Genomic DNA, 143,536 nt, shown 5'->3' on the forward strand with positions numbered 1-143,536 from the left:
GATCATAGAGTGTGTCTCCACAGGGTATCAGAAACTTTCAGAAAACTGCAAAAGTTCAGCAAGGGAAGTACTAGAAAACAAAATCGACAGAAAAGTCACTCATTGATTTCAGCTGGTGTGTGTGTTCTCCAAAAACGCACATTTTATGCAGTGCAGCAGGTGCCAAATCCTCCATCAAAGCGAGATGAGCCTTTTTATGCACATCACAATCAATTTCTTAATGACGGTTATTATATGATTGAGCTGTAGTCCTCGATTGCTTACATCCTTTGCCATGCCCATACTAAAATTAGTGATAATTATCATCAGCCTGTTTAAATCAGTGTGCTCGTGTTTATTAAAGTCTATTACATGCTTTAAGGTAATTATGGATTCTGTTTGCATGGCGGTCAGTGTAAGCTTTCACTCTTATGTGTCTTTATTAGCCCAACTATAGCAGAAGGATTTCTAATTTTTCATTATACTCTTCTTAAACTTGGATTTATGACGACCTCTCAGATGGTAGTGTTTATCCTCCACCACCACAGTGGCTGAATAAGTTCTCCTGCCGCAGTTCGACTTAATGAAGCCAAGGTTTTGCTCAGAAATGGACACCCTGCTGTGACATCCATGACTCATCATGGGACACAGACGTGGCAGAAAGGGCAGAGCTCTGGCGCACCCAAGTGGAGATGAACTGTGACTGCAAAGACAAGTGCACCATAAAACCTGCAGGTTTCCATTTCTGTTGGGTGAGATACGCTCACTTATGCAAACATATGTCACAAATATTCATATATAAGTCATGCAAAAAAGCCTCACATAGCATGTTTGAGGCCTGTGATAATATTACTTCTATAAATCCTAACTCTAAGCACAATATAATACTGTGTAGTTTCTGGGATGTGAGCGCAGCAAAGATGGCCCAAAATGTAAATGCACACACGCATGCAGACACACTCTGCTGGGCTGTGTGCTTGGGTAGTAGAAAGCTCTGATGACGTTCATTAATCAGTGTTGAGGTTTTGATGCCACAGCAGGAATGGCTCATGGATAAACTATACTGCCTTCATCAGCTTCACTCCAGCCCAGAGCTGGAAGAACACTCAGCCACGAGTAAGACGAGTCTTTTGCAGGACTGAAGCATTGTGTTTGTTTTTCTGGAACATACCACCCAGTGTGATAGCGTTATTGGTGTTTTAGCTGCTGTTAAGCAGCAATGGTGATCTTATGAGAAATAACATATGTTACAGGTTTTAGCTGAACAGACAGTAGTGGGACCAGTGTATTTTTATAGAATAGATGTCAGCTTGTCCTTCATTGATAACACAGGGCTTATTGTTTGGATTGGGCTTCAAGACTGAAGGGAGAACGCGGGGTAAAGTGTAATTACATATCTCGAGCAAATAAAAAAAATAAAAAAATTTAAAAATCAAGGAGGAACTGAAGGAAATTATTTAGATTGTTGCACCTGTCTCGCTGTCTCAACAGGTTGGACTCACAGCTTAGTGGTTCTTGTCGTATTCATGTATCCTTATTTGTGCTGTTTAGCCTTTATTTTTACTATTTGCATAATAGGAATCACTCTCATGAGAAATACAACAGAATTTATTCTTTACTTTTTCATAAAGCACAAGGAAATATCTTATGAAAATGATTGTGGTTGCCTGCCAAGTGCGATTTCGAACTCAGGTAGGAGAGTAAATTGTACTTAAAACGCTGCTTGTGGAACCAAGCTATATTTTTGTAAATGATATGTGAAATTAAGTCCATCTGATGATTTGCTGCTTATAAAAATATTGATTACACCTTTTTGGCTTCATCTCTCTTTGACTGTATGACTATCCAAGATGTAAATGAAGATGTAAATTTACACAAATTTTATTTACGAGAGCGTGGATGGAAAAGAGACTCTCAAACTTTAGTACCACATGCAAGCTAGTTTTAATAGGCACATTATGAAAAGCAACTGAGTCAATGAAAAAGAAGGGGGAAAAAAGAAAACAGGTTAAACACATTGCTCTTCTACTCTTCATTTCCACCAATGAAAGCACAGATCATTCGGACACAGCAACTTGCATGTAAACAGTTAATAGAGCAGAGAGGACGGAGGAAGGAGGGAGATGTAATGGAAAAATAACATTTACATTTGAGGAGATTTTTTTAACAAATAAGCAGAAGCACATCCTGTTGCTGACTTCTGAATGAACTTTTCCCGCTGGCATATTTGAGCTCCTTTGATGGCGTTACAATGTAACATCCAGCTACTGACAGAAACATGCCTCATAAAAAGAATAAGCAATTGCGCAACACGTTCTTTCTACATGAAAGGAAAATCAGTTTTGTTTAATTGATTTTGTCACATAGTAACAATTAAGATGTAGCTCACCTTGCTACTAACAACAGTGCAAAGGGTTAGCTACAGTCAGCTTTTGATCTCCAGCAACTGTCTAGACTACCTGCTCTCCTCGCTGGCCTGACAGCTTCCTACGCTGACATGAGGTGAGTTCAGGTTTGAACCCGCTTTAGCTTTCAAGCCTTGCTGGGCTGTCAGGGCACAATGCACGTTGCCTTTCGAAGAGCAAGATAGCCTGTAACAACATCAGTGGGCAGAAGACGGATGTAGGAGAACTCCTCAGAAGATGTGAAGCGCAGCTTTGTCTGTGGGTCTGTGTAGTTTGCCTGAGGAAAGACAAGAGAGATTACTCAGTGTGTTCTTTGTACAAGACTTGGCTAAAGTAATGCTGTCCAACTTAAAACATTTTCTTTTCTTTTTTTTAGCGGAACGGTTACTCACAGGGAGTCCAGAGATGTCTGAGTATTTCTTGGCTGGTTTCAGGGATGGCGGAGCATCAATGTTGTAGTCTACAAACACAAAAGGGTCATAAGATGAACTACAAATTTGAAATGTACTATTATCTGCACTTTTTTCACAGAGAAGTGGCTTTTAAAGTCTCATCAGTCTCATTACTAATGCAGCAATTCTCAAACTACTGCATTAAAGATGAGAGTCGCTGCAGGTGGGATGCAGATGACTAGAGCAAAATACAGAGCAAATTTTTGTTGGACAAAACAGATCGGGGGGGGGGGTCTTTTCTTCTTTTTTTAAGTGGTAATTTGTGCTTTTGCTTTAAAATGGCAAAGCATTCTCTTTTTATTTAAAATGTCAGCTTTGTTAGTCACAAAAAAATTTATTTTGGTATTAATTTACCACTATTTTAAAAATGGAAATGGAGCTGGAATTGTTTATAGCTGACAAATGCACAAATGACCCCAGTTAAAAGAAGAAACTCACAGTTGGGATCATTGAGCTTCCAGGGTAAGGTACGCTCCAATGCCAGAATCTGTTTGAGGTTCTTCCAGGTCCGGTTCTTTTTGCCTGCTGCTGCTCCGCCAATACCCGAATGCTGCCAAGATTAGAAAAGGAGGAAAAAAAGAAGGAGAATAAAAATTTAAGGAGAAACAAAGGAACAGGATGAACTCAGATTCATGCAGACATATGCACCCACCATGAATGTGTCGTCTTTAAATGGTGGAGGCTTTACAGTGGACTCTGTGATGGTGCTGGTTGGACCGCTGTCTGCCGATCCCACGGCCTTCACCTCAGCAACCGTCTCTACTGTTGTCATCTGATGAGGCATCACAGTTAGCTATACAGCAATCATGTTTGACGTAAGTCACACGTTCAACATGTTATGCATAAATGGCAACAGTTGGCTATACCCAGCTTAGACTGAAACCTCAGGCGCTTACAACAAGAAAAATTGTTTACAATCATATTTGAGCAGGAGTAACAATGCAAAAGAGAATTTGTTTTTGTTAAAAAGAAAATACAAACATAATCTATGACAAAAAAAGTGAAGTACAATTCAATGATGCTACAAAGATATATTAAGTATAATATGTATTTTTATTCTAGTATAATATATCATCCTGTTTGGTCCTATTATCCTTTTTTGTACTTTGAATGAATGTTATGCATTGCTTTTCTGCTGTTCTCCACATTTCATCACCTTTTAGGTATGTGGTCATTTGTCAAGTCTAAGTATAACTTCTATGTATTGAACACTGACTGTTCAATACATAGAAGTGAATAATTATCATATAGCTCAATATCTTACAGAGGTTGGACAGATGGAAATTAGTAAGAAATACAGATACTACTGACAAAAGGACTCCGCAGCATCTGTTCCGTTTGTGAAAAATCAACTCATTTGAGGGAATTATATCAGGAATGTCTCAAAATCATTTTTACACAACTAAAAAAAATGAATACATTTTAAAAGAAATCTAAAAAACTTTAATTCACTGAGAGTTGTTAAACATCAAATTTACTAGAAATGCACTAGTTGATTGGGCAGGGCCCAGAATTGGATGATTTCCAGTGTTCATGGCCCTTTGCCATGACTGATCAGCCTCCCACATGACCAATTGTGAGTCACGCGTGCACACACACACACACAAACTCTCTCAGCCACACATTGACATGTCGTTAGCGTGGAAGCTCCTCACTGTGAGTGAGGACATGAAGATCACCAAAGTTAACCTCAGGGGGACTAGTATGAAAATCCTCATAACAATAAACCTAATTACAGCTGTCAAAGCTCAGAGCCAAGTATGAGGAAAGTATAAAAATCGAGGGGAAAAAAAGAGAAAACAGATGATGTCCTATTCCCTGGTAAACATGCTGGAAAATAAGGAAAGTACATAACAATGGTTTTGTTACATAAATCTGTTGCAGCCATTTGTTTGGTAAATTAAAACCAAACAAATGGGGGGGTGTTGTTGTTGTTGTTGTTGTTGTATGGACATATTTTTTATATTTACCTAACTCTTGGTGCGAGTTTTTGATAATGACAAAAAGACTTTCCAACACACCTGAGGTGTTTTACTGTGCCTCGGTTAGCTTTTACCTGTGCCTGGGTTGTCGCTGCAGTAACCACCGGCTGCCCTTTCTTCTTCTTGTTGCTGTTCCCGGTGCTCTGCTGAGCGGCTGAAACCGCCGGACTGCCGGGACGTTTCTTCCCACGGAAAGCGGCGGAGCTGGTGACTGTCGGCGGGGTCTTGACGGTTATGGGGATCTGCGATGCCATAGGTGGTGTTTCTGGAGAAAAGTAGCTGCAATATATAATTATAAATGTTGTTTTCTCCCTCGGCACTTAGCATTAGCCAACCACCATCCTAATTGTAAACAGCGTTTCACCCGGATGTGGAGTCAATTCATTTCCGCCTACGTAAGCCGCTAAATAGTTAAAATTAATATTTATTAAAATGTTTATAAACTATACTGTGTTAACCAATAATTGTAAACACATAACATATATATGTTATTAAAATTATATAAATAATATCCAAATATATATATATATATATATATATATATATATATATATATATATATATATATATATATATATATATATATATATATATATATATGTGTGTGTTACCTCCACCCTCCACATTCTCTTGAGCTCTTCTCTGAGCCCTTGGTAGTTTTTCCATCTTCTAGTGTTCCTTCTTCCTGATGTTCCTGATGGTATAGCTACGTTTATCGCTACGGCCGTCTTCTTCTGCTTGTCCACTACTATGTCCGGTTGGTTAGCCATCACCATTTGTCCGTCTGTATCTGGAACTCCCACAGGATCTTACCTCGGTCTTAGAACGTAGAACTTAGAACTTTTTTATTGTGATTGTGCAGTTTCTTGCACAGCGAAATTGGATAGTTGGACCACAAAGGAGCAAAAGTAAAGAAAGCAATATACAAAGAAGAAAAAGCAATACACACGTGTGTGTGTGTGTGTGTGTGTGTGTGTGTGTGTGTGTGTGTGTGTGTGTGTGTGTGTGTGTGTGTGTGTGTGCGTGCGTGCGTGCGTGCGTGCGTGCGTGCGTGCGTGTAAACTATGTACATGGTGTATGTGTAGAAACTTTGAAACAGAAACATTGTGGGGCTGTATACAAGGGCAATTATATAATATAATATAATAAATAAGGGTGGAGGGGCTATGGTCATTTAGGATGGGGATGGTAGGTAGGTACTTCGGGACTTCCAGGTCTACTCGGCACAGATTTTCTTGTATACTAAGCCAGCCACTTGGTTATGGCGTTCCATGTATGCCTTGCCTGCTATTTCTTGCACCCTGCTGTTATGTGCTGGATTGTCTCAGGGGCATTTTTACACAGCCTGCACCTGGGGTCTTGACTGGTCTTGCCTGATCTTGTACTTAGGGCTTGGTTCTGTGCTGCCATGATTAGCCTCTGTGCTGTCTTTCAGTCCAGCTGTGTTTAGCTACTGATAGGATTTCTGGATGTCAGTCACTTCCTTCATCTGCTCGTTAATCTACCGTGCAGGGACCTGTCCTTCCACGATGGTTCTTCTCCTTGCTCCTTTCTTGGGTTTCTGCTGATTTAGGTATTCACTAAGCACGTGGTCTGTTGTGGCCATCTTCCTGATGTACCCATGGATGTTTGTTGGACAGTGGTTCTGACACGCACTAGTCCTTGGTGCCCTTCCTTTCGCTTATCATACAATCTCAGGGTGCTGGATTTGGGGTGAAACCCTCCATACATGGTCAGGAGCTTCCTTGTCTTGATGTCAATGGCTTCTACCTCCTCCTTTGGCCAGCTTATCATCCCAAAAGGGTACCTGATCATCGGCAGGACATAAGTGTTAATGCCTGGATCTTGTTCTTTCCATTCAACTGACTCCTCAGGACTTGCCTGACCCACAGTACGTATTTGGTGGTTGCAGCTTTTCTAGTAGCTTCTTCATGGTTCCCATTTGCCTGTAGGATTCGCAGACCTCAATGTCTGCGATGTTGCCTTCTGCTAGTGTAATGCCCTCAGTTCTGACTACCTTTCTTCTCTTTGTTACCATCCGACTACACTTCTCGAGCCCCATTGACATTCCGATGTTACTGCTGTAAATCCTAGTGGTATGGATGAGTGAATCAATGTGTCGTTCATTTCTGGCAAACAGCTTGATGTTGTCCATGTAGGTGGCTGACAATTGCTCCATTCCATAGTTGGTATCCTTAACCAGTCTTGTCAATGATCTCACTGAGCTGGTTCAGAACAGAACAGAATATGCAGAACAGCAGTGGGAACAGGGCGTGTCCTTGGTAGATCAATTGGCTTGAAGATGGCCTCTAGTGTTGTTCGCTACATCCCCGTTGAGTTCCTGATGAAGGCCCTTGGGGTTCTGTTGATCTTGTATAGTTCTTTTATAGTTTTTTTTTTTAACTTCAAAGCAGTCTAACTAATGTTTTCCCTTTTAAACATTTTAAGAGCCATTTTGCATTCAGTTGAGCAGCCACAGGTCCTGTATCTTTTTGCAGCATCCTTGTTCTTTAATAATGTAGTTGTGCAAGATTTTGCATTTGTTTGTTCCCCTGAAAGCCTGTGTTCAAAAAATGTTTGCATTCTACAAGTACAATCACTGAATATAAGGTCACTGGTTACTCGGAGGCTCTTGCGGAAATGCATGGCCTTTGAAATAAGAACATGTATTACTTGAAATTATGTGAAGTTCCCATATAATCAACACTGACTTTTAGAGGATGGAAAAATGACAGTGTTCCCCTTGCTGTGGCCGACCTTCCATATATTCCACAGAAGGACTTTAAACGAACAATAAAACAAGCAGATTTTACTGTGACAACATCATAGAGCTACTGGAGCTGACACTGAGAGGAGAGACTGATTCCACCAAGAACATTAAAAACCTACAGATTTTATGGCCACGCTGCTAACCCTGAGGGGAAATATAGTGTGGCCACTCTTCTGTACATGGACATGAAAACAACACAACAAGAGAACTGGAGTCTCATAAACCACACACCAGGTCTTTGCTGTGTGTAGCTACAGTGTTTATTGCTTCACCAGTGAGCTGCCCTTATGGACGACATCAAGCTTCAATCAGTAACCTGTGAGCCTCATCAAACTCTTTTAGCATTTTGCATTGTAATAATTCAGTTCACAAGAATTTCAGTTTAATGTTGTGCTCTCTGTGTTAGCCCTGTCATAGGCTGGCAACCTCTCCTCTTGCACAGTAAAGCTGCAGGCTCTAGCACCCCTGTGATTCTGTACTGGGAGAAGAGATAACATGGATGGATGGATGGATGGATACATGGATACATGGATGGATGCCTGCAAATTAGTAGAGACTCTGTTAAAGTGTCCACTAAGTATAAGTATGAATCAGCCTATTTTATAAGATGGAAAAATGATATTGTGGCCCTTTTTGGGGCTTCTCTAAATTCAACTTAATTCCTTTGAAGGATTTTAAAAATATTGCTCATTATTTTCAACCCAGTATTAAAACAAGCAGTAGTAAATTATTAATATTGAACATTTTAATGTTAAACAGTACAACTGAAGCCTTTAATGTCAGTACTGTTGTCAGTGTTCTTCTTAATTGTAATTTAACATATCCACTCTATCTGAAAGAAGCCAAGAAATAGAATGCATTATTATTTGATTGCTAGGCTTGACTGTCCTAAAACCAATACCACCTTCAATATAGCTGTCGTTAAGCTTAGCAGTGACAGAAAAAATCCTGTCAGTGGAACATTGCTGCCACCATGTGTTGTTCAGGAGGTACCACATAACTGGAGGTAAACCATAAAAAATTCCTGTAAAAAGAGGTTATACTGAGTGAAAATACATACTGAAGGGCGGGCAGGTGCCCAGTATATGTGGGACTGTGCAACATCTTTATCCATTGTGCCCCTTTGCAGGCATTGAAACAATGACCCTCATTTTATTAGCTCTAATTTACAAAAATACATTTATGAGTTGCATCCTTACTGAAACTCAACAGCTATTATCGCACAACAGTTGCTGAAATAACAGCTAATAGTTATTGAATTAGAACCAAGGAATACACAAATGCACAAAGATACATTTACAGACCTTTAATGCAAACTTTAGGCTTCCTGGGGTGCTTCCTGTGGTTTCTTAGTGAAAGAGTTGGGAAAATTGCATTCAGATAAAATGCAGTACATTTGTTAAACCTTTAACTTGTATAATTGTTGTTCTTTTTTTTTAAGTTAGAGATTTGAGATTTTTCAGAATAGCTCTCAGCAATAGTAACATGTCCTATATTGCACCACATAAAAATAGTCTGTGGCCCACATTCAGTTTGTTGGTATCCGGTCACCCTATTTGAGGAAAGTTTCTTTTTTAGATTCTCAGTGGACTCAAATAATAATGCTGCAAATGGTTACAGTGAGTTGTTTGTGACCTCATTGCATTTTACTTTGGAAGCTTTGATTACATTATACAAACTCTTAATCTTTCACATTCAGATGTTTTGTTCTCTATTTGAGTTCCAGACATGTTCATACTTTCCGAATTTCCAAAGACAACAGTATTTATTTATTTATTTTCTTTTTTGGCAATAAGATTACATGAACTGTGGGACTAGACTTTCTCATATTTCCTAAGAAGCCCATAGTACTGCTTGCTTAACTTTTTACTTCCTGCAAAGATTTCTGCACCAGCTTACAGCCTCTTATCTTGAGTCATAAGGTTCTGTGCTGCTATCTGCTCTCATTCTACAAATTACATACAAAAATCTAGGCTGATGTCTGTACAGATTATCAGGCATCTTGGTCATGGTATGTCCACAAGAGCTAGGTCAACCGCAACTGCTTTAGATCTTCAAGCAATCTAAGCCCATTTGCTCTTTATCATGTAATGTGGTTTCCAGGCATTCTGCCTTGTGAAATGAAGCACTACCTGCTTGCAACCCCGTCACCGTATTCCACTGGAATTCCTCAAGAAAGGAAATAAATTTATCCAGCGGTTAAAGAAATCCAAAAATATCATTGTCTTTACTTCCTATACATTTCATGGCCCCTCACATTTGCCTATTCAAGTGAGCACGGTAAAATAATAATATGTTTCTACTTAACAGTCAAGGACACAATTTGGCCCAACTCATTAAAGCATTTTTCAATGAAAATTTGTATATAACTATATGCTTCTCCTTCTGGGAGAGGACACTGCCATTGGGAACACTACATCAATGTTATTTACTTCAACTGATGGTGCTTTTAATTATGTTGCTGTTCAGTGTGTGTCTGCAGCCCGAACTGGCCTACAGTAATCCACTTGTTGATCAGAGCATTATGCCATGCCTTAGGAAGTACATGCTTGTCCTCTTGTCATTTAGTCACTGTGTTTTACACAAACACCTTTGAGAAGGAAGTGCCTCCAGCAAATCCATCACTCTGTGCTGGCCCACCAGGGAAGAACCTGTCAGCATTTAGCCAGCTTACACAACAAAGATCTACCACATCCAAATTCAACTCGGTGCCTTCTGAGCTGCTGGGAAGACCTTGATGAACTCAGGCTGTGTGTATGTATTTTAGACACACACAGAGGAAGACTGCTGGTGCTCAGCTACTTTGCTTTCCCCGTCCTCACTGTGACTGGAGGACGAGCCTCACCGGGGAAATGCTGATTCAGAAGAAGGTCTTTCCAAATGCCTCATTCATTTTTCAGTACTGAGACACTGCTGCTGCCAGCTACATCAATAAAGTATATCTAGAGACTCTACTTAAGCTCAATTGCAAACATATATGAATGTTTTATGGCTCGAGTTATGAGATGTAGCTGTGGGGCACTGGACCTGCACAAGCCACTTCTAATGAACACATCACCTGCTGTATTGGTCAAACAGTCGTCTGGAGCAGCAGGGCAGAACCACCAACATCAAAGTAAAAGATTTGGCACCAGCTGTCAAGCGTACAGCCTAAACTCACCTGGGTGCCACACAGAGCTGTTCAACAAGGAAAGCTGTTTTCTGCTGCTCTCACATATCCTGTTGCTAAAAAACAACAAAAAACCCCAAAACAATTAAAAGCTTTTATTGGAGATTTTCAGGTGGAAACATGCACACATGCTGTAAGTAATTTTATAGAACATTATGTAAGCCAGTGCTGTAGCTCTCTGCTCTAGTGGCTCTGGGTGGTATGGGAGGCAAACATGTAAGCCACAGCCTGAAGCAAAACTTATTGATCTGTGTAAGCAGGCCATTGACTGGTGCTGGATGTGTGTCAATGTCTCTAATGGGAATGGATAGCGTTTGTGTGTGTTTGAGCGCAAGCAGGCCTGTACGCCTGGGCTGCCTGGATCCTTCCTAGCTTATGTGCATTTGTATATATTGGATTATCACTTAGATATGAATGAGCGCACGTGGTGAAGCAAAGAAAATGTACAGTTGAAAAAAGGCTGCTTTAAGCATCATAAGATCTACAAAATCACCGGCAACCTGTAGTAAAGGTAAAGGTGGGTTTGGTTTATGTTCACATCTATAGGTTTTAATGAATTTTTACCATTTGGCATAAACAAATGGAAATCATATGAGAGAAGAACGCTTACAACCAAAATGTGTGACTTAAGACTTGACTTAAAAGATAACATCTTCTACTTTGTGAAACGATGCTTGATTAGGATACAATAATCAACGCATATGCAAAATCCCCAAAACTGGCCAATGTTGACTTTGCTATCAGTAGAAAGATGAGTAAAACAAAACCACCCCCTTTCCCCCCCTTAGTTTTACTTTGTATTGAATAAACAAATGCTTGCAATAAATGATTGGGCATTTAGTGTCATGCTAAGTGGTTCATCAGTGATATCTTAGCAGAGTAGATGACACTCTCCTTTCCTACTCCAAGGTTTGAGTTTAAAACAGCAGCCCCCCCCCCCCCCCAAATCCCACAGGCTTAAAGCTGGGGTTTTTTTGTTTTGTTTTTTTTGCAAATTTTAGATTTAAATATAGATAAGAAAAAAAAACAACGTTGTAGGAACTTTTTGTAAATGCATAATGACTAACACAAGATGGCAAGCTTGTCCGGGGAAAATGCAAATAGGTTGAGCATGTGTGTATGTGAGTGTGTATCACATATTTAATCATTCACTGTGCTCAATGCTGCTTTTTGAATACACTGTGCATGTCCTGACCTAGAAGTGCAGCTGTATTGCTATTCACATCTCATCAAGTCGAGGCAGAGTGTTTTCTGTCTGTGCAGGTAGAGCGATGACTCATAAAAATGAGACTCGGCTCCTCGCTGACTTCATTAAGGCCAACAGGAGTTTGGCACCGGTGCTGACACAAACCAATTTGCATGTGCAACCCTGAGAGAGTGGACCAACACCATATCTTGCAGAACATATGTTAACCGCGGTGCATCTTTCAAAATTACACCCGTGTCTGCGTTGCCAATGTGAAACAGAATTTACCATTGCAGGCAATATGCGGGCAATAAATTGGTATGAGTTGAAGAAAATGAACTCACTGAGGCAGACAGCTAGCTCTGCCCAGCACTGGAAACGGTGTGAGCACTCCCAACTGCTTCTCTTGTTCTGGTAATAAATTGTGACAAAAAAGGTTATGTTTGCAGTCATGGCATCTAAACACTCTCTTGATGGAGCAGGTAATGGTGAGCAATACTGCTGACATCTTATTTATAGCTTCTTGTAACTGAGAGTGTCCCATTTCTCCCTTTTCCTTTTGCCAGAAAAGAAGCGCCCATTCACCTTTCTCTGCTTTTCCTTCTTTTTTCTGTGCAGCTTTTATCCTCTCTATATAGCAATACATGAAAAGCCATTAGCTGGATCTGAGGTCTCATTGGATTGATGGTATGTGTGCAAGTAGTGGCCTATAAAAACAAGCTGAGGTAGCCCTCTTTTAAAATGACCTATTAGTCTTTCCCATCAGTTCATGAGCAATTTGTTGTTTATTTCTATGTATTCATATAAAACTGTATATTTTATTAAAACTGTGACAGAAAGGATGAAAAATGTGAGTAAATGGCCAGATAAAATATATTGCTTTCAGCAATGTTTCCCAGTTTATATTAAACTTCCCTGCATCCTCGAGACACTATTAACTAACGCCCTGATGGAAGCAGCTTCTATTTATAGGGATAGATAAGTTAAGGATATATACTCGCTGGTCATTTTCCTAATACCTATTTAGAGCCTTTTTGCCTTCAGCGCTGCTTTAATTCTTTGTGGCATAGACTCAACAAGGAGCTGGAAACACTCCTGTGTGATAGCATCGCACAGCTGCTGCAGGTTTGTTGGCTGCACATCCATGATGTTAATTTCCTGTTCCATCACATCCCAAAGGTGCTCTCCTGGATTGAGATCTGGTGACTGTGGAGCCCATTTGAGTACAGTGAACTCACCGCAATGTTCAGGAAACCAGTGGGAGAGTTTGAGCTTTGTGACATGGCTCATTATCCTGCTGGAAGCAGCCATCAGAAGATTGGTACGCTGTGGTCATAAAGGGATCGAGGCAGTCAGCAGGCTGCGGTGTTTAAGAAGTGCTCAGTTGGTGCTAAGGGGTCCAAAGTGTGCCAAGAAAATATCCTCCACAGCATTACCATCGCCATTCTTGTCTGACCTCTGGCATCAACAAAGGCATTTTCACCCAGAGAAAATGCCTCACTGGATGTTTTCTCTTTCACACACCATTCTCTGTAAACCCTAGAGATGGTTGCAAAATCCCAGTAGATCAGCAGTTTCTGAAACAGTGAGACCAGCACCAACAATCACGCCACATTCAAAGTCGCTTAAATCAGTTATTATTCCAAACTTTCTGCAAAGCTTTAGTTTAAAAAAAAGAAGGGCTTTCTGTGTCTGCTTTAGGCTTTTTATGTCTTGAATTTGGCTTACTAAAGGTAAATGAACTCACCCAGTAAAAGTTTAAAAGGCTTGTACTGATGAACTAAGGGCTATAAGAACAAGTAAGGCAGGTTTTTAACAATGCAAAGTCTGAGAATGTATTTTTTTCCTACTGATGAAACAGCAAAAATGGTTTGCTTTTAAATTTCCTCACTGACCGAAACTTTACTGTGTAGAGTTTGCATGTTCTCCCTGTGCCTGCATGGGTTGTCTTGCAGTCTAAAGACGATTGACTATGGGAGTAAATCTGAGGATAGACAATTGTCTTTTCTCTCTTTTGGTCTTATGACAGGATGAGATAGGATCAATTGAGTTAAAAGAGCTTTTTTTTTTTTTTTTTTGAAGAAAACACAGTAGCTTTCCTGACAAGCATGTTGCTTAAAGCTTCCTTCTTTGGTATAAAAAAAGAAAAGAAAAGAAAAGAAAAGAAAAGAAAAGAAAAGAAAAGAAAGAAAAAATTTATTTAATTATTTTTTTAATCCATGCCTTAAAGAATTACAGATACTCAGCGCTTTCTGCCTCCTGAGTTGGACATCACTTTCAAATGAATATGAATATTTCCCACAAGGGAGCTGTAGAAAGGAGAGTGCAAGTAATACCGTGTTGCAGTTCCAGAACTTTTCACAAGAATCACTCCCTGCTCATTTATACCGAGTGGTTAATAGCTATAGGCTCATTACCAGCACCATCTGACTGATCTGACTTTGGGCTTATTACTATTATCATTATTACTATGATTAGGACCTGTATAATGTGTGTTTTACAACACATCACTCACGTCACGCGAGCTCTAAATGCATCATTCACACTAACAAGTAGGTTTCAATCAATAAAAAATATGCGTAAATAAATAGTGGTGATCAATGAACTGAATTTCTCTCTCTCTCTTTTTTGGAATATGTAAAAATAAAAACAGGGATGGGATCAGTTACAGTATTTCTTCCGGGTTGTGATAGTCGAAGGAGGGATGAGCAGTGAGCATCACTGCTCCTGTGTTTGCTCCGCACATCAGCAGCCCTGCTCCTCTCTCTCTCTCTCTCTCTCTCTCTCTCTCAGATCCAGGCAGAGGTTGTACGTCCGCTCCGGGAGAGAGAGCTCACACCGCATAGCGCTACAGCCGCCTGACACCGACAGTCCTACCGCACGCTCTTTTCAAATGGATGTCTCCCCCGTTCACGCCTTTTGACACCGGAAGGTGCTCCTGTAGCTGCGTGAGAAACACCTCATCCCCGGCTTGTTTTCTTAGGTAACTGCCTTCTCTCGACGACACAGAGAGAGCCACACTCACCCCCCTTTTCCTTCCATCGTTAGCCCGCTAAGCTAGCTAGCCCGCTAACTTAGCGGTGATACTTTGTACCGAGTCGGTGTCAGTTTTCTGCCTGCGGATTCTTTGCGCCACGGCTGAGGATAGAGGTGACCGGTCACTATAGGTAAGGTGAAAATACTTGTTTAAAAAAAAAAAAACTTAAACACCAATTGCAGTGATTGTCGTTTCCTCTCTTAGCCACATAGTCATTTTTGGAGGGTTGCTTCTGCCCAGTGACCCCCCTAACGTTATCTGGTAGCAGGCAAGCAGCCGCCGTTATGGCAAAGCGGGGCTTGTTGACAGAAGCAGCCGAGCAACAGGGATGCGATGCGACTCGCCGCTTAAGGCACAGATTGCCACTTGGCTTTCAGGTGAATTAACCGGTAGATGCTGCTCCACACGCCAAGTAAAGGGAAAGCTGGTTCCCCGATAACGGTTCTCATAAATACTTTTTTTCTATCCATCCTGCGTTAGCGTTCAACCCTGACTGTTGATTTGTAGCGCGAATCGGCCACTGCCGGGGTCAGTGCTATCGCACACTTGCCGCATGACTGCAGCGACTTCTTTCCCTACTAACGGTCAATTCAAATGAGTGATATAGTTATCAAGTTTTCCTGACTGCTCTGTGATCTCACCCAATGAGATGAAAAGAAAGTGTTTGTTCAACGTAGAGCATAATGGTTACAGTGGAGTATGTGTCTGCTCTTCCCTTTGCTCGTTTCCTCCTTTCTGAACATTTTAATGCTTTATTGTTGCATCACAACCCGAATAAAATGAAGTGTAAACCCGGAATTTAACCTCTGATTGGTCTGTTGTTGTGCGCATAATAGAGGTCAGATAACTTTAGCTGGGAAAGGAGGGGAAAACTAGCCAGTGCAAATTTTAACAGAGGTTAGTCACTTTCAGTGTAACGCAGTCACTAAAAAAGACTTTGTAAAGGGTTACTTAAAGCATGTGGGACCTGATGTGTGCGTGTATGTATGAGTGAAAGAATGAAAGAGAATGTGCGGGCATTAACAATGCTGTAATTATCTCAGAGATAAGAAAATGGATCCACTATCAATCCTGCAGAGCTGATGAAGCTGTAGGATTGACAGGGAACCAATTAAATTAATCTGTCATGTTCCTTAAAGGGAGAGAAAAGAGGAAGCATGTATTATTTATCCTCAGTGTGTGTGTGTGTGCATGCGTGTGTGCATGCGTGTGTGGCATTGCCTGTAAGAGTGCAGCAGGAGAATATGCTGTGTTGCTTGAGGGAAGCTGTGCTGTACCTTGTTCACTACCTGTAGCAGCGGTCCCATGGTGCAGGCGAGCTCAAGGCTTTGATCATTTTTAACAGGAATATCTGTGTGGTAGCGCTGAATACCAAAAAGAAGAAGAAGAAGAAGAAGAAGAAGAACTAACCTGACCATATAGTGCTTGCTTCCTTGAAATCTATTTGGGAAGTTGAAGTTGTGGATTCATAACTGGGGTTTTGTGCCATGTTGAGGATCTTTGCCTCAGAGCTGGATATCTGAACTCAGGCTTGTGTTATAAGGCATGACTGTCCAGCTCTGAAAGGAAATGAATCATGTTCCTCATTTCAAGGCCGTGGAGTCTGCATGATGTGTTTCCTGCCCTGTGTTGCGTTGACTGTGTGCTCAGCCTGTAGCAGATGTGCATCCGTGTGTGTGTGCTTGTGTGTAACCATGTTTGTCAGGGCTGATTTGAGAGTGTTTCAAACTGGGAACATTTTGGCCAATCTGCGGGACGTTCAGCACTGGGAATATAACTAAATTAGTTTTTGAAGTGAATGAGATTAATTGAGGAGGGAAAAAAGTGTGTGGGGAAAGTACGTCACTGTGGTTTTAAGCCATATAATGAGTATGACTAAGTAATAGGTTTTGTTTGTTTTTGCTGCATAATCTACTGCAGGTGGTTATAGTCATTGCAAAAGCATGTTTTTACAAAACGTCTAAATTATAAGGGACAGTTACAACCAAAATGTCTTAGCCTTTTCCCTATTTTTAATCACAGTGAGAAATTAGTAGCTCACGTTTTCATTGGCTTTGCAGCTGAGTAAATAACCGGGAAAGTGAAGGCGAAAATCACTGCTGTCCTGTTTGCGTGTTTGTTAGTGTTTGTCATCAAGCGTGGCTGTGCCGCATTTATTGCTCTGAGCTGCTCTGGAACAATAGCTCTATTCTGATCTGTGTCTCCGGAGGGAGGCAGCAGCATTCGGGGACGCTGGCGATCTGTGTGCCAGTGAGGCTTGGTTTGGGATTGGGTTTCCACAGCCACCTGGAGCTCAGAGCACAGGAATGCCATTGTTCCTACTTCCAGACTATGACCGGATCGCACACATGCACATAAAGAGATACATGTGAGAGGAGCTCATACCAGCCTGCCTGTTGCCCCCCAAAACCTGGGTAATACTGCTTTGTTACATTGGTATTGCTCACGTGCACAGCCACCATGACCTGGAAGTGGCTGCTGAGCGTGTGAGTGCTTTAAATATCAGGGAGCAAAATTTGCAGTTCCACTCCTTGTGCGTTGTTCATCTTGCTTACCACCTAACATAGGCCTGTGAAGTAGGTGAGAAGTATTTAATAAAGTGTAACTAGAACTGAAGAAATTGCCCAGTTAATAATTTTGTTATTGCTTCTCACAAGTAAAGTTGGCAGTCGTTTTGCCCGCCGTGGCAAAATTCTGATAGCAGCTTCTCTAGTGTGCGCAGTTGGCAGCCAAATCTGTGTCGTCTTTGTATTTATTTATTTTAATTAACTTCTACGATTTGCTGTGCTGCTTAGACAAAGACAAGACATCACCTCAAGGACGCCGTAATGATCAGTTTTCTGTGTTTTGTCATTTTCCGCTAAAAACAATAAGTCATTTAAATATGTATAATGATGCTAACCGTTTATTTGCAAGAACGAGAAGAAACTGGGACGCTTTAATCATATGGATGCATATTGTCATAGACAAAAGCCACTGGCGGCGACAGATTTTGTGGTATCTGTTGTAGCTTGTCAAATGTCACTTTTGCTTTCTTTAATGGAATCTCGCTCTCACATGAAAAAGACTGCACAAACATCAGCTGTCAGTGCATGAGCTGATTACTGCCTGCTTACCAACCAGCTACTCCACTAAGATGGGTTTTGTTGTTAATAATGTTGTCTGATCACACTCACATCAGACAGAATTATCTCTACCCTCTGCAGCAGTAGGTTCTGGCATTGACAGTGCAGCTGAAAGCTCATTTTCTTGTCACAGAGCAGAGTAGAGTTGCCATAAATTGGAAAAACATCACCAACTTGGAGCTATTATGTATAATATATGTTTGTTTTTTGTGCTGCCAAAAATCTAAAAAGTATTTTTGAGAAATAGACGTTGGTGGTTGAATTATAGCCAGTTTGAGCGTGCTACATGATTATTTTGCCTGTATTATATCTAGCCCAATATCAGAAAGAATTATCAAAAGCCGACAAGTCAACTTGATTGAGGGGGTGGATCTAAACATCTGAACCAAAGTTATGGTAAATCAGCTGTTCCGCTCAAAAAAAGGCAGCCAATATTAAGTGTAGCCCTGTAGCTAGTTTAGCTATATCAGATAGCAGAGACCTAAATGGCTGATCTTCAGACAAGTGAGAGAAGCTGAAAACAGAGTGTAACGAGAAGGAGAGAGAGGGGGGGACATTGGCAGCATTTAGCAGATTTTTTTCCCTGTTTCTCAGTCCTCTAGGGTTTAGGCAGACAAGTTTAGTTTTGTGCGCTTGTGTGTGTGAATGTGTGTGCTTGTGCTAGGCTATACGTGTGTGTCCTCTGGCTCTACAGTGGGTCACTTTAGGGATAGAGTTGCATAGAAGTGGGTCAGCCAGTGCCACCGGGGAGTCTTGCCAGCTCCCTGCTCCTATTCAGCGTTGAACCGACTTGAGGGCAACACAAAAAGTGTGTCCGCATATGTAAGCATTGTTTCTGAGAATTAAATGTTGGTGTGAAAATCACACCCTTCACACTCAGCGATCTTTGCTGTGTCAGTCATTTACCTAACATGTTCCTTCCTCGTTCGCTGCACTTTGACTCCTCATAAATATGCTTTGGTAAAAAAAACTGTAACTGCGAAGGCAAAAAGAGCAGCACGCCTATATGTGGCCCAGTATGTTTAAACTGCATATAGGACCTCTACAGATGATTCAGCCAGAGTGTCTCAGCTGGATGGACACAGTGTTTCTGCTGGCTTAATGATAAGGAAATAGGATTTAGCCCAGCATTCAGCGGAGGTTTATTTCAACTCCTAGCTGCAGTCTCTTGTTTTCTGCTCTGGCTCTCCTCTGACAAGGAATTAATGGTCTATTTCTGTTTTCATTTCAGTTCCGTATGTAAGTCTTCATGAGGTAGCACCGAAAAACCAAAATATTTGCATAGATGAAGACTTTGTTTGTCACGGTTTGTCGGGAGTCACCCGTGACTTTTATCAAATACAAATACAAAAGCTAGTACTCCAGTAAACTCAGTGATGCTTAAAGTGTTGCAAAGTGCTTTTTTCTGTTTTTTGTTCCCCACAAGATGCTACAAACATCCATCCAACTTAGCGTCTCTGTGTAGAAGCTTTTGAACAACGTATTTATGCACAATGTGACAGTGTGCTGTGTAAATGTGTTAATGGGTGTGGTAAACTCACAAAATATGATCTGCCAACTCTGCAGTTTTTCTCTCTGCATGGTTTGTTACAGTTCATTGAGTCCGCTCTATAGTTCACAACTCATTTATTTATTTTTGTTGCTGTTGTTGAGCAGCAGCGTTTAGTCAGTTAATTAATTAGTCAATAAAGAACAACTTAACAGACAATTACTCTTATTTATTCATAATTTTATTTATTTTTCAGATGAATATTCTAAACATTTACTGGTTTCATTTTCTCAAATAGGGCAGCACGGTGGTTAGCACCGTTGCCACACAGCAAGAAGGTCCTGCGTTCAATTCCACCATCAGGCAAGCAGGGTCTTTCTGTGTGGAGTTTGCATGTTCTCCCCGTGTTTGCGTGGGCTCCCCCCCCCGGGTACTCCGGCTTCCTCTCACAGTCCAAAAACATGCACTTTGCGGGGATAGGTTAATTGAAAAATCCAAATTGCCCGTAGGTGTGAATGTGGGAGTGAATGTGAGTGTGAATGGTTGTCTGTCCCTATGTGTTAGCCCTGCGACAGACTGGCGTCCTGTCCAGGGTGTACCCTGCCTCTCGCCCTATGACAGCTGGGATAGGCTCCAGCACCCCCTGCGACCCTGAAAAAGGATAAGCGGAAGCGAATGGATGGATGGATTTTCTCAAATATTCAAATATATTTGAAGCTTCTATTTGTTCAAATAATAATCTGTACAGTTTGAAATGTTTGAAAAAAATATTTATTATTGCTATTATTACACATCAGCTACAGAAATGTAGCACAAAATGGCAAACTGAAAAAGGCTGGTCAACATGTGGACCATTGTAGAGCTAAAAAGCCAAAGATTTCCTTCATGACTTGGTGGAGAACCAAAAAAACCCCACAATGTTATAATTGATTTATCAGGTAGCCATAAATACACCTTTCACATGGTTACTAATGCAGTTTCATATCCATTGCATGCGCGACTGTTTGATTTTAAAAGGTGATAGTATGTCTATATTGTGGCTATAGTTCCTGTTACGTGGCAAAAAGAGGAAGCTGGAATGCTGAGGCCGGAACAAAATGAGTCCTTTTTTGGGATGTGAGCGTTTATTGGTTTGAAGAAATTGTGGCAACTTAAACGCCTAATGACAAGTGCCGGTAGCCTGCTACTGTTTGCTGCACAGAGAAAGTACATAGCTTTAAAAGTCACCTTGAAAGTCTCAGTAGAGTGAACTAATACAGCATGCAGCAGCTCAGCATAGTCACATTGAGTAACAGTATACGGTGTTATCAGCTTTGCTCGACAATTCCCCTCTTTGTAAAAGTGTCCTGTTCGTGTGTGTCCGTATCTCGCTCAAAGCATCTGTTTCACTCTGAGATACTACTCGACAGAAGTAGTTTCCATGGTGACAGTCGTGCTCCTTGCCCCCTCCCTCCCCCTCCTTGCTTGCCATAGGAAGAAGTGGTGTATGTTCAATTACTGCTGACTCATGGAGAAACAGTAGTGTGGTCCATAATTAGACAGACACGTCTCTTCTCTGGCTTGGAACCAGTTTGTGTTCCTTTTAATATTTTACACTCTGTTTGTTTGCGTGTGTTTTGGCTCCTGTATTCGGCTTTCAGAGTTGTTTGTTTTGTTAGACTTTTCTGCCAAGGGATTTTTCTAGTCAGTTTTCCCTGCTTGTTTTGACTGATTATGCCGTTAAAGTTAGAAAAAGATTTCTGTAAATTTGGTTTGAAAAAGTGGGACATACTGATGTAACATGATCTTCTAAAGCTGTCAGCCTCAACTTAATGAAGCTAGCAACAGGGTGTTTTTTTTCTGTTTATAGCGTGAATCTGATAAGTATGCACGTTTTTCCTGTAGGAACTTATTATAAACACCACTTCTTCTTTCACAGCACAGAAGTTAGACAAACAGTGCTAGCTTTTAAGTCCTTTCATGCAAAATTCTCTCAGCAGTTGAAAAGTAAGTTTAATTTGCTGGACATAGTCCTGGTGAAAAGTCCAGAGCAAGGGAGAGCCAGTTGGAGAAATAGTTTTGCACATGTGCAAAGTAATTCGAGAGAAATACCAGTGCAAACCTGAAAGCTGTAACTCCCTTTAGGGCTATCTGGTCTCTTGTGAATAAGGGAGGACTTACTTAAGTAGCCCTTCTGCTATCAGATTAGATACTCATTTGCGACAGTATTATGACAGCATGACACAACCCACCCAACGCTTCTAGTGCTGGGTAGGTTTTGTCAGGAAGCATCTGCATAGCCAAGCACACATACAGTCTATGTTATACTCCGAACACCCAGCGACCCGACAGCCAAGTAGTCATTTCTGTTATTCTTCTTTGACATTCACCTCAAGTCCACCAGTTGGCGAGCATGTGTAGGTGGTGCACTGTAATGTAAATTCTCAGCATGGTCAAAAAACAGCCGGGCACTTGGACATCTGCATGGATGCTTGTGTTAAGTGGACTATAAAAAAACTATACTATAATCCCTGCTTAAGTGAAAGGTGTTAACTCTGGAAACACTGAACTCGTGCATTTTCTCACTGAAATGGTTGAATGTTCTGTAATCCAAAAACCAGCTCATAGAATCTCTAAACATCTTTATACTTGCTGAAATTAACCAGGGAGAAAATCTGTCTTACAGTCATGAAACCCACAGCTGATGAGCTCAAAATGAAAATTGACTGAGAAAATCATTCTGACTGCTTCCAAGAGCCCAGCAGATGAGTGCGTGCGCATGACTGATACTCAAGATATCATATTTCATGTTTTACTTACATCCGAGAAAAGACTTTGTCCACTTCTAATCAGGGTACTACATTAGAGTCAGTGAATCTCAAGAACAAAATAGGCCTTACAGAATAAGCGTTTTAAATACTCTTGAGCAGTCTAAGAGTATTTTGTGTGTGCACGGTAGCCTAGCTAAGTTGTGTATAATTGACCTCTGTGGGGATATTTGTTTTCTGCATTTAATCCAGCCTGACTGTCCAGGAGCAGCTGGCAGCTACAGTCCACTGTACAGAGTAACAGTCTCTGTAGTGCCTCATGGTCCGCAGTACTGGCTAAAGTAGGGCCTGTTTGTACTTGGATGACAGCTCTTAATGTGTCTTTGTTCACAGCGCTTTGAACAGTTAAACGTCTTGTTGTGGAAAAAGTCACCCTCCTTAGATAATGGTGATTAAAAGCTTTTAGTCACTCTTATTACATGACAACAGCTAACAAAAAATGAAACAAATAACAGTTATCTCACACCGCATGTGGGTAAAGAGGTTAAAGTTTGGCTTCGAGAGTCAAACAAAATGCATAGAGATAACAGATGGATCGCCAGTGACTACAGTTATATAACAGTATTAGTTTATACTTTAATTTCCTTCAGAAATGTAGATTACAAACGTAAATTGGAATTCGCTGCCAATGCTTGCTGTTTGAGTGTTATATAGTTAATTGCTGAGGAATCTTTTTAAAACCCTGGGGTTTTCTCTGTGTGCTTGTATATCTTGTGTAATAATGGGTGGGGGATATAATGTTTGCTTCGTGACATATAAATATGGTTATATTAGACCTCAGGCAAACTGTTTGGTGGCAATAAAAAATGCTCAAATGCTTTTGCTTTTTGAACATTTAGCTGCTAATTCTCATCGTGTTTGCCTGTAGGCTGATGTTAGTCTCGGCCAAATTATTCAAGGGCAGCACAGGTAGTAAAAAGGAAAGATAAATAAACAAAGCCAGGCTGATGCTGCTCTTCATTTTCTTAATTTAAATGTTTTCAACTCTACTGGGAGTAAATTGTGCTTGTTCTTGGTTTAGTTTTCACATGTTTCAACAAAAGCACGCTACACTCTCAAAGGTTTTACCACAGTGCCATTCTCAAGGTTATATAGATCATTAATTGATGCGAATATAACTGAAGGCAACATTTGTATCCTATATTATTGGTAACAGAGAGAAGCAGTGGAGGGCAGAAAGGACTGACACTGCTCTGGAAGCTCTGTGCTCTGTCTTAGCCATGTGACAGAGTGAGCTATCTGCCCAGGGCTCACCCTCACGAAGGCACAGCTCTCTTCTCTGCACACACATATACACAACTGTCCATCTTTGCCTCTTATCTAGTGTGCACATGTGTGTGGGTCTGTGTTGTTTTGTGTGTTAGGTCTCTGAGTGAGCTTGTTGTAGCCCAGGCACACTGATAGTCATATCAACAGTTAGTTTAGGCTGATGGACTGCAGAACTACTCGTCCATTGTCCTTTTTTTTTTTCAGGGTGTGTGTGTGTGTGTGTGTGTCTGCTAAGCTATCAGAAATTGTGTTTCTACAAGCCACGAATGTCAGATGCACTGTGTTCATGTATCTTGGGAATGTGTGTGTTGCATGTGATGCAGTGTAATCTGCCACAGGCTTGGATGTGGGTCACTGTGGCTGCAGCTCCACGGGTCAGAGAGAGACAGCATCAGGGATACTACCTCTGTACTTGCTGCACATGGGCTAGCCTGGGTGAAATACATTTCACAACGGTACAAAGTAAAAGAAGAACCAAACTACACTTGAGATGTGATTTGAGTTTTCTTTTTCACATTTGCCTTAAGCAAAAATACCATGGTATTTTTAGTTGTTCAAGCCGTTTTCAGTATATTTACATGATTAAAAGTGTTACTTATGGGCACCTAAATTTCTGTGTGGTAGATCTAATTCAATTCAATTCAATTCAATTTTATTTATATAGCGCCAAATCACAACAAAAGTCGCCTCAAGGCGCTTTATATTGTACAATAGATCGCACAATAATAAATCTTACAAGAAAAGAGTCTATAGAGGCATACCGAGATATAAATAGAGATGAAAATTTACATGACTTCTTAATAAGGTTAGATATGAAAGAGGATGACCAGATTAGTCATCCCTGCAGCTCATAGTGGATTTCACCTGAAGTAATTAAGCCAAAGTTATTGCTGAACATTTAGAACCCACAGTGAAACTTATTGGAGGTTATGTAGTGTGATGAGGGGTGTTAGGATTGTGTGTGTGTGTGTGTGTGTGTGTGTGTGTGTGTGTGTGTGTGTGTGTGTGTGTGTGTGTGTTTGTGTGTGGGTGGAGGGGCTATTGACCTCATGACAGAGTTGGTTAAATGAAGTATTGATACTGCTGGCTTTGTTAGGAAGTCTGTGTGTGTGTGTGTGTGTGTGTTTATGTTTGTGCGCATCTGCAGAATTGTATGTGTGTATTCAGATATTTACCCAGTGATGGATTGTGCATTTTGCAGACGCCAATAGGCAGTAGTGTGTCATAGATCAAACAACTTGAGCTGGCCCAGTGGTGTTAAATTTGTTTGAGGATTATTTGAACAAATCATGCAAACAGACAGGCAGGTTATGCAAGGCTGCCAACTGCCAATCATGGAGAACGATTAATAGAGAATGTCTTTATTTCCTTGTTAAAAAGTTGCTTTAGTGACATTTTCATTTTATTTTGTAAAAGGTTTGCTTTTTGTTGCAGCCTGAGGCCATAGATACTTTTTTCTTCTTCTTTTTTTCCCCAAAAAGCACGTAGTGACAGATCTGTGGACACTGCTATTCTGTGACCAAATGTCTTGCCCTCCGGTTCTCTCTTCATCTTCTCTGTTCACCTAGTGACAGAAAGCAGAGAGCAACAACACCACAACAGAGGCTGTGCACTGTCAGAGGAGGACATTAACAAAGACATTTTGTCCCTTCTAATTTCCTTTCTGAGATGATTTCCTTCATGTATCTCAACCTCAGACTCTTTAGTTTATGTTTTCTAATTTTTGTCAGAAGGTGGTTATAAAAATGTGAATATTCAGCATTCAGTATTCACTGTTCCGGATCCGATTGTATTCATAACAGCCCTACTTCTTCTATGGACCAAACATGCTTTTCCATGCCACCTGTGCTGTTTATATGTATGTAATGTAGAGAAGGGATCTTCTTTTTTAGGCTTCCAAAACCATTTGGTTTTCTGCTGTTTTTGTGCTCATTTGCACTTCCTTATGCTAAGAGTAAGTGGAGCCAACTGCTGAAAGATAAGAACATTTGTGAGTGCAGTTCAGTTGTTCTCAATGCCAAAAAAACTGCTGCAAAAATGCAGTCAAAATTGGAAGTCTGCTGCTAACGTTTCCAAAAATATTTTCATCCAGTACAGTTCTTATAAACACGGTGTAAGCAGTCAGTCAACAACCTCACCAGTCCAACATCCCTGCTGTTGAATTACTTTCTGTGGGCCTGCACTGTGTTGTCAGGCAGAGCTTATTTTCAGAAAGAGAGAGAGGGAGAGAATGGATAAATGAGAGGCAACTATCTTTCCCTGCTAATGCTAGTCATATGGTGGTTGGAAACTTAATTTGGACTGTGTGCAATCCACTTTTGATCTTGTTGCCTAGGTTGCTTTGAAATGGTTGCTTTGAATACAGAAACCAGGTCTGCAGTCAGTTGCCGTCTTCAAAGCAACTTGTGTGACAGTGTTAAACTAACGTGGCAACAAGTCAGTTTGCTGGCAGTTTGCTATTGAATGGAACCAAGTTGGCCGTTATCTTCAATCTATTTGTGATAATACAGCAGTTATAACTGATAAATTGGGAAAAATTGCATTTCATTTGGAAATTCACATTAATTTCTTACATCCTGCCCAAACCCAAATGAAATGGGTGCTCACCAATCTTGCTTTTATATAGGAACAGAACCAAAACACAACAAGTTAGCAACCAGTTGAGTCAAGTCTATTTCAAAGAAATGTGTCTCACAAACTGCACTTATCTAGACAGATTGCCTCACTCTTATTGTGATCTGTTGGCAGTATGTTTGCATTTTTGAAGTAGACACCAAATATTGGCAGTCTGTCTTAGAGTGATTGCGATCAGGATGAGTGGGACTGCAATTGGTTTCAGACAGTTCTTCTCTCATCAGGTTACCTGTATGCTTGCATTGCTTGCCCACAGTCTCCATCAGAAAAAAAAAAGGCAAACACTGATTTTGACTAGTCATAAGGAGTTTGCCATCTTATTTTTACTTTAGTGTTCCTGAACCGTAAGATAGAAAGTGTTCTGTGACTAAATTTTATTATGTAATTGAAAATACTTCTAACTTTTCTTTTCAAATAGTTCCAAAGATATTTTCCTGAAATTACAATGTAGTTGCAGTGAGTGTGGCTAAAAGCCAGCTCATGTGATAGGAAACTGCATTAAATCCACATTTTAAACAATCCACAAAAGCAGTGCATTGCAGTGCCACTTGGAATTGCTAGGAAGTCTGTCTTAGATTGGTGAATGTTGCCGGGAGCTTTTGTGCACACAGCTGGGGGTATGCATGCGCTTAAGCTTGATCCTGTTAACACGGCGGCTGGCTAGAACAAGGGCAGAAGGGAGATATAAACTAGAGATGGACCGATCCGATATTAGGTATCGGTATCGGTCCGATACTGACGTAAATTGCTGGATCGGATATCGGTGAGAAATAAAAAATGTAATCCGATCCATTAAATATCAAAAAAGCACCTCACAAAACTTGCCACACGGCGTAACTCGGCTCATAACCGTAGCATGTTGGAGCAGTGCGCTCACGTCATAGAGCTGCTGTGTTTATTTGTAGCCTCGCTAGCAATCCAGCATTTCATCTCCGAGGAAGTTATCCCAGAGAGAGGTAAAGCAAGTGTGTAAGTTCATCTCTGAATGTTTGTAAAGCGTTCCCACGTTAAGCTTAACAACCGATATATGGAGCGACTGCCTCTCTCTCTCTCTCTCTCTCTCCTGCCGCTACTTCAATCGTGAAACTGCTTAACGATCAGCTGATCGGCTTTTCTGTCGCAAGTCCGTCTCTCTTGTTTGTTTTGGCCCACTTTGCACCAGAAAGAGAAACCAGCGGCTGAACAACAGCAGCACGTTTAAGCTTCACAAGCTGTTGTTAGAATTTATTTAATATTACTTTCTACACCAGGATCCTTTTCTCACGTAGCTGACGGCTGGTAACTGTGCAGGGGCGGATCTAGCAAAGTGTAGCCAGGGGGCCGATAGGGCATGAACAGGAAAAGGGGCACAAAGACATACTTTTCTTTCTTATTCTCATTTAAAATGTCTAGCTTTTAATAAATAATTATCTGAATCTTACACCCAAAGTTTTAATCTGATGTAAAATGTATAGAAGTCCATTACTGTATATAGTAACTGTTAAGTCTAATATACCCTAGTAAGCTATAGTACTTTTTCCTTTGGGAAGGTACCGTCTGTGCAGTCTGCAATTCTGTTGAAGAAAGATGTTGAATCTATTTAATTATTCTTGAAAAATAATTTAATTCTGTGCATTTTTTTTCACACTGCATCAAATTAAAGTTGATTACGTTGATTAAGCATCATGAGGTGGAGGGTGGGGGGTGGTTCCCTATTTTTTTTTTGCTGGGAGTTTGCAACCCTATTAGTTAGGTTGCTTAATATTTCTGCTAAGTACTCTTTAAAATACCAGAATAGGGAGGATGGAGTAGGTTTAAGTTTATTAGATTGATCAGTGTTGCTGAACTATGAAATATTTTGGGTGCAGTGTATTTTTACATACAGGTATAACAGAATAGCTTTAGTGTTGTTGTTTATTTAAACTTGAGTATGAACTTATACAAAATGCAGCAAGATATTAAAAAAACAGTTTTATTGATTAAAAAAACACTATATCGGATTAATATCGGTATCGGCAGATATCCAAATTTATGATATCGGTATCGGTATCGGACATAAAAAAGTGGTATCGTGCCATCTCTAATATAAACCAAGAACAAATCCCAAGCATCCAGATGTTACCAAGATACACAGAGATGGATGGGAAAGTTGATGATAAATCTGGCCCATCTAATCATTCAGGACAAAGAAGAGGGAAGGTAGTGTGTATCTGTGCTGTGTGTATTGTCACTACTGTTAACAGTCTCGTGGCCTGGTGCTCTGTTTCCTGCATTCTCTGCTGTGAGTAAACAGGAAGCAGGTCTCTGTCTTTCTGTTACTCGCTCTGTCCTTTTCTGTCTGTCCTTTGGTTCCTTTTTCTTCCTCTTCCTACACCTGCCTCCCTCTGCAAGTGCAAGCTGTATATGTGGAAAAGGAATAGGCATGTAGGTCCCAATGCACGTCATTAGTAAGGTAAGCAAAAGAAGCAAAATGGTGAGCTGTTTCATCCAGGATAAGTTTGACATGTTCAGGGATGTTGGGCCAGCTGCTTCTTACCTATTTTCTCTACACGCTATTCTTGGCGTTCCTGTTTTTCCCTTCTGGGCTTCCCCTGGAAAAATGTCAGAAATGGTGAGCTACGGCTGCAGTCACTTGTGATAATGTTGTTGTCATCTTTTGTTGCCTTTCCTCTAGTCCCTATTTAGCATTGATTTGGTGTTTGTGTGTGTATGGTGTGCTTCAGGCCCTGTAAGGCCTTCCTTTCCCACACCACTTGAACCAGGAGGTGATTGACAGAGCAAGAGGTCAAAGGGAGTGCTGAAAAGATTTGAACGGAAGGTGTAGTTTGTTCAGGATTGGCACAGCACTGTTTGTTGTTGCTAAGACCAAAGATGCCATCTTTAGGCTCCCATTGTTACAGCATATGCTACAAACAGAGTCACATAACGCATGCAGAAACATGAGCTAGAAAGCAAACACACACACACACACTTCATGCTCTTACTAAGCTACCACATAGTCTAAGAGAAGAGGCCATTCTTCCTGTCTATGAGTGGCTCCCCTCTACTCTGTGACTTTCTCTGGCAGTCTTTGGAGAGAGGGGAACAGTTAGGTCTAATGCTTAGACATGGCTGGTTGATCACAGTGTGCTCACATTGAGCTTTGAGGGATTGTGAAAGACTGATTTGACTGTCTGTTAGTTTTAGCTGTACCCACACTGCACTGTAAATTGTCCAGAACAAAGGTTGTTCCAGAGCTCCTCAACCTTGTTTGGCTGCAGTTCTCACACTTTAGCATGCCAGCTTTATCTTGCAAGGTGTCATGTTGGACCTTATGATATTCTCTTTATGCAAAATGTCTTGCTTACGGAGAGAGAACCTCTTATGCTTGCATGCAGAAATCTCTTCATTAGTCCGCCCATGAGCACCTCCTCACCTCTGCATTTGTTAGTCCGCCTGAGTCACTGGTATTTTGGATTTACGACAGGAATTACGTCGGGTCAAGCTGTATGGAAAGAGGCCTAAGTGGGAGAAGAGACTGTTACACTTTGTGAATTAATAACAGAGGGTGTTCTGTAGGGACTGAGATAGAGGCAAGAGTAGGGTGGGATGAAGACACAGCCTTTTGGCTCCTATCCTGCATTCTCTGGTTTGGTTCACAGCTGGAACAAAGAAGAAGGGAGATGTGCAAAACAAAGGAATGGCAAAGACTGCAGAAAATTAGAAATGCACAAACCTTTTGCCTCCTAATACTGATTGTGGTGTCTATAGTAGGATCTCCAAAAGTTGAATCTGTTCATCTGGACGTAGCGTTTTGTGGGAGAAACGTTTCGTCACTCATCCAAGTGACTTCTTCAGTCTCTAGTAGGATATTTGGAACCACAAAAGCCTACCTTTGGGAGAGGAATTTCTTTTGGCAAATTCACTCATTGACATCATTCATATGTTAGTACTAAAACCCCAACTTTCAACTGTACTTTTAATTTTTATGTATTTTTTATGTACATCGTGCTAAAACGAAAAATCCATGAGATTTTTTTCTTTCTTTTTTTTTTTTTTTTTTTTTTACAATGCATCAGCCATAATCAGATAAATTTTTCCATATTTTTATGTAAGGCCTTACGGCGATGAAATTAGCTCACTGCAGTAAAACTGGCTCAGTCACATCTGGCTCATGTGCAGTGTCAGTGCTACAATATATGTAGGGCGTGTTTTGGAGTTATCTCATTTCTGAAGGTAAAAGCTGGTATGTTTTTGGTGCAGCAAGAAAAAATTAATGGCTATATCCCCAAACATAAAATAAAAAGTTCCTTACTATAAGTACAGAAAATACATAAATTACTTTATAAATGAGCCATTAAAATCAGCACTAAACTGTCACTGTGTTGTGCTTGGCTTGACTTATACGAGATAGATATCTAACAGTCTCAGTCTGTTATCATGCCAAATTCATGTGTTTTCATAATAAAGTTTGGCCTTCACAACCACGTTACACCTCTTAGCATGCAACAAAGTGGACACTCACAGCATAGACTTCTCTTTCTGCTCTCTGGATTAGGGTTCTTGTGTTGGCTTACATAATGTAAGATTTCACTGGCACAACTGTGTGTTTGCCAGTGTTTGGACAAGTCAATGCACGCTCACTTTCTCTGCCTCATACTTCTGTCCATATGTAAGCCAAAACAATGTGCCACTACACAGCAAAAACTCCAGTGTTAGATATAACACTGTTGAGTGTTAAATGAACACTTTTGGCAGTGTTATATTTTTTAAAGTAACCAAGTCAGTTTTGAAGATTTACAACGACTAACACAGAGCAGTGCTGATTTTCTAACACTGGAATATTTCTAACATTTTGAGTTATTTTCCAGTGTTAGAAAATCAGCACTGCTCTGTGTTAGTCGTTGTAAATCTTCAAAACTGACTTGGTTACTTTAAAAAATATAACACTGCCAAAAGTGTTCATTTAACACTCAACAGTGTTATATCTAACACTCAGAGGTGTGGACACATATAAACACTCTCCAGTGTTAATTTAACACTGGAGTTTTTGCTGTGTACATTTTACATGCATTGTGAACAGTGTTTGTGTGTGTGTGTGTTTGTGTGCGCTTCATTTCTGAAATGGGGCATGCCTTGGTAGCAGGAGTATCTATTACAAAATCATTTTATGGTTGTAAAGTCAAGATTAGATTTGTAAAAAACAGTCATTCAGAACTGTACGAACACTGAGGCTTTCTGTTATTTAGATTTTCACATTAGCTTATTATCATGAGCATAACAAAGGGCACTATTGCCAGACACTTTTCTCACAATATTCATTCTCTCATCATCACTGCTGTGCTTGCTGTCTGCCGTCTTGGGTTTTGTGGTTTTTCTCATCTTTTTTTCCACCCAGACATGTAGCGCTCATAAACTCACAGAGGATGAGACAGGTAGAAAGCGTTCTTACTTTAAAAAGAGCAAGAGGTTTGCACAGACAAAGACAGAGAGCGTTGCTATTTGCACTGCAGTGTTGTGTGGTCATGTGTGAGTGTGTGGTGGGTGTTCTGTAGTTTTATTTTGTCATTGTCAGGGGAATCTGATGAGTATTTTTAGAAGCTCTTACTTGTCCTGCTTCCAATTTGCAGATGAATTACATTCTACTCAAACTTCGTGGAGGTTCATTTAAATCATGTAAAGAGTGAGAAAAGAAGGGCAGACGGAGAGACGGCTTACAATGTATATGAGAGATAAAGTAAGGGAGAGATGAGGATTGATGACTCACCCAGAAGCAGACAGGCAGACACCTTTGGTGGCCACGACTCTTCTCATACTGAGGCATACCTGCACTGCAGCACAGCCTCCTCACACTCGCTAATGCAGAAGTGTGTGGGCTGGCAGGAAGAGATTTATGGTATGGCTGCTTTTGTAATACAATACCTCAATATACACATATATACACTGGCTGGCAATATGAGGCCCCAGTGGACCAGAATGATGACTTGGCTTTAAAGTAGGCCAAGGGCCGGATTGAAGGACACGCAGACCCGCATACACACAGGCCCACTCTGAGTCATATTCGCTCTCATCTCTGCTCTCTGTGGACTTTTCAAAAATAGCAGATTAATCCAGTGAAATGAGCAGTTCTGAGAATTCGTCAGTTGTCTATCCCTGCTTCCCTCCGCCCCATCATCCCTCTGTTTCCCCGCTTGTTTTTTTTTTTATCCTGCTGCGAAGCTGGCGGTGTCTTTGGTTGTGTTTGACCTTTAGATTTCCGCTGGAAAGAGGAAGGATGATTGGTTTATGACATAATAAAAAGAGATGCGGACCTTGGATGCCAATTTTTAATTGACTGAGAACTTTCCAAAGTCCACTATACTGGCACGTTTGACTGAATCATGACTCATTTGGATAATTCGCTGAGTGGGAGCTTGCCTTGTGAGATTGTGTCTCTAACTTTGTAAACTTGCAGGAAAGAATAGCACTGTTATTGTACATGCACAGCCAAGAAGTGTGTTTTTGACTTCCTGTGGTTTTTTCATAGATCAAAAAATGTTGGTCTCCTTTCCCAGGCATTTGAAAAAATATTCTCCCTGTGTATGAATTCTGAGAACAATAAATAAATGAAGAGCTGTTTTAAAGCATTTCCTTATTCTAGTTTCATGATTGCATAAGCGTTTCCTCTAGCCAGCACGTTTGGTGTCATAGCACAATAAATATTTATTCTAAATTTATTTCTCTTTTCTCATCAAGGAGCATGCATGAGTGACGAGCAAAAGAGGAAGTGGGATCTCTGAAGCTCCGCCCCCTCTACTGGTGGAGCACCCTGCACATCTGACCAGAGACCCCTTAACTCATTTTGAAAGGTATGAATGAATGGCTACATGAAGAACGGAAACATATTGAAACCTAAAGGGCTGCGATTTTTTTTTTTTTATTGTACTATGTATTGAACTGGATATATTAAACATATTTACCGGTTCATGCATATGTGGCTTTTTTTCTTTCTTTTTTTTACTGACCTCAGCTCCCCTATGGTCACCCTTTCTTTGTTGTAATAAGCCAGTCTATCTTCTGGATGAAAAATCCAATTTCTTTAACAAGAGAAGTGCAATGGATAAAATTCAGTAAACATGAACCTCCTTTTAACTTGGCACCCCATATGATCCTGATGTATAACACAAACTAGATTTATTCACCTACGGGCAAAATAAAAATGTATGCTTAAACTATTTTTGAGAAATTAAATGTTACATTGTCAAACATAAACCTCAGCACCCCATTAACAGCCAAGTGGCTCTTTTGATTTTGAGTGCTGACCCTTTTGATTGCAAATTGGTCACATTTGCATTCACTTTGACTCAATTCTGGTGCTCATGTTGCATTTCTGCTGCCTTTGTCAAAGAGGTTAGCTAAGTGAAAGGCTTTCCATTGGAGAGGTGGGTCTGCCTTGTTGTTGCCTGAGTGAAGCGGGCAGCAGGAGCGGTGCATGCAATTGTTTGTAAGCTGTATGGTTGGGTCCCCTTCATTAGCCTCATTCAGCTGTGCAATCATGTAGAAAGCCCAAGTTACAGCAGTTATATTTAGTGAGGAATATACATATCTACATAGCCAGATAGATACTTTATTGATCCCTAAAGGGAAATTACATTGTTACCGTAGCAGAATAAAAAAAGTATAGTTTGAAATAAGTAAACAAAATAGTTAAAGTGCCACAGGCGCATTGTGAGGGCTTTACTCTTTGACAGAGTGCAAAATGTTTATATATACAACAGTGATTAAAAAAAAACAAGAAAATAAAAAATAAAAATTAGGTCAAGGTAAGGAAGAGTAAAAAGAAAGACTGAGAAATGAAGACATAACAAGAATATAGCTAGAGTATTGTTACAACTGTAAAATGCATGTCTGAGAGCTTCATCCGATCTCATATCACTTGTTTCGCTCATTTTTTACTATCAATAACTCATTAATGCGTCATAGAAACAGCTTGTAACAGTTATGTAACTGTCTTGTATTGTCTTCATAGTTCAGACTTTGCTATGATCTATTGTTTATGCACTGTATGTTGAACCTTTGAACAAATTTATGCCATTGTTCAAGTTTAAGTATTCTAATTAACGTGTTGTTAAACAGTTATTGAAAAACAAAAATTAAGGGTCATAGGTACATAAGTAAGGATTGAAATCACTGATTAGTTTGTAAATTGCTCCTGTTATCAATTTTGTGCCTATAAATGTGTCGAAACTAAAAGAAATTCCCCAAAATAGTGATGCGTGTCTTTGCAGCACGTTGCTCTCTTTATGACTATTTACTGTCTGCTGGCTAGGTGTGAAAAAGGGTAACGTGCTAAATACAGAGATGAGTAAAATCTGAAAATCCGAAGGCAAAATGTGTCCCATTGTGTCAGTGTTGGAAGTTAATGTTAGCAGCAGATTCATTTGCAACACTACATTAGTGTTATTGGCTTCTGTGGTTCCCTTTTCCCCCCTGTTGCTGACATCCAGCAATGCCCTGCTCTGAAATTTACAAAGCTTTATTATATCTGATTTGTTACCGTATTTGAAACATCCAAACTACCTTTGGCACATAACTCTGTTGGGATGTTTCTTTGACCTTATCAGCTGCTCTAATAGCAACTATAAATCAAGCTTTATCAAGCTTTTTCTGTTCCAGGGAAATTCAGTTAATGGGAAGATTGCATTAGAGTTTTCTTAAGGAATTTTAAACGACACTTAAAGCACTGCTGTGTTTGGTTCTAAAATGTGGTTGAGAAATGTTTTAAAGTCAGAACACTGATTATCAATACTGATAAAAATCCTAACAATGGCATAACATAAAGACGAAAAGAGGGTTGCCAAAGAACCGTCAATGCAACATAATGCAAACAATGCAATGCAACAATACAAAGTACTTTTCCTGATTCCTTGTTGTTATTTACTCTTGTATCTCTGTGTGCTTTATAATACAGATTAGAAATGGTGTAACACAACAGACAGTTTAATGCAGATGATAATGATAATGATTTTTTGTTATCGTTTTTGTTATTGTGTGTTACCTGGGGGCAGCTAAACATATGTCTGCGCATTGGTTTTTACACTGTGTGTATGTATTAAAATTGACCAGTAGCTCCACAAAAAGTGCAAAGAATATTACAAATATATCACATATTACGTGCTTGGGAAATAGATATGCTCACATGGTAAAGTGTGCTAAAAGTCATGCTTAATAGACAGCAATGCAGTTCTCTTACAAGTACTTTTGATATAAATTTTAAAGACATTTTCTTTCCTTTTTTTTGCCTAAGGTACTGTAAGACGTTTTACAGATAAAAGCAGCCACAAAGTTGCAAGGTTGCACTGTAGCATAGTCTTAGAAATATTACCATTTTTCATATTTTAAGCTTGAAAAAAAAATCAAAGCATATTGTTAAAGTGGTTAGTAGGCAGAGAAAACCAGCTGTGCTGTCAGAGACTTGTAAATCCCTCCTGCCTGGCATGAGGTATTGTAGGAATAGCAGCAGCTGTAATAGTAGAAAAGAGCCACAAACATACAGGGGGAGACCAGACACACAAACCCACTGGGCCTAATGGTTCAGACTTTAAGTATTACAGGGTGATTAGGGAGTTTCTGTGTGAGTATGCATTAACACCAATTAACACACAGCCTGTGATGGTGTTTTAATTGTGTAAACTGTTGTATTATTTGTGCCAGTCAGTGTGATCAAAGCCTCCACTGTGTATACCTCTGCATCTTTGCGAGGCAAGTGCAAAAAAGTTAATAGTTGTTAAAAGATCATTTACAGCATACTAACATCAAACGGACCACCAGGATGATGCAGTCTTTTATGTGTTCTTATGTGTGTTGTGATCAATTTATTTTAATGCGTGTACACACAAAGCTCCACTCTCTTTCCAACCATCAGGGGAACTCCCCTCGTGACAGTAATGTATATTGATTTTGGCCAAAAAGGCCCCAGTGATTGGAGATTGAAGTATTTAATTCCACTTTGCTTGTGAGCCAAGTTTTGCATTGGTAATCAATTTCAGTTGGGACTTTTACGCTGCCATGGGCAGTTCTCTCTGTACTCCTCTTTGTTTTTTAAACTGATTTTTAAAACTTTTAACAACGTTTTATATAAGTAGTAGGGATAAATCCTCTGCGATAATATGGGGAATACATTTTTATGGGAAATAAAAAGCATCTATGTTCCTTAGTGAGCACAACAACTTGGCAAGAACAGGCATGTCTGAGATAGAGAGCGGGATGCCAACCTCTGATTAGGATTTTGTAAAAAGGAAGCTACTTCAACAACTTCCCACAAAACAATGCTTTGCAAAATATACGAGAAAACTGTTCCTGATAAACGTGGAAACTAACTTGTTATACCACTTGGGGGAAAAAGGACACCATCACGTACAACCAGGGTATGAAGGTACAGGAGGAGGAGATACTATCAGGTGGTCATGTGCAGGTTGTGTTATACTTTCACTTAGAATTCCAGGGAAAACTTCACCACTATTTGACTTATGCTGTGTCACTATGTAAAATGCTGTGTCACTACTATTACCCTGTAATGCTGCTTCTGCTTTCACCTTGTGGCGAAAGATTCACACTTTGAATAAGGTAGTTTTTCATCAATGACAGTAGCTCATTGGAAAAGGATGGAAAATGTCCTTTATTTTGTTTGCATTAACAAACAATGGTTCCTGCAGGCACCGATAAAACATTTCTCAGCATGTTTTTGTCCTATATTGTCAGAATTATCAATATTGTAAATTTTCTTGAAATATCATAATATGATTTTGAGGCTGTATCACAAACCCCAATAGATATTTTAGATAGATGCTTCTGGTCCCTCAACTAACAGAATCTGCTGTTTTTCACTGTCATCCAGCTATGTGAAGATTCACAAACCAAATTTGGTTTTCAGCTCTGATATTATTTGTCATATTTGAAGAAGAACTGTCCTGCGGTGCCTCTTCCTCGGTTCATAACCCAGCTTTCTTGTGTCACTGGTTCTCTGTGGCTAGACTGTCTCCGCTTAGGTTGTATTTCATCAGGAACTGTTTCTGCTTTGCATTTCAGACAGTTTATGTTGCTCTACCAAATTATATTCATGCTTTAGGACAAATACCAATTGCGTTTGATTTACCTATTGTTCCAGATATGCATTTTTATCACTTTAATAATTTAGTTTACTTTGATTTGTTTTTGGAGGAGATACAAACCCAGCCTCAGGGGGTCACAAGCTAATGCACTCCTAGAGCTGGTCCCAAGCCCAGATAAATGGGAGGGTTGCTCCAGGAAATCTATGCCAAGTCAAACATGCAGATCCATCCACTGTGACAAACCCATGGGAAATAAGGGAACAGCCAAAAATACTTTCTTTGGTTATTGGAAGGCCATGTTGGTCTGAGGTTGAACAGTGTTGAGGGTTATTTCAGTAATGGTACATTCTGACTAAAACACTTCTGGGGGCTCCCCAAGGTTTAACGACTCACAGGTGTGGTCCCCTGAGAACTACATTTCTTTAGAGTGGTTTCTGCTTGCATTCCCAATGCCAGTAGGAACCCCAACATGATTAAATATCCAGTTGGGAGTTGGCAGTTGGCATGGCTACAGCTAGGCTACATCCACAGTAACAAGCAGGGGGGTGCCATGATTAGAGGTGTGACTTTGTTGTGTTTCATGATTTCAAGTTAACATTTGAGTTGGAAATGAGACGTGCAACTGAAACCAATATAACTCAGCTTTACAAATGACTACTTTCTTTGTGTGTTAAGTTTACAAGTAGCTATTAATTATAGACAGAGGCTTCCTCCCTGTACTACTTATAGCTTCGAAGACCCAGCTAATAGATCATTTGTGCCTGCAGCACAGATTGTGTCCAACAAATTATGCCAGATTTGATTTGCTTTGATTTTCATGTTGATGCCCCATGTAGTTTGGAGGAAGTGCTAAAGGTTTTTATGGCTTTAGAATTGCAAAAAGGGTTCCTTTAGTCCAAAAGCAGCACCTTGTGCCTTGTGAGTTCAGTTGTTCTTCATTTAGTGTTGATAATCAATGGGTATTACCTGGGATGTTTATTACGGACCTCAGAGTTTTGCATGCAGGACTCTAGTGGGTAGCTGACATCTAGTGATCTCCTAACAGCTGATGGTCCTGCCAAGACAGGTTTGATTAAACTGGTGAGATAGCTGAAGTTTCTGAGTTTCTCCTAAATGCCAAAAATGCTTATTCTGCATGCTTTTTGCTTCAGTGCATTTGCTGCCAGATGATAGTTTACCAAGGCAATGTTTTTAAACGCCAGGTACTGATAGCATCGGGTATTTCTTAATTTGAATTTCTATTTGTTTTCCTGAGATTTGGGCTTTTTTTTTTGGAAGCTCATGATTTTAAATTCATTGTAGTTGACTGTCAATACTGCTGCTGGAGGCTGAAGTGCTGTTTTTGTCCCTGCTTTTTTTTCTTCTTTCATTTTTTCCCCTTCACTAGCCTCTTCAAATTTTTATTCTGCTTTTATTACTGATATGAGCCCTGTTTGCTCAGGATCAGTATTACCAGCATAACTTAGAAATTACCCTCGCACGTCTGTGTGGGAGGGACACCTCACACAGGAAAAGCAAAGTCTGTGTTTCGCTTGAGATAACTAACATTATGATGCCCAAAGGGGAATTCACACGCTACCCAGCAGTATGTGAAATAAATCAAGTCTGCCCCACCTTTACCTGCAGCAACATTATAACATGAACTCATGCGTGCATCAATAACTAAAATCTAGTAGTCATCCAAAAACATTCTATTACTCTGTTATTCTGCACAGCGATTGGTTTTATTTCTGGTGCATTAATAATACTCAAACTTGTGAATCTAATTTTACATTTTGAATGCAGGCCTTTCACATTAAGCTTGAATAATGATATGAATCCTCTGGCTTATATGTGGACTATTTTTTGACAAATATTGATTGAAATCTGTCTGGCCCCTCGGTGAAGACTGAACTATTTGTAGGTTGCCACATAAAACTGTTGAAACTGTTGAAAGATACTATCATATCAGCCATTCCATCCTACTTGATGGGTTTCATCTTGACCTTTATGTGAATGACTTTCCATGCTGTGTGTAAAGAAGCAGAAAAGAAGTCATGATAAAATACCAAACGCACACCCAAAAAAATTCTTTGACTTTATAAATTATGGATTAGGATTGTTGACAACCTCTGCGTTCCTCATCTACTGCTGGTCATTCGAATAAGACTTTACGTCGACTTAATTGTTTTTAAGCTTCTACCTGCTGTGCTGATTTGGAGAATGTTTTAATTTAAACCCTCTAGCAAAATGGAATCGAAAGCCTTTCTAAAAATCAATAAAGTATGCAAAGATTTTACTATTGTTTTGTGGCGTATGTGCTGATTAATTAGAGTGTGTAGAGTGCAAATGCGGCCAGTAATACCGTAATTTGGTAAAAAGCCAATTTGGGTTTGCTCAGGGGAATGTTTTCAGTAAATAAGGTCAGGAACCAGGCATTGATAATACTGGGGGGTTGACTCTGCTTACACAAGTGGCTTAGTAGTACGTGCGGTCTGATATTTCTCAGCTCTGTAGTGGGGATAAAAAAGCCCCAGGCTCCACATCTCAGGAAAACAACCAGACTATAGCACTGACGGGAGAATGAAACTAAGCAACTGAAACAGGGCCTGTTTCAGCTGAGCGCTGCTGTGTTTAAGCACATCTGTTGGCTTGATTTAGTTGTTGTTGTGAGTGTTGTGAAATTGGAAATGTTGTGTCTGAGATGACGGCAGTTAATCTTGACATGAGCCGACGTTGGGCACTCCTTTACTGTGCTCAGGTTAATCTTAATTGTTAGATGGTATGTAGAAATGATGAAATGTTCTCTAAGTCGCACCTTTTTCTTTCAGTGAGGTGACTTTCATGCTGAAATGCCACGACTCTCACAATCATCACTGCAAAGAGAATAACGCGATATTGATTTTGGTGTATTGATTATTTTTAGATCATTACTAATATCAGTATTGAGGCCATAGCAAGGCCATTATCAATACTGCTCTTTAACCATGCGTTATCTGTCATTTCCAAATACATTCGCTGGTCACTTCATTAGGTACACCTTGTTTGTACCAGATTTGGACTCCTTTTTACCTTGAGAAGTGCCTTATTTCTTCATAGCAGAGATTCAACGAGGTGTCCCTATCAGCTCAAATCAGTCTGTATATTCTCCTGTATCTCTGACATCAACAAGGCTTTCTCACCCAGAGAACTGCTGCTCACTCAATCGTTTCTCTTTTTTAAACCATTCTTTGTGAACTCCAGATGGTGGGAAAGTCCCAGTAGATTACTGTTAAAGCAGGTATACCTAATGAAATGGCCGGCAAGTGTATATAAATAATAATCATTGTTATTTTAAGCCCCTTTCAAAACAAAGATCACACATGAGTAAAAAAAAAAAGAAAAAAGAATGTCCATCAAGTCAAAAAGTCAAGTTAAAATCATTAAGAATTCATGTGACACGTGTAAGACAATCGAAGTGAGTAAGCCGGTTTACAGAGGTGCTATGTGAGACGGGATCCATGTTAAAAAATGGATTAAATAAAATAATATAAGAGTTTTTCTAAATAAACATCTAACACTGATCATTGAGACCCATTAAAATTTAAAATATTAGTCAGTTAGAAGGGGAAAAAACTGAGAAAAAATGTAGGACATAAATCAGTAATCAATCTCAGAGCCTCACTCATAACCTATTAATAATGCAATCCTGTCCATCTGCAGAGCAGCTGCCTGACTCCTGACATCCTACATTAATAGAAAGTTGAACCCGTTTTAGTGCCTTAGAGTTTGTAGCTCTTGGTTCAGAAACTAGTTTAGCTAACTTTGCATGTATTTTCCGCTGGAGCAGAGAGCATCGGCGCAGGAAACAGGATTGAGTTGACCTCCACTGCCCTTTTCTGACACTGTTTCCATCTCCCTTATCTATTTCCACTGATGCAGCTAAGAGCATGTCGTGATTCGACTGGGAAAATGATATTTTGACTCATGGGGGATTTTTAAGTGATGATTGAATTCTTTGAGCTCTACAGGCTTGCACTAATATCAACTAATATCCACTGTCGCCAATGAATCTTGTGGTTAATTAATTATAGATTGCAGCCTAAACAAACTCTTTTTGTGTGTTTTTGTGTGTGTGTGCTGGGTTGTTCATTAAAGTGTCTTAGATTTTGCATTAGTCTGAATCGTCTTCATTTCATACAATGTAGCCTGTAACTCTGGCAAATGTATGTAGACAGCAGTATGCCATAGAAGTACAGTGCTCGGGATGTTTTTTAGGCCCACTGTTAGATGGACAGGGCGTATATTTTCTCTCCCTTTCTCTTTGTTAACTGATGGCAGGTCTCTTTCACTCTCTCTCAGTCGTGTCCCAGTCCTTGGCTTGTTTTATTTCCTCGACGGGACCAGTCTATATTCTGCAGTCAAGGTTATGATCTGGATATTAAGCGAACCCAGCTGATTTGCCTCAGGCGCCTGTGTACTCCTTAGAGAAGCATGAAGACGGGGCTTCAGGCCACCGTGTTCTGTTTCTATTTCCCTCTCCTAATGTTAGCCTGAGCCTTGTTCTGCTCCAATTGAGATGCATTACGACTGTTCAGAAAATCAGCGCTCCCATCAGCGTTGTCTTGGAAACTGTTGAGCTTATCAAGCCTATATGACCCAAGGACAACTCGTACACCTGAATAGCACCATCTCTGGTTTTCTTCTTGAAGAAGCTTCAAAAAGGGAGCATGTCTTTTTAGACATTTTTAGAAACAAAAAAAAAAAAAAACTGGTTTCATTTTATGATGAAAACAAAACTATGCTATACAGAGGACCCATGTTTGTAGTTTAACATATTTAACAGGACAAACTTTGTGTTTATTAGTAACACTCATGATCTCTTTCATTTGCCCTCACTCACATACAGTACTATCTCCCTCCCTTCCTCTGAATATTCTTTTATACATATCAACATGAAATCCCTAGAAGGGAGGATCCTCGCTAACAGTCATAAATTCTAAAGCAAGCGAAGTGCTGGATCCTCTTGCTGAGTTTTTCCAAGTGGTTGTGAGAAATAGTGGTTGTGCAATCTCTAAAGGGGGATTAAGCCTGTGGAGAAAAGGAGAGGAGGGGAAGATGAAGAGAGACACAGAGAAGGATGTGAAGGGGGAAATTGTGTTCTTGTAGGGAAGTAGTGATGGCAACCGCTCTTGAAAGGAGAAAACATCACTAAGAGAGAAACGGGAGGGAGTGGGGGTGGGGTGTCTGGGAACGAGAGTGCACGGTGACCAGGATGGAGGTTTAAAAGAAAGATGGAGGAAGTGCGGTATGCTAATGGATTAATAAGAACGATGGAGAGTTGTGTGTCTGTTTAACGTCATATGAAACCAGGCTGTTTAAAAGAGACTTCAAAGAGACTAGCACCCAACATAAACTAAACTGACATACACTCACACAGAGAGGCAGAGCCGAGAGCGGCAGGGAGACCGGAGGTGTCCTCTGCCATGCCTGATTAGAAATACAGTGAGTGGAGGGGCATGGCTGAGAGACAGCAGTAAGCAAGAGTGTGTGCGTGCGCGTGCTTTTATTTAATGTATCTGTTGCTTGAAGCACTGCTGTCTACATTCGCTGTGATCAAATGGCATCTCCGGAAAGAAGCTGACATCCATCTGACAGCATTTTGACATGATGCTGTGAACAGGAATATGTAAGTTTTTCTGTGATGGAAGGCTCCGATGTTGGTGTCTGTATTCATATAAGAGCTCTGCTATGTATGTGTTTCGCCAGAAAAGGTGAAGAGAGAAATATATCCAAGATTCTGCTACTTTGTATCCTTTTGTGTTGTTGTTTCATAAAGGTCAAGCAAGGCCGACACAGTCTAGCAGCTGTCAGTGAAACAGAAAGGACAGAGATTGCAGAGCGAGTACTAAAATTCAGGCTTCCTGCTAGTCCTGGAATTTCAACAATTTTGAGAGGATGGAAAAAAGTGAGATAAACAGTCCGGTAAATTCCTTCAGGACATCCGGGAGAATCTGTGAATTTTCCAAATCGTTATTTTCCAGGAATCTACTAGGGATGATTTTATAGCTGGCATGTTTCCTTTTATGATGGTTTTCAGACTGTTTTCTCCCTCCAACAGTCCAAATTGTGGCAAAAGACCAAGCTGTGTTTGAGTTTAAAGTGCATTACAGATGTGGTCGGGGAAAACCTGGGTCCTGCACTGTGGCTTACAGGAAAAAACAACAGAAGATAACATCAACGGAAAAGCAAATGTGAGAGCTATAAAGAGATACAATAACACATCCTATAGCATGGTAATTTGGTATGTCCACTCAGCTTTTTCACCAATATCGCTGCACAAACCTCTAGCACCTCTGCTGTGAACCATAACTAATGTTAGTAATGTGAACATACTACACTGTTCAACACTCAGTACGGTAGCAGCTTTACAGAACGCAGCAACTGCTGTAGCTCTCGTTCAGTCATGCATGACTACAGACTGCCAGATGCCACAATGATCACCTATTAAACATTTGTTTCTTGTATAACTGTATATAAAGATGTTAGGGATTATAGCAAGACTGTATATAAAAGATAGATGTGGAGATGATTTTGAAGTCTTGGGTTTGGCATTTTACCCGTTGTGTCTTGGGCTTTTTGGAGCCAGTTAAAAGAAAATATAATGAATGATTATGTTATTATGGTAACTAATGCTGGAAGGGTTTTTTGCGTCCACACTCACACATGTGTACTAATTAGTTTTAACATCTTACTATAATACACAAAATCTGTGCAAACAAATTTACCACACAGATGCATTGTAGAGCTGAAGAGCTTTATCCATATCAGACATCATGGTGTCATTATGTGTCCTAGCAACCACTAGGTTAAAGTGGCCCATTTTTAGCATGCAGACCTTATCTAAGCGACCGTCTAAATTATATCAGTCTGCAGAGAGCATGAACAGGTCAGACTGTGCAGTAGTGTGAGTAAAACAAAACTAAAAGATTCTCACACTCTAAATGGTTCTATTTCCAGCTGTCAGAGAAGTTCCGTAAATTTGCTTTAACACCACAAACATGATCTAGAAGTCCAGTTCTATTACTCGATTAGCTGCAGTCGACTAGCCTATCAGGCCTTGGCCTGTCTGCAGGCCTGTTTTGGTAGCCACCAGTAACTAAAGGCAGCCACTGCATTAATTATGACTTAATTAGGCCCTAATGGAACATAATTTGTTGGTTACGTAAAGATTCGCTTCCTGTACAGTTCACATGCTGCCTTTTCAAAGAAAAGTAATGGAGACCAAACATTTTCTTTGTACCAGATTGTAAAGATGTTTATTTCTGGTATAGCTCTGGAGGTTTTAACATCTAAAGAGCTTTACTTCCTGGTTTGAGTATTTTTTTTTCTTCCCAGGTCAGGAAGTTTCCACTTGATGACAATTAAACAGTTTTTATTTGTTATATTACCGAAAATATTTTTCTATCATTCATTCAGAAATACAACATTTGAATTTTTATTCACATTCACATTTTTTCTTCTGTTTAGTGGAAATATTTAAAACACAGTTATTTTTCTACTTCTTAAAATAGTCCTTCACAAATATGATAGTTTAAACAGTAATGATATACACAAAACGTATTTGTTTGAAGTGTTTTGTGTGTAAATATCTATGATTTACGCATCTATGTTAAGCTCTACGTTACTAGCTTACAATATCCCGCTTACTATATCCTCACAAGAGTTTCCCTGAACTTGCTTTTCCCCTACAGATATTAAAAACAGATGTTTAATGTTTATTTTAAAACATTTTTATTTCTTATTAAAAAAATCTTGTAATTAATTTTTTTTTTCGCGTGTCTGATGTTATCTAACAGTGAGCTGCACAAGTGATGGTCAGGAAATGTTGCTCAAGGCTGATATGAAGCGGTTTGCAATAAATACTTTGTTTTCTTTTATACCTTACTCAGACTGAAACTGGTTGAGTGGCTAAGTGGCAACATATAAACTGATGTAACATGTTACATTTTAACCTTGTCAAAAGCTGTGGTGCAGCAGTTCAATAGATTTCATTGAATTTTTTTCTCTCCTCAGGGGGTGAGAGATCACAGTTAAGCGTGTATGTGCTGGTGGTTGCCCTGCACCAATTTTTTCGCGTGTCAACCTGAGAGATAAAATCTTGCAAAGTTACAAAACGCTGTGAAGTACAAGACAAGCTGACAAGACCTTTTTAAATTTACGCCTCCAGTTGAGTCAGCTTTTAATCCGAGAACAGTAATTTGCCCAACTCTGCTGGAGAGTACATTAGTGATGATTATTGATAAAATTTCATCAATACCAGTGTCATTATTGATTCTGCTAATAGGTCGGATTCTTTATCTATTTGTTTGTTGATTCTTGATCAGTTTTCTGTGTGAGGGAAAGGCCCACAGGTGTTTTATTATCTGAAACAGAAGCAGGTATTGATATTCTAGTTCTCGAATCCGATCCCATTACTACATATATGCACATCATATACAGACAGTACAGCTCTAACCTGAACACTAAAACTACTTGACTCACAGGAACAGAAGTCTGAGGAAAGACAAACAGTTAAATCTTCCCTCTTGTTTTCTGCTGTGCACGGCACTTTGTGCTTCCAGAATCCTATCAGGTGGAATTTAGAAACGCTGCTCTGCAGTTCTCTTATTTCCCTGGCTGCTAAGCAAACCTAAACTATGCTAAGCTAAGCTAGCTGTGCACAAACGCCTTTTTTTGCCTCCCAGGGGCACGAGAGAAATCACCGTGGCCAAATTAATTTTCTCCCTTCTGCTTGTGCTGCTGCAACCTGAGGGATCATTGAGGCAGAGAATCAGCCAAAGAGAGGGGAGATGGTGCTGGAGGAGAGAAGGAAAGGGGAGCAGTGGAATTTTAATGTGGCTGTGTCTTGTCTCTTGCTGCCTGCCAACGAAAAGCAATTACTATCACAGCTCCCCTCTCTGCTGTGTGTGTGTGTGTGTTTGTGCTTACCTTTGAGTGGGTGTCTGACTGCACTTTAGAACACAGGGATTTGGTATGTTAAATGTACAAAGGGTAGATTGGCTCATATCCTGCAGGGTATTTGGGAATACTGATATACTAGATGGTTGTTGTGTAGAACTGGAAAGTAGTTAGAGTGTTGTTTAGATATCGTAAAACATTGGTTTTTAAACTTTTTGTGCCCAAAGGGCAAGACAGATTTTCAAGTCCCACCTGTATAACAGCTTCTGAGTCTGATGTCATCAGTTCTTCTTTTGATTGTAGTGCGTGGTGATGCATTTTTTTGCACCACCTGGACCTACCATACAACACCTGTAATATTCTAAAAGAATGTGTCACAAGGTCCTCTGGCACCTTGCCTCCAACACCTTATCAGACACTTTCCCGCAATCCAACAAACAGTTTACCTTCCTTTGGTTCAAATCCAGCTCTCTTTTTGAAGTGGGCCAAGCGTCTCTCAAAAAGGATGTTTGGTTTCCAAGTGCCTCCTTAACTTGCTTGGCATGTCAACCTGAGCCAGCTTCTCCTAACAGATGACGCACGCAGGCCGGGGGGGCAGGGGGGAGTGGGTTGACACAATGAAGCTATAAGATGGCCAGCTTACAGGACACCATCTACATGCAGTTTTAATTTTTCCCTTTTGTTTAGCTGTGGGGCCCTTGGCATTGGATAGTTGTGGCTAACTTGCCATAAAAATGAATTCCCCCCTTGTTGTCAGTCCTGACTCAATCATAGGTTTTGATGTGTCAAATATTTGTAATATGCACCATCCAGAAACTGTACAAACAGACTTTTCTGGGATTTTGTTTTTTAGTTTATTTTTTTAGTGGATAGAATTTGTCAACACACAGGAAATTAAAAATTCATTTGTGTGTCTTTGTGCAGTTGTGTAATGCAATATTTATGTATGGTTGTCACAAAGTCCCAAGGCACACTTGGACTTAGTACACTGATGTTCTTTGGCAGCCCAATTTTGGAACCACTGCCTTTAAAAAACAAAACACTCTATAACTCCACTCTATAAACAAATATAAACGTTCATTGTTCTTAGCTAACCACCCTCATAGATTTATTGCTTTGTTTCTCCAGTAAGACAGAAGTCCGTCATTTTGAGAAGCTCACTGAGTGTAGAGATGACCGCTTAGAGGGGCCCTGATAAAAAGCTTGACAGATAGGAGACAGGAGTCAGACAGACTGATGGACAGGTGGAAGTGTTTCCAGCACTCTGAGGCTCAGAGCTGTAGGAAGGCTAAACGCTGAGTGAACTGAGTAGAAAGGTGGCAAAGATATGAGAAGAGTTGCCTCCTCTACCAAGCTTTCTAAGAAACCCTCTGATGGTGTGTACGTCTCAGAGCTCACCATTACGTTTCACTTTAGCAAGCTTTAATATTTCTGCCCCCCTCCCTTTTTCTCTCTCTACATTTTCAGGATGCGGAGGTTCGCCTACTGTAAGGTGGTTTTGGCCACCTCTCTGGTCTGGGTGATGCTGGACATGTTCATTCTGCTCTACTTCAGCGAGTGCAACAAGTGTGATGACAAGAAGGAGAGAGGACTGCCCGGGAGAGACGGTGAGGGTGTATCACCACACAAAGCCATACACAGATGCATTTTTATGACATTGTCAAACATTGAGTCTGAAAAGCTGAATATTTTTCCTCTGTAGACACCATGTCCCGACCGCGAGATGGGCCTGGTGAAGGAGGGAAACCTGTGGTGATCCCTAAAGAGCAACAGGAGAAAATGAAAGAAATGTTTAAGATCAACCAGTTCAACCTCATGGCCTCGGAGATGATTGCTCTCAATCGTTCGCTGCCTGACGTCCGCCTAGAAGGGTGAGCTGCCTCTCCCAGCAACAAGTCCTCTGTTTTGTCATGACTATAACAATAATACATTTTTTATTAGTGTTTATTATTAAATGGCATGACTTATACAGTATAACAAAATTAGGAAACCTTTAGATAGGAGATTTAAAAAAATGTCAAGCAAAAATGTCATATCTTAAAATGGGATAACGTACAAAAATAAATGTAGGTTAGAAGCACCTCTGAGTATTCGTTAGGAAGTTATTAAACTTTGATACTCGGAGAGCAGAGAGGGTGTGGTGCCCTCAAAGATCTCAAGGGAATTTGAACTTCCTGAAAAACAGTCAGGAGTTCCTAATTCGGTATTTATATTGCATGAAGCATGGCCTAATAACCTCTTTGTGTTATGTTGTGTAGTAAGTATAAACATAAATCATTATATGTTAATATTAATAACAGAAAATTATACATGTCAAATCTATCCAGTGCCACCTAAACATCGGACAGACAGCAGAATTTTTTCCAAAGATGTAATGTTTGTGTTTTGTTTTGGGTTTTTTGTGGTGTTCACAAAGCTTCCCACAATTCATTTTCTTATTTTTTTTCCAGTTTCAACCAGCTTCTGTTTTTCCGTTTTGCAAATCATTTGAGAATGGTGTTCATGAAAAAAACATTTAAAAGTCAAATGTTTTTGGCGAGCTTTCAAACTGTGTTAAAAAAAACTCTGCTGAGCACCATTTGTGTTGGTTTCAAAACTGCCAGTTGAGCTCTGGTGAGAATCAGTGTGCAGGATTTCATGACAGGAGATACGGTCATATGAAAAGGGAAGTTTACACAGGGCTCTGTGATTAAATGGCTTATAGGACCACCTTTAGTTGTAGTAACTGGAAGTAATCAGTTTTTCTGTGACTGTATATGTTTCTCACATCAGTGATTAAGAATTATTGCCCCCATGTTGCTTCAGTTCATTGATGTTTGTGAGGGTTTTTTCACAGCTGTCTTAAGGCCCCACCACTGCATTTCAGTCAGGTTGAGGTCTCGACTCTGACTGGATCATTTCAGCACCTTGATCCTTTTTTTTTATGCTGCTCTATTGTAGATTTGTTGCTGTTTTTGGATCATTGTCCTTTAGCCTGACCCAATTTGGTACAAGCTTTATCTATTGCACAGATGTCCTCACATTTAACTCCAGAACACTCAGTGACTGCAAGGTGCCCAGGTTGGTTAAAGCAAAACAAGCCCAGCTGTGCTGATAGTTGCAGATGTGCTCTGTTTAGTTTTCACCAACGTAACGTGACCATTATGGTCAAACATCTTCTCATTTAGTTTGTCTGTTGAAAAGATATTGTTCCAAAAGAATTGTGTGTGGGGTTTTTTCCCCTCAGATGCAACTTTGCAAAATTAAGCCATGCTGCAGTGTTCCTTTAAAGAGAAGCAGCTTTCTCCTGGGAATTTCGCCAAAAAAGCCATACTTATTTAGTCTTTTAGTAATTGTGCTGTCATGAACTTTAACATTCAGTATGCTAACTGAGGCCTGAAGAGTCTGAGATGAAGCTCTTGGGTTTTTGCCAGTTTCTCTGAGCATTGGCACAGTTTGACCTTGGGGTGAGTTTGCTGGGACATCCAGTCCTGGGAACATTGTACACAGCTGAATGCTCCAGACCAGCAAATCTCCGACACTCGAGGTGCTCACACCTGCTGATGATCAGTTAATCAAGTGCACCTATCTGCTATTTACACTCTTAATTCCTATGGAAGCAGTGAGGGTGTACCTAGTTCTTCACAGGATTGCATTGATACCTGTGAAAATGTTCTTTTTGTGACTGCATGTGGTTTTAGCGCGATTCATTCATTCATTCAAGGCTGCTGTTAAATCCAGCTGATGATGATAAAGTGTTAGCGGAACAGTTTTCATTAGCACAGTCACAAAGAAGTAAAGCAGAGCCGTGCTTGTGTTTATTAAATGTGTTGTAAAACTGCTTGACAAAGGCAACCCAACAGTAATTGTGTCTTAATATTGCAGGTGGTGTGCAATCAGTGAATGAAAGCACCATTCTGAGCACTTTTATTCTGAGAGGTTTCTGTAAACTCATGAATGAACATGTGGTGACTGTGGGCAGTCATATTTACGCAATTGCTGCCCATAAATAAATCCTAAACCCTGTCACAACAGCTAAAGCATCATTTTAGTGATGTAATGTTTTTTTCAGCAACACTTTTATAATATTAAGTTATGTGTGTAATTCATATATCGTATGAGCAGAATTTCAGTGTTGACTGTGTCTGTGTGTGAGTGCCAGTGGTTTTAGGCTGAAGGTTGTTCAGTCTTCAGACAGGCAGACGATGTGCATCCAGCCAACAGCTGAAAAGATATGTCAAGGTTAGCTCAGGGAGGTGGAAAGCAGCTCAGCCCCCCCTTTTTTTTGCTTCAGTAGAGGAACATGCATCAGAAATGAAGGTTTTTGGAGCGATGGAGAGGAAGACTGACTGAGAGGCGCAACAGTGACAGGCAGGGGCACATGCACAGTAGACAGGCAGGAGAGTAAGAGGACCTTGATCCGTGAAATGGGTTTTAGTCTTTGAGCGAGAGTTGATTACTAGGTGTGTTTTCACTCAGCCTTCCCTCCGTCTATCTGCTTTTCCAATTAGTAGATAAGACAGAGTCAATATCGTGCAAGGGAACGTGTGGCTGCGTGTGTGTAGGAGTGCATGCATTTGTGTTTATTTCACTGTGTATTTGTGTGTGGATCAGCAAGTTTAGGGAAACTGGCTGAATTCATCACAAATGAGGTTGTCATTAGCTGATACTTTAAAGGTGGGAAAAAACTCACTTATGGTTTATTAAGGCCCGAGCGCTGACAGTGCGAAGGCCATATTGTAATTAATTTGTTGCATTATTATGTTTCTGTCAAATGAATCTGGCTTTTTTGAGAGCCGGACATGCTCAGAACTCATCTTGGTTTCTAGATGTGTCAATCTGATGAAAATTTACATATTTTATGGGTCTGCACAAGAATACCTGACACATACAGTAGTGCCTGTGTGAAATTTGGTGCACATGTGACTGTTTGGCCATTTTCAGGGGATTTTACTTTAATAATCTCCTCATAGTTTAATCTAATCATCTTCATATTTGATCAGTCTTAAACTAAAGACTTTGGTCATGCTAAATTGTGAAGCTTTCGACTTTCTGTTGATTGCCGTGTCCGTGATGCAGTGGCGAGTTTTAGTCATTCAGCATTAAATTTTAATGTGTAATTCACACATAAATTGTCCAACTAGCCCCAAGCTTTACGTGATTTATAAGAGTTCATATATGACAGTATTTACCATGTTTTACACTCTGATCGAGGCAGGATCAGCGCATTCAATGTTGACCAGATAACCCTCAAGGAGTTAATGTTACTTTATTATGAAGGCTGTGACTTTTTATTAAATGGTGGATCCGCTGGTGGAATTCCAGACTTTGATGTGCTGCCACGAGGAGCCAAAATAGTATAACTGAAATAGACCTTGTTCAGTCTGTTCCAAACTTGATACTTAATAAGATTCAGACATCTATATCCCAATAGTCAATGATATTTTGAGCACCAGCCAGTGGGAACAGGAAATGTCAATTTTATTTTGATGAACTCCTCACAGGTTCACCATATTCACCTGAAAAGTTCTGTGAATAAACTTCAAGCCTTCAGTTCAGCTCAGCTTTATTTCCATAGCACCAAATCACAACAGTTACATCAAGGCGCTTAAAGCCTTGATGATGCTTTAGTGTGAAGATTATGGCAGTCCACCCTAGGGCCATGGAAATTCTCCATGAATCACCTTTGGTGCAGTTTACATTTAGTAGCTTTTGCACGTCAGTGTGGCAAAATGGCTGTTTTGTGCCACCTACAATATTTCAGTGAAGCCACCCCAGCACTATATTTAATCTGCATTTATGTTGTCTTGTGTAACATCTTAAGATAGACAAAAAGCCTGGAGCTTTGAGCCATACCTTGGGCCCAACAGGAAGTCAGGCATTTTGAATGTAACATGCAGCCTTGGCAGAATTTTCACCAGTGTCTTGTCTTGGACTTTAACAAACTTGTGCAAGAGATTCAATTTGATGAGCTTTATATTTTGTCAGGTCACTCTAAAGGGCACCATCTAGTCGTCCAAGGAAATGATCGGGCTCTTTTTTGTGCAGCAGCCAATTAGAATGCAGGCCTTATGACATCCACACGCCCCGGCCTAAGATCGCTACTTGCTTTCATTTTCATTCTTGTCAGCAATGCAGTCATTAAGTGCAGAAAGAACAGTGGAGAACAAGTCATTCTGACGTTACCGTCACGCCTGTGTGTGTGTGTGTGTGTGTGTGTGTGTGCGTGTGCGTGTAATTCTATATGTGTCTGGGTGGATTTACAGTAGGCCTATGTGAAAATACTTTCCATGACCACACCTTCCAGAAAACTCTGACATTTTGTGCTTTTTTTTTTATGATGACTACATTGTTGTTTTTGTTGTTTTTTGAGAATGCAGACTTTTATTGGTGTGTGTGTGTGTGTGTAATGTTGCAACAATAATGCTGTTTAATTAAAGCCAGTCCGCACGCCCATGTTAAATATCCCCGCAATTCTCTGCTTGAAGACGCAGCCTGTAACTCATTAGCTTGCTTTGCCGTTGCCAAATGTTGCTCCGCCACCCTGACTGTTCGAGTACACAGGACTCCCTACAATTGCTCTTTAAAAAAAAAAGCTAATACAAGTAAACATGTTTGCGACTAGCTGTGTATAGACACACTGCCTTCTTTTTCCTCTGCTACACACCAAAGATCATGCCTTAAGTCATGCTTTTTTCATGTGTGCGAGAAATAATGAGCCACCTTAGAAAAACATTAAAAGACTCGAAGGCTGTCTCTGTTTTTACAGTGAATCATCCTGTGTGCTCATCGACCTCCCTATTTTCGAGCATACGAACATGCACACGCCAAACACTGAGAATTACTTTGTGTTTTTAACGTGCTCCACGGGCAGCTGCAGGAGAGAATACACTCTTGACCTCTTCTCCTCTGTCGCTCCTGCATTCCTTGAGTCAGAATCAGCCGCAGAGAGAGAGAGGAAGCATTCCAGCGCTCAGGATGATCACAAGCGGGGGGGGGGGCGGGGAGTTATAAAGATGGAGGAAATCAGATCCTATTCCATTTGGCTCTTGTAAGAGTTGAATTTGTTAGAGGAAGGATGTCGGGCTGCTTTCAGTTTCGTCCTCCAACACTTACAAAACACTTAGAGTGTGAGACAGTTGTATATCAGAGTGCTTGCATGCAGGTGTCATGGCAGGCCACGCTTTTTTGCTTGACCTACAGATGTGTGTACAGATGTTTCTCTGTCTGCTCTAACTCTAACCAGGTGACCCACCAACCCTTACTTAATATATAGTATTCACAGGGATTTTAGTGGAACGTGTTACTTAATTTTGGTAAACATAAACCTGTTAAGAAATTACTTTGCATTTAAAAAAAAGAATGTTGTATGCAGTATGAATAGGTAGTCCTCTATGCAGCATTTACTATAGTCTGTGTAACACTGAAGTAAAGCTGTCAAGGCCAGCAGTAAGGAGTTTTAATGTGACCCCTAAACTGATTTTGATGGTTTTTATAACTCAAGGCAACCTAAAAAATAGTGGAAGAATTTCTGAAAATTCATTTTAAACGTTTATTTGTAGTAGCAGGTATCTGTGCTGCTTTACAGCTAGTGCAATAAAACGTTATGAGCAAATAAAGGCAGCTACAGTGAAGAGACATAGTCTTGGAGTAGCTACATCGAGCAAGAAGGCTGACAAGAAGACATCGGAAGGCTGATTTTCATACTGAACTGAAATCAACCTTAAAATTGTCAGATTTAATGTAAACTGTGCAAACTTTGTGCCTAAATCCTAAAGCGTCAGACATACAGGCCAAAACTGAGCCGACAAAAGGTCCAATCCAGGGGACTAGATTGCTTTGCGAACTGGAAATTGCAGATAAGAAGAGCATTAACTTTTTATTGTTTTGCACCAGGAAGTATTTTGTCATAAATCATTAGAAATGGATCAAGTCTTGAGGGAGATTGTCTGAACTGTTAATTTAATTGGAGCCAGAGGTCTGAATCATCATCAGTTTTACAGCCTGACAAAGACATTACCTATGGCCTGCCATGCCGCACTGAAGCGGGATGCTTCAGCCAAGGAGCCGTGCCCACACATTATTTTGATTTACGACAGGAGCGTTTCTTTGTAATGACAGCGGACTGACTGAACGTGAATCATCTGTTTTATAGCTGGATGGTTCATTAAGTGTGAGCCTTTTCAAAATTTGTTTGGACTTTTTTGCACTAAAAGAAAGGGGCAAATCTGGAGGTGGTTTTTTTTTTTTTTTTTTAATATAATTGGGTATTATGCAATGTTTTTACTGATCCGGCGCTGTTAAGATCAAACTGCGTATGTATGAGGCCCAGCCATGAACAGAAGTGAACTTGACACCTTTGGCCTAAGCAGTGTATACCTGACAATGTGACCATTTAAAATGAAGTGTTTCTCTGGAAATACTGTGGAGAGCTATTTAAAAAGATGTGACTCACTGTCTTCACTGCGCTAATATTCGTCTTCTTGTGCCTGTTGTCCTGTGTTGGGCAACTCCATCCTTCACTGTCTCTCAGTAAGAGAGTTTGATGTGTGCACTCCACACTGCAACGATAATGACTAACACTCTAATTAATATCACTAATCAAGTGTGATCATGCTGACCCACTAATTCTGTCTTTCTCGGTCTAAATCTGGGGATTTACGCTCGGATGCTCGTTTATTATTCGCCCTCAGTTTTCTTTGAAGTTGATTACGATGATTTTTCACAAGGAGCAAAATGATGATCTGAGTGATTTTAGGACTGTCTAATGTGGTTTAGTTGATTTTTTTTTTCTTTTTCCAATTCTTCTCCTTTTTTTTAACTCTTGCATAAAGTCGATGTAGCTGCAGCTCTCACAGTCGCACAGAGCCCGGATTGTTATGTGTCTCCTAGGATTTTTCCTTTTTCCTTTCTTTGTTCGGTGTCTGCAAGTTCATGTTTGTCTGTTTAAAATCAAGTCTGCAGTTTCACTTATTGCCTGTATTGTTGCCTTTGTGAAACCTTGTCTGTTTTTAGTTTTTCATGCATCTCACACACCTCTTCTTTTTGCTCCTTTGTATTTTTTGTTGTTTCTGCTTCATGTTGTATCTTCAGCTCTTTCATCATTTGTGCTGTGCGGTTATGCACTCTTGAGTGAGCTTGCCTTGTGCTAAGCAACTTTGTATCATTCTACACACAAAGCGTTTGGTGACAGTGAAGATTTTCGAAATTTAGACGTAATTAAAATAAGCAGACTGTAGATTAATAACCAATTTAAAATATAATTCAATTTCTGAAATTATACCAAGTCTGTTTTTTAGATACAAATGGTTACACAGTAGCATACAACAACCTTTTTCTAACCACTTCGAAACTTTTTGGCCCAAAGTCTTTTAGAATACTGTAAATAAATGATGTACCGAGCTACTGTGACAGCGTTCATTAGTTTTGCTTAGTTCTGTTTTGGGTGACTAACGCTGTGTGCCCATATGGTCGCGATTTGTCAATCACAAGTGAGCCACATCCATAGGACATCCATCCATCCAACCATCCAACCCTGATACCTTCCCCCAGCCAGCCGATGGATTTAATTACTGCTGCATGCAATGGGGCCTCATCCCTGTAGGACACATGTGTCGAACTCCAGGCCTCGAGGGCCGGTGTCCTGCAGGTTTTAGATGTGTCCTTGATCCAACACAGCTGATTTAAATGGCTAAATTACCTCCTCAACATGTCTTGAAGTTCTGCAGAGGCCTGGTAATGAGCTAATCATTTTATTCAGGTGTGTTGACCCAGTGTGAGATCTAAAACCTGCAGGACACCGGCCCTCGAGGCCTGGAGTCCGACACCCCTGCTGTAGGACATGCCTGAAACATCCTATCTGGTTCTTCCAATGTGGGGGAGTAGCGGCTCTACTCTGAGCCCCTCCCGAATGACAAAGCTCCTCACCCTGACTCTAATGCCAAACCCAGATACCATTTGAGCTCATTTCTGCCTCTTCTATCGGGAGTCTCATTCTTTCAGTCACTGCTCACAGCCTGTGGCCATAGATGATAGTAGGAGCGTAGATCCCTAAACGGGCCAGGCAAATATAAAATAACATCATGCTTGTTTGACTGTTACTTTAAACAGTTGATTTCGACTGTTAACTCATGAGGAACGTGTTTAATGAAGTATTAAACAAAATGAGAAGTGTGGTCATTTTGTAATAGACTTCTTTTTGGAAGTGCCCCCTGTTGTCTATTCGGGAAAATGCAGGTTTATTGAATTTGTGAACTTCCGACTTCACTTTTCAGACCACGAGTCTACATCTAAAAAAAAGTTCAAGGAGTTCCTTTTTAAATCATATCTGTTGTTCCAGAAGTAGATGAAAGGTTCAGGTTGATATCATATATTCTGTGTACAAGATTCTGGCTTTAATATCATGTCAGTTCTAGTGTATGTTTTCTGGACCGGTTCTGTTGTGGCATCTCTTTGAGAGATGCAGTTAGTTAGTAGCCTGTCTCTGGGCCTTCTCAGTTTCTCTTTCTGCTTTAATTCACATGGGTACCAGACCAAACTTGCAAATGTAGGATGAGATCCAACCAAAGATTTATATATGTAGAAATATGCTTGTGAATATTCTTGTATCCTTGCAGCATGGAGTTGACCTTTTTGATTATTTTTGCCATGTTTTTGTTTACCCGCTTTAGGTGCAAGAACAAGTTATACCCCGATAATCTTCCTCGCACCAGCGTTGTGATTGTATTTCACAACGAGGCTTGGACCACGCTGCTGCGAACCGTCCACTCCGTGATTGACCGCTCTCCACACACACTGCTGGAGGAGATTGTTCTGGTGGATGATGCCAGTGAGAGAGGTAAACTCACACATACACACACACGCACATGCACACTAACACTCACTGCAGATAATTCCTTCAGTCTCTCTCTAGTTTGAGGCTTAGCCTATTTTTTAGAGCTATGATTTTTGCTGGATTCTGCGTAGGTAGATGTTTTTGCACATGTGTGTATGTGCCTGTACTGGTGCCCAAGAGATAGTCAGTGCATGTATGAGGGCTGTGTGTGCCACTCCACCCTGTGCAATACTGTTAATCCCTGTTTGGGGGAGATTAGGTCTTTAATTTGCCAGACGCAGGGATTACACTCTGTTATTACCCTCAATCCCCCACCCCCCCACCCCACCCCAACCAACTACCACCAGCACAAGCAACCTTACGAGACCTCAGGTTGGATGGTGCAGGTCACGGATTGTGTGTTTATGTTTGCACTTGTGTTTAGACTGATGGAGAATCTACTTGCAGGTACAAGAGATATCGTATGAGAAGGCACATACATGAAAGAAAGCACGCAAGCACACAGTTATCTCTGATCCCTGCTGCTACAAATGGAGTGGGTTGGAGGAACAGCTTGTAATCCAGCTTTTGTTTTGTAGGCGCCTGCTTTGCATTCTTATCTGTTTATATATGCATTTATTAGATTTCCTCAAACAGCAGTTGGAGAGGTATGTGAGAAAATTGGAAGTCCCCGTCAGAGTCGTGAGGATGGAGCAGCGGTCCGGGCTCATCCGCGCACGCCTCAAGGGAGCGTCCATCTCCACTGGCCAGGTGTGTGCGCATGTCCACACATGTGACATCCACAGCAACTGTTCTCCATATTGTGTTTGCACTGCTAGATTTGTCTTATGTTTTCCCTCCATGTTCTCAGGTCATAACCTTTCTGGATGCTCACTGTGAATGCACAACAGGATGGCTGGAGCCTCTGCTTGCCCGCATCAAACAAGACAGGTAAGGCACACAAACACGAAAGATACGCAGACCATTGGCAAGCCTGGAAAAGAAAATCAATAAAGTATTGTTGAGCCTGCAGGGGGCTTGCCCTTGTGTTTATCTTACGCTTAATTACTCATTTTCTGTTTACTGCTACCCGTAAGCAGGTATACACACACACACTCACACCAGCACATGGAGAAAACGCACAGGGTTTACAAAGGTGTAATGAGAGATGAGTGACAGCTGATGAGAAGTTGGCTTATGACTGTATTTGGTTCTGGAGTTGTCACATCTTGCAAATGAGCGTTTAGCCTTGATTGATGTCCACCCAGGGTTATGAACAGCAGGTTGATGTACTGCATGTGTGTGTGCTGATGTGTTTCTGTTTACTGTAGGAAAACAGTGGTGTGCCCCATTATCGATGTTATCAGCGATGATACCTTTGAGTACATGGCAGGCTCTGACATGACATACGGAGGATTCAACTGGAAGCTCAACTTCCGCTGGTACCCTGTACCTCAAAGGGAGATGGACCGCCGCAAAGGAGACCGCACGCTGCCTGTCAGGTGGGTGGTACACACAGCAAGATGAAGCTTTAAATTTCATTGCTATTATCCTTTTCATACTTATAAAACAGACTGACAGCAGTTTCTATGCTTCAAGTTAAGTCTTTTCATTTTACCAAGGGACATCTATGACCCTGGGCTAGTCCTGACCTAACTAAATTCTGCGGAGAGGCCCATGTAAACTATTACCTTTGCCACACAGTCACAGCTGATACCACTGTCCTCCTACTGCAACCCTCCATCCTTTGAAACAGTTTGCTCCTTCTTTCAACCTGAAAAAAATGAGTCCTACACTCAAAAGCCACTAAATTTGGTACACCCCATCAGAATAGGAAGAAAGGGTGATTTAAGTGACTTTGAAGGAGTATCTCCTAAACCACCATCTGGTTTACACAGAATAGTGCAAAAAAGAGAAAACTGTGAGTGGAAATTATCTGGGGAAAGTGCCTTGTTGTTGCCAGAGGTCAGAGGAAAAAAGACAGAGACTGATTTGAGCTGATAGGAAGGCAACAGTAACTCAAATGACTAAGGTATTTTGGAAGGTGTGCAGAAGAGCATCTCTGAATGAAGTAGATGAGCTGCATCAGCACAAGACCACACCGGGTGCAACTCCTGTCAGCTAGGAACGGGAAACTGAGGTTACAGTTTGCTTGTGTTCACCAAAACAAGATTGGAAGTTTGGAAAAATGTTGCCTGGTCTAAGGAATCTCAGTTTCTGCTATGACATTCAGTTGATGATAGGATCAGAATTTGGTCTAAACAACATGAAAGCATGGATCTATCCTGTCTTATAACAGCATTTCAGGCTGCAGGTGGTGATGTAATAGTGTGGCAGATGTTTTCTTGGCAAACTGTTTTCCCTTTAGTACCAACTAATAATCACAGAAAAACCAAAGCCTACATGAGTATTGTTGCTGACCATGTCCGTCCCTTTATGACCACAGTCTGCCTGTGCTCTCATCACTGCTTCCAGCAGTTCACGATAGTATATTGCGGCATTAAAGCCAAAAGTTTATTTTGTGCAAGTGCATATGAACACGTTTACACACGGGAAGCAGTTATCTTTTCCAAGTTGCAGTTGATGAACACAGTTTACCGTTTCAGGCTATTAAACCTAGTTTGTTTCTGTATTTCACACTCACTTTTGTTAGGCACAAAGACACAGAAACAACACAGCGGTTGAAAGCAAACACATGCACTCCAAAACAAGCGCCCTGCCCAATTCAGTTACGAAAACTAGAGAGACCTGAACTGCAGCCTGGCACGTCGACGTAACCTCACTGTCATTTGCTGTCATTAAACTTCACCAGACTGACCTTTTTTTTAAAAAAATCTTTCTTATCATGACTCAAAGGATAGTTAAGCCTCATCCCCTTCATAGATGTTTTAAACACTGACACCTGCTTTTACGTGGAGAGGGAGCCACCCAGGATCTCTGCTCACACTGTGAGCTCCTGGCTGCCCAGCTCTGCATAAAACTCACTGATATGATATGTTACCTAAAGGCCTTTACATTCTTTAATCAGAAACACTTAGGCACTGCACCTAAGCCTTCCTATAGCAGGCAAAAACCCTGAACTCTTTATCTTTTTCAATCCCTGTTTATTCTATGGCTGCTGCTGCTGCTGTACAGCTGCCCTGACATCTCCATTAGGTTACGTGAAAAAAGGAATTTACCTAAACCGGATACCAGCGATCAAACCACTTTACAAACAGTGTATATGTTACAATTCAGTTTGCTGCTGCAGTTCATCATAACAGGTTCTCAAGGCAGGAATACTGAAAGAATAGAGTGAACTTTCCACTTCTGTTCAATGCAAGATGTTTATGTAAGATTGTGTTTTTTGTTTTTAGGGGCTTTTTTTGTTGTTTGTAGACCTTGGAACTAAAATCAAGAGCTTATTTCTGCCTGTCTATCATCTCTTTTTCCTGCTCTTGTTTCTAAGCATGCTTGATGCCAATATTCAAGGTCACACGCACACACACACACACACATAATGTAGCTTATGTAACACCCCGCGCCCCCGATTTCGGTTGTTTTTCTCAGTTCTGCTTGACAAAATTTTCCTTAGGGTGTCTTTTAAGTGGCCTAAAAAACAAAACTGGGTTGTTGTGTCAGGGCAGAAAATTAATTTCCACTAATGACACGATTTACATAAAAACCCTGTTCTGCCACAGAGCGCTTTCACATTATTGCACGTATGGAGTTTGCAGAATGAAAAAAAAAACTGTAAAGAATAATGCTGATGTGGTTTCAAGCTTCCACACGTGCATTTGCTGGGGGAATTTCTCTTCATTAGACAATGCAAACTGCAGGTCTTTTGCTGTCACTCTCTGAGGATATGCATATGTTGACAGCAGAGGAGGAAATCAGCAGCTAAGCTAGTTATTATGGGCTCATCTACCTTGTAATTTACGGCAATGTGCAGAAGTCTCTACTCACTTGGGAAGGTTTTCTTTGCCGCTGTTGGACTTTAAAAAAATACAACAAACAGAAAAGATCTGAAGAAATTCTCTGAACTTGCTAAATGTGTCATTTTGATATTGTATCCTTCAAACACAAAGCTGAGTATTACCCACCTTTTGATGCTTTATACAGTGGCAGTGTTTCTGTTTATTTCAGTCTTGTGATATGTTGAGACGATAAACCGTGCTTTTATGTACGTAAGGGCCGGTCCCTGTTTAGATAAATGACTTTAATTAGAATCCAGGATTTGCTGTAAATTAGTAGGTTTTCTTTGTTTCACTGCAACGTGTTTGAGTGTCGTAAAAATAGTGATTTATTGTAAGCTGGGGCATTTAGAAAGCTTTGATATCTCTTCAGGAAAAAAGGAAAGGATACATAGATCTGTTGTGTTGGCTTCGTCGTTATTGTCTTTTATTATAAAGCCACATTTTACGAACTGTTTGACAAACTTGTTTTTCCGTTTCTGGGTTGCTTATTATTTCCCGCTCTTAGCCAACTGCTGGACATGCACCATCAGTCTGTGCGCGTTCAGGATATGTTTGTCTGTTTGTGTGCAACATATTGTGTTTTTGTAAGAGATTTTAAGCAAAAGCGAAAACAGGCAGTGGAGAAGAATAAGCTCTAAAGAGGAGGAAGCCGTTCTGTAAGTGGGAGGGAAAATGGAAAGAGGCCTCGAGGCCGTTTAACTCTGACATGACTGTCACAGCAACAGAGAAGAGAGGAGAAAAAACAGGAAATCAGCAAATAACAGGGGGTGAGAGGAGTGAAATATAAAACCCTGATGGAATGTGTAGATACTGGATGACCTTTAAAAAGCCGGCCATCAGTGGTTTAAGTGGCACTAACCTGCCTTTCTCCCAATTTACCTTTTCTCCGATGTCTCTGTTCAGGACTCCCACCATGGCAGGCGGCTTGTTCTCCATAGACAGAGATTATTTCCAGGAGATTGGCACATATGACGCAGGCATGGACATCTGGGGAGGAGAGAACCTGGAAATCTCTTTCAGAGTGAGTGAACACACCCACTGACAACTGACATGACTTTATTCTTCCATTCAGAAGTGTCAGCTAGGGTTCAGAAACACACGCAGATGTTACACCTCTAGATTGACTTCTCTGAATAAATTGTTGACCTGACTAAGACTTCGTCAGACGTCATCCCGACTGGTGTTGAGTCAAATTTATTCAGACTGGCACAGCACAGTCGGGACCAGTCTGCGTCATCCATCTCCCAGCTGAGTTCACTGGTCTGTCTTAGCTCGTTCAGTGCCCAGGACTTGCAGTGTGTCTCACTCTGCAATTTATTCTCTAAATTAGTGTTGACAAGGCTTGTTTCTCATAGATTTGGCAGTGTGGCGGGACTCTAGAGATTGTCACGTGCTCTCACGTGGGTCACGTGTTCAGAAAGGCGACGCCCTATACGTTTCCCGGAGGAACAGGACAGATCATCAACAAAAACAACCGGCGTCTGGCCGAAGTTTGGATGGACGAATTTAAAAACTTCTTCTACATCATCTCTCCTGGTGAGTTTTGCCACATTTGTGTGTTTGTGTGCGTGTTTGCGTTCATGTATGTGCTCGTGCATGGAGGTTAATCTCTGTGACAGGTGTGATCTATCCATTAACCCGCTGACTGCGTGATATTGCTGTGGTGACCCAACAGTGCAGGATGGGGGGAGGCGGGGAGTAATTTCACGCTACAAAGCATGTGTTAACTTGCATGAAAACACACACACAAGCTTGCAACAGAGAAGCAACCAAAAGAGAAGCAGAGCTACTGAAATGAAGAATATTTTTAGATGCAAAGCACCTTGTGGAACACATCTATACCGCTCCCACTTTTGTTGACAGGGGGCGCTCTTCTCTCATTCTTACACTTGTTTCAATCACCTGACTAATTTTCTAATAGAGGTCTTACAGAGCTGGAAGAAAGCATCAGCCCTAATTAGATTAGTTCCCGGGCATAACAATGAGATCATAATTCAGTTCCGTTCTATTGAGTTTTATTTATATAGCACCAAATCACAGCAACAGTGGCCTCAAGGCGCTTTATATTGTAACGCTACAGTAATAGAGAGAAAATCCCAACAATCAGACGGCCCCTGTGAGCAAGCACTTGACGATAGTGGGAAGGGAAAACTCCATTTAAACAGGATGAAACCTACAGCAGAACCAGGCTCAGGTTGAGGCAGCCTCCGTTACAGAAGACACAGATTAATAATAACTAATGATTAAATGCAGAGTGATGTATAAATAGAGTGGAAAAGATGAGTTAAGTGAAGAAGAAACACTCACAACTCCCAGCAGGGGGGATTCAGGGTCACCCAATCCAGCCCTAACTATATGCTTGCTCAAAAAAGAAAGTTTTAAGCCTAATCTTAAAAGTAGAGAGGCTGTCTCCTGAATCTAAATTTCCTCCAAAGACAAGCATGTTTGATTAATTGATTTTTCCAAATTGGAATAATCCACTAGGGATTAATGTGATCGTGAGTGGTTGCTTATCTCTGTTTTACCAGACATCTCACCTAATGTCAGCCAAGACAGGCTCCATCCCCCCATCAACCCTGAACTGGATAAGCTTTTAACCTGACTGGATACATGAAAGCACAGATATAAGGGAAAGTCATTGTTGGTAATGGCCCAAAGTTAAAAGACAAAGCTAATAATTGGAGTAATTGAGTGCACGATTTCCCATGGTCCCGATACCCCAATGTGAGTACGTCCTGCTGACTGAGCATGTAGAAGTATTGTGCTGAAAAAACAAGAAGTGGACTATCTTGCTAGACGGGCCAAACGTCACTGAATTCAAGCCAAAGGGCCGCACCTTTTCTAAACATGATTCAATACTCAACAAAATGATTTGAGTGGCATCTCAGCGTTACAGGGTTTTTGTTTTTTTATTTGGAAACTGGAGGCCCACAGTGTGCAAGCTCCATTTTCCATGCAGTTATTATCAGTTATTATATAAAAAAAAGACGATTGACCTCCACAGCTCTTCATCAGGCACATGTTTGTTGTCATTGTTGGGTCATTTTCAGCCCAGCACCTCCCTTTTTTCTTTTTTTAGGTGTTTCAACTTATTTCGTGTTCTTTACAATCAAACAAGCGATTTGGCGGTTTTGATCAGCTTCAGTTTAGCTGCTTCGGATCCGCGTGTGGCTCTTTGCTGCTTAATCCTGATACAATTTAAATAAAGCTTATACACACGGGGCAGTGGGAGCTTGCAATGTATTGTTTGACCTTTTTGTGTGTGTGTCCAGGTGTGACCAAAGTAGACTATGGTGACATCACGTCTCGCACTGCTCTGAGGCAAAAGCTTCAGTGTAAACCCTTCAGTTGGTACCTGGAGAACATCTACCCTGACTCCCAGATCCCTCGGCACTATTACTCCCTGGGAGAGGTACACTCGCGCACACAAGCAACACTTGAATCTGTATGGATCAAACAGTGTGGGTGTATGTTCAAGCAATGAACTTGTTTCCTGTGTGTTTGGCTCAGATCCGTAATGTGGAGACTAACCAGTGTCTGGACAACATGGCCCGCAAGGAGAACGAGAAGGTCGGCATTTTCAACTGTCACGGGATGGGAGGCAACCAGGTAACAGAGAAATTACAAAATGCTGTAAATGTGTAAATGATGAACACTGACGACAACATAGGTATTCCCAGCACAAAAAGAGAGAAAGTCTGTGTGTGATGTGTGCAGGTTTTCTCCTATACGGCCAACAAGGAGATCAGGACAGATGATTTGTGTCTAGACGTGTCCAAGCTAAACGGACCCGTCATGATGCTCAAGTGCCATCACCTCAAAGGCAACCAGCTCTGGGAGTATGACCCTCTGGTAAGTGGAAGACATAATAAAAAAGCATTTTCTCAAAGTGATGCTGAAAAGGTGGTTCATATGTTCATCACCTGGACTGTTGGAAGTCATTATTATCAGCTTATTATAAAAGCAGCCTGAAAAGCCTTCAGTTAATCCAGAACGCTGCAGTTAGAGAAAGAGAGATCATATTAGCTTCTCTTCAAAGTTTAAAATCTTCCTCCTTGCGAATAAAACCTTGAACGATCAAGGTTTTGCCTACTAGGGGTAATCCTTATTTGTCTTTTCTGAACTGAGGGGTTTCTGTCAGATTTTATATTTCTGCCTGCTTCCAAAATAAAACAATAGCCAATGAGGGTAATCTCTGCCTGTACAGCTTACCTGGGCTACCAGTGTTAAAAACAATTCTAACGGTCAACAGAGCATTTCTGTAGGTTTGAAAACTCTACATTAAGGGTACAGGGGAGGTCATCAGATGTTGTCTTTATGTGAAAACTGGAAGCTGGTGTCAGACACCTTCTCTGCTTTGACGATTAGGCTTAAAAAGTAAAAATAATGTTTTTAGTCAGGGGTGGATCAGGTGACCCTGAAGACTCCCTTAGTTATGCTGCAACGGGCCTAGGATGCTGGGGGCTTCCCACGATGCACTGAGTGTCTCTTCTTCACCACTGCTGTATTTAATCATTAGTAATTATTAAACTCGGGTTCTCTCCCATAGTGTGTCCTTCGTCCTGCCTCTCTTTTCTTCTCCCTGACTGTTGGGGTTTTCTCCTGAATGCTGTAGGGTCATACCATTATACTGTAGGTTTATAGCTTACAGTATAAACACACTGAGGTTATTGTTATTGAGAGTTGGTGCTATATAAATAAAACTGAATTAAATTGAATACTGTGAGCTCTCACAAACGAAAACCTGGGACGTTACATTCCCTTCCAACTTTATTTGTAAAGCACTTTAAAACAGCCACGGCCGACACAGTGCCGTATATTAGAAATAAATAAAATAGAAAGGCAATAAAATAAAATAAAATGGGCACAGTGGTTAGCACTGTTGCCTCACAGCAAGAAGACACTGAGTTGAATGGTTTGTCTGTCTCTCTGGGTTAGCCCTGCGACACACTGTCGACCTGTCCACGGTGTACTCTGCCTCTCACCCTTTGGTAGCTGGGATAGTGTACAGCCCACCCAGCACCCTGATAAGGATAAACAAGGATGGATGGATGGACAGTAAAATGGAACTAAAGGGTGCAAAACGACACAACCCAATTTCCTTCGGGGTCAACCTTCAGGATCAATAAAGTTTTATTGAATTGAATTGAACAAGTAAAAATGACCATCATACAATAAAAAGCAAATAAGATCAATGTGTCACACTGGGTCGAAGCCCAAAGAGTATAGACAGTATATCGTATGGGCAGTGTAGCCTCCTATGAGGGTCCCGGGTCTGAAACCTAGTGAGTTTTGAGGTTTTTGGACTTTCTAGTTTTCTTTATGTAAATTTATGTTTCTTGGTTTTGTTTGAGTTTACATTCATGCAAATTTTCCATTGTTCTGTTCTTAGTGTAGTTAATCTCTAGTTTTGTATATTTTCTCTTTTGTGTCAAGTCTCCATCACCCCTCTTGTTAGGTTTGTTTAGTGTTCAGTTTTACTTCCCCCCCCGTGAGTGTCAGCTGTGTCCCCACGTGTTTCCTCTCTGCTCCAGTCACCCTTCTGTGTATTTATAGTTGCAGTCTTCCTCTTTGTCGTTGTCTGATCGTCTGTTTATCCCTGTTTTTGCTCTGTGTTCCTGCTCCTGGGTTTGTGCCTGTTCCCATCCCTCATTAGCCTGTATTCCCCAGTGTAGACTGTTTTTAGTTCCTGGTTTTCCAGTGTTCCCCTCTTGACTTTTTGTTTACCTTTCGCATTCAATACCAGCCTGTTAATAAACGGCTCGCTCTAAGTTCACCTGTGCCTGCGTCCTGCCTCTTTACAACATGTAGTCTCAGAGAGTCTATTTAAATTGCAAAGACAATTTAGTCCATTACCAAGGAGCTGCAGTAGAAAATGCTCTGAAAGTTATAAAAGCTCATTGTGATTCTTTCAGAATGAGCATTTTCCAAAGCTGGAAAATGCAATATAAACAAACAAATATTCACATTGTTAAAAATGCAAATTAATGTTCAGGTAAATTCACATAAACACGCTGCTTTGCAGCAGTTTACAGTAAACTGTGAGCAAATCTATCAAAATGGAATCTAAATGGAAAATAATGAATCTTTTCTAATCCCAGTGCACATAATTCAAACTAGCATCATTTGTTGTCACAGTTTGGAGATATATCATCGTCGACTCGTTACCCAACCCAACCACAGCATTTACAACACAGAACTAAAACTGAGCCGCCGAGGCTCGCACAGCAGAATTTGAATTTGATAAGTATAACAAAGTCCATGTGCTATTTTAACTAAAAAGACATTTACATGTTCCTTTAAATGAACCTTTCAAAAGACTGATTTGTGTTTTTGTGCTGTGCAGAAGCTGACCCTGATCCACGTCAACAGCAACCAATGTCTGGACAAGGCCAGCGAGGAGGACAGCCAGGTGCCCAGCGTCAGAGACTGCACGCACACACGCTCCCAACAGTGGCTGCTCCGCAATGTCACACTACCAGAGGTCTTCTGACCACACCCCTCACACTCCCAAACGCACACATTCACACACACAGCAGCCCAGAATAAGAAATAAATGGGAACGGACGTGATTTTTTTTTTTCCCGGCACCAGGAATGAAAAAGACTTCCCTACACTGGGATTTGGGAAGGAAGGAGGACAGATCGGACGGTACTACCTCTGCCGGACGTCAGAGGGAGGAGTGCGTACAAGCCTCCTTAAAGCGAGAAGAGAGAAAAGCCTCCCTCTGAGAGACGATGGCTGTTGTTTTACATTCATTTTGTTTTGTTTTTTTAAAAGAAAAAAGAGATTTTAACCGCAGAGAGTTGACTCGCTCACATGCGCGAATACGAGAACTAACTGGTGGAGTCGATCACAGCTTCCCCCGGACAAAGCAGTCCACCGCTCAACTCATCACTTAACGTTTACTGACTGCCTCTTACGAGAGTGTGTGCACTTATTTGTGTGTGCGTGCGTGTACTGAGATGAATGTATGCTTTGAGAAGGGGACTGAATTCCTTGTTGATTTTCTTTCTTTTTTTCATGTTTGTTTTATTTAATTTTTTATGGATTTTGAAAATGTACTCCTATGAAGAAGGATGTGCACGTGTGCATGTGTGAGAAGCTGCGATGTGTGTGTGTGTGCGTCAGAGCCAGTCCTATGGTCTTGCAGCAGTGTGTGTCTCCCTCTGGTGTTACAGTTTAGCATTTCATCTTACAGGCTGAAGCCTCCGTGCAGAGGGACAACGCATACACACGAAAAAAACAAACAAAACAAGAAAGCGATCACGAGGACCCGACGTCTGCCGTCAGCAGAAATCTAGAGATAGAGAATTATGATGTTTGTGATATCTTAAGATTTCTATGTCCAGTTTTTACATGGCTTGTCTGTTTCTACTGTTTCAGTAACCCTAGTTTGTCTGTACGTCTCTGTTGTCTTTAAAGATATTTAACATAGAGCTAACATACACACACACACACACACACACTCTCAGAGGATACATGAGTCTGTTACTGATGTTCACTGCCTATTGTAGTGTTCAACCACGTGGATCTCCCCAGTAAGGCACTACATTGCCACACATAAACACACGGACAGACACACATGCTGTATACATATAGGAAAAAGGCTGCCTAAGTCTGATACTTCAGTCCATTTTTGTCATATCGTCTTCTCGATGACCTCTTAAAGAAAAACAAAAACACTCCAAGGGCTTCTTTCCTCCAGCGGAGTGTGTGGATGTTTGCATTTGTGTGGGTGTGAGTGTGTGTTTCTTCAGTACTAATCCCAGCCCATTAGCTCCCTGTTTACTAGAACAAACGGCGCTCCGATTCCTCGCTATTGGACGAGCAAGCACCCGTAGCGTAGACTGGCAGCAGATTAGCATATCCCTGCTTCCTCCGTCGTACTAAAAGAGCAAAACGCTGTTATTTTTTACACAGAGCCGGGTTCCCTGCACTCCCCCTGCGGACATATCTACAGCAGGAGCGTGGCACCGCTATGAGAATTAATCAGGGACAGAATAAAAGCTGTAGAGAGCCAAAAGGAGTGAAAGGGTTGAACTGTGTGATTACAGAGAGCACAGCAGATGACATATCTTAATCCATTACTACATTTCTCTCACTTGGCAAGCGCACCTGCAGCATTTCACTATTCATATCTCAGTCAGAGGTAGACAGCGTGTCTTTTTCATTTCCACTATCACGCCTTCTTTATTCTTATTCTTTGTTTTTTTGTTGTTGTTTTTTTAATCACTTCTGCCGCTGCGAGTCAGGGCACCAGAGGTGATTTCAAAAAATGATTTTTAAACATTTCAGCTTCCTCCAATGGAGGAAGGGTTTACACAAAGGACACGACATCGGTTCATCTTCGCTGTGGACATGGCAGTGAGTGGAGGCCATCGACAGGTTGTTGTTTTTTTTTTTTTTTCATGTCTGATCGAGTGACTGTGGTGAAGATGTGAGAGTTTTTTGATTGTGGGACAGACGGGGGAGCGTATCGATTGTTCTAAATTCGGGAGGCGGGGTAGGGGGTGGGTTTGAAATGAACTGACATGTCCAGGCTTCCACACTGAGCTGATCCAAATGTAGAAAATAAAAGTGAAAACGTTTACAGAATACTTCGAGGTGCCTGGTGATTTCTGCCTCCACAGACGCACCACAAACAGTTACATGCTTAATTACATAACCCAACCAATACTGAACTTTTAAAATGATGTTTATGACCGAGAGCTTAAAAACATTTAGCACTTAATTAAAAAGTAAGTGTGCAGACGCTCTTTTATGTCATAATTACATATACAAAGATGGAGGTACGTTGTCTGTGTCTTGAAATTTTATTCTACGGTTGGTCTCCCCCGCCAAAACACATTTTTACGTACTTAAATATAGATTTCTTTTTTTTACTTTATAAAAAAGTGACATTTTTCAATTGTTTTGAATTGTCTTTTGCAGTTTATTCCTATGATGCTTTTCCTGATCAGTGGAATATTCCATTGCTCGCCCATGTGCACCGTACAAATAACTCACTTATGCAGCTCAGGCACTTATCTCCTTTCTGTGGGAAAAGGCAGGTAATAACTTGTGGGATCTTAAGTGCCAGCTGGTTTTTAAATTCCCCACATTCCCCAAGCAAAAATGACACAGGAGTTCAAACTTTGAACACAATGCACAGTACTGTATTTTGCTCAAACTGGTGTCCACAACTATGAGTTCGCTGTACTTCTTACTGTTAAACTGAGGAAATCTTGGGTCCTGGTAGTCATGTGCTCTGGCAAAGTTAATGATCCACAGTTCCTGGATCCAAATCTGCTCCAGTGTCCGTGAGAGTCGTGGATGTGGAAACAGCTAGGTCCACCTCACAGAGGCCCAGTGTCCTTATTCTGATGGGTAATAACTAATTCACTGACACAAGGGGGCCCCACACAATATTACAGATAGCGGAGAGTGGTTTTAGTGCAGCTGCCCAGTATAGATTAGCTCAAAAGCTCTAGAACAGGGATGTCAAACTCATTTGACATTGCGGGGCCACATGCAGCCACTTGACCAGTAAAAGTCCTGTTTGTATCAACGTAAAGAAGCTTAGCTACAAACTTAATCCCTGAGATATTTTAGTATTAGAAAGAAAAGCGTAATGGCAACAGTACGTCTCAGTTTTTCTGCATAACAAAGAAATGCTGCTGTAAACAAAAGAAATCTCACTACGACTCTTTTGGGCTTAAATAAATAAATGTGTTTTTATTAAATGACAGAAAATCTCCTATTTTTTAAATTACTACAGATCCTATCCTACTATGGATGTAAACATTGAACATTTTTAGTAATCTAATAACAAAAGTTTTTGAAATAAACACTTTTTTTTATAATATCTGAAATATTTGCTGATACTAGTTATTGCTATCATAGTTTTTATTACATATTGATTATGTTATATAAGAAATCCTGAATTAAAACAGTCTGTTGCCAAACCCCTTGAAGAACTGAGTGGTTAAAAGATGGAAGCGTATTTGCGGACTCCACTGTTCACTGGGTCTGAGCTGAGATCGGCGCTGCTGGAGACACTGGTGGGTGTTGAACAGATAAATTTCTGCTCTGCTAGAAGTGCTGCAGGAGCGGTGAGTCTGGACGGAAACATCAAGATAAACCCTGTGGGGAAGAGGCTGTCCTCGGTCCTGGTCATAAACACCGCAGGGTGGTGTGAATGTAGCCGAGTCGGGCTGCAGAGTGTTTTGTGGAGAGTGGATTATTTAAATTCCTCCACTTGATCTGCTGAATTATTCATTTGTCAGGATTAGGCCCGCTGAGAGCCACCAGGAAGACATATTAGACAACAGCGCTTTGCATACTCATCTTTGATAAACGCGGCGATGTCTCGGAATTTGTTTCCTGAAAGCATCTCTATGGTAAATAAAGCACCGGGGTGAATTCATAATAGCGCAGCTTCTCTGTCTTCAGGAAGAAGAAAAAACAATCAGCATCTCAAAGTTGTGTGGTTTTGACAAAAGTGAGATTATGAACCTCTCAGCTGGTCAGAGAAGCAGAAGGCTCAGGAGTAAATCTCTCTCTGCTCGCGTCAGGTCCAACCTGAAAGGACACACCTGTGCTGTGGTTCTGAAGTGATTGCGCCGTTCAGCAGATTTCGTGCTCGCAGAGACTTTGCTCCAGTTTATGTGCAGCATTGTGAGTTCATGGGAGCTATGGGGGGAGTCTTTGATCTGAAGAAGTGAAGCTGAATTGAAGCCCAGAGGGAAACCGAGAGAAAAAACAGAATATTGAAGTGCGCTTTGAGCAGCAGAGTGAATTTCTTAACTTAGAAGTCTGCTCATCAAATGTGTTTGTTTCAGGCTTTTGTTGATTTTTATCTGTGAAATCATTTTTTTCTGTTTTGTTTTTTAACCAACACGCTACATTTTTGGATTTTAATTCCCATAATTATGCAGAGGGAGATGTTGCAGATGTTATTGAAGTGCCGACTTTCAGCTTTAATTCAAGGGGTTTAACAAAAGAAAAATTGCATGAACTGTTTGGGAATTACAGCTCTGTTTATGCACAGTCCCTCATTTTTATAAGAAATTGTGAAAATTACCATAATTATAAGAACTGTTTTTAGTCTTGGTCTCACAGACATCACCAGGTGCTGTGCTACATCTCTGCCAGGCCTTTACTACAGTTTCTGCTTGTTTGTGGGTCTCTCTGTCATCATTTGTGTATTTAATAAATGAAAAGCATGCCCTACTGGGTTTGGATAAGGTGACGGACTTGATCATTGAAGAATATCCCACTTCTTTACTCTTCAGTTGCCATTCAAGCATGTACCATTACAATGCCTCCACCATGTTTGACAGATGTGTGTTATGGTCTAAGGATCTTGGAAAGAAAAGCATCTGGACTTCTTTAAGTTTCTTGAAGACACTTCTTAAAGACTTCCTAAAGAAGTCCTGATGCTTTTACTTCCAAGCTCCTTGGACTACGATGACCTGGATGACTGAGAACCTTCACAGACATGATGTGCTATGCTTCACATCATGAGCTGTTTCTCTCCTGCATTCACACTGATGACGCTGCCTCTTGATTGGAGACCCCCTCAAGAGTGCTGCTGACTCAGTTAGATGTTGTAAAGTTGCTTTTCTTAACCAGAATTCTGTTATTGTGCACTTCAGTTGTTTTCTGTGGTCTTCCAGACCTTTTGGTGTTTCTGAGTTTGTCGGTGCATTCATTCTTTTTAAGGATGTGCTAGATTGTTGTTTTGGCCTGTTTTAAAGTTTCTGATTGGATTGGTGTTTGTTTGTCAGCCTAATGATGTCCTCTTTTACTTGCAATTGACATCTATTTGGACCTGATATTGAGATTTCCAATGAAAAGACACCAAAAACACAAGTTTAACACTTAAATGCTTAAACCAAGGTAAGGAAAAGAAAATCTGTTTTCTCAGGTTGGCCAGGACTGAATGGATTCTGTTTGTTTTTTAACAGATAAACAGTGTAAACCCTGGAAGCCTGTGGTTTCAGTGAAGATCAGCAGTCTGGTGGGGGGATTATATTTGCTGTGATTTCAGATGTCACTCTGTGCCTTTTGCTACAGCACATCACATGCTGTGCGCTCTGTGTGTGTTTACCACCGACACCAACACTTTAGAAACCAAACACACCTTTATCAAGCGGAAATAAATTACATAATTTCATTTTATGAAGAGCTTCTTTTCTTTCCAGTAACAAACAAGAAAAAAAAAAACAGTGTTATGATTTCATTATCGTTTAAGAGCGTGACGACAGGGATTTAATCAGTGTGTTTAAATAGACCGACTGTTGGCTTCAGCAGCAGCCGGAAAAGTGTGGATTTGATATTTATTCTGTCCATCTGTCCTGAGCTTTGCTGACACATTGACAATCTGTAAAGCCTTCACAGAACAGATGACACAATCTGACTCAACTCACACAAACACAGAGGGAGGATTTCATGTCTGTTTATCCAGGAACTTTATTCTTTCAGCTTCTTGGCTACTTCATTTCCACACAAATCCCCCACATCTTACTTTTTAGACAGGTAATCATATGTTACCGGTAAGTCACTGCTTGCGATTGACTCTTCCTCAAATGTGCTGCAGAACAAAAACAAGTAAAAAGAAGAAACATTCCACATATTTTAACATCAATTTTCGAGACTAATATCAGACGAGCCACTGTTTGCTCATTGATCTTTTTCTGCCCTCTCATTCAGCGATCACTCGGCCCTCCACACAAACAGAGTTAATGTTTGCTTGGACTCTGTGGTTTTTGCACGCGCAGTAGGAACAAAGGCCAAAGTAAATATTTTCTTTAAAGAACAGATCTGACTTCATTTGAGGGCTTAAAAATTAAATCATTCATCACTTATGTACACTGATACCATAAAAGCCCCCCAAAAATCCCATCAACTCTTTCTGACACAGACACAGTCGAGATGACTTACTGAAGTTAAAACTGAGCACCAGGACGGGGAGGAAAGGTGATTTAAGTGACTTTGAACGTGATGTGGTTGTTTGTGCCACACTGGAGTATTTCAGAAACTGCTGATCTGCTGGGATTTTCCCACACATCTCTGGGGTTTACAGAGAATGGTCCAGAAAAAATATCGAGTGAGCAGCAGTTTTCTGGGTGAAAATGCCTTGACGATTGGAGCTGATAAGAAGGCGGCAAAAACTCAAATAACTACTCGATACAACCAAGTTATGCAGAAGAGCAACTCTGAGCACATATGTTGAATCTTGAAGCAGTTGGGCTACAGCAGCAGAAGACCAGACCGGATGCCACTACTGTCAGCTAAGAACTGAGGCTACAATTCACACCTCACCACCAAACAGAAGATTAGAAAAGAGTTGCCTGATCTGATGTGACACTGGGATAGTAGGGTCTAAATTTGGTGTAAAAACATGACAGCATTGATCCATCCTGCCACATATCAGCAGTCCAGGCTGCTGCTGGTGTAATGGTGGTGGGGATATTTTCCGGGCACAGTTTGAGTCAGCTGAGCTTCAGTTAAACAGGCTACCCAACCATGACCACAGTGTGCCCATCTTCTGTTGGCTGCTTCCGGTAGAAAACACACCAAAATCAATTCACCTCAAACTGGTTTCTTGAACATGAGAGTGGGTTCACTGTGCTCAAAAGGCCTCCACAGTCCACAGTGAGTCACATCGATCTCTGAGGAATGTTTCCAGCTGCTTTTTTAATCTGTGCCATGAAGAATAAAAGCAGTTCTCTATCATATTGAGAACAGAGTGGAGAGTTTCTCACTCAGAGAACCAAGGTTACAATGTAACAGTACGATCTGAAGGCAAAAGGAATCCCAACCCAGTACTACCAAGATGTACCCAATGAAGCCCCCGGTGAGAGTATTTACATATTATTAAGCTTTTAAAATGATTAACACACTTCAGGTAAAGATTACATTTATACTTTAGTGATCTTTAACAATGCAGACAGTAAAAAAAAAAAAAAAAAACTTAAAAAAAAAATACTCATGAGAATTATTCCCATCCTAAAAGCATTTAATGCTTTAATCAGAAGAATCATTTGTGGTTTCAGTTCAATCTAAAAGGACAATACAAGACAGTCAAACAAAGTCACTGCAGTTTAGATCATGTTTATTGTATCAGTGCATATCCAGTATTATAAAAAAACAAACAAACAAACCACAGCATCAGTACAAAAGGAAAACTACAGTATTGGGTTGAAACTCATAGCACATCACATCATCCCACTCTCAGACAGCTAACATAGTAGCCATGTCTGATCAGTCACATTACACACGAGTCATCTGCTTCTTTATTAAAGCTTCAAGTGACCGCAACCTGCTTTACACTCTCCTCTCAGACAAGTGCTCCGACTCGAGTTACAGTGTGGCGCATGAAGTGCAAGAGCAAAAGAGGTTAAAATAGGATTTGAGGTGTGTGAGGGCTAAACTGTCAATGAAATCTTGTGACCGGGACAACAGTCACAGTCCTAAAAAAACTTAAAAGGAAACAAATAAACTTGAAAGTGCTTCACAAAATTACTCAATCAAGGTTTTCTGAGTGCAAAGGTGAGAGATCAGCAGAGAATGTAAAGAATTAAAAGCTTGGTTTCACACATATGTGTACAAAACAATCTTAATCTTTAAATACATTAAAAATAAAATAAAAAAAAACATCCTCTGATAATGGAACCAGACTAAAATCTGATTGTAAGATGTGTAATCTGATCCATCAGAAGTAGTCATCATCATCAGTCTAAACTTGTAGCCAATAAAAAAAGATATTATTTTTATTATTATTAATAACTGAATCGTACAAACAAAAAAAAACAGTGGTAACAAAGCTTGGTTCAGTAAAGCAGGAGTGAACGCCTTTGTCAAAGCCAAGAATGTCACAGCTATGATCACTGAAACGTGAATGACACAGTAACTAAAAAGTAAAAATAAAAACAGTTAAAAGGGACCTATTATCTTTATTTTCTATCGTTGGTGTATCATAGTGTTTATACTACTATCCAACTACAGTGATCATATTAAATGTGCGTCAAAAAATGAGGTAAATGTATATAAAACTAATCTTTATGAGAGGCAATCGTTTTGCCAACTCCTGACATCAGCTTGGCACAGATTTCCTTGTATGGTGATTAGGAGGCGGGGCTTATGAGCACTGGCTTCTTTGTGGAAGCCAGGCGAGGGGAAGCCAATCAGAAGAAAGAGGGCTTCTTCAAACAGCAGGTGAACTTAGCAGCTGTGTCAGGGTCCATTTATGTTCCTCACTCTTGCCCTCGTGAATGACGCCGGGCTCTGGTGTCGTTTTGGCCAGTGCTACACCGCTAACTTTTGTGCCCTCGCGCAGCAGCTGCCACAGATTACACAGAGGGAGCTATTACAACAGGTTGAAAGGGAGAAAAAAAAAATCCTCTGATTTCTTTGGTTCTGGTTTTGACTTCTTCTCCTATACCAGCACTGACATGGACTTTTTGTCTGAGTAGCGACACCTATCGTTCAGGAGTATACTGTAGCGAGTCCTTGCACCCTCGGTGCTGGTGTAACTGGTACAGAGCTGTGGCGATGTCACTGCACGTACAGTGACCAATGCTTCGAGAGTACGATGTCAGTATTAAATAAATACTCATTTATAGTCTAACAATACGAATATGTAGCTAGAAATAAGCATAATAACAGGTCCCCGTCTAATTACTCAGTTACTTGAGCCACACGAGACAACAACTGTGGCGAGAAGTATTCAGTTTTGTTTTGCTTTTTAGAAAGCCTGCCTTAGCTACAAACTCTACTTGAGCCTCCATTAGGAGAGAGGTAGGGAGTACAAATACTGCACAACCACGTACGGTAGCACAGATACAGCCAAGGAGTGCAGGCTGGAAATCAGGGGTCTTGTAGATAAAATATATCATCTTACAGTTCACCACAAATGATACAGTAATTTTTAGGCATTTCTTAATATCACAAAATACGTTAGGCACTGAGTTCTGAGCGATGATGGGATTAGCATCGATGGCTCCGCCATACACAATCATAAACCCAATGTGATGTCATTGGTCCAAGTTTGGGATTAGGGTGCATGCTTACAGGAGTTTTTGTGTGCTGCTGAATAAAAGGAGCTGGTGCCATATCGCTCTGAGAAACCGTTCAGCTAAGCACATAGCATCATGGGTGACCAGCTGCTATGCCTCTTTTTCAGTCAGGGCGTCCCTGTGGAGTCAGGCCACACAGGGAGGAGCTTCAGGGAGGGGAGTAATTCCCCTGAGGAATCAGCCAATAGGAAGCTGGATGTCGTTTCCTCATGTGCTCATTCACAGGTCTTCTTCAGGACAGAGGGAGTGGCGTCCGTAAAGGTCCTACGAATCACAGACAAGAAGACCACTGACTGGTTGGTTTGCATTTTTTTTTTAAGATTTAATCTGCTGTTCGTTCTTTATGTGTCTTACCTCATAGGGTGGGAAGGCCAGTTTGGCTGCACTGGTGTGGGCACTGCAGAGCTGGGGCTCATCAGCATAGCGCTGTAGATGTTGGCTGCCACCACCAGGATGCAGAGGAGGATAGGCCCGATAATAGCCCCCTCCAGACCCAGATAGTATGCACCACCTGCCACCGCCAGGCCTGTCAAATATGGGTGTCCACCTCTGAGACAAAGAGAAAAGAAATGGTTTAAAACAGTGGAAAGGCTGACAAGCAGCTACTGTATCAGCGCACACAGCTCTGAATGTGATGCAGCTGAAGGCTAAAACAGGCTAAAAAGTTAGCTTTCCCCTAACCGCAGCTGTGGTCAGAAGTTTATATACACCCATCATGGTTAGTTTGAGCTTTTATCCATTCCACAACCAGTTTTGATGTGTGTTTGGGGGTCACTGTCCTGTTGAAACAAACCACTGTGTCCAACTTTCTAACTATTGATTTGAGGTGAAGAATTTAGAGATAGTCCCCCTCCTTTATTATTCCAGCCACTTTGTGCAATGTACCAGTACCACTAGCAGCAGAGCAGCCCCGGAGCATGACAGCTGGTAGCCTTCTTAGGTTTGTAAGCCTCGCTTTCACTCACGACACACATACCATAACATCTTGTCACTGTGGATGAAAATCTCAATCTTTGATACGTCTGACCATCAAACTTTTCTCCAAAAGGTTTGGCGTGTCCATGTGAGCAGCTGCAAACTTCAGTTGAACTTAAAGACGACAATTTTTGAGCAGGGGCTTCTTTCTTGGTCGTCATCCTCTCAGTTCATGGTAAAACTGGCTTCAGTGTGGACAGTGACGCTGGTGTTCCTGCAGTTTGCTACAGGCTTGAACCTTGATAGGTCATGGATTGTTCTCGAACATCCTAACCATTTTCCTCTCATCTGAGGGTGGCAGCTCAGGTCTTCTTCCAGACCCTGGCAAACTGGTGACACATCTGAATAACTTGTACTTAGCTAGAACTACTTAAACTGATGATCTTGGAATCTGCAGGTGTTCAGAAATAGCTCCAAGAGACCTTCACAACTAGTGTAAATCTATAATACTCCTTCTTAGATCTTTATTGAATTCCATGAATGTTCCCATTGTTCCCATTTGGTCAATCCACTGAGCGCTGTCAGTCAAATCCTTTTTATGCTATCATAATAACTAACGAGAAATTAATAGGCCTTGGCCTTATCAAGTTAAAAGACATTGTAGAATCTTCAGCACCGCTTATTAAAAGATATGAGTGAATTTATGCATTTGAGTGTGTATGTAAACTGTATGTAAAGATAGTAGGGCTTGAAGATCCAAGGCAGGGGCATTATCTGTCCACAACAAGCAGTTTATGAAACTGAGGCAAACAGAGACGCTGTTTATAGACTCGTACAACTGTACAGTTTTCTTTCAAACCCATATTAGGCCGGCAAGCAGACTTGTATGTATTATGTTAACAGTCACAGGTGGTTTGGAGCGATTTGTTTGTCAGATGTCCCAGTGCCATAAAGAGAAGCTCAAATAAGCTGGTCACGCATACATACCCTGATATATCAGAGTAGATGGCTGTATCCACAAAATATGTTGGGAGCAGGTGGCAGATGAGCAGCAGCAGGGCCTTGACACCTTCACCCTGCGCCAACCACAGGTCACACACTGCCGGCACAGCTGCCCAATAGGTCCCCAGGAACGGCACGGCACCCAGGATGGCAGCCAGAGCTTCAGGCCAGCAAAGAGGGATTCAGAGAGTGACAAAACACTGAGTGTGGCTTGGCAGGTGCGAACATAACGACAACACAATCTGCTGCGGACACGCTGACTCACCAGAAGGAATGAAGACGATGTTGATGCCAAAGATAGTGTGAGTGAGCCAAGTGTAGAGGCCGTAGAAGCCGGCCATTTTCAGAGAGGCGTCAAACACTCCTCTTCAAAACAAACACAAACATGGTCAAAAATAATCTCGCCAAGGTACAAATTTAGATTCTGTAGCTTTTACGCATGCGACTACCTGATGGCCTCTTCAACAGACTGGCCGATGATGTTACTGGAGGGTCCCGGCTGAGAGAGAGGAGTTAAGCTGATCACCCATTTAACTGGTTTATAGTATTCTCCACTGGAGCTCAGCAGGTAGAAGAGAGTAGTCAGGAAAATCACCTACAGGAAGGAGTAAAAATATAAGGCATGGCAGCTGTGCTAAATATAAGACTATCTGATTAGCTTTTAAAATCTTTAAGAGTAAATGTCAGGTCTACTTTATTAAGATAAGACAGAAAGAGCAACACCATTAAATATACACAGTTAACAATGCTCAGTAAAGTCCTGTATTGTGGTTTGGGCGACAGATGACATGTCCAAGCCCCACCTCGATCACTGTGGAGTTGACCCGCTTCCAGGATGCGTGTTTGGCTCTAATGTCAACTCACTATTTTAGTCCAGTGAATGTTTCCTGGCTTCAGTCTCCTCTAACTTTAAGGTGATTTTGATCTTCGTAAAGGTCCATGGCCATTCCAGACTACTGCTCATTTGTGCTGGCATTATTTATTGAGGAGAAAAAACTCAAGGTCGGTGTTGTCAATTTAAACTGATCTCAGGTTATGGATCATGTTTTTTTGACACAACCTGGCAAAATACTTATTTAAGAAGATGTTTCAGTGGAATGAATGCCTTATTAAGTGAGCTACTGATAGCACCTGTTGCTCAAGGAGGCGGGGCGGGTCATCTACTAAAAGGAAGGTCGGCGATTTGATCCCAGGCTCCTGAAGTATGCATTTCGAAATGACTCTGGACAAGATACTAAATACCAGATTGCCCCTAATGCATCCATCAGTGTGTGAGTGTGTGCTTAATATGAAGGAGTTTAAATACCCTGTTAGTTGCAGCTACCTGAGTGAGAGCAGAGATGAGGAAATGTACCACACAGTTTAAACAATGCTTAAAAGAAGCGCTGCCTCCATTGCAGAAAGCACAGCAAACAAGCACACACCACTGGTACGTTTAATGTTAGTAAGCATTATTTATAAATCAAACCTAAGCACACAGTTGGGAATGATCTTTAGTTAAACATAAGTCTGAGATCATTTTTATAGACTAGTCTGCAGGACATTATTCGGCCTCAGATTTCTATAAATCTATTAGAATATTTTTGAGAAACACTTGCAGGGAAGTTGAACCCTTTCTGCTTACTTTTGTGCATTACAAAAGAATAATGATAATCAATTTTGCAAACAGTTACACTTTATAAAGTAAAGAAAACGACGTGGCTGTTATCAGCGTTTCATACCAGACTCAGTGCAAAGTTGAGGAGCGCCGTGCCGCTGTGGAACAAGACGGTGAGGAGAGTGGTCGTGGTGGAGATGAGGAGGCCAACGTTCCTACTCATTACAACCCATAAAGACTCCAGGATCTGCAAAATGACGAGGCAACAGTAAACACACCATCCACAGGAAACTGTACTTCTATCTAAGACGCACACAGGTGTAAATTTGCAAATGCTGCTAGTGGGGCGGTGCTGGCATGGTGATTTCATGGCTGATGTCCATGATCTAAGAAAACAAAATGAATAGCAACCATCCCAAAAGGGAGACTACACAATATTGCCAAAAGTATTTGCTCAGCATCCGCTGACCCTGCTCTGAGGTTAGCCACTTCATGGCTGAGTTGTTGTGATTCCCAATCGCTACCACTAACAGCTGACTGTGGAATATTTGCTAGTGAGGAAATTTTGTGCCTGGACTTGTTGCAGAGGTGGGATCTTATCACGGTATCAAGCTGGAATTCAGAGCTCCTGAGAGCGACCCATCCTTTCACAAATGTTTGTAGAAGCAGTCTGCATGCCTCGGTGCTTGATTTTATACACCTGTGGCCATGGAAGTGATTGAAACACTCGGCATTATAGTTTATGTTACATACGCCCATACTTACAGACAGTAGTGTCTCGATATTTTCCTGCAGAAAGGAAGCGATGTCCTTCCAGTCCAGGATGTCCCCCAGCCAGCTGTTCTGTCTGTGAATCATCTTATGCCCGCGATGCCGTCCAGAGTGGGTTACATTCTGAAAAATGTGACCATAGTATTTTATGTAAAACTGAACAATACTGAAGAGCAGACTTTGGGAGACAGTAAACACGAAACTCTGGCACTACCTTCACAAACCAGGAGTGATACAGTCGATCCCAAAGCTCTAAAACCTGCTTCTCAATCACTGCAGTTTGGTTCACCTTATCTCCTAAAATCTTATGAAGCTGCACACACAAAAGAAACAGAGATTGGTCTTGCTGTCTGGCAGTATTCTGTTATTATCAGTGAAAATTACTGTCCTGACCTTCTGTGTTATCCATTCTCTCCCATGCTGGTAGACGTTAGTAGCGGCTGAATTTAGAGCTTTCTGCACCACGCGGGCTTCTGGAAGGAGGCTAACAGAGGACAAAGTAAGGTTTTTTTTAGCAAATGAGAGGAAAGTCTAAAAATAAATACAGAAAACCAGAGTGGACTGTCTTACTTGGCCCATTCTGGATGGTTGGATACGGTCTCGTTGATGAGGTTACTGGTTACCTCGATGATGTGAGCACTTTCGTGATGAACCTACAAAGATTAATGTTTATTTTGTTATCCATCATCAGTGCAAACGATGTGAAGTCAGGTTTAAAAAAAGCAAAAACTTACCATAGCAGTGAGCAGCAGAGCCATGAGCAGGGTCCCTGTGACCAAGAGGAAGATGATGAAGATACTGATGATTTTATCCAGAGATCGCTCCAGCCACACAACCATCTGGGTGCACAGAAGAAAGGAGAGGAGGGCAAAGACAGGGAGAAGGGGGGATAATAGGAAAATGGCAAAATAGACTCATCAGTACAACTTTAAAGGAGGTAAGACATGCACATGGAGAAACCTGTGTCCTTATCACTTGGGAAAAGTCATTTTAGACGTACAAATTCCACAGAGGACAATAAGGGGGTTTGCTAAGCAAACCAGGGTCAGCATATCTGTACTCATACATGCGTCCATTCTTGCACTGAAGCATTAAATCATGCAAGTGGCTTTTTTGGTTGTTGGTTTAACGCCAAACAGACGTGACATCACTTTCAAAGTGTGCTCTCTGTTCTCAACTCAGGTTTCTCAATGCGCCAAAAACTGTGTCACCAGTTGAAGCCCCCAATTTGTATGTCTTTGTATTCACGCGTTAATGTCAAAACAGCATTAAAATCAAAGCTCTGTTAGCAGAACCCTCTCTTTTTGCACTAAGGCCATGGCGTAATGGTTTATTATATTGATGGTGACATGACATGGCATTCAGTGTAAAGAGTCTGTGTAAGACCTCAGGTGAGTGAATCTACAGCGAGTCTTATACCTTCCTCTTTACCATCTAGCTTACCTGAAACAAGAACAGCAAATAGTTGTTTAACAAAAAAATGGAAACACCACTTCAAAAAGATTTTAATACTGAGAGAGGTAATTAAATTAAAGAAGTTGGGTATTACTGACCAGCGAGAGGTTCAGAAGAGGTTTCAGTCACAACCACAACAGGGAGCATGAGACCTCTAAAAAGTTATACACAGGCCGCACAACAACAAACACTACATTTCCAATGCAGCAGATCGGCACTGTATTAAAAATATAAACTACATCATCAGAAATGACTGAACTGAATCAACACCTGTGATCATTCTAAATAAAAGACACTCTAGTTCATAAATAACAGCCAGAATCAGAGTATAAAGTGCCTTGAGGCAACTCGTGTGATTTGGCGCTATATAAATAAAACTGAACTGAATTGAATAGATTGGAAACACTTTAAATTTGTACTGAGGTCAAGACAGAAAGCACTTTTCTGCATAGACTACAGGACTGCAAGTCTTTTTCCAACCGTAGTTATTGTGACCTGGTGGCCTTCAGATAGAATGCAGGGTTGTAGGTACATTGAGGTTAACGGGAGCTACAGCCATGCTGTCTATAGTTCAAATTGAGAATTACAGAGAGTGTTTGTGGTCTTGATTAATAGTTTCAAGTCTTATTTTTTAAAACAAACAAACAAAAAAGAAAAAACCAAAACAGGATGTTGTATGTTGTACACTATGGTCAAATTTAAGTGTAAAACAGATGATAAAAAAGGGTTTGAGATTTGGTCCTGGCTGCTGCCTGAGCATGTAGTTTCCTCAAATTCTCAATTTGAGCCAAGCCTCTTTTCCGATGTCTTACTTTAAAACAACAACAACAACAACAACAAAAACCAAACAATGAGTGACAGCCCAGTGCTAATCTCCATCTTTTATATACAGTCTATGGTAATAACCAGCTCCACAAAGCCAAATGGTTCAAAGGTGGCCAATATATTCACTAGGTTTAGTTCCTCACATTGAATAACTGTGTTTCCATTGTTTTGTCCAGTCCCTTAGCCACACCTAAAAACTACAAAAAAGAAAATCATTTCCGAAAAAAAAAGAAAACACTTTTTTCCCCCATTTAACTCTGCTCTTTGAGGCAGCTCGCACGCATGCACGCACGCACTCAAGACAAACTCAGGTCAAAGCAGAGAAGATACAGTCGGGGCTGAGGGATCATTGAGTGCAACACCCCGGCTGTAGCTCACTGTCAAAATAAAAGCAGAAAGCAGGAAAGAAGCAAGAGGACAGATGTTTAGACAGGATGGCAGAGGTGATGACAGTGGATGGGTAAAATGCCAGTCCAAGCTGCTACAAGGTGTGCTCACGCTGTCACACACACCTGCACATAAATACAAGTTATTTATTTATTTGCCTTTGTTTTCTCAATGTCTCTCACACACAAGCACACTTTCTCTCAGTCTCGCTCTCTCAGCACTCTGCTCCTCCAAATCATTACCTGCTTGTTAAGCCAATGCCAGAGCTTGGGGAGGAGACAAAGAGACATTGGGAAGATTATTATTGGAAAGAGTTGTGCAGCAGTCATCACATGTACCCGTGCAACAAGAATACAAGCTCTGTGTGGGTACAGGCTCTGAGGGGTCAGAGCGGTGTACTACAAAGTGGAATTCATGTGTTAGCAAGGTATGTTGAGACTATAGCCAAAGGTTTCAGAAGGGCAGCTCTCTTTTTTAAATCTGCTCCAAAGTTACTTTGAGAGTTTTTGTCTAACATCATCTCCAAGTGATACAGTTTCACTTCTTTTCCAAACAAGTTGCCCCAAGAGTGATATGGATTATCAGCTGACATGCAATCTGTTGAGCTGTACATAACAGCACTGAACAAAGTCTAGCAGTTAGGTTACAGCAGTGCAAACGGTAGAGCTGTGGTCAGTTTACATACAATCACAGGTCATTTGGGGCTTTTAATGATTTCTTTGAACTCAGTTGTTGGTATTTATTTTGGCTCTTCTCTAATCCACTAAGGGTCAAAATATATACATAAATCTCCACTATTATTTTGTTTAAATGTCTCTTAGCAAGTCGACTAAATGCTTACGGTAGCCATCGACAAGCTTTAAGCATAATTCTTGGAGCAGACCCAGCCTTTCGGCATAGTCCACGAATATTCAAAGGGTTGAGGTCAGGGCTTTGGAAAGGCCATTCAAGAAGCTCAGTGCTAGCCTACTTTATCTATCCCAACACCAGTTTCAATGTGTGTTTGGGATCATTGTCCTGTTGGAACTACCAACTGTGTCCAAGTTTCAACCCTTTCTGTTGATTTAAGATGAAGTTTAAGAATCTTCTGTGTAATGTACCTTATGCCACTGGCAGCAAAACAGCCCCAGAGCATGATGCTACCACTACTATGCTTGGCACTCAGTATAGTGTTCCTCATGTTTACACCTCTAGTCATTGTGGCCCAAAAGCTCAATCTTTATCTTGTCTGACCATAAACTTTTCTCCAGAGGGCATTTGGCTTATCTGTTTGAGCAGCTGCAAACTTCGGTGGAGCTTGAAGGTGTCAATTTTATAGCAGGGGTTTCTTTCTTGGTCAACACCCTCTCAATCCATGTAAAATTCACTTCACTGTGGACAGTGATGTTGGTATTCCAGCAGTTTCCAGTTCTTGAGCCTGGTGGTTCTCAGGTTGGACTCCTTTGAGTTTCCTATTGGTCTGAGGTCAATCAAATGAGTGCCAAGCAAATCCTTTTTGTGCTGGCAAAGAGAAGTAGTCAATAATTAATGAGAAGTTAATAGGCCTTGGCCCTGTCAGATTAAAAGGCACTGTAGAACCTTCAGGACCACTTGAGTCTGTGTATACATTTGGGCGTGCATGTATATGTTCCGGACTATTTAGATGAGAGAAAATCTAAAATAAGTTCAAACTCATGCTCCCATTTCTTTTTTCCTTTAAGTCATTAAACATATATGGTGTATAATAATACAAGTCTGGAAAAAGAACAGCTCAAAAAAAATCGTTAAAAGTCCAAATTTACCATGATGTTTATGCCTGTGATGAATGTAAACTGAAAACAACTGTACGTGTTGTGTTTTCACAGGAATTCCCAGGCGCTGAACTTGTGTAAATGCTACGTTCTACACTGCTGCTACAGCAGTCTACTGGAATTTATTACAGAGGTTATTTAATTAAGAAAATTCATTTACTTCAATTTGGTCAATAACAAAAGTTATCTAATTACACTGTCAAACCTGAATGCACTTCATGATGAAACGCATCATGATTCTAATTTGTAGATCTCTACATTAAATAGCAGCACCAGGAGTGGACTGAGTGGTAAAATAAATATAGTAACTTATTAATTTATGCGATTAATATTTTTCTGCTGAATTGTTCCATCTTGAGTTATTGGCAGCACCAGTGTAGCTGTTGCAGTCCATTTTGTGCTAAAGAGGGGTCAAATGATGCACCCACCACCAACTCCCACTTTTATCTAAGCGAGCACAGAGCCTGTCACAGAAACCATGGGTTAACATTGAAATCGGATATGCCCATCAGGTTTGAATGAGGTTTTAGGTTTCGTGGAGCCAACTAATGCATGGAAACAAAAAAGTTAAACTCTGTGGAACCTGCTTCATAGTACACCCCTCAGGAAGTGGCAGGCAAGATATACCAACTACAGTGAGTGTGGACTGGCAATACAGTGGGATGCAAATCAATGTGATTACAAAGACAGAACACAAATACATCCCAAAACTGTGAGGGCAAGGCAGAAAAAAGTATAAGATTACAGCAATGACATCATTATATATAAAACCTGAGAAATGTAAACCATGTAGCACTAATACTGTCACTCACCCTAATGTGTCCCTAACATTATGCTCTGCATTGCTTTATGAGATTTTTATTCTATATTGAGAGATTTGGAGATATTTTGCCTCTAAATTTTGATTGGAAACAAAACAACTGCATGCTTACACATCTAGCAGATATGATAGATAACAATATCACTGATGCCTGACTATATTTTTGGCCACCTGATGATGAGGACATCAGGCTAATATTCACTCTCTTTTTAGCTCTGTTTTTTAATGAAATGATTTTAAAGTGTTCCTCAGCTAAGTGCTAATATGGTCTGTCTGCCATTTGGTGCTGGGCAGTTTAGCGCACACTTGGTTTATTACAGCTTTTTGCTAAAAATAGCTTCCAGCTGTTGCTGTAAACGACACTGATGAGATTGTTGCAACTGGGTCAAAACTAACAAAAACAGCAGCTAAAATCCTCTGTAGGTAAAGGGTAACTAAAAGGGAACTAAAAAGCTCCCCTTTTTTGACAATTTAATATGAATTTACCAATTTCATTTTAATAAATTTAGGACCTGGCAGATTTCAGAGAATTTCAGTTTTCCTGAGATATTTTGATAAGTAATTTGTTATCAAGCAGTTGCAGATAAAGTGTGTCTGGATGGGGAAGTATAAAGCCAAAGGCAGAGGAAATAAGGACATCGGCTTCACAGGAAGCTCTTACATTACCTTAGTGTCGATACGTAGCAGGAACTGAGCCAGTCCTTTGATTGGTCCAGGGAGCAGTGCCTCTTCACGCTCACGTCCAAACTTCTCTAGCACCGTCCACCACGAGGTAAGAGTCCTCTCTGCAAAGCTCTTCATACCAAACCGGACCACCAGCTTCTTCAGAACCCACACTAAACCAGCGAGCCAACATGCACATGAGTAAAATCCGATTGACGAGGAGTAACTGAAAGTGTGCACATATGTGTTTGCATGTCGGTGTGTGTGTTACCGGCCACAGGAATAGGGAGCAGTTGTAGTATCCACAGGTTGAGCCAGACCTGCACCAAGACAATAGCCCAGACCAGCAGAATAAAGTAAATATCACTGGCTCTGTGGGAGCTTTTCTCTCTCTGGAAGAGGCCGGGCAATGTACGAGAGCTCCCAGCGAACCCGGGAAACCCTGGAGAGGAAGGCACAGGACCCACAGACTGCACACCATCTAGGAGCAGATGAGGGAGAGCAGACAGAGGAAGCACATAAGAGGAAGAGAAAGAAAGAACAAAGCAGTTGAGTTTGAACCGCTGTGGCTAAACTGGTAAAGCCAAAGCAATTACAGTAAAAAAAGAAATAAAAAAATGTAAAACTGAAATTGCATATCTTGGGTTTTAAAACTTGACATTTTTCTGACCAATTAGCAAAGCTCTAAACATTTATCGAACAGTATGTTCAGAGGTCTGATTCCCTCTATTCAATCTGCCAGTTCTCTCATTTCATAAACCTTAAAGCCCAGACATCTGTTGCACCTGTATGATCCTCTTTAATACACTGAATACAATAGAGCTAGCTTACCTGTGGAGGAGCTTCCTCTGAGTTCGGTTTTGGGTTGAAGGCTGCTACAGGAGATTGCCATGTAAATAGTGTTAGCAGCAAATGACAGCACCTGCCCTGAAAGCTCACCTGGGGAGATCAAGAGAGACTGAATATAACGAAACACAAAGGCAGGCAGGCAGAGGGGAGGATGCACAGTAGGAAAAATCAAAGCTGGTCTGATGAGCGTAGCTCAACCAGTCACCTCAAGTCACGTATATTTCACGTAAAGCTAGGCTAAGGCAAATCTGGCTAAATGCAACTTAATCTAAGCACATCATAGACTTGTGCTTTTTTCACCATATTTATTACCTAGTTAATGGTGAGTAAAGGCATCTCATTGTATGTCAGTGTATAGGTGTGTTAGTATATTTTCACCTGTGCCAGGGACAGGTGGTTTCTCTTGGTAGCCCACGATGAGAAGCCCAACCACAACCACAAATATGGGGACTCTCCACGAGCCAGTCAGAGACACTAAAACAGATAGAGGAATTGGATAAGTGGAAGAAGCTGGATGAGTAACGGATGGATACATTTCACTAGATTGAGAGAAAGCTGTTGTAGTTAAACTGCAGGCAGTGTGGACAACATTACTGGCTTAACAGGTATATTCCTTGTCAAGCAAGACTCTGCTAGTCTTGCCTGATGAGCTGAACCATATAAACAAATATGACATACAATGTTGACTGTTGCTATGAAAGCACTTTCAAAAACGTCAAAGCAGAAAACATTTTCTCACATGTGCCCACAAACCTCCTTTTAAGGCAGAACTTCTCAACCAGCTTTCGGTCACTTTTTTAAACTTCACGCCTGAAGCTCAGAGCAAGTGTTAAGTGTGCTAAAAATACTTTCAACATCCTCATCTTACCGCACAACTCTGTGTGGCCTCTGTTTCAAAGACAAGTGGATTTGTACAGGCAGCAACTTATTGACCACATTTAGAAGAAATCTCCTGCAGTCCAAAGAGGCAGCTCGTATGGCTGGCTGTGGATGCTGTCCACACTCACCGATGTAGAAGAGCAGGACAGCCCAGACAGGAAGTGCCAGAGTCCTCAGGTACCGCTCAGTTTGGGGACTCCACTTAAAACAAACCGCCAGCAAGTATCCAAACACAACAGTCCCCACCTGTGACGAAACAAAACAAAGATGCACAGTAATGAAACAGAGGGTATTTTAATTAAATAGACTTCTATTCTCTTCCATTGCGTCATAATCATCATTTGATGCTGAACCTTTGAATTTCATGACTTTTAAAAAGTATAATTGAGCAGTTTTTGTGATAATCACTTTGTGTTGATGTTTTTTTCTTCCTAAACTCATCCTGTTTTGCAAACACTCTGCTCCTGTTTAGGAGCAAGCACGTAAGACTAGACTAGAAGTTTTAATTGACTGCTCACAAAGATCTCAGCTTGTGTCGCTCCTCACAAAGACATGCCTTGATGTAATTTAATATAGTGTCCTGCATCCTATTTATAAACACAAGCCCCGTGTCAGCTGAACTCCGCATTCAGAGAAAGAAGAACATTTAATGCAATTTGGATGAGGCGGACGGGTTCTGGCCCCTGGAGCTGTTTGGGAATAAGGTACCAATCGATCAGATGCTGGAACTGCAGGAAATTAAATCAACTTACATAAAAGTTTCCACATATATTCCAAGAAACACGTTTTCTGTTTAGGGTTAATCGAATAAGTCTTTATTAGAGACACACTGCAGCAGCCAGTCGATTTTAATTTCCCAATTATTCTTTATCAACTATTGCTAAATGGCGTTTTATGACAACATGATAATAACATTTATACATTTGTACAGTCAACATGTTTAATTCTGAGTTAATTTTAATCAGACACACAAAATGAGATTAAGTAGAAATGAAATTCACAATTACTGTTATTACTCCCTCTGTAGATTATTTTCTGAGCAAATAACGTGATGTGGGTTTCTAAAATTGCAGTTTTTCATATTGAAAATGGTTTTTTTTACCCAACCAACAATCAAAAGACCAAAATATTTTTCGTTTGTTATAGCAAGATTATTAGTTTACTATAGTAAGACCCACACAATCAGGGGAGTAATAAAATCATTGACGTTTAAATTATAACTTTTAACATTCTGTGCCAGATAATATTTAAAATATGCGCCCCAGTTTACACAGAGCTGACCTAACAGCACCCACTCTGACGGACAGAGGGCCCTTTGTCACCCTGTCAGAGAGGATTGTCACTCTACTGTCACTCACCCACATGAAGTGGAAACAGTCCAGCGCGTTCCCGATGACCCCACAGACGTGCCCGAGGATCACCTGCATACCGATGACACTCCAGAAAAGGTAGAGGAAGTAAACCAGCGGTGCCCCCGCCCCGATAACCAGGAGTATCGTGAGCTTCTCCAGCACTAGCCTACCCATCGCCTCCACCCCGTAGTTGAGACACCACACCGGGACCAGGAGCGTCCCCACCACTATGGGCGTCCCGCTGTCCTGCAGGCCGCTGAGCCACGAGCGGCCGACACGAGCCAGGGAGTATTTGAAGGGGTGGAGGAAGGTGCCGCAGAGCACAGCCCAGAGCAGCGGGCGGAGGAAGGCCTCAAGGATGAAATAGACCAGGACAGCTGCCCCGCAGCAAATAGCCACAAATATCATCGCCCCGGTGTTGTAGAAGGCCTGCTTAATGTTCTTGTCAAACTTCAGGGAGGAGGGCTGGGTTAGCAGTTGGCTCATCATCCCGACAGCCGGCTGAAAGCTCTCCGAGAAAGAAACAGAGTGAGGCCGAAGAGCGTGAGGGCTCTCTGGGGGAGAGACAGCGGCGGGATCCGGCGCCGAGTCCTCCTCGTCTGCCATGTTCCCAGTTTCAGCTCGGCTAGCCCGTCCAACTGATCCACCGCGTGAGAGAGGAAAACAATGACGTAGCAACAGCGACTGCCCAAAGGCCTCATGGGCAATGAAGTGCCCGTGATGCCGCGAGTTCCTTCCTTGTTTTTTTTCTTTTTTTAAATTTACCACTTTTCTTACGGTTTATTTTTTTAATTATTGTTTTATTTACTGTTACAGGGTAGTGTTATAAATTATTTAATTCAAGCAGCAATACACATCATAGCTATTTAAAAAATATAAATAAAAATAATTACATTACACCAGCGGTGTAATGTGTCTTTAAGACAATTAGAGTCATGATGATTAGGTTTTCTGAAATTCAATCATTTTTTAAACGGTACGGTAAGTTGACTTCAAGTTGACACTACACTAGCTTACACTTCCACCCCTTCCCGGAACGCTTGCAGCTTCTGCCCTTTATGGTGGTGCAGTAATCAACATTGTCAACCCACTGCCCAGAAAGGTCTGGGTTTGAATCTTATGATAGTGTGGGGTCTTTCTGTTCAAAAGCTGCATATTCTCCCTGTGCCCGTCAGGTTCCTCCCATGGTAGGCATGCATGTTAGGTTAACTGGTAAGAAAAACAAAACAGCCATGTATAAATTTACAATGGTTTTTATATGAATACCATTGCATTTGCACATTCATTTACTTTTTTATGAAAATTTCCACAACCCTTATTTTTCCCACTGCCCATTTCATCTGCTTGTTACAATGCATGTGTAAAAGTTGGTGTGTTTTTTGTTGGTTTGTTATTTTCTGTGCTTTCTTGTGTATTTTATCTTCCGCCCAGCCTCTCACGAGTGTGAATGCATGAGTAATTTGCACATTTTATCAGGCTGCACATCATACTACATGCCTCTGAGGTCTGTGACTTCAGAGGTAGCCACTGCTCAAAATCTAATTATGTTACATTCTATTAAAGTCATGCCCTTTGGCTTTATACTTCCAGAGTGAGAAGGCAGTCTCTGCATTCACTACAGCATCTGTATTTTGTATAGACTGTGTTCTTAGCAATAAGCACAGCAGCGCGACAGATGTTTCAGTGGGAGACATCTTAACATATTCAACCATTTTTAATACACTTCAAAAGCTACAATAGCAACCCAGGGGAGAAAAAAATATTAGTCCATATCAAAGCAAAATGTTTCTGTTAACCGTGTTATTGCTTGAACAGGCAATAGCAGTAACTCTTCTCATCAGTCTTGCTGTGAGTCACAGTGTCACAGTACTGATAAACAAAGCAGTTACTGTGGTTAGGAAGTGAGATGATGAAATCAGACAAGGATGTAAAAAAAAGTTTATGAAAATCTTTTACATAGTAGATGCACTCGGTTGTTCCTGAAACCCTGCACTCCATATTTCTAACACCAGCAAACAACATTTTTATTTTATTTTTTTAAGGCTAAGATCCACAGAAACGTAGCAGGGTGAGGAGACGGGAAGCATTTGTGAGAGCTGTTTTATTTTTCTTTCATCCTCAGAAACCCGTTGTTTTGGCAAAGTTCGACATTAGTCACCAGTGCACGGTGGGTGTCTGAAACCATTCCCAGATTTTCCAGTGCATGCAGGGTTTCAAAGTCATGTGAGATGTATTTGTTGGAATGGAGTCCTCGTATTTTTTTATATAACTGGAAGCTATCATTAACACTGAAAATGACTGGCCTATTTTAAACTACTACTACTCTGCCCTCTTGTCTAATACTCAGATCAGCACATGTCACCTCTAGAGTGTTGCTTTAATACTTCAAGATGCTGTGTGTGAGTAATGAATATATAGTCTTTCATGTTCAATATATCTAACACAGTCTGTGCAAAGAGGGCACTTGTATGTGGCATCAGATAAAGATTTAAACTTTTTTTTTATTGCTGCTTCATCTTCTCTCTGCTGTGCTGTGCTTCATTATGGCGTCCCCATCAGCAGGTAGAAGGTGAGAGCTACTATGAGCAGTAAGCAGAGGGGAGAATTAAATGTCTGATAAGCTGTGGAGGGCATGAAGATGTCCACGTACTTATAGATGCTGATCATGTGCTCGCTGACTGGAGGACTGTCGATGTCGTGCCTCGTGATGGAACCTGTTGGACAGGTAAGATGAAGGAGATGTCACGGGCAAGGGCTAAAAACATGGGCAGTGTAATCTGATATATAGACTCTTCACTCACCTTGAATAGCAGGTCCCCATGCAAACAGGTAGTACCACGAGAGGTGTAAGTCCACAAGCGTTTCCTCTCTGGGGACGTATAACGGTCGCTTGAAACGGCAGGTGACGCGATTGTTCTCAAATATGCCCTCTTCGTCTCGAGCCGGATTTCTCTTGATCTCCTTGGCCCACTGGCCGACGTTGTAGAAGTGATGTATCCGCACGCGCCCGTTATCATCATGCACACAGGCCATAACGTCGTCTCCTCCCTGAGGAGACAAAGAGTGTTATTTACAAAATGTGCATAAATTTAGTTCTTGAAAAAAGTGACCATTCTGATACAGTCAAGGTAAAATATACACTTCCAGGCCAGTTAATTAATAAAACAAATACCCATGAGCCAGTCACATGGCTCAGTGCATTTAAACATTTAAGATATTAAGATGACCTTCTGAAGTTCAAAGTGAGCATCAGAATTGGGAAGAAAAGTGATTTAAGTGACTTTGAACTTGGTTGCTGGTGCCAGACAGACTAATCTGAGTATTTCAGAAACTGCTGATCTGCTGGGATTTTCCCACGTAACCATCTCTAGGTTTTCCAAAGAATTGCTTAGAAAAAAAATATCTAATGAGCAGCAATTCTTGAGATTGTTGCTGAACATATGCATCCCTTTATTACCACACTGTACCTATCCTCTCATGGCTGCCTCCAGCAGGATAACACAACATGTCTTAAAGCTCAAATCGTGTCAAACTGTTTTTTTGAACATGACGAGTTCACTGTAGTTAAAGGGCCTCCATAGTCACCAGATTTCAACCTAATGGAGCTCCTTTGGGATATGGTGGAATAGGAGATTCCCATCACAAGCTGCATCTACTGAAGTGGCCAGTGAGTCTAAATACAGTAACTGGGACAATTGTCCGCAAAGGTAAGCACCATAAAACTGTTGCGCAAAGACTCTAATGGTTTTCCATATTTTATTTCATTTTATTGTTAAATGCATGTGATGCAATATCATGCTGTTAGTCTTCCTAAAACGTTACATAAATGTTGCTCCAGGACTGTGGTTGCAACATATCAGTCGCACTGTTGTGATGTCAATGTTTTGACCAGGGGGAAAAAACAGCACAAGCTTGGCCTCAATGGATTAAAATGTGAAAGGGTTTACTTTAACCCAAACAATGTTTTTATTGAACAAACTGAATGAGAAATGAATATATGTTTTTTTAAGTTTTTAAAAAAGTGAAACAGAGAGTCTATTGTGGAGGCCTGCTGAGTCACTGAATTTCATATTTAATTGGTTCAATCTCTTACAGTCAAAAAAATTCTTCTTATCAATGGATTTGATGTGGGACTGCTAATTTTTCTGTACCCTGAAGCGATAAAACAAATAAATCATAATTATATGCAAACCAAAAGATACAAACACATGGTTTGCTGTCCCAAACAAGACACAAGACCTGTGTAAGTTTCGGCAGTCAGAGATGTTGCAGAGCTGCTCACCATTTTCTTATCAGATGAGAAACCTACGGCCACCCAGCCATCCGTATCCGCGCTCAGCTCAAACTCCACATCTGTCCCAATGCGACGATAACTCAGAAAGTAGTCACACGTCTCTGCATCACACCCCGGTTTCCCGTACCTGAGTGCAGATAAATAAATACAAATGTTCGCAGTCATTCACTAGAGATAAGATCTCAGCTGGGCAGATAGAGTTCATCTAAACAAATTAGGACACTTTTTAAAAGAAACTGAATCCAGGTTACAAAGAAGAAAGATTAGCTTGCTGAGAGTTCCCATGTTTAGCTCTGGCTCTCTGAAGTCAGGAGCATCTGGGATGAAGAAGCCCCAGGGAGTACAGCAACACTCGAGCTCCGTTTTGAGAAAGACAGAGGTGGATCTCTAACCTTATGCAGCCCTTTGTTACTCCACAGTCGCTGACTTTGATCTTGGCAAAGGGGTCGACTGGGGGTGCTGTGGGGAATGGGTAACCTGCAAAACACAGCAAATAAGTAAATGTATAACAGGAATTTTGTTGATTACACACTAAACAGCTGATACCTGTATTCAGTGATGAAGGCCAACTGAGGAGAGGCCATCTGCACTCTGTGTGTGGGTGAGGAGAAGGAAGGGGGTGGGCAGCTACCATCGGGGAGCTGGCCTGGGTGCTGAAAGGCCTCATATAGAGGTGACAGGTTGGATGCAAGACAACACTGGCACATATTAACCTTTGTCCTGCCCGTGCTAGGCCCTGTGTGCTTGTGTGTTTCAACTGCTCTGCTTGGAAAAAAGCATGCAAACAAAAACACTAGCTGCTCCTCTTTAGTGGACTGAGTGACATCCTCACCATCATCGGACAGATATCTGGACTCCAGAAACTCGGAGGCGAAGGTGCTGTAGGAGTCCTTGTGAGGCTCTTGGTGTCCAGGCTCTCCGTGCTCACCGTGGCCGGTCCGGAGTGCTCCCTCATCGGTGGGGCTCGGCGCGACCCCCCACCATCCAGCGTGGATCAGCAGCACCGAAAGCTGCACAAGCCTCCGCAGGAAAATCATGACCAACAAAAAAGGGAACGCTGGTAAAACAAAAAATACAAAAAACAAAAACGGTTAAACCGATCTGGAAGAAAACTGGATGTCCATCACTGTTTGAATTTCTGCATCTTCGCAGGTTTCCTTGCAGCGTCACAAAACCGTCTCCTCATCCTGTTTATTCGCAGGGATGCGAGGGGACACCGCGTCTGATTAGGAGGCTAATCCAGCTCTAAATTACCCAGATTCGTAATCTTACCATCGAATTCAGCTACACGCCCATAATCCTCTTTGAAACCGTAGTCCTGATGGCTTCTAGAGCTCATTAATCTTTTCATAGGCTATTTTTCGGTGTTGGGCCGGATGAATGGTATCGCCCAGCCGCCCTCTCCTCTCGTCTCCTCAGTCAATCACAGTAATGTCCAATGAGCAGACGCTACGTGCTGCTATCACTATCGATCAATTTGAGATTGAACAGCTTTTCCACAACAGCTAACACAGTATTTCACATGTTTGGAGTATAAGATGATGCAATCCAAAAATAATTAGCCTGTAGAGTAAGCTTTTAGCCTCGGCTGCAATCGGAATTTTAGTCCTAGTCACTGACACCAAATATACCACAGAGCTTCTATTGTTCTGACAAATTATGTGTTAAACTGTGTTTATTTATCCAAAACTTGGAAGTAATCTAATCTAATCTAACCTAAAAATTACCAATCATGTTTGCAGTCCTCTCTCCGAAAATTATTTACTAAAGACACGAATTTAAGCTGTTCCTTTTATACTGTTTTTCCTCTTGTTTTTAATCTATATCACTCTGCTTGTTATATCTGTGCATATATGCGATGTTTAAAAGGTCCAGATTCTGGTTGCATGTCCACTATGTTCACATGCACTCTCTGGGTGTATTATACGTCATTTCTAAATGTGGTGCTTAATCACTACATGTCTCATCAGCTCTCGTACTCTGCAGTCCAGGTAGCTACATATAAGTGTGCATTTCAAAATCACAGGGATTTTTTAGCTGGGCATGATCGTGGACACACTGTGAGTAGATATGTGACCTTACATTAACTTATCATAACAAGTACTTTTGCATCCATCCATCCATCCATCCATCCATCCATTTTCTGCCCCGTATCTGAGTCCTGGTTCTACTCCGTGTAATCTTCCTGACACTTCCCCTTGGAGAGGCGACCAGATGGTATCTTATGTCCCAGCTGACTATAGTCAGATCCTACAGTCGGGTACCTCGGCCCACTGAAAAAGAAAAAGAAAAAAAGGCTCTGTCCCGTTTTCTATGTGAGTGCACAAAGTCACAGTCCTGCCACTTGATGGCGACATAAATCCACGATTTGCTATTTATTTGAACTTTTATTTAGTTTCATCATAGAATCATACAGAGCATCTTACACTTTTCTTTGCTGTACTTTATCTACAAATCTGTACAGCTTCAGCTTTATTTAAGGAGCCAGATGAAGAAATTCTGGTAAGTCCCGAATTTAATGTCAAATCGCTGACGTACAAGAAAAAGAAAAAAAAATAAACCCAGAGAATCTGCATCAGATGGGAATTGTAAATGCCCGTAAATCATTCCAAGTGCCTCTAACGCACAAGGGTGACAGCGAAATTTTATGTCCATACATAAACACTTATCAAAAGTATCTGCAAATCTAAAGTTTATTTTAGAAAAACAAAATGGATAGTATTATTTTAAATTTTTATTAAAAAATAAATCAGCAAGTGTGAGGTTGATAAAATTACCTACATTTAAACACAAGGAAAGACCAAAAAGAGAAAGTCAGTTGAATTTAATACTTCAGTGTTTTGTCAAAAACAAAGCAATGTGTGGAAATCCCTCAGAGTTTAAGATTTTTGGCAGCAACAGCAGGTAAGGATTTCACCAATAATGCTGTGAATCTTTGCTGTTCATGCCTGTGTCCTGTGGGTGATGCTGATGTTACACTGTGTAAAAAACTGACTAAAAGTGTAACTAGACTGCAGCGACTGTCAGAGATGTCTGAGTGACATCCACGATTGCACAGCCTGACAGAGTAAAAATCATTTTTCTAAATAAATCAGAACTCCCAAAGTCAGACTGATATTGACTCAAATTTTGTTTCATAGTATGAACCTCCTGTGGGACTATGAACCTTTTAAAAGGTTACTTTTGCAGCCTGATCTTTCATGCATGTTGCAATATGTCTTCGTGCATGTATGCATGCATGCATCTGTAAGCTTATGTCAGGTCTGGTCTATAGAGCACCACTCATGCATGTAAAGCATGTGCATGTCATACGTGTGCGTACATACTAGAGTGTGTGACCTTTAACCTCTCTGCTCTTCACATCATCTCTCTCTTTGCAGACACAAATCAGCCTGATCAATTGCTTCTCTTGGTCTCAATCCGCCCAATTATCCCTTGTTTATCCTCCTATTATTTCCACCTCTACCTCAGCCCTCTCTCCCTGTCTCTCTCACCCTCTATCTCTCTCTCTCCTTCCCAATTACCATTCCATGTAGGGGGCATTGCTTGCTGGGTAATGAGGGACTCTGGGCATACCAATCTTAGCTTAATAGCCTTAAAGGGCCACTCATTAACACAAACACTTACTCTGACTCTCTCTCTCTCTCTCTCTCTCTCTCTCTCTCTCTCTCACACACACACACACACACACACACACACACACACACACACACACACACACACACACACACACACACACACGCATGTCCACACTGATCCATACCCGTACATCATCCCGTAGATAGAGATGGAGTGACAGAAGCAGAGAATGAGCGAGGGACTCAATGGAAGCGGTAGAAGAGAGAGGAAGGGAGAATGAGACAGGAGAGGAAGGATATGTGGGGAAGGGGGAGTGGTGTGGGTCTGGTAAATGTCAGTGCTGTGTCTCCTGGGCCTGAGAGATGAGTTAGTGACAGCAGAACAATGGCGGCGGGATCCATTCAGAAACGCAGCTGCTCTGAGTGCATGCCTGGATCTTTCTTCTGCTTAGCTGTCAACCAGCACTTGTAAAGGCATAGCTTTAAATAAGCTCACACTAACAGAAAATAATGCATGAGTGGTCCATTCAGCAGCTGCACACAGCTGTGCATGTGGACACACAAGGTAAGCTCTGCATGTTATGGAGGATCAGCAGCAACGTGAATGGCTAAGTCAGGGCTGTCAGCCAATAAGAGTTTCTGCAGACTGAAAACTGGCCACTGGAACATAAGTCTTGCATCCTCCTTCTTTCCTTCTGTCACCTTATAGCACACATCCTATGGATGGCCAAAACTGATCATATATCTGATATTACAAGTATTGCTCATGTAGTCCAAAGCCAATATAGCATATTTCTCATTTACTATAGAGGTTTTTGTCCAACTGCGGTTTAAAAAGGGTGAGATTTTAGGTTTAAGAGCTATCTTTAATTAGGACAAATACGGGTACTGCAAGTTATTCCTGAGTCTCCCACATACACTAAAGACCCACTTTTCTCCTCTCATGTAGTGGGTTAGAAGTATAAAACTAGTCCCAAAAATCTCAGATGCACACGGTTGTTTATATTAATATTACCTTTATTTAACCAGGAAGTTGCATTCAAATTTCTTTCAAAGGAAAGACTTGGCCAAGGTAGATGCTGTACAAACTCAAAACATTTAAAAAAAAATGCTACACATAAACAACATAAAATGCAGGCAGTACAACATAATATACAATACAAAAAAATGCCAATAACATAGAATATGAATGGCCTCACAAGAAAAACATCTACAGGTTTCATTCACTGCATTCCTTATGAAACTTTCACCAACAGATACAGGCATGTTAATTTATTGCTTTCTGGAAATTATTTTATATCCAAGGTACATAGTAAGTAAACACTGTTTTCCACAGATCTGTCAGAACTTTAGTTACATCAGAGCAACCATTTAGAGGAGCATAAGTAGTAATTGCTGGAATTAGACAACAGGGAAGGGTACCAAGGTTAACAGGAAGTTTACCTAGAATCAGAGAAAAATATATATTTGATGGCCAGTCCATCACAAAGAATGCAGGGGTGAATGCAGCGATGATTGCGTTTATAATAAAACATTGAGGTGTATGGCTCAGTAAAGCTGAGGCAGAAACATGCATATATCAAACAGTGAATCACCATAACCATCATAGGTAGAAAAGTAGCTCCCCAAGTATTTTTCTTTAAAAAAAAAGTATAAGGCAAGAATTATTCCTTCAGTTTGATCTTTCTAGAGCATCAATGTGTACATTAAAGAGAAACTTGTCATCTATCCATAGAACTAAATACTTGCAGATCCACCATCAGATGTCAGATTTGTGGGTGAACTTTTGTGAAGACCAAAAATTTTGTTTGAAATAAAGCCCATTTTCCATCCATCCATTCGCTTCCGCTTATCCTTTTTCAGGGTCTCGGGGGCACTGGAGCCTATCCCAGCTGTCTTAGGGCGAGAGGCAGGGTACACCCTGGACAGGTCGCCAGTCTGTCGCAGGGCTAACACACAGACAGAGACAACCATTCACGCTCACATTCACTCCCGCATTCACACCTATGGGCAATTTAGAGTTTCCAATTAACCTATCCCCACTAAGTGCATGTCTTTGGACTGTGGGAGGAAGCCGGAGTACCCGGGGAGAACCCACGGAAACACGGGGAGAACATGCAAACTCCACACAGAAAGACCCTGGCCTGAGGCAGCATGTGTGAATATGACAATATCATCAGCATAAAGATGTATTTTGGCTGAAATATACTTACTCAGATCATTTGTTTAAATGAACCCTTTCTTGTTATCTCAAGAAAATCAGATTTATGGCCCTCTGCATATACAGACTGTTTTTGATATCTAAGATGATTTCAGAATTACTTCACAGCCTTAGGACCAAAACCAGCATTAGTAAGTTTTTTAATCAACACTTCATTATCCACAAATAAGGCAACATGATGTCCTGTCCGGGACACCTATGAGATCATTTGTCACAGCTCTAGCAGTAGTAATGGTATGTGCCCAATCCTGAAACCAGGAATCAATTATGATACTACCAGATCAAAACTGTTTTAACTGCAAAATTACCCCAGATTAAAGGATTTTTGCCAATACTGAAACCTTGGAGACGGAATGGAAGTTGTTCAACACTGCTGAATCTCCACCTCAAACAGCATTGGCTTCATGTGACAAATGAAAGAAGCACTTGGCATTCACAGTCTGGCTAGGATGTGAAGTTCTAAATTGAGGAAATGCTTTAAAAAACTGTGTGAGAGAGAAAATAAAGTAACCAGGTATCCTTTCATTGAAGTCTGCCTCATCTTTGCCTTTTAACTATATCTCACCTCTGCGGCTATTAGTTTTATAGGTAAAGTAAAATAATAGAGGCATCCTTTTATTCCCTCATGCAGCAGCAGCAGTAAACCTGCAGGAGGTTTTTTTTTTTTTTACTTATTTTGGGGTCTGAATTGAATATTATTCTCTCATTCTCCACCCAGCAGGAGCTAGATCACTTATCGACTCGAGTCTGTTTATAACACCAAGCTATTACTTCTGTCTCTACCTTTCCATCTCACACACACAAACAGTCATAAAGCAGGACTGTGATCTAGCTGCAGGGATTAATTTAGGAGTTGTCAGAAATCACTTTACTCACAGAGGACAGTAAGCACTATTGGCATGCCTGTTCTGCAGGCTGACTGCACCCCAACCTCCTTCACACCTTCAAAGATACTAAAAAGATATCAATTTTTACCAGTGGTGTGTTTATTGCACTTACTGGGAAACTGTCTGTAACAGAGTGTAAGAACAAAAGCATGACTGTCTGGCTTATTTGCATACATTGTTTGGTTTGTGCTGTTTGTCTGTTGGGTTCTTTGTGTGTACCAGAGGCTGAACGGTTCCATTGTCCTGATGAAATGTTTGCATTAGCGCTAAGGAGGCGCAGATGAGACATCGATCAGTGCTCATTAAACACCTCCAACTGTGGTGACACACACAAACCCAGTGGTGCATATTTATATTCACATACTGAGCCTCTTGCATAGATACAGCTAACAAACAGAAAAAAGTATTTGAGCTCATTCAAGCCTCATACATTGGTCTCTTCTCATGCGATGGACTCTCAAAGCTGCTATTGACCGTTGACTTAAAATGCTTGTTGTCAGTAGACTTATCCATTAAGCTGTAACACCGCTCTCTCCCCATATAGACATGACGACTGGCTGGGGCCTTAAGCAGTGATTATGGTGTTGGCAGTGGGAGCTGGGGGCTGTACTGTCATTAGTCTGGTTAATCAGAGCCTTGCTCCAGGTTAAGCTCCGCAGCCTCAAGAGACAGGCTGATGAGCTGAGAGCCGTGCCCAGCCTACAGTTCTTGGTTCTGGGCTCCGGCGGCTCCCCTGGCCCCTGCCTGCTCCAGCCAGTAATCTATAACTCTCCCCTGGAGCAATGGATGGAAGCTCAGCCTTCTGGACAACACTGACACACCATGCATGGTAATGAGACACACAGAATGACACACTGTCACACACACACCTGTTCGCACACACCCACACTTACCACTGATGCAGTGTTAAGGATCATCGCTGAGTTTCTATGAGTTTGTTCTGCTTGGCCTCTAAGAGCAAGATTACAGACTCAATAACACTCAAGGAAAAAAACAAGCAGGTCCTCGTGACCTTGACTTAATGACCGATTTGATATGACTTCTAAATGCTTTACTACCGATGTCTATAGGGACCAGTAGTAACCAGCTCAGCAGAATGAGTGTATAATGACCACAGGGACTGCTGATTTTCAAACAGCAACTACCCAGACGCACACACGCAAATACTCAAATAAATTCCCATGAGGTGAAATGGGTTTCAGCTAAGCTGAGACCCTCCAGGGAGTGGTGTATCTGAACCAGGCTTGCCATTGGCCCGCCTCCTCTATCCCAGCATCCCCTGTGAGCTCATTAGCCCCAATCATAACCACTTCCCTGTGTTACTTTGCACACTCCATCCATCGCCTTCTTGCCACACACAAATTGCGCTTTCCATCAGAAATGGACGGAGAGTGTGAGTTTGTAACAGCAGGAGTACGTGTGTGTGTGTGTGTGTGTGTGTATGTGTGCGCTAAAAGGACAAGGAAGGTCGGAGAGCCCCGAGAGCCTTCAACATCTCCCCGTGGAGTTTGCACACCCTATGGAGCAGAGAGAAGTAGGCGGGAAAAGAGACAACCAGGTAGAAGGAGGTTAAGAAGTGTGTTTTCAGGTGATAAAGTGGATGACCAGGTTTCACATCAGGGACCCCGTTCTGCTCTTTTTTGCTGTGTGACCCAGATGGGTGGTGAGGGAGACAAAGAGGAAGGAGGGGGAGGCAGGGAGAGATAAAGAAAGAGGGTATTCATTTAAAAAATGAGCATGCAATACAGATACAGGAGGGACCCAAGAGAACCACAGAATGGGATGAGACAACAAAGAGGCCCATCATCAGTTTAGTGAATAGATGTGTCTGTCTATCTATCCCTTTTATGTCCCTCTGCTTTCTTTTTCTTTTTTTTTACCATCTCATCCGCTCTTAATCAGCTTCTCATTGTGCTATTAGCCGAACCTGTAGTCTTAATCAGAGGCTTGGCACAGACACCATCACTATCCGCTGCCCTTCTCACACGCGCACAAGCACTAAATAAACAGATTTTAATGTGACACCAATCATGTCATCCACTCAATGAGCCCTCCTCCCTTTACCTTTTGTAGCCCACACCCCAAACATAACACATGGGAAGCTCAGGTGCCCGATCCATCAGTCAGCCAACACACTCGCACTATAAAAATGTGTGTGTGTGTGTGTGTGTCTTTTGATGCTGCTGTATCCCAAAGGGAGGGAGGATGATTTTAACTGGGTAACCCGAATCACCTCCTATCCCAAATCCCTTGCGCATGAATACTGTACACAGACACACACACACACACACGTCTGCATACTCTGTCTCTTATGCATGTCAGTGAGTGTGTATTGATAATGGCCATTAGCATATTTATGATCATTGCCAGCCTCTTATTGTTTGCTCGCTCCATTAATCTTCATCTGCTGCCTGCCGACTGACAGCTCAATCTCACAGGCCATCGCTGGGCAGACATACACACACACTAATGCAGACACACATGCTCAAAATCCACAGTTGTACATAAGGCATACTTGCATCAACAACTGAGTGGTTTGTCTCACACATACATACACACATTATGGCAGCCAGCATGATTGACATTCACCCCTGCGAGTGTAATCACCGGAGGTTATCCTCCCCAGCTGTGCGGGGGTCTGCTCAGCTTCTCGTGCGCAGTGCCGAGGCGTCATACCTGCACGCTGACAGTTCCTTTTGGGGCATAGGTGAGTGATGGCGCCCTTTGATGAGAGTCCACCAACCCCACCTCTATCAATACACCACCCACACCCATCTAAAAAAATACCCTTTGTCTTTTCTAGCTCTCCATCACTCGTGATAATCAAAGACCTGCGCGAAACTGAGACTGTAAAGAAAAAAAACACACTTTCCGAGTGAAATTCACAAAAACGCATGCAGGTTAAGAGTTAGTAAACTGTGCTCCGGTAGTGCGTGTATGTGTCTTTAATGCAGTGACAGTCTTTGCTTGCGTGCATGCAAGCAGCCATCGCTGTATTGCGCACTCAAATGTTAATGTGTTTGTTTAGAGCCAGTATGACTGACTGACTCACAGCTGATTACTGGGTGAATGAGTGCTGGAAGCGAGCCAAGTTCAATGGGAGGTCTGTTCTCCTGTTGCCTCTTCCTTTTTCTTCTCTCCGCTCTCCCCCACTCCCCCTTTCTCCTCCTCCTGCATCACCCTGCTGCTCCAGGAAGAGCAACCTGGGAGCCAGGATGTGTGTGTGTGCGTATTTGTGTGTGTTAAGGCATATACTTACCTTGGGTATAAATTTAACATCAAAGATGAGTTAAAGCAGGAAGTTCATGATATAAATAAAGCTGTTTGTGCAAGAGCTGCTTGATCGATCGCTGCTCAGGCAACATTTAGCAGGTTGACCCGTCTTAAAGGAATAGTTCAACAATTATTTTTTAAGAGTTTGATGAAACACTTGATCTAAATTTCATATTTATGCATTGACTAGACAGTCAATGGACAGACCCGGTGCACCTAAACGCGTAGTGAGGGTGTGCTGGGAACGTCTAGCAGAGGCCCCAGTCTGCGAGATCTTCAACTCACACCTCCGGCAGAGCTTCAACAGCATTCCGAGGGAGACTGGGGACATTGAGTCCGAATGGACCATGTTCAGCGTCTCCATCGCCCGGCTGCTGCATTGAGCTGCGGCCGCAAGGTGGTTGGTGCCTGCCGTGGTGGTAATCCCCGAACCAAATGGTGGACACCAGAGGTGAAGGGAGCCACCAAGCTGAAGAAGGAGTCCTATCGGGCTTGGTTAGCCTGTGGGACTCCGGAGGCAGCCGACAGGTATCGACAGGCCAAGCGGAATGCGGCTCGGGCAGTGGCTGAAGCAAAAACTCGGGTGTGGGAGGAGTTCGAGAGGCCATGGAAAAAGACTTTCGGACTGCCTCAAGAGATTCTGGCAAACCGTCAGGCGTCTCAGGAGGGGAAAGCGGTGCTCTACCTGCACTGTGTATAGTGCTGGCGGAGCGCTACTGACGTCGACTGAGAAAATTGTCAGGCGGTGGAAGGAATACTTGAGGACCTCCTTAATCCCACTGACACGTCTTCCGAGGAGGAAGCAGAGTCTGGGGATGAGGGAATGACCCGCCAATTTCGGGGCGAGGTCACTGAGGCAGTTAAACAACTCCTTGGTGGCAGAGCCCTGGTGTTGATGAGGTCCGCCCGAGTTCCTGAAGGCTCTGGATGTTGTAGGGCTGTCCTGGTTGACACGCCTCTACAATGTTGCGTGGAGATCAGGGGCAGTACCCTGGACTGGCAGACCGGGTGGTGGTCCCCATCTTTAAGAAGGGAGACCGGAGGGTGTGTTCCAACCACAGGGGATCACACTCCTCAGCCTCCCTGGGAAAGTCTATGCCAGGGTGCTGGAAAGGAGAGTTCGTCCGTTAGTCGAACCTCGGATACAAGAGGAACAATGCGGTTTTCGTCCTGGTCGCGGAACACTGGACCAGCTCTTTATCCTCTCAAGGATACTTGAGGGTGCATGGGAGTTTGCCCAACCAGTCTACATGTGTTTTGTGGACTTGGAGAAGGCATTCGACCGTGTCCCTCGGGTGTCCTGTGGGAGGTGTTGGGGAGTATGGGGTGTCTGGCCCATTGCTACGGGCCATTCGATCCCTATACAACCGTTGCAAGAGTTTGGTTCGCATTGCCGGCAATAAGTCGGACTCTCCTCGTGGGTGATGGGCTCCGCCAGGGCTGCCCTTTGTCACGGTTCTGTTCATATTTTTATGGACAGGATTTCTAGGCGCAGCCAAGTGGCGGAGGGCTTTCGCCGGTGGCCTGAGAATCTCATCTCTGCTTTTTGCGGATGATGTGGTTCTGTTGGCTTCATCAGGTGAAGGCCTCCAGCTCGCACTGGAGCGGTTCGCAGCCGAGTGTGAAGCAGCGGGAATGAGGATCAGCACCTCCAAATCTGAGGCCATGGTTCTCAGCCGGAAAAGGGTGGAGTGCCCACTCCGGGTCGGGATGAGTTCCTGCCCCAAGTGGAGGAGTTCAAGTATCTCGGGGTCTTGTTCGCGAGTGATGGGAGAAGGAGCCGGAGATCGACAGACGGATTGGTGCTGCAGCTGCAGTGATGCGGACGCTGCACCGGTCCGTCGTGGTGAAGAGGGAGCTGAGTGTAAAAGCGAAGCTCTCAATTTACCGAGTCGATCCACGTCCCTACCCTCACCTATGGCCACGAGCTGTGGGTAGTGACCGAAAGAACGAGATCGCGGATACAAGCGGCAGAAATGAGCTTCCTCCGAAGGGTGGCTGGCCTCTCCCTTAGAGATAGGGTGAGAAGTTCGGCCATCCGGGAGGGGCTCAGAGTAGAGCCGCTGCTCCTACGCATCGAAAGGAGCCAGTTGAGGTGGTTCGGGCATCTGACAAGGATGCCTCCTGGGCGCCTCCTGGGTGAGGTGTTCCGGGCATGTCTCACCGGGAGGAGGCCCAGGGGCAGACCCAGGACACGCTGGAGAGATTATATCTCTCGGCTGGCCTGGGAACGCCTTTGGTATTCCCGGATAAGCTGGAGGAGGTGGCTGGGGAGAGGGAGGTCTGGGCTTCTCTGCTTAGGCTGCTGCCCCCGCGACCCGGCCTCGGATAAAGCGGATGAAGATGGATGGATGGATGCATTGACTATGAATCTGGACTCAAAAGACAACTGGATTTCATGTAATACTGAGTTAAGGTAGGGATGCTGTTTTGTTTTGTATCCGTCCTGCCAAAGTCATTTTGAGTTTGCGAGGAAGCTCCTGCACCTTTTCTGTCAAAGATGCACACAACAGCCAGTTACTAAATGAAATCTCCATTAAATCCTGATGAGAACTGGAAAACCTCTTGTTTTTCTAATAGTTTAGTAAAAGTCTATGGAAACAGAATTCAGTGGACAGACACCGACTTTCTTTTTAAAATTAGGCTTAAACTTTCCTTTTTGATAAAGCTTAGAGACAGAACTGGATCAGGGGACTTTGAAGCCATCCTGTAGGTCCAGGCTGCTGGGGGAGCTCCCAAAACACCTTCACCTATTTTACCCCACTCCTGGTGGGCTACAAAGACTGTAAGCTGGTGATATCAGCTATCCTGATCCTATTTACACAAACACAAATAAGAGCAATAATGACTGTGATGGTTCATAGTAAGTGGCCATTCTGAGCCTTTTAGGAGTGGGCCAGTGTCACTTCCAGCAAAACTTTAATATACAGACAGCACACACATTACTATTAAATATTATCATTAACTTACACTGTGTGGTTTTCTTCCTTACTGTGTTATCTAGCTTTTTTTTTTTTTCTAACTAAACTTTTACTCATAACTTTACATCTAAAACAAGACTCCCAAGATTTTATTGATAACCCTCCCCTGAACTGGGAAATCATTGATGTTGGAAATCTATGGACTCATTTGTCTTTAAGCAATAAGATGTTTCAAACCACAATATACAGGATAGAACAAGTTATAACGCTTTTTTTTCTCCTGTAGTCATAAAGCTATTTTTATAGAGCCTATCTATAATATTTCACTAGCAGAGATTATATAAGTTTTATTGTGAGCTCCCACAGAAAGAAGAGTTTTATGGAGCGTCAATAAATCATTCCCTTCATTTGTGATATCAGCTTCTAAGACTGTTTGCCAGTGTGTGAGTGTACGAGTTGCACGGTGTTAACATTTACGGTGTGTAAGCTAATATATTTGAGTACTTTATGGAAGTAGTAAAGTATGAAATACATAATTTGTTAACATGTACCATGTAAAACAGCTCTTAAAGATGAGCTGTGAATACAAATGCTGCTTTTCTTTTGTTAAGGCACATTCTATCATTTATGAGCAAGGAAGCTTTTTTTTTCTGCTTGCAGTAAAACTCCTGCGCCTGGAGCAAAATGCAAAAATATTTAGAGCTACAAGAAAGGCTGAGCTATATTAAATGTTTGTGTCTTCGTGCATCAGAGAAAGCTGAATGAAATATCCTGTTGTGCTCTTGCTTTGATTATGGATGCTCTTTCTGCAGATGCTTGATTTTAAAAAAAAAAGCCAGACTGAACCCAATAAACCTGTTTTTCATCACGCCACCTCTTTTTTTCCTTTTTTAAAAACTAATATTACATTTTCTAACAAATCTATTGAATGTGTAGCAGTACTCTACAAACATCAATTACAAATTTTTATTACATATTTCAGTGTGGTATTTGTAGTATTTTCACTGAATGTTGCACAATGGACTTTTACTGTGCAGTTTTTCAGTTTTTTCCTGTCTTCACATGCGATTCTGTGACCCTCACATTCTGTGTGAGCTCACCTCTTTCAGCTGCCTTTCTTAACTATTTCTATTCTATTAATCGGGGATGCTCAAACTTTTCCGAGGACACAGTTGTAACACCTAAAAGCATCTTCTAATCATTTGTGGTCTGATATGCTGATGGTGGTATAGTATGTATTCTAAACGTTTTTAAACTCTCAGAGGTATGCTCATCAGCAACTTTATTAGGTACACCTGTTCAACTGTTCAAAAATGAAAATATGTAATCACTCGATCACATGGCAGCGACTTGATGCGTTTAAGACTGTAGACGGGATCGAGACAGTTCAAACCGAGCATCAGAATAAGGAAGAAAGGTGAGGTTAGTAAGTAAGTAATGTGACATGGCTATTGGTGTTAGACAGCCTGGTCTGAGCCATCTCCAGGATAGGATCCCAAGTTGTTGTTTTTGTTGTTGTTGTTGTTGTTTTTTGAGAATGCTCTCAAAAAAAGAAGATGAGTGTCAGTTCTTTGGGCAAAAAAGTCTTGCTGATGGCAGAGATCAGAGGAGAAGCAGATAGGAAGACAAACAGCATCCCAAATAATCACTTGTTATAATCAAAGTATGCAGAAGAGCATCTCTGAATGCACAACATGCTGGAACTTGAAGCAAACGGGCTACAGCAGCATAAGACTGCATGCAGGCTCACCAGAAAATTGGAAAAACAGAAAATCAGAAAATGTTGGCTCATCTGATGAGTTTACATGGGTCAGAATTTGGCATAAGTGACATGAAAGCATGGGTCCATCCTGGCTTATATCAGCGGTCCAGGCTGCTGGTGGTTTGGCAGATATTTTCTTGGCACACTTTGGGCCACTTAATACCAACTAAGCCTCATCTGAACAACACAACTTAGCTGAGTATTGCAGGTGACCATGTCCGTGCCTTTATGACCACATTTTACCCATCTTCTGATGGCTGCTTCCAGCAGGATAACACACCATATCACAAAACTCAAATAATCTCAAACTGGCTCTTGAACAATGAGTTCACTGTACTCAAATGTGCTCCGCAGTCACCAGATCTCAATCCCATAGAACATCTTTGGGATGTGGTGAAACAGGAGATTCACATCACAGATGTGCAGCTGAGGAATCTGCAGCAACTGTGTGATGCTATCATGTCAAGATGGACCAAAATCTCTATGTTTTCAACACCTTGTTGAATCTGTGGAATGAACAAATAATGCAGTTCTGAATGAAAAAGAGGTATTACTGGCAGGGTGTATCTAATAAAAATTTTTACTCATGTAAAGTTAATGTAGTTGGGGTTAAAAGAAACTAAACATCCCAGATTTCAGTCTGGGATTTTGATATTCTCTTTTTTGCATTAATAAATATCATCACATCTCACTTGGACATCACTCTCACTCACAGAGGTTTTAATTAGAACTCATTTTACCTCACGATTAGCAGAATACAGCAACTTTTCATACATCTAGGAACTGCTACACCCAAAGAGTGATATCTTTAACCTATGTGAAGGGTCTTCTTTCACAGAAATAAACCCTGACACCCAAGAGTCCCCACAAAAGAAACTCCCGCTGAAATGTTAAATAACATTAAAATGTTTGATTGTAATGTCATGCACGTTTTACCATCATTTATACTTTTCTGGTTAAACTTTAAGCACGTGGTAAATTAAAATGTTTTGGCAAAACTGTTTTAAGGTGCTGCATGACTGATGAAGTCAGACACCGGAGTTGTGAAAGTTGCTGATGGACTTGCTTTTGCTTAAATGCCAAAAGAGTAATTTAAAGGTCTTAATATAGAGTTTATTTAAAAAGTCTTTTTCATATTCTTGCTCTCTGATTTCTGTGGAATTTGGTTTGATCTCTTGATATTACTTAATTGGATCCTTAACCTACACCACACACATCTGAGCACCATCCAGTAATTCCATTATGTTTATATCCCATGCCCATGACCTGGTTATTGTGCAGGAGGAAGAGTTCAGATTGATGTGTTACTGTAACGCTAACTGTGTTTCTTTCATCATCAGCTTCACTTGGCCTGTGATTAACTCCTAATCAAGAGGCTTGATTAAAAGTGGGAGTAAAAATATTCCATACATATTTTAATACTCCACTAACAAGGAAGCCAGCTCCCAAACTGCCAACAAAATAGATATACACCCATAACACGCACGCACTCGCACATACATCTCCCCTTTTCTCGCCTGAAAACACACACCTAAACATTTCACGGCTATCTCCCCCACACCCCCGATGCCGGCTAGGTGGAATTAGAAAACCAACCCCGCGGTCTCATTAATTAATTAAACACCGTGTGCCACTGGCACCTGGGTACCGGTTATCACTGCCACTCAGACACACCATGATCTCAATAACCACCCCACCACAGGGCAGAGAGAGAGACGGGGGAGTGAAGGGACTGCTGATTCTTCTCTGCCAACTTTGAGGTAAAGACCTTTAAGGAGCGAGGAAACCAGACAGCAACAGAAGGGAGACCACGGACTCCGTGTTTCTGTGTAGGCGAGAACGTGGAACTCTTAATGGAGCCTGATCAGTGTTTACTACTGCGTGCTTTTGTTTGTGCGTCTTTTCGCTCCCTTATGGACTGCGCGGGACCGTTTTATCATCCACCCTGGCAGGGCCCCTAAATCACTGCAGCAACACGCGCCTCATCATTTGCTCTTAATGCTTCTGGATGTGGAAACAAAGCACGAACACACACATAAATACACACACGCTTTTTTGATTCCTGGCCAAGAAATGGTTTGCATTCTTCTTCTTCTTTATTTTTTCTGTATAGAAAAATATATTTTGCAAATAAAAACCACAATTGTAATTTAATTGTAAGCAAAGAAATTTTTAGATGGTGTTCAAGAGCTTCAAACAACAAAATTCTTTAAGGAAACCTTACAGTTGACACCTTTGGTCAAATCTGAGTAAAATCATGCTACAAACACTCATAAAATTTCTAATAGAAACCCTTTTTTACTGTTTCCCAATATCTATTAGAAGTTCAGAAAGCAAAAGACTGATTACTTCCTGAAAAATGACTCACTAAATATGTTTTTTTTTTTTTAAATATTGTCCATCTATCCAACTGATTATCAACTTCCAATCAAGCACCAGCAGATCAAACAGTGGACAACAGATCAAATGTCAGGCGTGTAAAGCAGGGATTTCTCAGGCTAAACCATTCCTGAATATTAAATCGGAATATGTATTTTACTCTATTTGCAAAAGTCAAACGTATCAGGTTCACATACATAAATTGACGTGAGGAGCATCGCTGCGATATTCCACATCTTGCTATCTATTTTAAATTAAATCATGGCCACCAGCACTAATTGGACCTATAGGGACAAATAATTTGAAGTTCTGAAAAATAAGTGGTATCACTGTTGGTTTTGTTGCCTTTCAGCTTTTGAAATTGACTCAGAAGAAAATGTCTGAATCAATATGAGATGAGGGATTTTAAAAAATCAGTGCAGGCGAACCGCATGACTTAATCAAACTAAGAGAAACATTTCTGAATATGGAATATGACCGAGACCCCCGGTGTCCTGCACGAACGTGGAAAAGTATAGAAGATACTAAATTAATATGGAACATGTAAGGCTCCCTATTATCATGAACTACTTAGAGTCAAGTCTATCAGGAAAAAATTAAGAGGTTTGACATATTGCACAACCCGTTTACAGAGCCTTAAAAATGGAAGGTGCCCTTTTGTCCATCAGTTGGCTTCAACTCACAGCAGCAATGGATGTCATGGGAATGTGGAACTATAATTCTTCTAAACTGAGACAGAGAGACAGGTGAGCATTTATAATATATGCAGAAAATTTACAACAGTTTGGGTTTGTTGGTCATGCTTTCCAGTGCGATTGGATGTATAAAACCTAGTTATTAGCTAAGTTTTTGTTTGTTTTTCAACCAAATTTCATGGTTTTATTGAATTTCTGTGCACCAGCTCTGCTCTTTGTTTCTGCAGATCAATCAGAGTGTGTCCACAACAGAGGTGGGAGACTTAATTGAGTTTGGAGTGTTTATATGGGAGAAGGCCAAGTTTTCCATTTTGGGGTTGGAGGTAAGAAATGTTTTCCCTGCTACACGCTTCAGTTGAGCTGGCTATTGTGTCAGCTCAAAATGCAGTATGTTTATTTAAACTCCTTCGTTTTTTCCTCCCCTTCAAGATGAAAATGTGACACAGAAAGCATGCCGCAGCTTCCTCCAGATGATGATTCCAAAGTCGAGCAACGACAGCATTTTGAAGAAGACCAGAATTCGCACGCAGCCCATTACCGAGATCAAAGTGCCTCAAGAAACCCAAATCAGGGTCGTCAACAACAACAAACACCGAGACAATAAGCTGTCACTGTCAGAGTTTCCTGCACCAGGAGTTGAAATATGACCTGGTGAATTTCAACACTGAGCATTTCGCCACTTTTGTTCAATACAGCCACGCTGTGTTCAACCAGGTGGGTGAGAGAGATACAGTAGAGTGGCATTAAATCAGTTGGTTTGGGTTGTTGATAAGCAGCAACTAGTTGACTTATTTTATACTCAAAGATGAAGTAACGAAGTGGCTCCATGATGTAGTGGTTTACACAATCATCTAACAAGTGAGAGATCGCCCATTACTGACCTGTTGCACCCATCGGCATGTGTGGCTACATAGTGCGGCTTTCATTCGTGCACAAAGATTTGGGGTAAAATAATGCACTGTTTATTTGCAGTTTATGCACCAGAATCTGTGCGATAAACTACATTTTTCTGACATATTTTGGAGAGATTTTTGCAGTGAAGTTCAGATGACAAGCATCAGAAATATCGAAAAGTCTTGATAGTGTCATTGTTTAGCTGTTTTTTTCTGAGTTGGGACTCTCGGTGTCTGGCTGATTTTTCTCCATGCTGGTTGGTTCTTGGTTTCTGAATCATTATCTGGTTTTAAAACACCAAGATGGTGAAAAATCTCAGCTTAAGGTTTCATAACAGATGTTCATTAATCAAAGGGTGATGTCACAGTGGCTATATCAATTTCTAAAGTTCAGAAGTATTTTCTAGAAAATTGATATTTTGCCATTTTTGGATAAGAGAATACATTTCATATGTGGTGATGTTACCTTGTGTTCTAAAATATAGTGGACTGCATTTTATTTTCGAGGAATTTTAATGGTCAAATGATGTGGAAAATAACCTTTAGTTGTACACCTGATTTACTGATCAAATGCTCTACTCTTTTTAAATCTCCTTTAAGAAGAAGAATCAAGCCCACCAGGATACGACTCAGAATCTGGAAATGATAATGCAGCAACGGGTGGAGACAGAAACTTGAGCCCTTCTGTGTGGCTTCCTGCTTTTCCTAATGAGCAAAATAAAACTCCTCTGCTGCTACTTTGTCTGAGAATGCTTTATTTAATAACTTGAGGCACAATCAGATTTATCCATGGCTTTAAGAATGCTTCTGTGCCTCCATGCTCACCCACAAAATCCTTAGCGAACTCTATTAAAGGCCAAAAACTTACCAACAAAGCAAGCTCCATAAGACTCAGCAAACTATGTGTCCTCTTGTTTATTAAGACTTCAGGAATGTCAATAAGAGCATTTCTATACAGTAGGAAGGCTGAAGAGGGCAGTGCACAGACACAATGACCTCCCGCTATTCTCCTCGTTGATAATGACCCAGACACAGGCACAGGCACACTGCCCATCAGCCAGACCTCTAATAAAGCCAAACACTCTCTATCATCTACTAATAACCTCCACGCAGTAGTAAGAGTCATGGACAGGCCGGCGTCTTCTGAATACACGCCGGGGAACAAAGCTCCGAGCAGAAGTAGTGGAACGCATCCTGCTTATCGATCGGCGACTGTGCACTGCCCGATGGCACACGGTGATAACGACATTCTTGTTCTTCATCCCCAAAACACACAAAGACAAAGAGTGCTGTAGAAAAGAAAACAACAGACAGACACACACACACTCAGACACAGTGCAAAACATTTCACTCTAACAATCAATCCTTTAGGTAGACTCATTTGGAGGCTCTTGGTTGCCACGCTGCTTCACATCCTCAACTTTACACACAAGAACACACTTGCAAGGTTGGTATTTTTGTAAAGATAGGATTGGAAAACTCGTTAGTCTTTTCTTAATTGGTATAGAAATTCCGTCCTTTTTTCCCCCTCACAGCAACCCCTCCAGGGGAATGCTGATTAATAGTCCTCCAAGTCCTCATGATACTTCCCCCACCTCCTTGCACATATACACATACATCCTTGCTCCAACTCTCTGTAGTGCCGAGCCATCCATACTCAGCTTCACTGTTCAGCAGACGATCATTTCTTCACAAGTTTTCTCCTGGCTCTCCTCCAGCCTTCACATCACTGGCTCAGCCTGACAATGTATCCATACAGCTGGTCTGAGAAGGCTTGAAGAGAAAACTTATCTTCTACCCTCCTCCTCCCAGCTTGTCCCATGTCCCTGCGGAGGTGTGGCTCCCTGACGAGCCTCTCCATGGCCTTAGAGAAGGCCTCGGCCGTGGGCTCGCACAGGAAGCCCGTCTCCCCGTCTGCCACGCTCTCCAGGGGGCCCCCAGAGTTCACAGCGATAACGGGGCAGCAACAGTACATGGCCTCCACAGGAACTATCCCAAAATGCTCTCTGCTAGGGGTGTAGAGGACGGCGGTGCTGCCCCGCAGCAGCGTCACCTTCAGCGAATCTGAGGGGGAGCGGAGGAAAGTAACACAGTCCTCCAAGTGAAGCTGTGCTGCTAGCTCTTTCAGTTCAGTGTAGTGCTGAACATTCTCAGTGACGCGATCATCGTAGCCTCCTGCCACCACCAGGTGAATGCCTGCTCTCTGGCCAGGAGGAAGGCTGCTCCTCAAGGTTGCCAAAGCTGCCAGAGCCAGGCCTAAATTCTTCTTCCTTTCGTATCGGTTCAGAGAGAGAAACAGACAGGTAGTTCCTTCGGGGAGCAGTCCTTCCAGGCTCTGAGCTCCAGTGGTTGCCTCGTCAAAGGTACGCGTGTTAAGGGAGGGATAGAGGACATCTGTCTGGACTCCGCTCAGACTGCGGAAAGTCTCCCTGAAGATGCCTGCGGTGAACTGGCTGTTTACCAGAATCTAAAAGAAAGCATAAAGAGATTTGTTCACAATGATCTCACATAAATCACAGGTGTTTTAATTCCCTATAACATGAACAGCAGCATGAGACCTTTGATCACCATAAAGTCTAAAGTACAATCAAAATGTCATCATATTTCTCTCAGGGCCCTGAGCTCTGACTCCAGCTTACATGTGGAGATCGAATCCTTTCGCACTGCTGAATAGCTAAAGAGCTAAAGCAGCTGCGAGGAGAGAGAATTTACTTCTCTCAAACTTCTTTAGGCAGAAAAGCTAGGTGTGCTCTCACACTAGGTAATCTGTTCTGTACCCGAGCAAATTGTATCTGCAAAGTCCAGTTTCCTGGCCCGTGAAGAGATAGGCTCATTGTAGTTGGACTGGGGCACAGTAAGTATTTAGTATAATTGCTAATTACACACAGGCACAGAGCGTCTTCAGGAACAGCTGACTGTGAACGTCGGTGGAGTAAGTTATTGAAAAAAAAACAATAAGGCAAGTGAGAGGATAGTATCTCTGGACTTCCAAAAATCACCCCAAACAACCCATGAAAGCCATAAAATTATTCAGTTAGTGCTCTGCAGGAATGCTTTTCAAGGTTGTACATGTACGTGACGAAGTGTGAGAGAGAGAATCAAATTCAAAATGAGAGATTAATTTTCCCCAGTGGCTTAGCAACACTCTTTTGACATAAAATGGTCAATCCCTTTATTCCATTAGTCTACAAATTAATTTTATTATTTTAATCATTTGTAATCAGATGTGCACCGGATCAGCCTTTGGTAGGCCCACAGACTCTGATTGAAAAGTGTGCTGGTGTTTTCTGAACTTGTTTCATTGGCTCACTGCCTGGTTAACATTCCTTACTATTTTTATTATACAAATGAAATAAAACAGCCAATCCTGTCCTGTAATCTGACCATGTTGCTGTGTGTGCTGTTACGTACCATATCAGCCATGCCTGTGGTTCGTTCCTCCAGCCAGTCGATGGGAGTACGGTAAAGCTTCTTCAGGGCCGACTTCCTCTGAGTCAGCAGCTGGTCTGGGAAGTGACAGTAGAACAGAACCTTCTTCCTGCTGCGAGCCAGTCGTAACACTGGGATACACACCGACACCTGGGGTCAAAGGAAACAAAGATAAGATCAAAATACAGAACAAAATGTGACATGTGCCCATTCTACAGAAGTGCAATTCATAAAACGGCTGTTTTTAAATGTTATTGTACTGTTTAAAACACTGCACAAGGATCAATCAATATAAAATTCACCAAATCTGGGAAACAAATCCCACTGGACCCACTTGGAAGCAGCAGGTTTTTTAAATCCAACTGTAGCTTATATAATGAAGCCACATGTTTTATCAAGACAGAGCTTAAATATATTCTGCAAACCCTGAAAGTTTCCACCCCATTTTAGTAGTAAAATGTGTGGATTCATAAATATGCTAAACCTAATGTACCAAATTAAAATAAATAAATAAATAAATCTGCTACTTCTTCTTGAGATGCTCGACTGGGAAGTGCCCACTCACTGTTTTTCATTGAACAAACAGCTAAGTTACAAAGAAGTTACAGTAAGTTATGAGACACAGTTTTCTCAGAAGAACTCAAAAAATATATGACAGTCATATATATTGCCTCCAAACGGGGTTTTAAAAAGCCTTTTTTATATCCTCTCTCTTAAAATGTCTCTGGCACTTATTGTGCAATAAATTCACCTGATCACAGAAGATGACGTCATATTCCACGCCGCTAAGGAAGACCAGATAGAGGGCCACATAGATCATCCTCAGGTAGGCACACAGGGCATGCAGGTAGCCAAACACACTGGTGGGTAACCAGTCACCCACACACACCTATTAGAACAATAATAACAGGAGCAGTGACAAAATGTTTGTGTTTACCAGTGATCTAATTTTTTTAGTAGCATAGTGTGCACTAACACACCACAGGAAGCTCCGCATCGAGGGTCTCAGAGAAGCAATGTGTTGGGTCATAATGGGCCGTCCAGATCTGAACGCTACATCCCTGAGACTTCAGAGCAACGGCGGCATCGACCACCAGCCGCTCTGCTCCCCCAATACCAAGGTCAGGATGGAGGAAAACTACCCGTGCCATCCTATGGACAAGAAGGAATAATGTTAAAACTGAGATGAATAAGGGCAAATAGCTAATTTTCCCAAATCAGAAGTACAAAGTTTAGATCAGCAGCTTTAAAGTTAAAAAGAAGTCAGTGTTAACCTCGGGCACAGATTAAAGACAGATTAAAGAAAAAATACATTTTCTGTGGCATTCAAACAATCCAAAACTTGATGCTGATGAAAACAACAAACAGTTTTCTCCAGCAAAAGGTACCCGGGATTCATGCATCTAATCTTTGAAAGATTTCAGGGCTGCATTGTTGCCAACTTGAAGAATCTGTCCTTGTGGTTTTGTACCATCATTTAATTTATAACTTTTATCCCTGAAGGTACTTCAGGACTGTTGACAGCAACGAAATACACCCACAGCTTCTGGAAACCACCCTGTCTGACTGTCACAGCGTCCGTCCCCTATTTGAGGACAAACAGCTGGTTCACAATATAGTAGAGAGAAAAAGTCAAGCTAATAACGCGAACATAAAGGTTATTCCTGATTCAGAGACCCTTTTTGCTTTAGATGAGTGTTAGTACAATCATAAGCCGTTTTAGACGTTTGTTCAGTTATTACTATAATGTGTTATTCATCAACCGCGGAATTTGTAACGAAACACAACCACATCTTTAGGGAAAATAATTTAAGTTCGATTCTCCGCACTAGCCTGTCTAAGTGTACAAACCTGTGATTATGCCCGTTCAGTTGTCTGTAATAGCGATCAACCGTCCGACAAAGTTACCGTTTAGACGCCATCTTGGCTCAAATCAAACGTAACGATTAGACTAACCCCGCTTCGTGCTTGAGCCACAATGGCTAGCGTTTCCTCCGACGTGACAGACACGTCTCTTTCAGAACCGAGGGTAATCAATTATTTGCCTTTGAATTAATGTACATATTTATAAACAAATTCAACACATTAGAAAAATATATTTTTGTAATTATTATTTAATAACTCAAAAAAGCATAAACACGTGAAATGATGTTTTGTTGAGTGTGTTTTTTTGTGCTAAATGCGGTCAGTTACTCAGGCTTCTATCTGGTCGCCTACTTTGGTCTTGTGTTTTGCAGTCGTGTCCTTTTTAGAAGAGCGTCAGCTTTGTGGGCTCTCTTCTCAAGTTTTTCACACACTGACTGTGTGCCGCTCCTCCGACGTGGACATCAGCTTGAAGAGCTCCTCAGCGTTTTAGCTAGCATCTGGACAAATAAGACAAAATGGTAAGCTCCTCAGATCTGACTGGAACGGCTACTACTTGTCACGTTAGCCGTGTCCACCGCATTCATTCAGGACTCAGCTGTTAGCTAGTGTGCTAACGTTAGCTCATCAACTGTAGACGTGGCTCTTTTAACTACGAATTAAAGGGTCTCAAGACACAGTTTCAGGTTATTGTAGTACTGAATTAAGTAAATGTTAAATATATGTGACTGCTTTAGGAGGAGAATTGGTGCTTGATGCTTGATAGTAACTGTATAAGTACCCAGCCAGGGTCTTTGTAATCTGATAATATACACTTAAAGCCAAATATAAGTTATTTATACACGAAGCATTTATTCAATCACATGGCAGAGTGCTGTAGGTTAGTTTTAGGTGTGAAAGTGTAACAGATATGAGGATTTGTGATTGAATGCGCTGTTAACACTGAAATATATTTTAAACGTACTGTTTATTTTCTAGCCTGGACCAGCAGCAAGTGCCACCAATGTTGGAGCCTCTAGCAGATCCCCCAGCAAGACAGTGGCTCCCCGTGCAGCAGGCTCCACAGTCAGACAGAGGTATGCATACACACACTTTATGTCATCAGCATTTTAAGCTGATGACAAAAGGGCACAGAGGGTGTCCTGAGGAATCGATAGATAATGCAGCCTTCACTGTCTCTATACCCAGTTTAACACCAGATTTTCTTCCACCATCCAGTGATAGAATATCTTTTGTAAGAAAGATAACTGTGCTGCACAAACACCTTACAAAGCTTGCAATTACCCCCCCCCCCCACACACACACACACAGACACTCACTCACTCACTCACTCAGCAGTGACCCATCTATTAATGTCGTCATCCTGTGAATAGGTGTTGAGGATTTGTGTATGTGTGTGCACGTGCGTGCTCCTTCCCATAGATTAGAGCAGATAGATGTTATGCTGTTGGCTTAATCAGTGTGTAATCAGAGGCTCACTGCTTCCTCTCAGTCTCATTATTACCCATTACTACCACCATCTTCATTACCTCATTAACCTCTGTTTAATCTCATCCAAAGAATGAAGGAGCAATGACTCAGTGTGCTCTTTCATCAACAGCTGCTGTAGTTGAAATTAAATTCATAATAAGCCGTAGTGTATAATAGATCGCACTGTTGTTGTTGATTTTTTTTTCCCCTCTTCTGGTGGTTTATAAATGGCAGCCTCAAAGAAGGTTTTTCAGTTGGTTTATACAGTTGAATAAAGTTAAAGTCTGATAAACTTTGCCAACAGTATGATTGACAGAAATTGTGTTGTGCTTGTTTTTTTTAAATCTGGTTTCTTTTCCATTCTGGCCAAGTGCTGTAAGATGATGACTTTTTTTTTTAAAGAAATTGCTGATTGTTGGTAGAATAAAAGATCTTTTTGCATCTGTGTTGCACAGGAAAGCTACCAGCAGTGGTACACGCAGCGGTGGCAGGACCACGGGATCTGCCGGCACAGGCGGCATGTGGCGCTTCTACACTGAAGACTCACCGGGACTCAAAGTGTAAGTATAGTTTATAAAAGTTTTATAGCCGCAAACAAATCCAGCATTTGACATTTTGACTTTCGTACACTCGCAACTCCAAAACTAATCCTCAGGATTTCCGACACTCGCCATGTTTAATGGTGGGAAATTGGCCAGACGTGACTCGGCGGTAAAGCAGATGATGTATTCAGCCTATTAAGAGTGTGAGTGTATATACACACATAATTATGTGAGGAAAGTACACATTTAGAAAACTCTCAAACTTATATTCTGCTCCATCCTCAACGCCCACCCTCCTCCAACAGCAGAGGAGGCGTCCTGCCTCCTGGCCATAGCCAGTCATTGGTTGATCAATGGTGCTGTGGTGGTTATTGAGTGCGTCTCTCCAGCAGTCGAAGGAGGGCACGCTCGCCGTATACAGTGCTGTATATCGAGTGCATGTTTGTTCCCGTGTTAGACGCCGGCCTCAAAGCTTCATTAAAGGATCCACTCTGAAAGGTCAACTCAATTACAGCCTTCTGACAGAGGGGGGAGGAAAGGGAGGGCCGCGGAGGAGAGGGTTGGCATGGCAATGCTTCTACTTAGCGATGCGCTCCTCCACCCCCCACTCAGAGCCTCCTTCAGAGATGAGAGCCCCTTCCTTGTTTCTAAAACTCATCAATAAAATCAGCCTCTCCACTAAGACTTGCACTCTGGTTAGGGTTACAGCAACGTGTGTGTGTGTGTGTGTGTGTGTGTGTGTGTGTGTGTGTGTGTGTGTGTGTGTGTGTGTGTGTGTGTGTGTGTGTGTGTGTGTGTGTGTGTGTGTGTGTGTGTGTGTGTGTGTGTGTGTGTTAATCTGGGTTTTAATCATCGTCTCATTGTTGTGTGACAGCGGCCCGGTGCCCGTGCTGGTGATGAGCCTGCTTTTCATCGCGTCAGTCTTCATGCTTCACATCTGGGGGAAGTACACCCGCTCTTAAGCAACCCTGGCCTGATGACCTTTGACCCTGCGCCTCAGTTTCTTAACTCTTTGGACCTGGACCAAACAACAAATGAACCACCATCTTCCCCCCAATGTCCTTTTTTCTGCTGTCACTACAAACACACAAATTGGATTTTTCTGTACACGATCTTCATCTGCGTCTGACTCTGGTGACCACCTTGTTGCTCCTTCCCGTCACTGTGTGCATGTGTCACACATGATGGGGTGAATGGGGAGAAGCGGTGTCGCTGTCTCTTTTAAGCAGCAGGAGCAGCATGTGTTCACTCCAATGCTGCATGAATTAAGTGCAGTGCCCAAGGACATTGTTGTTTTCAGGCCCCCCACCAACATTTCTCCCCGTAGCCTGAATTGCAATTTAATTTTTTTTTTGTTAACAGCATTTGTACAAAATGTGATTGTATTATTGTACAATTAAAAAAGTAAAAATTAATGTGTGTGTTTTTTAAATTTAACCTTACTTTGTTTTACTAAAAAAGAATAATAATCTTTTGTTTTTCAAGTCATTTGAAGTTGAACGAGGCTTTTTGTACACTGAATGAGGGGACAAATATTCTGCGCCACGTTGTTAGTGACAAGTGAAGTTTTCTCCCTTTTAACCTTCTGTATCCATTACCAGATTACTGAAAGCCGTGCGTTTTCACAAAAGGCATTTACTAGTGTTTGTTTCGACTAAAATTAAAGCCTTGATGGTGCTTTTAGATGGATAAAAACAAGGATATTAAAACAGAAATTGAAATGTTAAGTGTTAAGTTTCACTGTGATTGGCAGTCCACCAAACACTTAAACAAATTCCAGCTACTTGCAATTTATCCGACTGAGGCTTTGGCTGTAATTCAATAATCCTATTTCATGTTCTTTTTGCTTAAAATTACATTTAAGCTCATCCTTTACTTAGTTTTAATTACGTATGCATGCTTTACATATAGCAACTGCTTTAAAATTAAGTTTGAGTGGATGAAAGTTGGCTTTTTAAGTTTGGATCTTACCCCCGTCCTAACACCCGACTGCCATAAGGTTGTTTTTGGTTTTATTTGTACTGGTGGCATTAAAGGTGTCCTCCTGCAGACTATAAAATCTATAAATACAGGCAGTCACCGTGTAAACAGTGTCAGAAATGCCACAAGGCAAACCTTTGAAATCATTTCAGAAATTAAATATGTTAGCACTCCTCCTTTCTGCCTGAATGTCTCTTTACATTTAGTGGCATTTGTTTGTGAATAAAACTCATATAAAAACCAGAGAAAATGTAATTACAAAAAACACAGCTTGCAATAACTTTTAATGTTGACCAAACCACTAATATGAACATGTACATCTACATGATCGCTAGATCCAAAATCTATCCTAATTGCGCTTCCTGTGAGTTTTGCCCAGGTGTGTTATTTTCTTCTCCTGAAGGGGGCGCTGCAGACTACTTTCTGAGCGCCACTGGCTCAGCAGGTATGAACTCATAAAGCTGTTCTCTCTCAGGGACAAGCATGAACACATGTTACGCCTGAGTAGTGATTTATTTAGCCGGGGCTAAACATTTTTTATGATATATATTTCTGTATGTTCTTCTACAGCTACAGCTATACTTTATCATATTGAGTAGATTTATATTCAAAGAATTAGATGAGATAAATAGCTTCTGGAGACAAGGTTGGAGACATCAGTTTAAACCATGTGGATCATTTAAAATAATGTATTTTCTCTGGTTTCACTGATGCTGTGAGTAGTGACCGTTACTGACAGCTGCAGGCTGGATGTTTTTGTGCTGTAGAAGAAGTTTTGGTCCTACGTGCATCAGGAGGTTTATCTGCGTTGAATATGTAACCACCAGCTGGCATGGCCTTGTCTGTGTGTGTGTGTGTGTGTGTGTGTGTTAAACCTAGCATTCGTGTCCTTTTTATTAATTCATTCTGTTGCTATGGCTTTGCTTTCCATAAGGCTTCCAGTTCTCGTGGCAAACTCAGGCACTATTGCCACATCACTCTCCCTGTCCTACACACACACACAAACACACACGCCCACACTGAAATACACTCACAGACTCCACGGCCCAATTCACGGTGGCACAACACGGCAGTGAGCCAGAATAATTCAACATAATAATTAAATATGGAGGAGCCATGGTAAAGCTGTCCCTCAGGGTTCAGGAGTCAAACGGGCCCGAGCAGCAGTGTGTGTGAGCGCTGTGACCTGTAGTTTCAAACTCCTCCTGACACCATCCAAACACGGCAGCTCAGCATTTCACTCAGGGAGGAGAAGGAGGTAGCTTTAATCCGCTCATTGCTACTGCTAGAAAGGTCACTGCATGGTTTACATAGATCTGTAACCTTTGTATGTAAGGGCTAGTTTGTATGCTGACAAATGAAACTGAATCTGTATTATAAGTCAAAGAAGCACCATTAAAAAAAGGCGCAGGAGCATCCAAGTGCATCACAGGTCTCAAATTACCCCAAAAGAGTCCTGAAGGGACATTTATTAAACTGTAGCCTATGTATTCCCTCTGCATATCAGATTATCTGATACAAGATGTATGGGTTCGCATTCATTTCCACTACATCAAAGTTGTAATTACGTGCATCTGCATGCTTGTTAACTTACAGTCAAAGCCTTTATTTCCTGAACATGCACACGTGAAACGTGGTCTGTCTTGTGGAAAGAGGAGAAGGAAAGAAACGAAAAGAAGCTTTCTTAAGAGTGCTTCCTCCCTGTCTCTTTTTCACCAGAAACCCATTTCCTGTGAGAAAAAAAAAGAAACAAACCCACACACATACGTTCACAGGGGATGGTCCCTTACACTGAGAGAGGTGAGAGAGGTGAGCACATGTAGATACGCACACTTGAGGAAACCTGTAAATAGGTCACATGTGTTTTCTGTTCTACATGACACATGCAGCTCGGGGCTTTGGCATGGATGTGAAAGAAACAGTCTCTGAGCCCGTGTCACTCTCCCGCTCGTCCGTCGCACACATGCTCGTGCCCAGAGGTGTCCCACCACGCAGGCAAACACAGATTTGGGGTTCTCAGGTGCAGCCGAAGGCTTGTGATTGAAATTTGTCCTTTCTCTAAAAGACTAAAAAAATATTCTTTAAATGAAAGTGAAACTTTCAGCACATTTACATTTTTTTCCAGATTTTATTGAAAACCATGCAGGGTAATTATATAGTCAGGGCAATTAAAATTAAAACATCACAGAATTGCTTTGTTTAACAAAAATGTAAGAAACCGCCCTTTTCAGACACAACAGCTCACAAGTTCTTCTACTTGACGTTTACTTTGCTTTCAGCCTTCAGTCCAGTCCACGCTGAGTTAGCTCCATGGAGTGGAGTTCTTGCTTCTGTTTTGGGTCTTCGTCTTGCCGTAGAATGAACACCTGCCTAATTAGGTTGTGTCATTGAGAAATACTGTGTTAGGCCTTTGGGTTAGCCATTTGCTGTCTAGAAGACTTCTTTCCAGTCTCCATTAATGCACTATTCGGAGCCCGGGCAACCATATTTTTCTTATTTTGCTCGTTTTTTTAACACCTTTTTTCATGGACACAAAAATTGCAAAACTTGCAGCACAAAGTCTTTTGTTCACAGGTGAAAAAAAGAGTGAAACCAAGATTTGCTTGCTTTGAAAATTGCTGAGCTTGAAGCTGTCGTCCTAACAGCCACCTATCACGTGATCGACTGTCTCTTGAAACTTGTCTTCTAATTCTGTTGTGGTTTCGGACTGACTGGAAAGCCTTCTGTCGGAGTTTCCTCCAACTCCTTTTCGATTGTAGTCACTGGGCTTTCTTTGTATTTGATTCTAAAGGAAAATGCTTAACTTTCAGTGGTTCTAACGCTGCCTGTCTTCCTTTGTTAATTTTAGCAATATCCACTCACATTATGTATGCACCGCCAATACCGGGTTGGCCTGCCTTTGTCTTCAGAACTGCCTGAATCCTTCATGGCACAGATTCAACAAGGTGCTGGAAACATTCCTCCGAGATTTTGATCCATATTGAAGTGATAGGTGTTTTTTTGGTTGTTTCAAACTCATTTTCATGCTCAAGAAACCAGTTTGAGATGACTTGAGCTTTGTGACAGGGCAGCTTGTCCTGCACGAAGCAGCGACTATAAAAGGATGGACATGGTCAGCAATAATATTCAGGTTGTCTGTGAAGATTAAGTGATATTCATTTGATACTAAGGGGCCCCGACACCATCACCCCACCAGCAGCTCGAACCGTTGATACAAGGCAGGATGGATCCACGCTTTAATGTTGTTTACACAAAATTCTGACCAAACGCATTTCTCAGCAAAAATCAAGACTCATTTGAGCTTGCATCATTTTTAAAATTTTCTATCGTCCCATTTTGGTGAGCTTGTGTGAATCCTGTTTGTAGCTGACACTTCAAGATTCAATGTGTTGTGCATTAAGAGATGATCTTCTTCATAGCATTGTTGTAATTAGTGGTTATTTGAGTTACTGTTGTTTCTCTTTTTCGGATTATTCAGAGATGGCTGTGCAAGAAAGTAGACCCAGAAGATGAGCAGTTTCTGAAATACTGTTTGAACTTACGCAGGTTGTCTCGGCTATGTTTACATGCCTAAATGTTTAGTTTTTCTGCCATGTGATTGGCTGATTCGATTTTTGCATTCACAAGGGGTTGAACAGTTGTATCTAATAAAGTGGCTGGTGAGTGTACTCATGCCTACAGAGCAGTATCACTTAAAATGCTTTGGAGGATGTAAGTTACAGTCTATTCTAACAGTGCTTTGACAGACAGTCTGAAGAAATCAATAAAGGTCGGGACACATGTATTAGCTTCCAAAGTTTAATTTCTGTCCACTGTTTTTTCATATAACTCAGAAATCTGCATTATTCTTTAGCTTTTGGTGATCTAAACTCTGTTTATAACCTCTTGTACCACTTCGGGTCATTCACTCCACTTTAACTGTTGAAATTTCAATAAAACTGGGGGTGTTCGGAAACTTTTGACCAGCTGTGTATGTCAGGTATGAGCGTGTGTGTGTATGTGCGTACTTTTTGAGCAGATCACATGGTTGATAAAGCGTGCAATGGCTGGACGGGCGGATAGAATCGATCCAGACTTTTTGACCAAGTGAATCCCGAAGGATGTCCCAAAAATCTGAGGACTGCGAGAGGTTATACTGGGACACCTGCGACAGGTAATGGCAAATGTCTCAAAACTGCTCACAAGCCAGTGGGCAAGCTCACTTTTAGGTGTAGTGTTTTAAGTAAAGGTGATACCCCATTTTGCCCTGTATCATCATTATTATTTTTATTTGTATCTTTTACTGACTTTCCATGCTGTTTCTGAATAATCTTGCATTTTTATGAATGAGATTGCATCATAATATTAACTATTTATACATACTATAACTTGTGACCTTTAGAGTTTGTGACAGTTCAACATCTTTTTCTTCATTCTTAATTTCACTTGTGCTCTTTACCATTATGTACGCTTCTTTTATGACACTTTTTCTTGTTATTTTCCACTTTAAAACATACTTTGTAGACCTGAATCTTTACACCAGTGCCTGGAAATTCTTCCAAAATAAAGCATTTGTACTCAGAGCAAATGTGTGCAGCTGCTGTGACCATAAGACCAGTGATTAGCGTAGCAGCCAATTGGTGAAACAGTCTGTTAATGGCCAGCGATCAGTAGCACAGTCTGATCTGCTGAGAGGTGAAAACTTGTTCGCTGTAAAATAATCTGACTCTATATTCTACCGTCCATGGCTCAGGGCTGATGTCATGCATGCTGTATAAGGGTCGGGTAGGTGGGGGTGGTGGGGTTAAAGCTGAGAAACCGAGAATTTGTGAATGTGTTTATGTGGGCCAGCTGGACCCGCCTTGATCCTTCTAGACTTAGATCTACCTTCAGAGAAATAAGAGCGTCAGGGTGAGAGCCAATACTGAGTCTGCATCTATCAGTACCTCATCTCTCTCTCTAACCCTCCATGTGACACACACTCACCTCGTGCTCAATGCATGAAATGTGAAAGACATAATAACTCATATCAGATTTGATTAAAACTTACTTAACCAGTGCTTTATGTGTAGGGATAAAAACAATATGTATATATAACTATTCAAAGTCAGAAGTTATTTTATTTGGTTCTAATTAATGTGATAGTTTTTGATGATTTGCATAGAGGATTAAGAAATCTCACTGCATTCTGCAACATTAAATAAACCTTGAATCTGTGGTTTATCTACAGTTTTTATAGAAAGGCTGCTGAAGATCAAATTATCAAAATGAAGAGATGGTATACGTACACCCAGAATGTTGCTGTGCACCACTCACAATCAAAAACTACTCTAAGCCATCCAAACAGATGCTGTTCGATATTAGTCACGAATCTGCTTCTAAAGCACTTCTTTCCCACTCAATCTAGAAATAGCTATGTCTTAATATTAAAAGCAACAGTCTGCTCAATTTGCTGTTCAGCTCAGATAATATGAGACAAAAGTATATGTGCGTTAAAAGAAACTTTACTTCTGTTCACTAAAAGCAAAATTGCAAGAACAAGATTTACCCACAAAGATCTATTCAGAGCAAATGTCCTGTTGCATGCTGGCCATTAAAAGTGGCATGATAAGGAATTGTGATGTATCAAATATATATGATCCAGGACAGAGAGGGCAAATCTGTGTAAAAGAAAGAAAATGTTATCAAAAAGAGAAATATGAAATACGAGACAAGAACTTGTCTAAAAATAGAAAGACAAGTCAAATAGAAAAAGGAAATTGAGATCTTCAATGATAAAACTCCAACCGTTGAGTTAAAAGCACAAGGGAAAGAAGACAAATATACCTGGAGTTAAAAGAAATAGAAGTAGAGCAAAAAGAAGCTGTGAAACAAAGAGAGATGAAGGAGCACAGGGTGCTGAAGAGAGATATGAATAACTACAGGAAGATGGAAACAAGTGGAGACAGTCGATGGTGGGAGAAAACCAAAAGAAATTTAACAGGTCTGTTGCGATTTAACAGGATGGAACAATGTGGAGGCTCAACTACACATATCGAGATCAGAGCTGAATAAAACTTTAAAGGAGCAGCAGGAAACCGAGCGCTGCTTTCTGATAAGAAGGCAGCAAGTGCAGGGCGAGGGATCAGCTGCCATACAGACAAAAACATGAACCACAGGCAGACAGTGATTAATAAGACACCACTGCTCAGCATGCTGTAACCGTCCAAATTGCCATTTTATTATTGTCCTATTGTTTTGCTTGTTTATGATTGCTGTAGTAGGCATGTGCAGAATGGGGGGGGGGGGGGGGTTACGACAGGGTATCCCGACACAGAGGAATTTTGGTCTCAGTGACCTTTTCACACACATCCCCGCCCATCAGCAGGACACGTCAGGCCGGATGATGCCCCTCGTGATTGCCACAAGCACGGAGAGCCAACTCGGCTGTGATGTCATAAACATGTACTCCCCCCACCCCCCATCTCACCTCATTCACTTAACACCCAGCAGTGGAGTGGATCAGACTGGACTCTAAGGGACACGGTGACCAAGGCTGGACTAATTTAGGGAGGAGGGTGGGGTGACTGGGGGTGAAACCGTCGCGCTGAGTGTCTCAGATGTCAGCCGTGTGCTTTATAATATTAAAGACACTTGGGCCGTGTGTGAAAGGGTGTGTGTAGCCATGTGTTTTGTAACTGTGTTGTTTATGTGCGGTGTATTTTTAGGTGACTGTATTTTCCACTCCTTGTGCAGCGCTCCAGAGCAGGGGAGAGGTGAGGCAGAGGGAGGGGAGGAGAAGCAGGGGGGACTGTACAGTAAATGAGGGGATCACCTGGTTCTTATATAACAATGTTCTTCAATAAAATATTTTAGGCCACACATAATTTAATTTATAGTTCGTCTGTACTTCTGTGTCTTGATAATGTCTGTTTATTAGTATTTACTGAATGTCTAGCATGTTTGTGGATAAATGCGGGAATTTGTGAATAAAGCTTCTATCTATCTCTATCTCTCTCTCTCTTTCTATATATATGTATATATATATATATATATATATATATATATATATATATATATATATATATATATATATATATATATATATATATATATATATATATATATATATATATATAGATATATATATATATATGTATATAGAGAGAGATAGATACATATGTAGACAGATATTTATCATCCTGAGCATACCTTGTAGATAATTTTGTCGCCTACTTCTCTTTAATTTAGTATTTGCAACATTCCTTAAACAGTGCCGGGCTTCCCTTCTTTTATTGAGTCAAATATTACTGTGTGTTTTCATTTAAGCCCACAGTTGTGGCAAAAACTATTTACATACTTTTGTATGTAGGAATATATATGTGGACCCAAGTCACAGATCTATGGATTAGCTGTGGCGATTTGTTAATTATTCATGACAGCATTCAGGATATCGGTTTCTTTCTTTCGCTGTCTGTCCCAAAACCATCAAGCTTGCAGACTGCAGCCGTGTTGGTTTTGTGGTCTGTGATTTCATAAGCTTTCCACATGACGAGCACGAGAGCTGCTGCGCTGATGAATGAAGAAGGCAGTCGCATACAATGAGAGCAAGCTTCAGTCACATCCGCTGGACAAACACGGAACATGACACTCTCACATAAGTAATGAATAACATCACTCGCTGCCGACTCCAGCTATAAATTAGAGATGATTAAACATCATCTATCTCGGCCGCTGTGCTTACCATTCATCTAAATGCTTTCCTAAAGGGTTGTTTTAAAACACTGTCCGGTAGGTTTCTCTTAAATTAAAGCTGCTATTAGAGAGGAAGCCGGCTGTAAACACAACACTGACATATCAGGCTACCGTATAAGGCTGTTACAAAACGGTCACCAGTTTACACATTCAGCAGATACGGAGCAGTGTTTGTGTTTACCACACAGTGGCCTCGAGGCCTGAAAAATGAAGTGAAAGGGCCAATAACTGCACTTCTGCTAATGACCACTTGAGGCTTGTTTCCCAAATTAAATTCCACACCATCAGGCAGAAATAAACACACCAATGGTTTGGTGCTAAAAATATCCTGGTCTCTATAATTATGTACAGATATAATTCTAACTTCCCCCTTCATAAAAACTGCACATGGCTACATTTTTTATTCATCCCCTTCTTAGATTAATGTTTGAAGTTAGGATTAAGATGGGTGCGCTGAATAAGCACAATGAGTTTTAACCACTAGGTTTTGGATAACTGCAGTCACTTAACTAAACATACTGACTGTGTCTGTATGGCTTGTGCTTACTGAAGCATTTCTAATTCTGCTGATTTTTTTGCAAATAACATTAATTAGTTAATATAGGTTAGTGCACCTTTAAGGGTAAATGCAAAGTCATTAATTCTTTACCAACCATAAACTCAAATTTTCTGGCATGCAAACGTCATTGTGTAGCCTCCTTATGTTTGAATCTCAGAATGATTCATTTGCATTTTGTAGCTGTCACATTCATTCAGCTATGTACATCAGACAGGTTACTGCATGCTATCTGTGTATGCATGCAGCAGGTGAGGTGAATATTGTGCCATCCCAGGTTTTCAGAGAGCGGAGGTCCTTATGGAGCAGAGACGTAGTGTGCATCACGTTCTCATACACTGCATACCCCCAGAGTCAAATATAAACCAACATATGACCAACACTGATGCTTTGTTTGTGGATGAATCTCATGATTTTATGGCCACCGTGCTCGGATGATTTTATATAACAGACTTTTACGAGTATGTCTTGCATTTCACTTTTGGCCTGTAGTCAGATTTGCCCACGTGGATGCGAGGAATGCTTGTTGAACCCATTTACAAACTGCAATGTTATTCATAATTCTCCAGCGCAGACAACGCTCAGCTAACCTCTCAGTAAGTATCTCGCTGTGACCCAGCAAGCACCAGTTGCAGTTTTGACACACTGCCCTGACTTACATGAATGAATTAAATGAGTTTGTCCCCTCTTATTGAGTGAAAGACTCAGAAAATGTCATTATTATCCAACCTACACATCTCTCTCCCCATCAAGCTGCTGTACACTTGAGTAGAGAGTTGATGTTTAACTGTAAATCAGGAGTAGTATTTCTGAGAGGGGGTCTTACAGGCATGAGCATGTGTAGACACATCAGAGCCCGGCAAGCAAAAGGCCAGCCAAGTCCACCATATCTAATGTCTTGTAGTTTACATGTTAGGTAAGGAGTGGGTTTGTCAGGGTGGTGTGGGAGGAAAGAAAAGTGGAAACTTCCAGCATATCTCTGTGTATGATGGTACTTATACTTCATACTTGCATAGTGTATAAATTTTGGCAAGGTCATGTTGTTAATCATGTCGTAAACCAACCAGTACTGAACCATGACTATTACACCTGAAGGCACATTTTGCAAAAAGTTGTCTCTGACTACATGCAATACTGACAAAAATGACAAGCTAAGATGCGTGCAAGTAAATGATGATGAAATGATGACAATATACCAGCTGTGCTTCTTCCGACTGGCTGCTAATTGATCAGTGCCTCTGCTTTTGTTTCGCAGTCGAAACAGTTAACAGAGCGAGCCGTGTGTCCTGTCAGGACGGCATCCAGGTACTCACAGGGCACTTCATATATAAACAGTGGTCAGTGTAATATATCGATCACATCAGACATATGTGCTTGATACATTATTGAATTATTACTCGAGTTCTGTTCATGCATAAATGCACAAGTCCATTTTTATATAGTTTAATTACTTTGTAACAGCTTAAAAGACTGATAAAGAGGTCCAGCTCTGTCCTAGACAGTACCCTAGACTCCATAGAGGAGGTGAGTGAGAGGATGATGTTAGCAATGCTGATGTACTTTATAGACAACACCTCCCACCCCCTCCACGAGACTGTGGAGGCCCTGACCAGCAATAGACTTTGTAGGACACACAGGTCGAAGTGTGTAGACAGAGGAAACATGCAACAGTTACTGGCAAAAAAAAAATAACAATAAAACTTGGTCACACTTTCTATTACAGCTCGGTAATAAAGTGGTAATAGTAGGGTAATAAGGCCAAAGCAAGAACATAATAATGTGGTAATTTCTAAGTTATTACCACTCAATTACCAAAGCAATAGTCAGTTATTATCATGGTGGCAACATGGTTAAATTGAGTAAATTACTGTATTTAGCAACAGTAAATAGTAGAAATTGATTTATTTGTATTTATTTATAAATATTTGTTTTTACTTTAAGATTTTTGTAATATAGCCTTAATTTCCCCAGTGTGGGATTAATAAAGTCTATGTCTACGTCTACAGTTAAGTTCAGTGTTTCACACTTTTATTAGCATAGAAAACCTAAAGTTCTACTAAACCAGTTGAACATTGTTTTCTTTTTTGAAATAAAATTTTTGTTTAATGAAATAGTTTCTGCATCACAGGGTTTTTAAGTGAAACTATGAGAGAATTTTAAAATGAAAATGTTTCTTTGGGGAAACCACGAACAGTTCACATGCTGTACTTCATATATTTATACTCACACTTGCATGTCAGAAAACTGAGCGTGGAAGCCAGTACACCAAGTACACCAGGATATTTGATAAATGCTCAAATGAAATGCCTCAATTTGTACATATTTGCAGCAGTTGCTCTTCACAACTTCCTCATCCTTGTCCTTACACCTCACTGCTCTGGGCTCCCGCTCGGCCCCGCTGTTCACCAGTTGCTCGCATGAATAAATGGATGAAAAGCAGGACAGGTAAAACAAACCCACAGTTACAATCTGCTGGGGAAGAAAAAATGCAGACTTGCAGATTCTTCTCACAGACTTTTGTCACGGTGAATGACTGATGACAGTAAACACGATACACATGGCAGCTGAGGCATAAGTGTGTGTTAGCCACGCGCTCAGGACTTGAGCCGTTTCTCTATATATTATTAAGAGGCTGAGAAATACACGAAAACACTGAAGCTCGTCTTGTTTAGCAGACAACTCGTTATTCTTTGATGAGAGTGTTTCATATTGATGACTGTGTTGTGAGTCAGTGATTTGAAGCCAAAGAGGAATAACTTTTATTCCACTTCTTGTTTGGGGAACTTAACAATGACCTTTCGGATGTGCTCACATATATGGTTTAACAGTTAGACTGGATTAGTCACAGATTTAAGAGGTTAAAGACAGATCAGCACAAGCTTTGAAAGAGTGCTGGCTCCAAGTTATAGTTGGATGTCACATCTAATATCATCACATGGACAGTGAAGCTCTATTATTCATGAGATCAATGCTGAGATTCAACCAGGCCTGATATATGGCAACCTGCCCCCCTCCACCCCCTCCGGCTCTTCCCTCAATCCCTCCATTGTGCCTTGTCAATATTTTTCAGAAGATTATTTTTTCTCTTTTCTGCTGATTTCTGCTCATTATGAACATGATAACTGAGGTTGTTCACCTCTAGGGATGACAGAGACCGAAGTGGAAACCAGCGCCTGGCTTGAGTGTGCAAGGAATGTGGAGGAGAATGAGGTGGCAGGGCACAGCATAACAGTGCTGGGTGAATGGAAGACATCAGAAGCATTACCGGGGAAGAATAAACTTGCTGAATTGTACCCACTTTGTAGATAAAGATCAAGTTCCTTTGTTTGAAAAGACAGGTTTGATTTAGAGTTGCATAACTGCAAACGTTTTCTTTTTTTCTTTGAATTTCATTACAAATTAAGGGATTTCACAACTTTGGGAAAAAATAAAGAATATCTTATCCGTCTATCTTACAATGTTCTACATTTATATTACATTAAATAAATCAACAACTCTGTAAAAGTCAGAGTTACTCAGATATTAAAAGAACAATATTATAATTCCTTTCCACAAATACTCCCACGCTCAGCGTTCCACCTACACACAAATATTTGTATCTTTCCATGTGGAAAACACGTGTGCCAGGAGCCAGACTGACAGGAAATATGCCTGCATGCTACAATATGCCTCCAAAGCATCAATGAATATGCCGACCTTTCAGTACAATAATCTCATACCATGTGAAAATATCATCTGGGAAGGCCTGCTGTATCAAATACTATAGAAAATGGCATTAATGCCACACTTGAGTTTTGGCGCTGATAATGGAAACAGCAATGGGATCACACTAGAGGCAACACTCACTGACATGTTGGCCTTTAAGGCTGTGACTGCGCAGTAGTCATCAGTTGTACTCAGTGCTCAGTCTGCACCCATCTACAAACTTATTTAGATGTTGGCAACATTTTTCTGACTCTTTGGTGTCGTTCACAGTTCTGACATTACTTCACTGATAAGATCTGTCTAAAGAAACAGCTGTCAAAGTATTTGAAACCACCTTTGTAGTACAGTAAGTGTCACATTTTGTCGTGATAAAACAACACAAACCAGGGTTCCTCAGCTGGTAATTAACATGTGCTTTAAGCTGTTTTTCATCTATTATGCAAAAATGCTTCATTTAATCAAGCATTTCACCTGAACTATCAGTGAGTCTCAGTTGTCACTATGCAATGTACGCATTTTACCTGATAATCAAAACAAGTATTAAGGTTAAATGTTTAAGGATCAAATTTATTGTTCTGGATTTCTTAGTTTTTTGCATATTTGTCAAACTAACATGTTTCAGATCATCAAACAATTTTAAAATTAGATAAAGATAAGGTGAGCAAATGGAAAAATGCAGTTTTGAAAAACTTTCATTTAGTGAAGGAAAAAGGAAAATCCAGGCATAATTACTGCCAGACCTGATCTCAAAAAGCAATGCATATTGCCACAATCTAAAGTAACTCAAGAACAGATGAGAAGCAAAGTCCTTGACATCTATCAATCTGGAAAGCGCTACAAAGACATTTTTACGGCTTTTGGACTCATTGAACCATAGTGAGAGCCATAATCCACAAATGGAGAAAACGTGGAACAGTGGTGAAGCTTCCCAGGAGTGGCCGACCTACCAAAATTACTCCAAGAGTGCATGGATGACTCAACCAGAAGGTCACAAATGAACACAGAACAACATCTAAAGAACTGCAGGCCTCACTTGTCTCAGTTAAGGTCAAAGTTTATGATTCAACAATAAGAAAGAAACTGAGCAAAAATGGCATCCACAGGAGAGAGTTCCAAAGCAAAAACCGCTGCTGACCAAAAAGATCACACAGGCTCATATTTGCTAAAAAATATTCTGCGGACGGATGAGACAAAGGTTGAACTTTTTGGAAAGTCTGAGTCCCGTCACATCTGGTGTACAACTTTCACAGAAGTTTATAAAAAGGGCATCAAACCAGTGGTGCACTCGAGTTATCCACCAGGACAATGATCCAAAAACTCAAGGAAGTCCACCTTTGAATGATTCAAAAAGCAAAATGAAATGGCGTAGACAATGTTTGGACTTAATCCAGACTGAGATGTTGTGACTTTAAACAGACAGTTCTTACGCTCAAAAACCCCAAAGTTGCATTAATTCCATTATCTTTAATTATCTGAAACATTTAAGTGTGATAAATGTGCAAAAAACTTTGAAATCTAATATGGAAGAAACTAAAAAGAAGGAGAGAGTTGTACTGTATCTTCATGTACAACTACAAATTGAAAGTCACTTCATATTTACTGCAAAATCGCACACATTTTTGCAGACTATTCCTGTGTAAACTGCCGTAATAATCAAGTGTTAACTGGGTTTTATATCAGTATCTTCTACCCATGTTGCCCTTACCCTGAGAACTACAACCCAGAGGCCCTGGGAACTACAACATCAGCATCTCTGTGTGTCAGCGGCCTTGGCTGTGACGCCTCTGAAAGAGTGCGTATGTGGTGGTCTGAGCTTCCTGTGCTTGGACGTACGGGCAGTGATGTCAGCACACAGGCTGCAGCCGTGGTCAGTGAAGTCGGGCTGAGGTTTGGGACTGTGTGGAGCTGCAGCAGCTGGAACAGACTCCCGAGGGAGAGCTGAGAAAGTGGCCACAAACCTCCCCCCAAAGGACTCCAGCCAGAGCCGGAGAGAGGGGACGACCCTGAGTGCAGCATGTTATTAGTGGATGTATTGTGATGCTGCTCTCTCTTTGTGCGCCACATTGTTCTGCGTAGTCGCTAAAATCATCTTGTCTCTGTTTGACCGTGTGTGTGTGCAGCATTGCGCACAGGAAGCAGTGGTGACGCTGTCACACCGCCCACCATAGATATTACAATGGAAGGCACGAGAAACTCAGCAACCCTACACACCTTCTGCCCTCCAACACACACATGGAAAACTACCGTAGAGCTGTGCTGTGGTTGTACTGGCCAGCTGGTGGGTATATTCACTAACGTGGCTCAATAAAGGCTGAGTCAGGACGCGTTCATCTTTGTATATGTGTGTGTGTGTGTTTGAGGACAGTGAAGGGATGATGGCAAAGCAAAGTGGTGTACACACTCGCATGCGTCTCTCTTGACACGTGTGAGGATAAACATTGATTTACTTGACTGACGTTAACACCCTGTTGAGTAAACAGACACCCTAACACACACAACTGCGACAACGTACGACAGCCCCTGCACCTCCAGTCCATCTAAAGCCATCTGGTGAGCGACGGAAGGCCCGACAAAGAGCATCAGCTCAGGGTTCAGAGCAGTCTCGCTACATATCTCCAGAACATACGCAACATACCTGTATTGTGGTTTAACGGCCCCTCAATTGTCAACAATGCTCATTGTCATGCTCCATGGGGAAAGAAACGGCAAGACACAGGCCAGATAAAAAAAAAGTTAGCACACTGTCACCTTTAAGGCCAAAGACTGAAATCCACTGTTGCCAAACTTGTGGCTACTTAAAACTGTTTGCTTGCCAAAATGTACATCCTGGCCAGAAATGAGGGCGGTACATTCTCTCCGTCCTGTGCCAGATAAAGTCCAAATGGGGAAGCAGTGACTCGGTACAAAGTCCTTCAACTCCTTTGACACAATATTAGAACACAGTAAAGATGAGGAGAAGAAAAGCCAAAAAGTTATAAATCATAAGTCCACAGTAGTTGGTCAGAGAACGTAATAAACTGCATACAAAAGCCCTAATAACTGTAAAGAGATCTGCTGCAATGACACCTGGCTACAGGTTCTTGTGCTTAGTTCCAAAGTCATGAAATATTAAAACAGTGTTTTAGATTAAATATAACATTATTTTAGATAAAGTACGGTAAAGAGTAAAACATTTACCATCAAGGATGAAGAAGATTAAGTAATACTGCATGACCAACTCAATACTATCTTGAGCTGAAAAGTGAAGCCATTGCAGATGTGCCAAATAATTGCAGTTTGTCTTGTGGCCACTTGAGACTTTCCCCAAAAGCACATGAATCCCCTTTAACTTCCATCATTAAATGCTCAATTTTACAGCATTAAAAAGCAGATTTACAGCCTGGTACAATAAATGTTTGGGCTTCTATGGACAGTTCCCCCTTTTCATGTATGTAGGGGGCTGACACTGTCACATGACTGTCAGCAGATACAGTCATGTGAAAAGATCCATAGGACTTTATACAGTCCTGTGATAAACTAAGTACACCCTTCAAGTTCATGTACAATTAGGAAAAGACTGAACAAGTATGGCCTGTCGGGAAGTGTTACCAGGATACATGGATACAATTTTGTTTTCTGTCATATATTCACTATTACAGTGTTGAATCTTTGTATTTAATTTTGCCAAAGCTCATCTTCACCAATGTCCAAGCAATCCCTGTGAGCCAAAAAACAGTATTTAGACTTTCTTGTCAAGGAGAGGGGAAACCCTTTGTATTTTATCCTGGTACACAGCACAGAAGAACCACCCACCACCTGCTGTTTAAATGTTTAGTTTGTGAGGGGCAGCTGATCAGAAGAAAACTGGCTCAAAGTAGCTGTAAAATGGTTTGTTTTGGACCGTGGCTGCACTAAGGCTCAGGTAAGGATAAGGATTACTTATGATTATTTAAGTAAAGTACAAAAATTTAAAAAAATGGAGGGTAAAATGAGCATAACAGGTTCCTTTAATCAAAACAAGATTGATGTGGTGTATACTTTCTTTTCCTGTTTACCAGTTGAAACGTTGTTGTGGTTATTGCTGCACTAATCAGTCATGATTTCATCTGAACAGTTTATATACTAGTTTCCTCTGACAACTACAAACAACGAACTGAACCAGCGTCTCAATAAAAACAGTGATTTGCAGTGAGCCGCAGGCAGGGAGATTACAAAAGCCTCAATATGAAAACAGCTTATTGAGGCAAAAAAATACTCTGAGGGGAAAAAATGTTAAAAACTCTCACATGAATGGCCCAGTGGGATTTTGTAATAGTGTGAAGCAAGCATAATTTTAGTATCTTCCCCACCTCCCAGGCAAAAGCTGATCAAAACACTGAGTTTTGGACGTCATGATTACATGAGAGAATGTGTGTCGGCGCACTGTGTGCAGCTCTTGCGTGTGTTCCAAAAATTCTAAGAATTTTGTTTTTACTCCTCATAAATTCCTGAACAAATGTGATCGGATGCGTAAATCGGTTTGTGAGCGCTTGTGATGTGTACACTGACAGCCACAGTGAAACAGTGCAGAGTGGGCAGTGGTAATATTATGCATCAGAAACCCGGGAGGCAAAGGAGTGCGTGCCTAAACCCTGGTCGCATTATATGTCCTTCTTGTTCTCTACGGCAAACTCGTCACACGAACTACGATCATTGTGCTTTCTAAATTTGTACTTCTCTTAAATTTAAATGTATAATTTACAATCAAACAATTAATTTAACTGATCATCGGTACATGTGACCGCCTCTGCAAATGGAGAGGTTTTGGCAGTTTGCAGGTTTGATGCATTCAGGTGTGTTAACACAATGCCACTTCATGAAAAGTTCATGACAGATAAAAGTGGAGATGTTTGTCCGTTGCAACCACGGGACCTGATCGTCTTGCAGTCACTGAGTCGACCACGATATCCTCTGTATAACAAAGTATTCTAGAGTCACATGTGACGCCATGTGTCATGCAACAGAACAACGGTCCCAAGCAAAGCAGCATCAACAGAATGGCTGAGAAAGAAAAGAAGTCTTTATTCAATGCTCCAGCTCAGCCAATTAAATGTTATTAAATGTTATGCAAATATCCTGAGAGTTCATCATCCAAATGCAAGAAATGGTGATCATTTAGGTGAGTAACCAACCTGTTGTATACAAACAAAGTTACCACTGCCAATTAAAACTAACTAGCTTACTTCATAATGATTGGTTATTGTTGCTATGGCAACTGTGCAAGTAAAGATATCTCCCAAACGTTAGGAAAGCTCACCGTCAGACTCTGAAGCAACACATCTGTTGCTTCTGTGTGAATCCTGCTAAGAGTATCAGATTGCCTCAAACAAAGGATTTCCAACTACATTTATACTCTTAAAACCAGCAGTTACTCTGGTCTTAATGAGGACTTTGACGCCTCATGTTCTTGGACCTAAATATTTTTGTAATGTTATTTTTATCACCAACAGTGCTGTAGTTTCAGTGTATTTGTCTATTTTATTACTTTCTTGGGTCCACACTACACTGCATTAGACAAGTGTTTTTAAGAGTATGTCATTGGGCTTGGTAATTCCTGACTGATGCCCTTAAAGGCAGATATGCTGTACTCACCTCTGCAGAAATGGGGCATATACTTGTAGTGTTGCGGGCCTGTGATGAGTGAAGCTGTAATTGCTCTGTTGGTATTTTTGTGCCTCTACACCCTGAGGAAGGAACAGGCTGATATGCACTGAGGTATTTTAAATGTCTTTAGCCCAGTAAAATAGAGGACTTCTTTTACGTTTCTTTACATTTCTTATTTCCACTGTTCTCTTCCATGAGTGCCAGTGGGTTCAGGTTGAGGGATACCAGCAGAGCTCCAGTTGTTTCCTTTTTTCTAAACTTGAAATACTGTTGAAAAGTATCAGCAGTATAGCTGAAAACATATTTATGTGATCAAAAACTAAGCACTACTGCCTGGAAAACAGCTGGATCACTGCAGTCGCCACTCTGCCAATGAGAATGACAAAGATCCTCAGGGACGAACAGGTTTCTGATAAGTGCAACTTATCAGAAATACATATTTCAGTCCAACTTTAACACCATCTTAGCGTCACTGGATGATGAAAAAAAGTTTTTTTGCATTGATTTCCATTTTAAAATGAGGTCTTTTACACTGATAAGCAGACACAGATGGCACATGGCTGTTTGTTACCCTTTACAGAGGCTTTTTCTTCCATCCATGGCCAGGAAGCTCGAAGAATACTCAACGGGGGGGCTTTCTTTAATGAGTGGAGGTTTTTAGGTCTGACACTTCTTTTGTCCAATTTGCTTAGATTTCTTTGAAGGACATACCGCATGCCACGTTGACATATGGCAGGTTTTTAACTAGTGCTCTCTGGGAATAACCTCGAAATACAATGTTATGCCTGCCAAATTGTTATTATAAAACTGGTCCTTTGATAAGTTTTTGTTATGTATAGATACAACACCGGATGGTTCATACTTCCCTGCTGGAAAAAAGAAAGAAAGAAAAAGAAACAGGTACAAGGACTGGCTTAAAAATGAGCATGAAAAAGCAACCAATGTCCAAAGAAAAGCTCTGGACTTTCAGAAATCCTGGAGAACTATTGCTCAAGACCACTTTTAAAAAGAAATTACAAGAAAGTCCAGCTACTTGGAAGCAAAATATGAAGAAATGACCTTTGCGCAATACTCTGTGATAACATATTGTTCATGGGGACTGACCATACTTTTTCTTTAGTGACATTTTTCTTTTGATAAGCTGCTTTCATAACATACAATATTGCAAGTGTTTTTGGCTAGGTGTGTAAGTTTGTGTGTAATCCCTGATCAAATTTAAATCCCTCCACTTATCTCACCAGTTTTTCCTGTCCTCTGTCCTCTTTAAAAGCAAAGTCAAGCCATGACAGAAAAACGGGTTAAATCCCTCTTCTCTTCTTTCATCTTAACAGCAGACAGATCTCTGAAAGAGGAGGGGAGAAAAAAGAGCGAATGCAGTCAGAGCACAGAGGAGGGAATGTCCTGAAAGTGCCAGTGTGAAGGGTGGAGGGTGGTTGGAGCGTGATGAGGCTGGGTTTACACAGGAACATGCTAGAGGATAAGGCGTGTTCCCTTTGGCAGCACAGTGCAGTGTCAATCCACCGGTGCCATCTGATGCCTGCACTTGTGACGGTGCAACAGCGTGCAGCAGACACTGAGAAAAGATCTGGCAGCTATAAATAGGCTGTGTGCTAAAGAGGCTCGTTGTAAATATAGTGCCCTGGTGTGGTTTCACTTTACACCCCTCCGCCGCCCCGCACCCTCTTGGTCTCAGCCCCAGCTTCTACTGGACTTCTCTTAACAGTTTCATTATGCCAGAGTGCGTCATGAGCGCTGGAAAAAAAGTCTTGAAAACACAGGAAGAAAGGGAGGAAGAAAGAAAGGAAAGACAGGAGCTGGCAGTGATGTTGTTGTGGGACAGATTACGCTCTGTGTGCATGTGTGTGTGTGTGTGTGTGTGTGTGTGTGTCTGTATATGTGTGTGTGTGTGATGTAATGTAACTGAGGCCAGGCTTCCCCAAGTCCTCTGGTGTCTGCAGGTTTGGGAAGCTTCTCAAAAGTACAATAGAACAAGTGTTAAGAGGAATTTGATCCTCTTCTTTAGTCTCTTCTTTTTTTCCTCCCTCCTCTCCTCCCTTCTTGTCTTCTTGCCCCAGTGATTCTCACCTCTTCATCCTTTTGATCCCCCTTTTCTTTTCCTGCTACCTCCCCCCGCCCTCATCTTCCTTCCCTTTCTTCTTCTCTCCTCTTTTCTCATGCCTACACCTTTCTTTTTTCCATTCCCTCCCTCTCTGCTCCAGTCTCCTCTGTTGTCAACCACACACTCTCCCTCATCTCCTTTTCCTGTCTTTTACTTTAATCTATAATTTCATCTCTGCTGTCCTCATTTTTAGTTTGTTCTCTTCTACAAACCTGTTGAGAGGGCGCTTTGCTGGGTGTGGTGTGGTTTGTGTGTAGGCAAACTCTACTCACTGTATCCACTTTGTGTGTGTGTGTGTGTGTGTGTGTGTGTGTGTGTGTGTGTGTGTGTGTGTGTGTGTGTGTGTGTGTGTGTGTGTGTGTGTGTGTGTGTGTAGGTGACTTGCTCCTATCGCATATAAAATCCTTCCTATGACATCACACAGTGACGTCTCTTGACATTCAAATGTCCGCTAAGCCAGCCTGTAAGCAAACAGTGTTGGTGTGTGTGCAGTTAAGCCCTTGCACATCTGGCAAGGATTTTCATGAGTTTTTCCTCTTTGTTCCTTTTTCAGCCTGAACAAGTGACTTCTTTACAAGAGAAAAGTCAGAAACACTCTGTCTCTCAAGCGCATACACACAAATGCACACATACACACTATGTGACGCAACAGCCACTGGTCATGTTCCCAAGGTCCTGTTCTCAGAGCGGACTGACTGGAGGCCTTTGTCTGAGCTCACTTTAAAAATAAAACTGGAGCAGGATTACCACGCATACACACACACACACACAGACTCACACACACCCACCCTCACTCACTCTTTGTGCTTGAACTAAGCCTGACCCGAGGTGGAAAAGGAGCCCTCTGCCAGCTCATGATGCTGTTTAAGTGAAGTTTGTGTGTGTGCTGCCATACTGTATTCATATGCACATTATTCCACTCAGCCTCCTCCTGACAGTGTAATTACGGGCTTGTCCATGTGCACATGAGCACAAACACACACATGCGGCCTCAAACATGATCACACCACCTGTCATTTTGCTGCTGTGCGCGGAAATATGATCTCTAACAAATTATAGGAGCCAGATTAAAACGGCTGAAGAGACTTCCCGGTTTCTGGTCTGATGTTATTTATTGATCTGAAGTAACATCATGAATTTCCTGTCACTTTACGTGCTTACATGCGAGCACTGTCAGCTGAATCACAACATCATCCTGGGATGACCTGATACATGAGTGCTGAGAGTGCATACCCTGTGGCCACAG

General features: G+C 41.3%; 6 protein-coding genes across 11 annotated transcripts; 2 read left to right on the plus strand and 4 right to left on the minus strand.

Annotated features, from left to right (window-relative positions):
• Positions 1-1,899: 1,899 nt before the first annotated feature.
• Positions 1,900-5,196, minus strand: ino80c (INO80 complex subunit C). Of its 2 annotated transcripts, none has more exons than XM_031753999.2 (5): positions 4,893-5,196; positions 3,489-3,608; positions 3,275-3,386; positions 2,777-2,844; positions 1,900-2,661 (listed from the first exon to the last, which is right to left on the minus strand). In XM_031753999.2, the coding sequence occupies exons 1-5, from the start codon at positions 5,070-5,072 to the stop codon at positions 2,530-2,532; spliced, it is 612 nt and encodes a 203-aa protein (XP_031609859.1). In that variant the 5' UTR covers positions 5,073-5,196; the 3' UTR covers positions 1,900-2,529. The 2 variants fall into 2 exon arrangements, with proteins under 2 accessions (XP_031609859.1, XP_031609858.1); XM_031753998.2 differs by having other exon boundaries at positions 3,489-3,629.
• Positions 5,197-14,661: 9,465 nt separating this feature from the next.
• Positions 14,662-72,249, plus strand: galnt1 (UDP-N-acetyl-alpha-D-galactosamine:polypeptide N-acetylgalactosaminyltransferase 1). 3 transcript variants are annotated; one of them, XM_039619670.1, is made up of 14 exons: positions 14,662-15,110; positions 32,998-33,110; positions 47,739-47,878; positions 47,974-48,142; positions 56,921-57,087; positions 57,707-57,834; positions 57,935-58,014; positions 58,395-58,565; positions 61,923-62,040; positions 62,375-62,555; positions 64,292-64,431; positions 64,530-64,628; positions 64,737-64,871; positions 67,158-67,349. In XM_039619670.1, exons 3-14 carry the CDS (start codon positions 47,740-47,742, stop codon positions 67,296-67,298), a joined length of 1,668 nt encoding a protein of 555 aa, XP_039475604.1. In that variant the 5' UTR covers positions 14,662-15,110; positions 32,998-33,110; position 47,739; the 3' UTR covers positions 67,299-67,349. The 3 variants fall into 3 exon arrangements, with proteins under 3 accessions (XP_039475604.1, XP_031609855.1, XP_031609856.1); XM_031753995.2 differs by lacking the exon at positions 67,158-67,349 and adding an exon at positions 67,366-72,249 and having other exon boundaries at positions 14,665-15,110; XM_031753996.2 differs by lacking the exon at positions 67,158-67,349 and adding an exon at positions 67,366-72,249 and having other exon boundaries at positions 14,665-14,926.
• A 2,854-nt stretch (positions 72,250-75,103) lies between these two features.
• tmem245 (transmembrane protein 245) lies at positions 75,104-91,026 on the minus strand. The gene is made up of 17 exons (XM_031753961.2): positions 90,395-91,026; positions 89,165-89,282; positions 88,536-88,631; positions 88,140-88,247; positions 87,580-87,789; positions 87,312-87,481; positions 82,103-82,207; positions 81,939-82,021; positions 81,762-81,852; positions 81,583-81,681; positions 81,363-81,491; positions 80,722-80,844; positions 79,450-79,595; positions 79,266-79,366; positions 78,986-79,160; positions 77,438-77,632; positions 75,104-77,347 (listed from the first exon to the last, which is right to left on the minus strand). The coding sequence occupies exons 1-17, from the start codon at positions 90,992-90,994 to the stop codon at positions 77,299-77,301; spliced, it is 2,598 nt and encodes an 865-aa protein (XP_031609821.1). The 5' UTR covers positions 90,995-91,026; the 3' UTR covers positions 75,104-77,298.
• A 476-nt stretch (positions 91,027-91,502) lies between these two features.
• Positions 91,503-96,051, minus strand: LOC116331365 (DOMON domain-containing protein FRRS1L). 2 transcript variants are annotated; one of them, XM_039619591.1, is made up of 7 exons: positions 95,955-96,051; positions 95,515-95,739; positions 95,075-95,159; positions 94,671-94,809; positions 93,190-93,436; positions 93,039-93,102; positions 91,503-91,597 (listed from the first exon to the last, which is right to left on the minus strand). In XM_039619591.1, exons 1-7 carry the CDS (start codon positions 96,031-96,033, stop codon positions 91,594-91,596), a joined length of 843 nt encoding a protein of 280 aa, XP_039475525.1. In that variant the 5' UTR covers positions 96,034-96,051; the 3' UTR covers positions 91,503-91,593. The 2 variants fall into 2 exon arrangements, with proteins under 2 accessions (XP_039475525.1, XP_031609890.1); XM_031754030.2 differs by lacking the exon at positions 91,503-91,597 and having other exon boundaries at positions 92,901-93,102.
• Positions 96,052-114,025: 17,974 nt separating this feature from the next.
• alg2 (ALG2 alpha-1,3/1,6-mannosyltransferase) lies at positions 114,026-119,021 on the minus strand. Of its 2 annotated transcripts, none has more exons than XM_031753979.2 (5): positions 118,938-119,021; positions 117,701-117,872; positions 117,472-117,609; positions 116,703-116,870; positions 114,026-115,758 (listed from the first exon to the last, which is right to left on the minus strand). In XM_031753979.2, the coding sequence occupies exons 2-5, from the start codon at positions 117,869-117,871 to the stop codon at positions 115,018-115,020; spliced, it is 1,218 nt and encodes a 405-aa protein (XP_031609839.1). In that variant the 5' UTR covers position 117,872; positions 118,938-119,021; the 3' UTR covers positions 114,026-115,017. The 2 variants fall into 2 exon arrangements, with proteins under 2 accessions (XP_031609839.1, XP_031609838.1); XM_031753978.2 differs by lacking the exon at positions 118,938-119,021 and adding an exon at positions 118,572-118,741.
• Positions 118,966-122,010, plus strand: sec61b (SEC61 translocon subunit beta). Its single transcript, XM_031753980.2, has 4 exons — positions 118,966-119,104; positions 119,562-119,659; positions 120,509-120,613; positions 121,470-122,010. The coding sequence occupies exons 1-4, from the start codon at positions 119,102-119,104 to the stop codon at positions 121,555-121,557; spliced, it is 294 nt and encodes a 97-aa protein (XP_031609840.1). The 5' UTR covers positions 118,966-119,101; the 3' UTR covers positions 121,558-122,010.
• Positions 122,011-143,536: the final 21,526 nt, after the last annotated feature.

Source organism: Oreochromis aureus, linkage group 11, assembly GCF_013358895.1.
Source record: "Oreochromis aureus strain Israel breed Guangdong linkage group 11, ZZ_aureus, whole genome shotgun sequence".
Taxonomy (NCBI): domain Eukaryota; kingdom Metazoa; phylum Chordata; class Actinopteri; order Cichliformes; family Cichlidae; genus Oreochromis; species Oreochromis aureus.

Bases quoted from the DNA above. Each gene is read 5' to 3' on its own strand.
- ino80c (XM_031753998.2), bottom strand. From the start codon at position 5,072: ATGGCATCGCAGATCCCCATAACCGTCAAGACCCCGCCGACAGTCACC. The intron at 3,630-4,892 runs GTAAAAGCTAAC...ATTGCTGTATAG, and splicing joins CAGCGACAACCCAGGCACAG to CTAACTGTGATGCCTCATCA. The intron at 2,662-2,776 runs GTGAGTAACCGT...GTCTTTCCTCAG, and splicing joins CAGACATCTCTGGACTCCCT to GCAAACTACACAGACCCACA.
- alg2 (XM_031753979.2), bottom strand. From the start codon at position 117,871: ATGGCACGGGTAGTTTTCCTCCATCCTGACCTTGGTATTGGGGGAGCA. The intron at 117,610-117,700 runs GTGTGTTAGTGC...TTGTTCTAATAG, and splicing joins TCGATGCGGAGCTTCCTGTG to GTGTGTGTGGGTGACTGGTT. The intron at 116,871-117,471 runs GTGAATTTATTG...CTTTGACCCCAG, and splicing joins ACGTCATCTTCTGTGATCAG to GTGTCGGTGTGTATCCCAGT.
- tmem245 (XM_031753961.2), bottom strand. From the start codon at position 90,994: ATGGCAGACGAGGAGGACTCGGCGCCGGATCCCGCCGCTGTCTCTCCC. The intron at 87,482-87,579 runs GTAACACACACA...TCGCTGGTTTAG, and splicing joins GCTCCCTATTCCTGTGGCCG to TGTGGGTTCTGAAGAAGCTG. The intron at 80,845-81,362 runs GTAAGTATGGGC...GTCATTTTGCAG, and splicing joins ATATCGAGACACTACTGTCT to ATCCTGGAGTCTTTATGGGT.
- sec61b (XM_031753980.2), top strand. The intron at 119,660-120,508 runs GTATGCATACAC...TGTGTTGCACAG, and splicing joins GGCTCCACAGTCAGACAGAG to GAAAGCTACCAGCAGTGGTA. The intron at 120,614-121,469 runs GTAAGTATAGTT...GTTGTGTGACAG, and splicing joins GACTCACCGGGACTCAAAGT to CGGCCCGGTGCCCGTGCTGG.
- LOC116331365 (XM_031754030.2), bottom strand. From the start codon at position 96,033: ATGAAAAGATTAATGAGCTCTAGAAGCCATCAGGACTACGGTTTCAAA. The intron at 95,740-95,954 runs GTAAGATTACGA...TTGTTTTACCAG, and splicing joins GCGTGTAGCTGAATTCGATG to CGTTCCCTTTTTTGTTGGTC. The intron at 93,103-93,189 runs GTGAGTGAAGAG...CCTGTCCAACAG, and splicing joins ATGGGGACCTGCTATTCAAG to GTTCCATCACGAGGCACGAC.
- galnt1 (XM_031753995.2), top strand. From the start codon at position 47,740: ATGCGGAGGTTCGCCTACTGTAAGGTGGTTTTGGCCACCTCTCTGGTC. The intron at 62,041-62,374 runs GTGAGTGAACAC...TGTTTCTCATAG, and splicing joins ACCTGGAAATCTCTTTCAGA to ATTTGGCAGTGTGGCGGGAC. The intron at 62,556-64,291 runs GTGAGTTTTGCC...GTGTGTGTCCAG, and splicing joins CTTCTACATCATCTCTCCTG to GTGTGACCAAAGTAGACTAT.